This window comes from Chelonoidis abingdonii, chromosome 1 (genome assembly GCF_003597395.2).
Source record: "Chelonoidis abingdonii isolate Lonesome George chromosome 1, CheloAbing_2.0, whole genome shotgun sequence".
NCBI lineage: Eukaryota > Metazoa > Chordata > Testudines > Testudinidae > Chelonoidis > Chelonoidis abingdonii.
In genome coordinates, this window is record NC_133769.1 from 130531179 (window position 1) to 130647774 (window position 116596).

At 42.9% G+C, this 116596-nt stretch overlaps 3 protein-coding genes across 9 annotated transcripts in view; 1 reads left to right on the plus strand and 2 right to left on the minus strand.

The window, feature by feature from the left end:
* TSPO (translocator protein) overlaps positions 1–7110 on the plus strand; it is a 28256-nt gene extending 21146 nt beyond the window's left edge. Inside the window, exons 2-4 of the mRNA XM_032762478.2 lie at positions 592–793; positions 5596–5734; positions 6857–7110. Of these exons, the coding sequence (XP_032618369.1) occupies positions 612–793; positions 5596–5734; positions 6857–7030 (495 nt within the window). The 5' untranslated portion in view covers positions 592–611 and the 3' untranslated portion in view covers positions 7031–7110. The remainder of the gene's footprint in view (positions 1–591; positions 794–5595; positions 5735–6856) is intronic.
* Positions 7111–9513: 2403 nt separating this feature from the next.
* Positions 9514–76765, minus strand: TTLL12 (tubulin tyrosine ligase like 12). Its single transcript, XM_032762477.2, has 14 exons — positions 76596–76765; positions 56266–56450; positions 43851–44049; positions 42644–42803; positions 41805–41938; positions 37163–37239; positions 20734–20850; positions 20440–20634; positions 19330–19441; positions 15495–15646; positions 15303–15384; positions 14728–14796; positions 11274–11412; positions 9514–10207 (listed from the first exon to the last, which is right to left on the minus strand). The coding sequence occupies exons 1-14, from the start codon at positions 76713–76715 to the stop codon at positions 10056–10058; spliced, it is 1893 nt and encodes a 630-aa protein (XP_032618368.1). The 5' UTR covers positions 76716–76765; the 3' UTR covers positions 9514–10055.
* Positions 76766–89813: 13048 nt separating this feature from the next.
* SCUBE1 (signal peptide, CUB domain and EGF like domain containing 1) overlaps positions 89814–116596 on the minus strand; it is a 302108-nt gene continuing 275325 nt past the window's right edge. For all 7 annotated transcript variants that reach the window (XM_032762480.2, XM_032762488.1, XM_032762487.1 and 4 more), the window contains 6 exons: positions 115431–115598; positions 114351–114512; positions 108808–109005; positions 103805–103957; positions 102246–102325; positions 89814–93505 (listed from right to left, as the gene is read on the minus strand). In XM_032762480.2, the coding sequence (XP_032618371.2) occupies positions 93353–93505; positions 102246–102325; positions 103805–103957; positions 108808–109005; positions 114351–114512; positions 115431–115598 (914 nt within the window). In that variant the 3' untranslated portion in view covers positions 89814–93352. The remainder of the gene's footprint in view (positions 93506–102245; positions 102326–103804; positions 103958–108807; positions 109006–114350; positions 114513–115430; positions 115599–116596) is intronic.

The following is a 116596-nucleotide window of genomic DNA, read 5'->3' on the forward strand; positions in this document are numbered from 1 at the left end:
GCAAATAAAAAAAAAAAAAAAAAAAAAAAAGGTAAAAAAAAAAAAAAAAAAAAAAAAGGGGGGGGGGTGAGGGATAGCTCAGTGGTTTGGAGCATTGGCCTGCTAAACCCAGGGTTGTGAGTTCAGTCCTTGAGGGGGCCACTTAGGGATCTTGGGCAAAAATCGCACATACACATTTCAAAAAAAACCAATCCTGATATTCTATGGATGTTTGGTTTTGAACCTGAAACCTCTGCTAAGCAAGCTGAAGGAAGGAGATAGGAATGAGTAAGGAAGCAGTGTATTAGGTGCAGTGATTGACTGAATATTTGATCAAGAAATCTTTGTTGGTAGAATCATAAACAATGCATCAGATTAAAACTGCATGTAAAAGAAAAACTGAAAGAATCCTTGAGGTGTTCCAGCTTGTCTGTGAGCCAGGAGTCTTTAAATTAACTTAAACAGGCTTTAGCTCAGGCCCTAGAAGAGGAGTTAAGTAGTACAATAATTATCTCTTTAAAAAAGTCTGTTTAATCTGTAAGTGTTTTGCCAGAGTTTTATTCTAAAAATCACTTTGCAAACATACATTCAGGTGTTTGGGGTTTATTTCAGATTCAGTGTCTGTCTTGGAAATGGTACCGACGTGGGCCCCGGCTGTTGGTTTCACACTCTTGCCCCATGCAGGAGGGTTTTTGGGAGGCATGATAACAAAGAGGGAGATCCCTATATGGTATGAATCTCTTGAAAAGCCATCCTGGCGGCCACCTAACTGGATGTTTGGTCCTGTCTGGGGAACTCTGTATACATCAATGGGGTATGTCTTTTATATTTTGTATATACACTTAACTAGTCTGATGGTTGCTTAATGTACACTAGCAAAGCTGGATTGTTACAAAGAATCATACTGCACAATACTAATTAGCTATGTTATTGGATATATATGTACATTAGCTTATAAGAGTGACTTAATGTTGTTCCTGCACTGTTCAACAGGTAAGTACTCGCTTAGGAAACACTGCCCTTTATGTGTATGCACAAGGGAGGTGTATTAAATGCAGGAATGTTTGATTTGCTTCTGATCATCCCAATAAGAGAAATAGAACTGTGAAGTAATGTGCTGACTGATTGAAAGAGTTTTTTAATCTTATTCCCCCCATCCCTCCATACGTGTCCTCTTACAGTTCTAGCTAAAATTAACTGTATTAGTAAATAAATGAGGGATTGGGATTTGGACTATCCCAGTAAAGAGTAAGATAAATGTTCTGGAATCTATAGCCCTTGTCTTATAAAACACTGTAATAAAACCCCTTGCTTTTATCAGTGTCATTATCTGGTACAATCTACTGTCCTCTAACTGAATTAGCCTAAATTGTCATCAGTATTTTAGACTATTACTGTCAAAGAAATTGGCAATTGTGAAAGGGACACACAAGTGTGGTGGGCCAAATATCAGACCTAGCGGTACTTTAAAGAAAAGGTGAAGGGTAATAAAAAAATAGACATCTCTTTAAAAAAAAAAAAAAAAAAGCTAAACTATTTATAAAATAGATTTTTTTTCTGGACTGTTTTGTGTGTGTTAGACATGTATGATCTCCCTCACACAAACTGTCCCAGCAACAGCCCAGCCAAGAGAAAGTGCCGTTTCTCCCAGCCCCCTTAACTGATGTCACATGAGGGAAGGCCACATTAGGCTACAAGAACCATAGCAAATGTGCAATGAGCAAGCTCCAAAGTGACTTTCAGTGCCCCCAATTTGTTTCACATCTTCTTTATGCAGGACTAGCTCTATGCCATGTTTAGTTCATTTTTGGTCAGCTATAGTTGCATTATTGCGGATCCCTGCAAAAAGTAATTTTTCTCTGAAGCTGAGTTGTGTTTCTCCCCCCAAACCTACTACAATGCCCCAACTCTGCTATAACTAAACTACAACAGAAGGGATTTTCCTAAAATTTGCACTCCTTGGGCCTATTAAGTCTGGAAAGTTCCGCCCCCAAAAGGATAACTTTAGAAAAGAGTAAGTAGTTATGATGGGATGCTACAGATTTCGTTAATTATCATGCTCTCTATTGCAAAATACTGTAGTGAAGCAATATGCATAAAAATAAATGTGGAATGTCTCTTCTTGCCTTTGCCTTATCACTTAATTTCTACTCACCTTCGCTGGTTCTAGTCTTTTACAGCTCAGAACACAGTGTCCTTCCTTTTCCCCCTCTCCATGCAAACAAAGTATCTTTTTGTTATTCTGTTCCCTCCCATGTATTCAGTAAAGTCTCTCATTTAGTTAGCTCTGAAATCACAGCGTGGTAAAATTAGTCAGGAAGTACCCTTTTTGTTGAAAAGTAGGATAATAGATCGCTGAAGTGAGACCTGATAGCTTTTCTATAGAAAGGCTGTCAGATGATTTCCTGGCAAAAACACACCCTAAGAGTTATGTAACTAAATGGCTGTCCCTGAAGTATGCCTTTGAATGAACTGTACAGTAAGCAAACAATAGTGTCTGGGTTTTGGACTATAAACCAGGCGATCCAGGTAAGGTTTTTTGATTTAAGATCCACATTTTGAAGGTTTTTCATACACTCCTGTATGTCCTTTTCAGACCAGTGCATTCTGAGATACTTAGATGTGGTTAATGTCCTGATCATACCTATTCTTGATGACGAATCACAATGATGATCCTAATCCCAGATGGCGTTAAGTGTTTCTTCTCAGAGCCTCAATCGTGCTCAAAACCAGCTCACTGCATTCTGTATACATATCGCCACAGAGATTCCTCAGAGTGCCCAACAAATCCAGTTCTTCTATTTGCATTTAACACATGCAAAAGATTCTAGAGATTGTCATGCAATACTGATATTATCTAGCAGAGCAGGAGCACTCCCAAAGAGTTGTGTAACGAAGGGGCTGGCCCTGAACTGTACATATTTGTAAGAAAATCTAGATCAAGAGCAGAAGCCAAAGTTATATCTGTGCACGAGTGCAACTGCTTCTTAACAACAGTTTCGCAAATCAGCTGGAAGCAGAGTTGTATCTAGGTGCCTCCTAGTGATGGAGAAATGTGAAGCTTTTTTGTTTGTTTGTTTGTTTATTTTAAAAGCATTTGTTTGACAGGATATCGAGTTGTGCCCTTAGAAAAGGAACAGCCAGTATGCAAGCTTGGGTTATTTACTTCCACATAAAAAATAAACTTACTTATTCATGCTACACATGAATGAAGCTGAACTCTGGTAAAGTCACGTGGCTGCCTTATATGTGTATCTGCAGCTAAACAATTAAAAATCTATCTTGCTTAAAAATGTGCGGATGAATTTTTAAGAGTTCAATAATATTCATGGAGCAGAGCCTGCATATGGAGCTCCCCATTGCCCAGCGAGGTGCTCAATTCAATTTGCATTCTTACCTAGAATGTAGATTTCATCTCAATATGAAACTACATTGAAAAACAGCTGGCAGATTAGGAACACAAGGAGCAGACTGTCTTTTGGAATACACACTCATCTGGCCCTGAAATCAAGTGCCCACTAACACTTAAAAGTGAAGTACAAAGCAAAAGTAAAAAAGGAGTGGACTTCTGTGCTGAATGATCCAGCTAAACAGGTTGTGGGATTAGGGTTGCCCTCTTTCTAATGGCACAAAACCTAACACCCCCGCCCTACCCCTTCCCCAAGGCCCTGCCCCCACTCACTCCATCCCCCCTCCCTCCACCCCACCCTCATTCACTTTCACCAGGCTGTGGTGCAGGAGGGGAGTGAGGGTGCTGGCCGGGGGTATAGCCTCTGGGGTGGAGCCAGGGATGAGGGGTTTGGGGTACAGGAGGGGGCTCAGGGCTGGGGCAGTGCAGGTTCTGGGAGGGAGTTTGGATGTGGGAGGGGACTCCAGGACGGGGCAAGGAGTTGGGGTGGGGAAGCGGGGTCCTGGCAGCACTTACTCCAGCTCCCAGGAAGCAGCCGCCAGGTCCCTGCAGTCCCTAGGCACATGGTTATCCAGGGAGGCTCTGCACGCTGCCCTCACACCCATAGGCACCACTCCCACAGCTCCCATTGGTCATGGCTCCCCAGTGCTGACCGGAGCTGCCAGGGTCCCTTTTTTACCAGGCTTTTGGATCAAAAACCTGAAACTTGGTAACTCTATATGGGAGGCTTTCAGCACACAATAAACTTTAGTTTCATATCCTCCACCTCTGAGTGATCCTGTCTTTTCTTCAGTGAACTACGACGTTATCCCAGAATGCACCATTCCATGGGCATTTAAAAAGGCATGGATTGCAATGAAAATTCTGGTATGTTTGCAATTTATTGTGGAAGATCTTCCGGTAAGCAGTACTAAGAGTATTTCACTGACAGGAGAAAAGCTGCTTGCCCCTAGTTCTCTTCACTCTGGTGACTGGTTTTAATACCTCCTTTCTGAAATCAAATGTGGTTATAAAAACATCACTTCGCTGCAGATGCTACCCAAATTCACCACTGCTCTCTCTCCTCAGTTCTTGCCTGTTTCAGCCTCAACTTCTGTTAACTCATTTTAAAAAGATTAATACCTTAAAGTGACAAGCACTTCATTAAATAGAGGGAGGTGAAACGATACTTAAATCCAACACTTCATGCTCCAGTTAGGAACCTACTCATTCAACTTGACCCCCAAATTATCTCCCGGTTTTGAAAATTTGCCTATATAACTTCTGAAATAACCATCTCTGTACACTGTACAATGAACACTGTTACCGAAACTCATTAATGTATCCAGTTCATCTAGACTAACGCAATTGCTTCCTTTATAGTCTTCAGGTCTTAACTCAAACTTCTATTTGTCCAAAATGCAGTCGTTCTTCTGCTCCCCTCTATTCAAGAATGAAAATAGCCACAGCACAATTTTTTATTTACTTCTTTTATTGGATGGTTCAGTACCACGTATTCTCTCATTTTGCCTGAATAGCATACGGCTGTGCAACCACTTATTGGAAGGTTCCACAATAAATCAGCACTTCAGTTTTGGATTCTAGCCCAAATCCATTGCTCTTACCTCTAGTTCAGGGGTCGGCAACCTTTCAGGAGTGGTGTGCCAAGTCTTCATTTATTCACTCTAATTTAAGGTTTCACGTGTCAGTAATACATGTTAATGTTTTTAGAAGGTCTCTTTCTATAAGTCTATAATACAGAACTAAACTATTGTTGTATGTAAAGTAAATAAGGTTTTTAAAATATTTAAGAAACTTCATTTAAAAATAAATTAAAATGCAGAGCCCCCCAGACCGGTGGCCAGAACCTAGGCAGTGCGAGTGCCACTGAAAATCAGCTCGCGTGCCGCCTTCGGCATGCGTGCCATAGGTTGCCTAACCCTGCTCTAGTTCATGCTTGGTAACATTTTCAGATGTGCTTAAGTGACTTACAATCCTCCATCCTATTTTCAAAAATCACTTGGAAGCCCAAGTCTCTTGCAAGTGAATGCACTTAGACTCTTGTGACTTTTGAAAATAAGATGGAGACCCCTAAGTCACAGACTTCTTCGAAAAATTTTCTTGCCCTACCTATGAAAGTCACCTAGTTTGACAAAGTATTTAATTATTTACATATTATATTGTATAATTTGCCAGAATACTTGCACTGTCATGTTCTTGTTATTCAGATACGGTTCTTACCTGGTATGGAAGGAGTTAGGAGGTTTCAATGAAGAGTCAATGGTTCCACTTGGGTTGTATGCAGGGCAGCTGGCATTAAACTGGGCATGGACTCCCATATTCTTTGGAGCTCACAAAATAGGATGGGTAAGTATAAAGTAACATTGACATTTAAAGTCTCGTCATAGCCTTGCACTGTCAGTTACAAGGTGCCAATTTTAGCATTTTTTATTCTGAAAATGAACTTTGGTATATACAGAAAAGTAAAATTTGGCTTGAGTAGCAGATTTTTGAAATTCCTTTTTCTCATACTCTCATATGAGATTGTGCATAATTTATCTACAATTCAATTACATTGTTAGCTCTCAAGTGTGTGTTTTTCCAACCCTTTGTTAACAGAAGTTATAATTCGTGTGACTAAAGTAAATACAGTTATGCCAAGGTAAAATTCCTAGGGGTCCTTTAGACAAATTCTTATGAAAATTAATTTACTATGAGATGACTCGTAATAGTGTCAATTTTAGATAGCACTAATAATTCTCTACTGTCTGGGGGCGGAAAGCTAGTCTCTGATATAAACCACCCTATGAACTACTTGACTGGTTCTTTTACTACACAGCTCTTAGTTACTTACATGACCCCATTACCATAGTAATGGAGCGCCTTGGGGCATTTAATGTATTTACCTGCACAGTGCCTCTGAGGTCAGGAAGTCGTATTATCCCCATTTTACAGACGGGGAATGGGAACACTAACGTGTGTAAGGTCACACAACAAATCTGCGGCACAGCAGGGATTTGAAGCAGTCTCCTAAATTGCAGATCCTAACCACCACCCCTGAAATACTGAACAGTCAAATTCAAAAACACAAACATAACTTTTGGAATTTTTGGAGTCATTAATTTAGTATTATTGATGTGACTGCTATGATTTTAATACATGACATTTTAGGCTTAATGTTGCCTTAATTTTAGCTTTTTGCATTTATTCTAAATTTGTATGAAAATATCTCCAAAGTCACCTCAGCTCTGTTAAGAGCAAATGATTCCTTTTCCAAACTGATCACAAGAAGCATTAGTCTCCACTCTGCACAAATTCATGTATCAGCAAAAGGCATTCTAAGTTTTTTTTTTTTTTTAGCATGTACTTTCCACTGTTTCAGAACTCTTCACAAAAAAGGTTTAGTATGAATTTGTGCAAATATCTACTTACTGTCTTGAACAAAAATGCAGCATTTAAAATAACACTAATCACCTTATTTTGTTTCAGGGGTTGGTCGATCTCCTACTCACTAGTGGTGCAGCAACAGCTACAACTGTTACCTGGTACCATGTCAACAAGAAAGCAGCTTATTTGATGTTCCCTTATTTAGCTTGGTTAACTTTGGCTTCTGTGCTCAATTACCGCATCTGGAAGGACAATAAAAACAAGAAGCAATCTTAATACAGAAACTCTGGAAGAGAATATCAAGGCAGAAGATTTTTTTTATGCATTTCCCAAATAAAATTTACAAGCCTGTTTTACTGTTGCATTAAGTACTTGCTGTATTAGACAGTTAAAATAGGTCACATCTAAATACAGTCAGAGTGGTGTTCATTTCAATATTCAAATGGTGGTTTACTACACAATCCGAATGGAATGTGTGCACGAGTGAATTTAACAGCACAGTAAATGAAGTGGTTTAATCTGCATGCTCTTCTATTACCTGTGCTGTTGATTACATATAAAAAATGTAATGGATAGCATTTAACTACTGGCAATTAATGTTAATTGGGGGCTGATTATGTCCAGAAATGAAAGTCCATTAATGACTTTCAGAAGATTGTTCCTCACATTAATTTACTCGCTGTGGGCCTGATCCTTCAGCCATATACCACTTGGCAGAGTGCTTATTCCTGTCAGCTGTTGTACTGACTTCAGTGTCTTGTGTTCAAAGCGCCGTGCCTAGAAATGTTTACAATTAGGCCTTATATGGAAGAAGAATTCCCATATTTGTGCGTATAAACTTAAAGAGAATAGTATAGTTTGCAGACTGGACCATTATAGTTGAGAGGTAGCGGAAGGTTTCAAACATATTAAACAATAAGTAACTTACTATTCTTACACCATGATTTTTTTAAAGGGCTAACCCCAAAAGATGCTGCGATCTAGAAGAAAGCTGCCTCCCCACCCCATTTCCTTGCCACTACAACTAATGTAATTTACTTGGTTAAAAAGAATAGATAAAATCAAATCCAGAGCACAGAGTCAGGAACTGATGACAGCATCCAGAGTTTCCAATGAGCACCTCAAGGGGCGGGGGGATCACAAAAAGAGGAATTAATGCCTTTAACCTGCACTGCTTGGAACCTGGATGCTTCACTAGCAGACTGCTAGTATTCTCAGCTATTATCAGAGCAAGCTGCCTCCCCTGGTGGCTGGTGCTGGTGGCCCCAATCAAATATAGAGGCACATTATGACCATCCTGCTAAAATACTTACCTAGGTACCTGATTATCTGTTCCTCCTTTAGCTGCTTGGAGACAGGTACAAGATGTTTCTGTTGCTTCAAGATTAGTGTCGCAACCTTAAACCAGAAGACACTGAGTTGTAAATGGCTGAACTAGAAACAGGAACTTTTTGTATGAGGTACCTGGGACAGGAAGTTTTACCTTTCCTCTATTGCTAGCACATTACTATTACTTTTATGACCGTTCTTCCCAGTCCCCCTTTACACTATTAGGATTTAAACCTTCCGCTTTGCCCCAGATCCACAGCAATTTCCAGCAGTGACTGATTTTCATTTGCCCATTTTATGGCCAGATACCCTGAAATTGCCTCTCTCCTTCATTGCCATGTTTCCTAGGTATATCAAGCAACTTTAAGCTAAGCGTCTTAAAAATCTGAAATGTTCGGTAGTGCTTGGCAGACATTAGTTCTTCAGACTGAAGATTAGGAGGATTTGCTTTAAAAAAAAAGTTCTATGGCATAATCAACTCTTTTCTACATGAAGATTGAAAGATTACTGGTTATATTCCTTGCTTCCTTGACATCAGTGCAAGGCTAGACGCTATATATGATTGCTGCAGGTTAAGATTGTTTAAAATTGTATCTTTTTACACTTTGCTCAAAATCTGAAATGGATTAGTTTTTGTTACAATGTTTATCAAAAAAGGTAATATTAATTAAATTTTATAATGCTATAATGCTTCAAGAAATAAATAATGCACATATACAATGAAAAACATCTCTAAGGTTTAGTGGAAGATGTTGAAATCTTAGAGTTTGTTAGAAGAGACCCTTATATCATCTAGGCTGAAGGCCATTAAATTTCACCATTACCCCCATAGTGAGCCCAATAGCTTGTTTGACAGTAGTGTAACTTGTGTTGGCTAAAGTATAATACTAATGTGAACTAACTGTTCTTCAGTACACACAAACAGTTTAATTTGGCCAGTACTACTTAGGAAGGGGTAAAATTATGAGCCATAACTCTTGACACAGACGTTGCCAAAGATTAAAAGGATCCTTTGTTCTTGCATCGTTGACTCAAAATAAAATATTGTTCCATGTCTTTTCGGACCTTTGGCAATGGTAACTGCCCCTAAACCACCCCTCTGACCTCCCCATTATCTCACTGTATCGTGGTTCTTCCTTATTTATTCATTTTGCTATCTGAGATCAAATCCGTAGATAGGCATTGACCTCAATGAGAATTTTGCCTGATGATATTCAACCTTAACTGCATTGCAAAAGGAACGAATTGTTTGATATGTGACAGAGAAGCTACAGTTTCAATCTAATTTCAGCATTACCATGCATGCTAAAACAGCTCAAAACTACTAGATTGGGATATATTCATAGACCTCATTCAACTTTAAAAAGACGACAGCAGCTATGACTAGTTTTTGAGAAAATATCGTGACCTTTAATTGAAAAAACCAACTCTAACGTTGCTGTAATACTTTATTACAAACAAGCTTAATAAATGTTCGCTCATTGGAGTTATCATATGCAACCCTAAAGTAAGTTGCTTTACATCAATTTGTGGAATAAAGCATTTTACTGCTTGGAAGACAATGGTGTTTACAGAGAGGAAGAGATGATGCATGACCTCAAACATTGTGATACAGGAAATTATTACTCTAATGCAGACACAGAAAATTTGTACAACACTTCCTGCTATGCAAATAAGGTATACTAGGCTACCTAAGAAACAACAGCTGATTGCTCTAGTTACTATTACACTTTTCTGGGCTTCAATAAGACATTTAAGTCAACATAAGTTGATTATTAGAACTCAACAAGACAAGAAAATGCAGACTACTGATTACAAGTACAGTATATGCCCATTCAGCTGATGATAAAAGTTTTTCTTCATTACCATTATAGGAAAATAGTTGCATAAGCAGCTCATAGAACTGAAATATAAATATTGCTATTAAGCACATCTGGAAAGGAAACAAATAACCAAGTCATGCCTTCTAGGCCTAAACAATGTACTTCACATGACAATTATTTGTTTCATCCAGAAACAGGGTGCTGAAGACATCATTAAAAAAGGTAGGGTGGTATTTGCAGGCTCTGTCACAGTCAGGGTTGAAGTTCACCTCCAGGACCTGAGGCTGCATAGTTCTTTTCCCTGAAGAGAAACAAAATGTTACATTTACTACAAAGTATACATGAGATGCTGGGAGCCATCTCCCTTTGCTATAGCAGAGACCGTAGAAAGAGGCTGAAGATGGTCAACTCTTACTACATACCCAGGTAGGGTTTTTTGAGGCCTACAGTACGAGGAAGTGAGACACCAAACCCATTTCTGGAGCAAATACCATAATCTGAGGCCTTGCCCATATGAGAAAGGTGCACCAGTTAAACTAGATCAGAATTAGTACGTCTTTCTTATTTAACCACAACTTTGAGATGCACCTTTCATAAAAGACTGCTTCCCCCTTTAATTTTAGGCACCAAGCCTCCTTTGCTCTTTGTATTGCTCTATTGTTCTCTCTAGTTCACCTGGTACAGAAACAGAGCTGGGTTTCTTCAGTTGCAGCACAAAATCTCTTATCTCCCACTTATAGGGGACATGGTGATCAAGTCTGACCTCCTGTACAACACAGGCCACAGAACCCCCTCACTTAGCCATCTACTTCCTCTCACCCCTAAAATGAGGTCAGGAGGTTGAGTTTCCCTTTTGAATTGCAATAATGTTTGAAGAGTAAAAAAAATGCATTTTGTATAAATAAAGACAAAAATGTAGATCCTCTTTCCTGTCTGTACTGATTATAGTTGAATTAAACCATGAGATTTATTATAATTACTTTTAGTAAAGACTGCTCTCCTTGTATAGGTGTACCACCACCACAATAGGAAAGGGTGCTTATTGTTAGAATTAACAGCTGCAAAGCATTATGCCCACCCATCTTCAAATGTTTACATTAGAATAGCAGAAACAATGGCAGTAAAGAGCCAATAAAAAGAATTAGACAGATGCATGGCAGCAGCTCCACTATTACTACTAACAAGGAGACCAGATTCCACCCTCACACATATGCAACCCAAAAGACATCAAAACAGTCTGTTTAGGTGTAAACATCATGGAGCCTGACCTATTTTTTTTATTTTTATTTTTTTTAAAAACAGCAAAAATTTTGAGCAAAAAACCCAAGAGAATGAATTTAGTCTTTCAAGGAACAGAAGCATCTTACCATCTCTGGCAGTATCCCACTTAAGCATCAGGTCAATGGCATATACTGCTCGCGATGATGGATAATCACAGATGCCAAACGGTGCAGGTTTAGCTGAAGCAGCTTGGAATAATTCAGCGAACGCCTTAAAAATCTCTGCCTATTGCCAAGGAGAAAAGTCAGTTTCTGAATAAAATGCAAACAGTTGCAAGAACCCTATAAAAGAGATTTTTGTCGGTGAAAGTTTCATTTATGAGTCAGATCAAACAGTGTAAATGCCATCACAAATGACAAGCCTGCAGACAACAAGAACTTTCGGCATTTCAGTAAAAGGGGTCAAGTTTCTTCAGGAATAATTTAATATTTGTTCCCTCACACCGGCCCACATCTAAGATTTTCCAAAATAGAGGCCTGAAATTAAGCTTCTAGATCTACATTTATGTACCTAATACCTGCTCTGATTTTTTCTAAGTGCTGAGCACCCAGAATTTACCTCATTACTATATACTACAAAAAACCCTAAAAAGAAAAGTAGTATAATGCTGGAATTGAATCCATGTCTAGGTCATTTTGTACAGCACTACACTTCTGAATCTACTGCAGTGCAAGGGGTGCAAATTAAAAAGGAAAGGAAAGTTGTTCTGTGAATACCAACAGTTACAGCTCAGAAGTTTTGGCATCCAGTCAAATCAATCCACTTTTCTCTCACCATTTTACAAACATACAAAAAAGATTCCAAAGTTTAAAAAAACTGAACAATTTCCAGTCTGAACACACTATGACGACATTTTGGGATATAATATGGAGAACAAATAAAGAAATATAAAGGAGTTATAGTACATGGCATTTTTAATATCCAAGCCACATTAGAGTAAAATACACCTCCTGTAAACGTAAAAAAAGTCTAATTCTTGATACTTTACCCAGAACACTCCTTGAGGGATACTTTGCCACTGTTTAAAAAAAGATTTTCCTTTGTGTAATTTTAAGAGTTATCCTACAACCACTCTCATACCCTGAATAGCTTTACTTACGTGAGTAGTTCTAGTGAAATCAACTGAAAAAACATGAGTAAGTGTCTGCAGGATCAAGTGTTTAGTTAACCACCTCTAATTCCTGGCTCTTGATCAATAGGAAAACAAACTATTGACTAGTTACCTTTGGATTCAACTTGTTCTTTTGAGAGCCACCCAGCACCACAAAATAACCCCTAGGTGACTGTTTCACAATCCACCCTCTACTCATTTTCATTTGTAGAGTTATGACATTTGGAGCTTCCGCGCAGCTCTATAGTTAAAACATATCTCGGCACTAGGGAATTGGCAATATTAGAGCACTTTTGTGGTGACAGGACATCAAGGGGTCTCTACCTTTTATATTAAGCTCGGATAACAAGGAATTCTAAACGTGTGAAGATTAAGAGTTAGCTTGGACAGCAATTGAAAGTTCAACCCCCAAAAGGAAAAAAATTAGTTCAATAAGTCTGGCTAAGGGTCTGAGTTAAAAGGACAGAAACAGACTTTTAAACTATTTATTTACCCTTTGTTTTCTTGTAGTAAAAAAACTCAAAGGCATCCACATTTAGGCTCTGTGCTAGCCAACCTAGTGTAACGACCTCAAGAGCAGTAACCAGAAAGGTGTACTTGGAAAGTACTCATTTCCATCTGCTGTGCCAGAATGGCTAGTATGTGCATTCACCCCCTTCTGAACAACCTGCCATGTACTAGAAGGACCAAAATTCTATAACAAGGTCCTCAGAGCTGTTTTGTTAGAGTGCTGCAGCTACAAATTAAGCAGCAGCGTTATGTAGTTAAGAGACTAAATGTGAGAATAAATACTAAAACCTCAACCAGTACAGTAGACTCAGTTATTTGATATTACTGTACAGTAACTCCTCACTAAAAGTCATTCTGCTTAACATTGTTACGTTGCTGATCAATTAGGGAGCATACTCATTTGAAATTGTGCAATGCTCCACTCTTACGTTGTTTGGCTGCCTGTTTTCTCCACAGCTGGCAGCCTCCCTATAGCCCCCTCCCCCAAGTGCCTCCCGCCCACCAGCAGACTCTGCGGATCAGCGACTTTCCCTTCCTCCCCCTGCCTCCTGCAATCAGCTGGCCTGCTGCGTTCAGAAGGCAGGGGAGGGAGTGGGAGACTGCGCATCGAGTCCTCGCTCCTCCCCCCTCCCTCCAAAATGCTGCAAGCCTGCTGATTGCCGCCAGCAGGAGGCGGGGAGGAGTGGAGGTATACTGAGTCCTCGCTCCTCCCACCTCCCTCCTGCTTCCAAAATGTCACAAGCCAGATGATTGCCCTGGGCAGGAGGGAGGCGGAAGAGCGAGGATTTGGCGCACCTCCACTCCCTCTCCTGTGCGCAGGATCCCCCTCCCTCCTCTGCCTCCTGAACACAGCAAGCCAGCTGATTGCCCCAGGCAGAAGGGAGGTGGGAGGTGCGAGGACTCGGCGTGCCTCCCCCCACCTTCCCTATGCAGCAATCAGCTGGCTTGGCATTTAGAAGGGAGGGGAGGGAGAGGAGTGGAGCCAGGACACAGGGAGCGAAGTAAAGGAGGAGAAGGCAAGGAGGGAGAAGAGGCAGGTAAAGGGCAGGGGCTTGAGGAAGGAGTGGAATGGGTGGGCTGAAGGTTGAACCGCCCACCTCTGGTGCTTGCAGAGTAGGGGAAGCTGCCCTGGAACCTAACCCCCCCATATTTACATTAATTCTTAAGGGGAAATTGGATTCGCTTAACATTGTTTCACTTGTAGTCGCATTTTTCAGGAACATAACTATAACGTTAAGTGAGGAGTTACTGTATTTCCCTATCTTGAGGAAGCAGTCGGGGGCTGAGGTCAGCAAAGTTTCTGAATAAGTTTGCTTAGAAGTTCAGTAGCAAAAAAAGAAAAAGTTAACCAGGTTACTATTTAAATTGTCATCTTTCAATACCAGCGTTAACCTACTGAAGTGGAAGGACCGGTCCACAAGTTTAAGTAGTACTGTTTTAGGCTTCATGCAGATTCATGTGAATAGATCACTGCAGCCACTGAATGTTTACAATCCAGGTTTTACCAGCCTTTGAGATTGTGACAAATTAGTGTTTTAAATGAAAGCTTAGATTCTATGCACCATTCTGCAACTAGGGGAGAGTCCTCCAACGAGCTCTGCAACATTTTAGAAACATGCAGAATTCTGCTTCTGCTGTCTGTCCATCAGTACCAATTTTGTTTCCAAGCACAGTATACCATGACAACTTTTCATGGAGAAAATTTAAAACCCTAAGATAATAGTAACATAGATGACTGAGCATTTTGTTCTTTCCAGACTTTAAAATTCTGGGACTACTGACTTTTGCTGCACTGAAGAGACATTTGCTCACTACTCACTAACCTGGTAAAAACACCCGAACCTTTGAAAAACACCTCTGCCTAAAAGAAAAATGTAGTGAACATCTTATAATATGGATAAGAGGGATTGGTGACTTACTTGCACAGTTTTCCAGGAATATTCAGGATATTGCTTCTCAAACAGAGGAATAAATTCATCATAGTGAACCTAAAATAACGTAATAGCATTAGAGATTGAGATTTGCTAGAGTATTCCCACCAGGAGCTAGGATTTGTTTTTTTGGAACAGGTAGGAGTAATGAGCTGCAGAACCTATAAACACACATCGCACAAATTTCAAATGAGGTCCTGGGGAATTCCACTGCCTAGAAAGTGCAGAAATTAGAACTATTTGTTCCAAGCTTTTCCCATTTCTACCAGACAGTCCTTTTTACTATGTGGTGAAAACTCTACACTAAACCATCAGTTTGAGAGTGATAAGATGTCCTTTTAATACTTTTTATATGGATTTCATTAGAGATGTAAAATTTGTGCCATAATCTATGACTATTTCCTCTGGATCCCCAATCTGGGAAAACAGCTGCATCAGAACAGGTATAGCGGGTCAAGTTTGTTTGGGTGGATATGCTTCAGAGTATCTAGTGACAGTCACAGATAAAGGATCAGTATCTTGATTGACTGAAGACATTTGCTTTTCATGTATCACTTGCTTACCTGTTTTAAGGTTACACCAGAAGCATAGTTCATGACAGTAAAATGCTTCTCATAGTCATCCAAGTCATCAAGTGAAAATGCGCTAACAAATAAAGGAAAGCGACAGTGTTACTTACATAAAATCTTAGAAAAGCAAGGCATCACAATTTAACACCGCTAACTCCTTCACTCCTAGGAAAAAAAGGTTATTACCGATTTGAGAACCGCAGCCAAAAAACATCATAAGCATACAGCTTGAGTGGCTTTACGGATCGCAGAAGCACAACGTAACGAATGTCAAATTTAACCATCCCCACATCTTCCCGATGAAACAATACTGGACTCTCAATATACTTAGACACTACCTAAAACAAAAACAGAGATTGAACACAATTAAACCCTAAGGAATGAAGATGCACAATAGGTGATGACAGAAACAATTATCAGTGGATTTGGACAGTCCCAAGATATTCTACCAAAACACACATTAAGCCAAGTTTCCCTTTTTAAAAAATTTCTCAATATAAGCAATGTAGCCTTTGTTTGTAACCAAATACCCTGAGTGCACTCTCTCTTATCAGGTCAGTGTACAGAACTAAAGTACTACCTTCCTCATTCCATTGAAATCTTCTGTTTAAATTCCATACTTACATTATAAACCTTTTCATAAGATTCAATCCAACCCAACATTTGTTTCTCCTCAGATGACTGGACATCTTCCCATTATCCAAGGATACTTTTCACCACCAAAAAATTCAGGCCTCACTTGCAATGCAATTATACGGCCATGCAAACGGCAGCATAATTGCTTTTACTCCGAAGTTACCTTTGCTCCAACTCCTCAGTTCCCTCAGCCCCATGAGCTTGTGTTCATTTATCTAGGGGGAGAGGCAGTGCATGACAGAGCTATTAATGGACAAAGTAAGTATGGAGGGAGGAGAGATAGTGAGCCTTCAGGGTATGGGGTGAGGAACAAGGGCAGCCATCAAGGGATGCCAGCAATGCTACTGCAGCCTACCCAGGGATGCCATAAAAGTTAAGAATGTCCTGCAGCACATTAGACCAGATTTATATCACCTAGGACCTTGATTATGTTGTTAGAAACACATTTTCCCTTTGTTTACAAGATGCTTGATATGGAGTCAAAGCATTTTGTTTTGTATCTTAACTACACATTGCTTAGTTTTGGTTTACTGGTATAGAAACACAGTTCTAAGATGGCTTTTAAAATAATGACTAGTTTATAGAAAAACTAAACAGATTTTTTAAAGATGTATTCTATTAAAAACAAACAAACAGTCTCACTTTATATATTATCAGCTTTCTTCTGACCTAAAGTGGTGCTGTAATTCTTCATGCATTTTTTCTTTGAGGTTGGAATTTCAAAAGAGGCATACAGTCCAAAAGAGATATTCTATTAAGTCATGGGACATAAAGCTTATGTGACAGTCTGATGTAAGACCACACACTGTTGGCTTCTTATAAAAAGCCATGTGACCCATCCATCATTGGTGGAAGAAGCATTTTGTGCATACGAACAGTCATACTTAGAAATGATCAACCTGAGGGAAGCAGCAATAACTTCCTTATATTTACAGCCAATAGAAGCTACATGAAAGTGAGAATTCATCATCTTCTTCTAAGGGTATGTCTACACTACGAGATTATTCCGATTTTACACAAACTGGTTTTGTAAAACAGATTGTATAAAGTCAAGTGCATGCGGCCACACTAAGCACATTAATTCGGCGGTGTGCGTCCATGTACCGAGGCTAGTGTCGATTTCCAGAGTGTTGCACTGTGGGTAGCTATCCCGTAGCTATCCCATAGTTCCCGCAGTCTCCCCTGCCCATTGGAATTCTGGGTTGAGATCCCAATGCAAAAACAGTGTCGCGGGTGATTGTGGGTAAATGTTGTCACTCAATCCTTTCTCCGTGAGAGCAACAGCAGACAATCATTTCGCGCCCTTTTTCCCTGGATTGCCTTGGCAGACGCCATAGCATGGCAACCATGGAGCCCGTTTTGCCTTTTGTCACTGTCACCGTCACCATATGTCTACTGGATGCTGCTGACAGACGTGGTACTGCAGTGCTACACAGCAGCATTCATTTGCCTTTGCAAGGTAGCAGATGGTTACCATCCCTATTGCACCGTCTGCCATGCCACTGTAAATTGGCGATGAGATGACGGTTATCAGTCATTCTGTACCGTCTGCTGCTGTCATGGGCGCTCCTGGCGGGCCTCGCTGAGGTCAGCCAGGGGCGCATGGACAAAAATGGGAATGACTCCCCGGGTCATTCCCTTCTTTATGTTTTGTCTAAAAATAGAGTCAGTCCTGCCTAGAATATGGGGCAAGTCTACTAGAAAGCCAGAGAGCAGAGCCGCTCTGGGTCAGAGCCCCAGAGATCCTGCAGAAATGATGAGCTGCATGCCATTCTAGGGGGCGCCCCTGCAACAACCCCACCCGTTGCTTCCCTCCTCCCCCAACCCTCCTGGGCTACCGTGGCAGTGTCCTCCCTATTTGTGTGATGAAGTAATAAAGAATGCAGGAGTAATAAACACTGACTTTTTAGCAAGATAAGATGAGGGAGAGGAAGCCTCCAGCTGCTATGATAGTCCAGGCAGTACAGATCTTTTCTTTAGACATGAAAGGGAGGGGGCTGATAGAGCTCAGCCTCCAGTTGCTATGATGAGGACGGTTACCAGCCGTTCTATACCATCTGCTGGGAATGACCAGGAGTCATTCCCATTTTTACCCAGGCGCCCCCGGCCGACCTCACCAAGGCCAGCCAGGAGCACTCACGGGCAAATGATTACAATGGCAGATGATACAATATGACTGCTATCCACCAGGAAGGGGATGTTGGTGTTCAGCGCTGCAGCACCCTGTCTACCAGCAGCATGCAGTGGACATAGGGTGATATTGAAAAAAAGGGAAAAACATTTTTTTTCCCCCTTTTCTTTCGGGGGTGTGTGTGTGTGTGGGGGGGGGGGGAAATGTGTAAATTGACAACATATACCTTGAACCACCCGGGACAATGTTTTTGACCCTCCAGGCATTGGGAGCTCAGCCAAGAATGCAAATGCTTTTTGGAGACTGCGGGGACTGTGGGATAGCTGAAGTCCTCAGTACCCCCTCCCTCCATGAGCGTCCATTTGATTCTTTGGCTTTCCGTTACGCTTGTCACACAGCACTCTGCTGTGGACTCTGTCTATCATAGCCTGGAGATTTTTTTCAAATGCTTTCTCATTTTGTCTTCTGTAATGGAGCTCTGATAGAGCAGATTTGTCTCCCCATACAGAGATCAGATCCAGTATCTCCCGTACGGTCCATGCTGGAGCTCTTTTTGGATTTGGGACTGCATCGTCATCCATGCTGATCAGTGCTCCATGCTGGGCAAACAGGAAATGAAATTCAAAAATTCGCGGGGCATTTCCTGTCTACCTGGCCAGTGCATCCGAGTTCAGATTGCTTTCCAGAGAGGTCACAATGGTGCACTGTGGGATACCAGCCGGAGGCCAATACCGTTGATTTGTGGCCACACTAACCCTAATCCGACATGGCATTACCAATTTCAGCGCTACTCCTCTCGTCGGGGAAGAGTACAGAAACTGGTTTAAAGGGCCCTTTATATCGATATAAAGGGCCTCATTATGTGGATGGGTGCAGGGTTAAATCGGTTTAACGCTGCTAAATTCACTTTAAACGCGTAGTGTAGACCAGGCCTTAGATTTCTTACTGAGTGGCATAAAAGCAGCAACACATTTAATCATTTATTAGTGTCAGGGAAAATTTTATTTCTGTCCTACAGAAACAGACGTGGTCTACTACGAGCAAATAGAAAAATATTCTAACACTGCACTGCACAACGCTTCAATCTGACTTCATCAAGAGTTCACCCTTTTAATGTGCAAATGCTCACAAACACATACCAGCTATTACAACCACTTGAACAAAATAACTCCCCCTTTTTTGATGCTCGTTGTAAGAATAAACATTTCAAAAAAACTTGCTTCAAACCAAGTGGGAAGCCCACTTTCCTCTAACCTTTGGGCTGCTTTCTCTGTGCCTGATGATGTTGTTAAGATTGTTGGTGACGTGGGTGTCTAGGCTTCTGGCCAAGTTCCATGGTTTGCATATCCAGTGATTGTCTTCTCCCCTACAATAAAAAAAAAAAAAAAAAAAAAAATACAACCCAGTCAAGGCCACAGCATGTCAGCGCGAACCTCATTTATCTTAACATATTTTACTGGCAAACCTCCACTCTGAACCACATGCTGGTATTGCCCGATGCATTACCAATCCCAGTGTTTTTTGATGCAGCAGGCAAGGGTGCAAGAACCAAGGACACCTGGATCACAGCTGATCTAAGCTAGGATTTTGGGGGCTCTCACCTTCTTTTTCAGCAAGGGCCTACCATACTTCCACTGGTAAATCCCTTTTTCCTTCATACATACCATGACTACATCATAAGTACTTGTTTGTAGGTCAAGAGATCATTCTGACCAGGCAATCACGAAGTTTGAGAACATTCTAGGTGGGTGCTTTAAAACTTGTAAATTAGGTTCCCCACGACCACCTCTGCACCAGTCAAGTTACATAACATACAGCTATTCTCTTGGGGACTGAGCACTGAATGTAGTAACACGAACCCCTTGCCCAAACACATCTGTCAAGCTCAGGAGAGCATACCTTCTCCTCACTCTCTTTCCACTACCTAGAGATCTGAAGAGGCTGGAAATGGAAATGTGTTTTAACCAAGAAAACTGGGCACAATCCCTACCCTAGTTTAAATTGCTTTTAATTGCCATTGGCACACAGAGAAAGCTATCTGCCCACACAAAAGTAGGGAATCCTAGTACATCTGTAAAATGGAATTTTGCCACCGACTTCAATGGAGTCACGATTCCACCCTATATATTTCAAGGTATGTCACATTATATATTTTGGAGTTAAAAAACATAAGTAAAGCCCACACTACAGATAAAATCCACTAGAACATAAATGAAATGCAGCTAGTACAAATGAGCGGCAGTAGAGTAGCTGTTTAATCCAATAACCCAAAACATGACCTTGCTGGTACTTGGAGAAAGTTGGTTAGGAATTTGCAAGACAAGCAGCAGAAGCAGCAGCAGCAGCAGCAATAATCTATCTTACCTCCTCTCACGCTGCTGAAAATAGCTGATAAACTGGGGTAATTCCGTGTGAAGGTTAAAAGTACGAGGCAGCCATTTTGGCCCTTCTGTCCCTCCAACTCGTCTAGATATGGATGCTAGGCAATCCTTGACTGTCAGGAGATTCTCACATGGAAACTGATTCAACATCACATGGGGCCTCTCTTCACTTAGTTTCCTACAAGAGATGGAGGTCACTTAAAAAGACCACTCCAACGGAACAGAGATTTTTATATGGCAACCAGATAATTTGTACTTGCAAGGAAATAGCTGTCACCTGTAATCTTTGAAGTGGGAAAAGTTGTAGAGGATGTCTGCTTCTCCCTCATCTTCGGTGAACTCAAAACGTGGGTGTTTCAAGTTGTTGAGGATTTGGGGAAGGTCTGTGTAGACCCTGGGAGAAAGGAAAAAGATACATACATGCTTTGTCAATGTGAGAGCAGTGTCTCCTCTTGAAACCAAAACTAATGGCTATCTTAATAGAAAACATGCAACACAAAATAACTACACTTGTTAATTGACTAACTTCAGAGGCTATCTTTTTTTTAGTTATGCAAACATATTTGATGGGAAGTAGAAAGAGCTGAGCACCCTCAGTTCTTATTCAGAGCATCAGGTCTTTATTTTCCACACTGAAAAATTTAAGCCTACAGAGAAGTCATATTCCAGTGCATGCCTCATCACAGTCCTGCTAATGAGGAAGTGAATTTGATCTTATCGAGTCAGAAGCAGCACTGCAGCATCAAGTAGGGTTGGACACAGCAAACCCTCAATGAACATGTTCACATTCAGAGCTATTTTTAAAATGTAGCAAAAATCAGTTATGAATCATAAACAAAAACTAAATGAGATGTTTTGAGTCTGATACTTTTTAAAGAGTTTCCAACACAAAATCCCAGTTTAAGATTGATAGTTTAACAAGTGACCTTACTATGTGGCAAGTCCAAATAACTCAGCAGCAATGCAATCTGGAGAGAATTTTAGAGTGGCTTTGTGGCTTGGAAGTGAGACTAACAGTTCAAGATATAGAGAAAAAACATTAAAGAGAAGGAGGAGACAAGCAAAAAAATAATTCAAAATTGCCTTTGCAAACGTTTAGACAAAGAGTGTCAACAACAGCTAATCACTTTCTCAAAGAGCCATTCCATTTCATCTCCTTCCCACTTCTACTGGCTCGTGATGCAGAGTCAGGCTATATATGACTTTGTTCCATCTCATCTACTGCTATCTAATTAGAGGACACATCAAGGGATGTGTCTTTGCAACTGGACCCCTTCTTATACATTCCATGATTGTTAAGGGGGAGAAAAATACATCCTTCAGGAGAGAAAAATGTCAGATGTTTATACATTGTGGCCAAGTTTTGTGCAACTCGAAGTGTAACATATTATACAATTTATGTTGTAAGGTATTTGTACATAATGCTAATATTCAATTTAAAAAGGTGTGTGAATTTAGTGCAGGTGAAAGGTATCAGCTTGACATCTCTGGTGAACAAAGTCCTCTGTTTGTCTACAGGGCTGAAGTAGAGGACATTTTACAAACGTACCCATCCATCCACCCCCTTCCAGCTACCTTCAACTCCAATCTGGTAGCTTCAGCTAGGGGTAACAGTAGTAACACTCTCCCCATGGTCCTTACGGTTCTTAGCCTTTCCTCCAAGTCTGACAATCAGTTCAAAGCATAGTGGCAAGTTTGATGTGGAAGCTGGTACCAAGGCCCACCACACTCATCTCACATTGCGGCCACCAAACATCCATTAGATGGGAACTGCTTCTCTACTGAACTGGGCTGGATTCAGACTGATGGCTTAACATTGAAAGACTTGGTAGTACTTCAGCAATGCCATGAGGCATCCAAATGCTACTTTTAGATATACATGGTATACAAAGATCAATGTGACATTTACAGTCTAAGTCAGTAGTGCCCAGCCTTATTACCCAAAAGGGCCACATAAACCTAAGCACAATCTTGTGTGGGCCAAACAGATTTAAAGTCACCTGTATTGATTTATGTTTTAAGTTCAGCTTGTTTTGTATGTATTTAGACAGAGCCCATCTATGTACAGTATTGTCTATTTACACACTTGTGTAAACTAAAATGATGTGAACATGACGACAAAACATTAATCAATCGGCCATTAGTGTTGAAGCAGGCCGCAGGCCTTATGAAATGCTCTGGTGGGACATGTACGGCCTATGGGTGGTAGGCTGGGAACCCTGACCTAAGTTGTGATGAAGTGGGAATGTTCTTGATGTGTTCTTTGAATACTGAGTGGGGAGTATTGACCTGGGAAGGTTGCAAGGGAGTTTTGCGGGAACTGTCTGCATTGGGGAAGGGAGGATACCTGACCATGTAACATGAGAACCCAGGAGGGGGGTTAGAGGCCAGGTAACACCTCTGCCCAGGAAACTGGACAAAGGACACAAAGGCTGGGGAAGGAGCTGGGGGGAGGCTGAGTGAGACGGCTGGAGGGAGTTTCAGTCTGAAGCTAGCTGGGAAATGGAGAGGGGCACCCCGACAGGGCTTGGGCTTCCCAACGGGGCTGTGGCCTCCCTAGGGCCCCCAGATGGACCTAACTAAAGGGGGTCCTATTGTCTGTACTGGCAAGACCTGTTTTGGACCGTGTTCCTGTTGTCTAAATAAATCTTCTGCTTTACTGGCTGGCTGAGAGTCATGGTGAATCGCAGGAAGCCGGGGTCCAAGGCCTTGTCTCCCCCACACTCCGTGACAAAGTCAAGCTTTCATAAGTCAGGAAGTGCCAGAACTGAAATTGCCTGTGCAACCTCAATTCAGCTGCCATGTGCCTATCCATTGCATACAGTCTTTAATTACATGACCACACAGTGTTTTTCCCCACATGGCTCACGAGCAAGGTTTGGACCCATGATAGGAACAGGGCCCTCAGGACAGACCTCTCTTACTTGAACTACAGGAGTAAACAGTACCAGTACTAGCTCATTATCCTTTATGTGAATAAGCCCGTAGAGCACAGCATGGAAACATTTTGCCAGTTTGTTACACAATTATTTGTGGAACAGCACTGGAACATTGGGTATCAGTGTTCCTCGGTTCCATTGTCAGTTCTGTGAGAAGAGTGTCCTTTAGTGATTAGAGCAATGGATATAAGCAGCATAGCCAGGAACATAATTTGGTACTTTCATTCTGAAAGGCAGCATGGTTGAGACTTGGATCTGTCGTATTACATAGATGGGATCTAGTCACAGCTTTGCCTGAAATAAGGTAATACAGGTTCACAAGGTTATCTGTACGACAGGTAAAGGACAGTTGCCTGCGTTGGGGTGGGAATATGAGGCCCTCGTTAATATATCTGTGCCCTAATTATGAACATCAGACACTGGCAGAGCTGGGACTAAGAACTCCTTTACATATATATTGGAAGAAAGCCCTGTAGAACACATGTTGGAATGGGCAAACAAAGATCTCAATGACATTAGCTGAAGTCACTGGCTAGAGTATTTTCTGAGGCCACTGGGGGAAGCTATTTGCTTCCTTTGCCCCTCCCACAGCTTGCACTCACCAGATTTAATTTAAATCTACTTACTGTACAAAATGGTGAGTATCACAGCATGTACCCATGGAGACACTACCATCCACAGCCTCAGCATGGACACGTGGGTAAACTCTATCCTAACCAGCAGAAGGAACAGACCCTAAAGCTGGGTATATATCAGGTATGGTTTTTCTTCAAAGTAAAACCCCTCCTGCAGCCACAGAAGAGAACCAACGAATGGAAAAAACGGTTACCTACTTTTTTGTAACGGTTGTTCTTCGAGATGTATTGCTCACGTGCATTCCATTCTAGGTGCATGTGCGTCCACATGCACAGCCGTTGGAGATTTTTGCCTTAGCGGTATCCATAGGGTCAGCTGTGGCACCTCCCTTGAGTGCCGCGCTCATGTGTCAGTATATTAGGGGCTGACAGCCCTATGTCCTCCTAGTTCCCTCTTGCTGGCAACTCCGATAGAGGAGTAGAAGGGGAGGTAATGGAATGGACATGAGCAACACATCTAGAACAACAACAGTTAAAGTAGGTAACCATTTTTCTTCTTCGCATGCTTACTCATGTCGATTCCATTCTAGGTGACTCACAAGCAGTATTTTCGGAGGTGGGCTCAGAGATGACAGTCTTGCAGCTTGCCGCACTGCTCTACTGAAGCCATCACCACCCTGGGCCTGCTGGGTAAGTGTGAATATGTGGACACACAACCAGGTGGCCGCCCTATAGATGTCCTGGATCAGCACTTGGGGTAGGAAAGCTGCTGAAGAGGCTTGCGCCCTAGTTGAATGAGTGGTTACGATCGTCCAAAGGGGCACCTTTGCCTGATCATAGCAACAGCGAATACAAGAAATTCTTTGAGCAGGCCCTAGACGACCTTTCATCCTGTTAGCCACCGTGACAGCTGCATATACTTGTGGAATGGCTTGGTTCTTTCAATGAGAAGGCTAGTGACCTCCTGACATCTAGAGGATGTAACCTACGCTCCTCCTCCGACTTATGTGGACTTGGAAAAAAGACAGATAAGTAAATGTCCTGGCCCATATGAAACAGACTACCTTAGGCAGGAAAGCTGGGTGTGGCCACAGCTGGCTCTTAGCTTTGTAAAAAACGGTATAGGGTGTTTCAAGGTAAGCACCCTAATCTCAGAGATCCTGCAGGCAGATGTTATTGCAACCAAGAATGAGACCTTCCAGAAAAGGAGAGAATAGGAAGCCAGAGGCTCTAAGGGGGTCCTATGAACCATGACAGCACAAGATTCAGGTCCGACAGAGGAATGGGGTACCTAAAATGCAGGTAGAGGTACTCCAGGTCCTTGAGGAACCTGGCAGTCAAGTCCTGGGTGAAAACCGACCTACTCTCGAGCAGCAGATAGAAGGCCGAGATATCGGCCAAGTGGACCTTAATAGATGAAAGGGGCAGGCTGTGGAGCTTGATATACAGAAGGTAGTCCAGGATTAACTGCAGCAAGTCCCACTTGGGCAGAAGGCCATCATCTGAGATCCAACAAGCAAACTATTTCCATCTGGCCAGGTAGGTCACTCTGGTGAAGGACTTTCCGTTGCCCAACAGGACTTGTTGGACGCTGGCTGAGCACTCCTGTTCCCCTGCATTTAACCAGGCAGCAGCCAAACGGTCAGGTGCAGCGCTGCCAGGTTTGGATGCAGAAAACTTCTGTTGTTTTGGGACAGCAGGTCCAGCTGGAGCGCTAGCTGTAACAAAGTAGCCACCAAGAGGTCCAGCAGTGTGCCGAACCAGTGCTGGCGTGGCCACGCTGGCACTATGAGGATCACCTTTGCCCAGTCCTGCTTGATATTCCCGAGGACTCTGAATTAGTGGCACCGGAGGGAAGGCATGCATCAGAGCCCCTGACCACGGGAGCAGAAAAGCGTCTGACGGGGAGCCTCTGTCAATCCCCTGAATAGAGCAAAAAAATGTGGCATTTCCTGTTCTACCTGGACATGCGAACAGGTCCACCTGGGCAGCCTCTCACCCCTGGAAGATGAAGCTGACCACTTCCAGATGAAGGGACCCCTTGTAGCAAGACGAGAAGGTCCTGCTGAGGTGATCTGCCAAAGTGTTTCTGGCCCCAGGAGATGTGGTGGGGAGGGAGAGGAAGTGCAGCTACGAGATGGATGTCGTGCTGTACACAGAAGTCCCACTTGGCAAAGGGCAGATGATCTGGCCCCGCCTTGCTTGTTGATATAGAACATAGCTGCTGCATTGTCTGTCAGAACGTGGACCACCCTGCTTCTGATGTGAGGTAGGAAGGCTTGGCAGGCCAAGAGAACCACTCTGAGTTCCCTGACATTAATGTGTAAGGAGCGATCGTGACTCAACCAATGACCTTGTGTGCTGAGATCATCCAGGTGGGCTCCCTATCCCAGGCCATCAGAGATGAAGGTCACTGACCGGAATGCAGCCACAAAGGTAACTCCCTCCAACACCGATGCAGGATTCTGCCACCACATGAGTGATGACAGAATGAGATCTGGGACCCTGACTACATGATCAATGCTGTGTTTGTTGGGGACGTAGACCAACGCTAGCCACACCTGCAGATGGAGCTGCATGTGTCGGCCCATGTAAGTGCAGGCCACCATGTGGACCAACAATCGCAGGCATGCGTGAGAAGGAGTGAGAGGATGGGCTTCCATGCACGAGATCAAGTCTGCCATGGCTCGGAACTGGGCCTCGGGGAAGAAGGCTCTGGCCTGAGTAGAGTCAATGCACAGGAACTAAGGTTGACTTTTTCTCAATTATTAACAGCCCCAGGTTGCAACAGATGGAGCAAACCACACTGAGATGCCATCGCACCAGATCCCAGGATTGGGCCTTTATTAGCCAGTCGGCGAGGTAAGGGTAAATTTGAACACCTCAACGCCTCAAGTAAGTGGTCACTGGCGCTATGCACTTTGTGAACGCTCTCGGGGCTGACAGGAGACCAAAGGGCAACGCCGTGAATTGCAAATGGCACTGGCCCAACACAAACTGGAGGAAGCGTCTGTGTCCTAGGAAAATGGAAATACGAAAATATGCATCCTTCAAGTCGAGGGCGGCATACCAGTCTCCTGGATCCAAGGAGAGGATGATGGAGGCCAGGGAAACCATGAAAAACTTCAATTTGTTGAGGCGACTCAGGTCCAGAATGGGTCTGAGACACCCTTTTACTTTCAGGATTAGGAAGTAGCAGGAGTAGAACCCTTTCCCTTTCATGTCCCAAGGGACCTCCTCCACTGCCCCCAGGTGCAGGAAGTTGTTGACCTCCTGAACGAGAAGTTGCTCATGAGAAGGGACCCTGAAGAGGGACAGGGAAGGGGAGTGGAGGGAGGTTTGGCCACGAACTGCAGGGTGTAACCTGAAGATATTACGCTGAGCACCCAACGATCTGACATCAACTGTGACCAGGCCAACCGGAAGGGGTGCAGGCAGTTAAGGAAAGAGTAGGAGGGTGGATCTTGGGATGTGACTGGGATGCCGTCCTCGAATACACTCTCAAAATGCCTGTTTCTGGCTTCCTGGGTTTCTGGAAGGGCCAGGCTGAGTAGGCAAATGGGAAGACAACGGGGGTGTCTGCTTCAACCCCTTGTCTCTATCCTTTTTCCTGTAGGTGCTCAGCCAGGGAGTCCCCCAGGACCTAGACTGGGGAAGTGGACGAAGATGGAACGGCTTCATACTCCTTAGCAGGCTAGGAAGGCCCAGTGAGTGGAGGGTGGCACGGGAGTCTTTAAAGCTGTAGAGCCTTGCATTTGTGAGCTCAGAGAAGAGCCCCACTCCCTCAAACGGGAGGTCCAGAATGGTGGTTTGCATCTCTTGGGGTAATCCGGAGGACCATAACCAAGAGCTGCACCTCATGAACACCGCAGAGGCGACAACCCTGGCTGCCGAGTTCATAGTGTCCCAGGCCATCTGGCAAGCCTCTCTCGCCACCACTGTGCCTTCCTCCTCTAAAGTGGTGAACTCCTGGACTTGGTCGTGTGGGAAGGTCTCTCTGAATTTGCTAAGGGAGTCCCACAGATTAAAATTGTATCTGCCTAACAAGGCCTGGTGGTTAGACACCCGAAATTGCAGGCTGGCCATTGAATGAATTTTTCTGCCAAACAAGTCCAGTCTCTTGGTGTCTTTGCTTTTCGGCATGCCACTGACTTGCCCCTGCCTGTCCCTTTCATTAACAGTGGACATGATCCATGACTCTGCTGGAGGGTGCACTTACAGATATTCAAATCCCTTTGCAGGGATGTTGTACTTTTCCATCTTCTTAAAAAGTAGGCAGAATGGAAGAGGGAGTCCACCACAGCGATTTGGCAATCTTAAGGACCCCTGGGTGGACAGGCAGCACGACCCGGGCTGTGGTGGTGGAGGTTGGACTCCTTTGCCAACTCCTTAATCTCCAAGTTCAGTTTGGTAGTAACCTTTTTAAGGAGGGCCTGGTGCTCCTTGAAGTCATCGAGGGGGACTGTCCATTTGGGATGGGCCCACCCTTGCTTCGCTCAGAGACAACAAAAACGACTGCACCACTGGAGGAGGGATGGGTTCCCCTTGTTCGTCCAGGGACGGCTCCTTACGTGTTAGAACTTGCTGCGCTGCCCACCATGTCTGCAGTGCCAGATGAACTGCTTGCTCTTTAGCCACTGGGGCTGCTTCAGGCAACAAGGCCCTAGGAGAAGCCAGGGTTCCTTGCCACTCTTAGGAGTTGGAGATGGATCACCGGCTGGGCTAGTGGGTCAGACCACACAGTGGTGCCCCCGTGAAGCCCTGGGGCGGGCACGTGGCCTGACATAGGTCCTTTGCCCAAAGCCTCTTTCCCCCTGGTGCTGAGGGGGGAAGGGAGACAGGGGGAGCTCCTCTTCTTTTGCTGCTTCTTAGGCACCGGCAAGGGGGAATGGTGCCAGGTGGAACGCTCTATACTGATGCCAAGGTAGGAGCCCGAGTGGGAGGGCTCCAACGCAAGACGAAGCGCAGCCTCCATGACGAGGGCCCTCAAGTGGATATCCCGCTCCTTGTGGGTTCTAGGCTGAAAGTTTTTACAGATTCTGCACTTGTCCTTTCTATGGGACTCCCCCAAGCACTTCACTCAGCTGTCATGGGGATCACTAACAGGCACTGGCCTGTTGCATGACAAGCATGGTTTGAAGCCGGGGGAACAGGGAATGCCCTACTCTGGGGCTAAGTCCCAACCAGGACCCTAACTACCAGACTAACCTAACATTTAACTTAATGGCTCATTAAGTACCAATCTCCTATATAAAAAGATGATCACCAATGAATTGTAAAGAACTGCTAACGCTCTTGCAAAGCAAGACGAGGTGCTCCGACCAACAGTCACGGGTGGCAAGAAAGAATTGAGAGTGCGTTAGGCCGGAAGCGCCTACTATTCCAGTCCATGCGCATGGTACTCAAGGGGGCGCCACAGCTGGCCCTACGGATACTGCTACAGCAAAAATCTCCGAAGACTGTGCATGTGAGTGTGCATACACCTAGAATGGAACTGACACGAGCAAGCACTCGAAGAAGAAACTAGGGCTGTCGATTAATTGCAGTTAACTCAAGGGATTAACTCAAATGCACTAAAGATTCATATGCCCCTCATGATTGAACCACCATTCCAGAAGACATGCATCCATGTTTATGATAGGTTCTGCTCGATAGCGATACAAAGCAGCATGGACTGACACATGTTCACTTTCATCGTTGAGTCAGATGCCACCAACAGAAGGCCGATTTTCTTTTTTGGTGGTTCAGGTTCTGTAGTTTCCTCATCGTAGTGTTGCTCTTTTAAGACTTCTGAAATCATGCTCCACACTTTGTCCATCTCAGATTTTGAAAACACTTCAGATTCTTAACCTTTAGGTTGAGTGCTGTAGCTATCTTTAGAAATCTCACATTGGTACCTTCTTTACACTTTGTCAAATCTGCAGGAAAAGTGTTCTTAAAATGAACATCATGTGCTGGGTCATTATCTGAGACTGCTATAACATGAAATATATGGCAGAATGCAGGTAAAACAGCAGGAGACATACAATTCTCCTAAGGAGCTGAGTCACAAATTTAATTAACACCTTTTTTTAAATGAGCGTCATCAGCATGGAAGCTTGTCCTCTGGAATGGTGGCTGAAGCAAGATGAGGCATACGAATGTTTAGCATACCTGGCACGGAAAAACGTTGTAATGCCAGCTATGACAGTGCCATGTGAATCCCTATTCTCACTTTCAGGTGACATTGTAAACAACAAGCAGGCAGCATTATCGTCTGCAAATGTAAACAAACTTGTTTGTCTGAGCAACTGGCTGAACAAGATGTAGGACTTAGTGGACATGTAGGCTCTAAAGTTTTACACTGTATTGAGGTTTGGTTTTTTTTGTAATTCTACATTTGTAAGTTCAACTTTCATGAAAAAGATTGCACTAAAGTACCTGTATTAGGTGAATTCAAAAATAATATTTATTTTGTTTTACAGTGAAAATATCTGTAATAAAAAATAAATAAAAATCAAGCAGAATACTTCGTATTCTGTGTTGTAATTGAAGTCCATATACTGGAAAATGTAGAAAAACATCCAAAATATTTAAATAAATGATATTCTATTATCAACAGCACAATTAATCACACAATTAATTTTTTTAATCACTTGACAGCCCTAATGGAAACCCATCTTGGATCCTCCTCCTCCATTTGGTGGCTAATACTGGGCCAAAAGACAAGGCATTTGGCCTTCAAAAGGAGGGGGGAGAAGGTGCCTGGCCCTTCCAAGTGACAGTTGGTGCCACCGGTAAGTATTCATTCCGCATCACTCCTAGACATCATTTTGTCAGGCTGGCTGTTCTCCTCTATATTATTTTTTTTTTTTAGCATTTCCAATAAATCTTAATAGACTTCTGCCGCTAGCTGTGCATCAGATGATATCTGCTCTCCTCAGCAGAGCTGAATGTACTTTTTGCTAGTCATTAATTCAATTGACAAGTGGGTCATCTTCTCCCAGCATGGTATCATATTAATAAATCCATTTCTCAACAGCATTAATTCACGTAGGAGGTCTGCATAAGCTTTGTACTGTGCCGAATCACAAGGAAATGCAAGTACTGATCTAAATATGGTTATTCTATACTTCTGGCTTAAAAAGAGTAAGCTCCCCCACCACAGGTACAATTTAAAAGGTAGATTAAAAAAAAATCCTCTAAGCACAAAAACAATATCCTTACAAAAAACTAAAATCTCCAGCCATCAAGGAACACTGTCAAAGCAGTTCTTCACACTGACCTACATTTACAGACACATGGAAGATACAGCTGTAAGGAATACTGCTCACCTAACGTTTATTTTAAAGTCATTCTTGTCTCTTCCAATGAGCACCACGGCTCCTGAGCCAGCTGGCTTCTTTCATGAAAAAAAGCCTCTGCTTTGTCAGGGCTTTTAAGATTAAGAAAACACCAGAAAAATTCATACCCCAGCACAATACATTGTGTGTCCAGTTTGGACTGGGCCAAAGCACATTCATACTACCAAGGAGTTGAAAGTTAGGCATCTAACAGCACATATCCTCTAGTCCATTAGTCACAGACATATGCACCTTACAACTACCATACATTACAGACTACACATCAACCTCATCTTTAGCTTGTGTAGGGAGGATAGCCTTCCAGTACCTCCTTTCCCAAACATAAGTAAACATGGTTTTCCAGAACCATGCAGAAAGGACAGCAGGTGGAAGTCAGGGCCATTGTTGGATACACTACCATATTCACTCTTGCAGCTTTAACCTATCATTCTGGCAATGGCATAAGCTAAACCATAAGATTCATGAATATATTATCCAACCCAGGAATTACAAGTTCTTAAAATATGAATTACAATGCATATAGCACCACAAGTCCTATACTACTGCTTTTCTTGTTAGCTAAGCCACACAAAAGAATGAACCAAAGTGCATTCAAGGTGACTTCTCCCTTTTGACGACAATGATTGCAGGAAGCCTTCCAGAGTCAACAAACTCAAATGAGTCTGTTTTTCTATTAGTTGCAGAGGAGACAATTCTGCACAAAGAGTAGAACCTTTTCACTCACTTCAAATGTGGAACGGATCATATTTTTAAGATGCTGAAGCTGCACTCCACTCCCTATAAGTCTGGGGAAGTGCAAAGAAATTGAAAGGCAAAACATTTAAGATTGAAAAGGAAACTTTTATATGACAATACATAATTGAACTATAGAGCTCTCTGCCACAAGAGAACGTAACAGGATTAAAAAAAAAAGAGACATTTGTCTGATAACAAACAGTTTATATTACATCCAGAGACAGACTTCCAGTACCTCCAGTATATTCTCTCTCTCATTCACACCAGAAAGTATTACAGCCTCACAATTAATGGCATAACCAATTATTGTGGCTTGCAAGAGACACTGCCCAACAAGCAGCTTATTCTACAAAGGTCCACTAGGGGGTATCTAGCACCTCCCTCTGAAGCATCTGGAACTGTCCAGGGATTAGAAACAGGATACTGGACTAGACAGATCTCCATGACAGGACCTTCTTCAAATTCGAATTGCATGCAAAGGGAAGTATTAGGATTTTTAAAAACCTCTTAGTAAAAATGCACAAAATCTCATTTTAGAGCCTATGATACATGATAGGATCTCTAACTGCAACTCTGACACATGGAGGGGAAAATAAAAATCAACAGGACAAGTGTTAAAATCCACCATAGAAACAAATTTACTTGGTCCTGCCTCAGCACAGGGGGCTGGACTTGATGACCTCTCAAGGTCCTACCAGCCCTACATTTCGATGATTCTAAGTTACATCTGACTGATTTAGAAGCTTTATAATTATATTTCAAAATCAATATGGAAAGCAAGCAGCAGCAAACATTTGAGTTTTCTGAATGATTTCCTCCCTACCACCTCCAAAACATATCGAAGCCTGAATATTCACAACACAGATTAGGGTAGGGAATAAGATTGATAGCATTTTTTATAAGAGCAGCAAAGAATCCTGTGGCACTTTATAGACTAACAGACGTTTTGGAGCATGAGCTTTCGTGAGTGAATACACACTTCGTCAGTACACGTAGTGGAAATTCCAGGGCAGGTATATATATGTAAGCAAGCTAAGATAATGAGTTAGTTCAATCAGGGAGGATGAGGCCCTGTTCTAGCAGCTGCAGGTGTGAAACCAAGGAGAGAAAACTGGTTTTGATAGTGGCAAGCCATTCACAGTCTTTGTTTAATCCTGAGCTGATGGTGTCACAATTTGCAGATGAATATGTTCAGGTTGGCAGGAGGTCCCCAGCTAAAACCCCTCCAACGCATCATCAAGGATCTACAACCCATCCTGGAAATGATCCCACACTTTCACAGGCCTGGGTGGCAGGCCAGTCCTCGCCCACAGACAACCTGCCAACCTGAAACATATTCTCACCAGTAACTGCACACACGCACCATAGTATCTCTAGCTCAGGAACCAATCCATGCAACAAACCTCGATGCCAACTCTGCCCACGTATCTACACCAGTGACACCATCACAGGACCTAACCAGATCAGCCACACCATCACCCGTTCATTCACCTGCACGTCCACAATGTAATATATGCCAGCAATGCCCCTCTGCTATGCACATCGGCCAAACGGACAGTCTCTTACGGAAGATAAATGGACACAAATCAGATATTAGATGGCAATGCTACAAAACCTGTAGGAACACTTCAACCTCCCTGTGGCATACTATAGACCTTAAGGTGGCCATCCTGCCGCCAAAAACTTCCGGACCAGACTTCAAAGGCAATCTGAGCTTCAGTTCATCTGCAAATTTGACACCATCAGCTCAGGATTAAACAAAGACTGTGAATGGCTTGCCAACTACAAAACCAGTTTCTCCTCCCTTGGTTTTCACACCTCAGCTGCTAGAACAGGGCCTCATCCTCCCTGATTGAACTAACCTCATTATCTCTAGCTTCCTTACATATATATACACCTACCCCTGGAAATTTCCACTACATGCATCTGACGAAGTGGGTATTTGCCCACAAAAGCTCATGCTCCAAAACATCTGTTAGTCTATAAGGTGCCACAGGATTCTTTGCTGCTTTTACAGATCCAGACTAACACGGTTACCCCTATGATACTTGACAGCATTTTTTATATATATCTAATGTTGTGCAAACAATTTTGAACCAAAACACTGACAATGAACAAATAAAACTGTCTCCATGAAGGTCTATGAAGCCAAGAACAGGTCTGGGGTTGAGGGTGAATTGCTACAGCTGAAATCTGAAGAGACTGATCAAGACAAAAAAGACGACTTCTTCTTATGTCAGCTCTTTAAGCACTTTTGGAAGCTTTAAGGATGATTGATAGCACTGACAAGAAATGCTGGAAAAAGATCTTAAGACGAAGAGAAAAAGAACAGGTCTAACACAAAAATTCAAGGGTGTTTTATGTGCCAAAAATTTACGCAACAGAATTGTCTCTGAAATTTGTAACAGGTTTGAAAAGGAAGTAAAAACCAACATTAACCACCAATGAATAAAATTTTTCCTGTAGAAATAGTTTAAGCCACATAAAACAGTAATCACTAACCTCCCCTTTAGAAATATTTGTTCTTTGTTTCCTTTATTCTACAGTTTTAGAATTTGCTCTATACATTTGTCACCTCCCCATGCTCTGCGTTCTACTTCTACTTCGAGGCAAGATGACTATGATACATCTTTTAGAAATTCAGATTGGAAACAGATTTCAGGATGTGAACTTTTGTACAGGGAGAGGTAAAGGGGCACACAACATAAAACTCAAAATCTGGGCTGTGCACGTCCCTCTGCTTTTGCATGCCTGCCTGATTTTCCTCCCGGCAACAATCATTAGGGTGTACATGGATACAGTGCTGCCACTGCCTGCAGGCTCACCAGTCCCGAGATAAACCCATTCCACAATGTCTGAAAGCCACTGAGATGGGGGGAAATGTCTATGGCTCAACAAGGTATGGATTCTGATTCCTTCTTGGGCTTCCTTATCCCCTACAACATGAAGCAGAGCGCCCACATAGCAGTTCGCTGAGCAGAGAAAGTTCTCTCACATACACACCATGTAGCTGCCTGTCATACCAACAGGCCTATCCCACCCATGAAAGAAGCTGCATCCTACATGGATTGTTATAAGTTATTTGAGATGTTCTCTAATGTCAAGAAGAGACCACACCAAGGACTGTGTGGGGGAAGATACAAGTACTGATGATGTTCCTTAAGAATGAGAAAATGGGGAGTATCAAGACTGCTCCAAGGCTTTGGGTTCCTGCTGTGAATGGCATTTAACTGACATATTTACCTTGGGGTAAGAGAGGTGGTGTATGGAAGTTCTAATAGGGAAAAAGGCAGCTGGTATACTCAGCAATGTTATTGTTGTCCCTATCCTAACTATACTTCATATTCTGCCCCTCTAATTTTCAGTGATTGCATGCAGCAGCAATCCCACTGAGAAACAAACTCTTGCTTACCTCTGCACGTTTTCCAACATGATAGTTCAACTGTTTCTGGACAACTGAAACAACTGGGGGAAGCCCAACTTGAAAAAGAGACTTTCTATAATCATCTCTCTTCAGGGAAAGAAAGGTAACCTATGGATCCGTATAGCAAACCCCACAAAATAAGGTGCTGGGCTTCTAATTGAAAATAAGAAAACTGCCATCTTTGTACTTTGAGTTTCTGTATCCCACTATACTGCCCATAATTAATTAAGAGATATGCTTCTATAACTTAACTGAAATGATCCTTTCATTCTATTGAGGATGGGTGGCTGGCCTCAAATACTGAAATCATACAAGAAGTTTAATGGCAAATCTCTTGCAGTAGCACACGTCATACTGGAGTGGGGGCTATGGCTAAGAGCTATTCCCTCTAGCATCTAATGCTACCATACCTTTTGATCTTGGTTTAAAATCCTATTGAACTACCTTTCACAACCAGGCCCTTCCTCCAGCCCGCCTCTGAAGGATTAGGGCTATTCTGCTGCTGTTGTACAGAAAGGCATACCGTATATACTCGTTCATTAGCCCGTTCGTTTATAAGCCGACCCTCCAAGATGGTTAGGTAAAAATAGCAAAAACTGTATGACCCTTTCATAAGTCGACCCTACATTTCAGGGGTTGGCAAACTTTGGCTTCTGGCCCATTAGGGTAAGCTGCTAGCGGGTCTGGACGTTTTGTTTACCTGGAGCGTTTACAGGCATGGAGCCCCTCAGCTCCCAATGTCTGCCGTTTGCTGTTCCCAGACACTTCCCGTAGCTCCCATTGGCTGGGAACGGCAAATGGCAGACACTGGGAGCTGAGGGGCTCCATGTCTGTGAACGCTCCAGGTAAACAAAATGACGATGTATTAGATATTTAATTCGATGATTCCACAGAGTTTAAAATCATCAGATTTTGCTGTAGAACATTTATAAGCTGACCCCCGCTCTTTGGTGCATCATTTTTTTATCAAAAATATTTGGCTTATGAATAAGTATATACGGCATATCCCAAAGATAATTGGAAGGGGTGGGGGGGAGAGAATTACTTGTGTCCTCCCCTTGCCTCCTCATATATATACTGATCAGCTTTAATGTGACCATTTGGTAGTAGTGGCAACTGAAGAGCTCAGAAATGGAATATGCATGGTCTAATCCAATGAGGCGGCATGGGGAAACTTGTACCACTGCTGCTGTACTTGCTCTGTGGATAGACTGAAGACTTAAAATTTTCCCCATGGACATTAAATTCACTAGTTAAAATAAATAAAATGTAGAGATTCCCAGCACCAAGATGTTGTGCTAAATTCCTTTCATCCTGAAGGTGGCATCTCTTCAGGAATCTAAAACGCAGAGTAAAAGTTATAAAGGTGGCAATATCCATTGCCCCTAGACAGATTCCAGCCAAAGAACTAGTAACTCCTGCAGTCAGAGTTCCAAGCATGGATCAATATAATACCATCTGGGCAGGGGTGCTGGAACAATTTGTATAGTGGGGATGCTGAGAGCCACAGAACCAGACTGTAAACTCTGTACATGATGGGAACCATTTGAAGCAGGGGGATGCGGCGGCAGCACCCGCAGGACTTATGCACCTGTGCCAACCTTCTGGAAAGGATAAGCCTCCTATTCAGGTTGTATATGTTTCAGCTGTCAGGAAGCATTTTAAAGGCATTTTGTTTGTAGATACATACTTGAAAATTTTATTCTTGTCATAAACTGGTGGATTTATAGCCACAGGTAGTTTCTCCTTGTTTTTGTCTAAAATAGCCTAAAAAAACAAAACAAAGAAAAAACAAACAAGTTTATGTTAAGTAGCACAAGCAAACTTCCATCAAACCTCACAATCTTAATGTGTTAAAGGACCGTGTACAGTAATTTAGGCCAAAATTGAGTTGATTTTATAAAAAAAAAAAAAAAAAAAAAAAAAAAAAAAAAGTACATGGAAACAGAGAAGCTGTGAAAAAGAAATTAATGCAAGAGATAAAAAAGTTCAACAGGACGTAAAACATTAGTGTTGGCATATGAAAGTTTCCCTGAAGGACAAACACTTTAGAGTTCATCCACTCTCCCTTCTCCACTGCTATATTTTTAAAAAAATAAATATCAGGTTAGATAGAAGTTCCCTTGTACACTTGGCCAATCATGTTGTCTTTTAGCAAAAGATAAACTCCCTTAGGACTCTACTTTGAGAAATCTACATTGATTTTTTTTTTTTTTTTTTTTTTTTTTTTTTTTAAAGACAACCAAGGTATAGCTTAACTGAATAAATGATGGTTTAATGTACTGTAAACTGGGGAAGCAGCCAGAATATCAAAAGGTGGTGTTGACCTAACTCTGCTCCTATTAAAATAAATGGGAATTTTATCATTGACTTCAAAGGCATTAGCGGTAGGCTAACACCGAGTGCTTTAGAAAACTCCACCCATGATGTCATTGGCATATTTGATTGTAAAAGGAAAACTGTCACACTTCATTCATTGCAACAGTCTGCATCAAAGGAACTGTGTGGGATATCTGGCATGAGAAGCAAAGGGTCTCTCATGGAACCGGAGTAGCTGCACCCAGGGGCGGCTCCAGGCCCCAGCATGCCAAGCAAGCATGTGCTTGGGGCGGCAAGCCGTGGGGGGCGCTCTGCCGGCGCCGCGGGGGCAGCAGGCAGGCTGCCTTTGGCAGCTTGCCTGTGGAGGGTCCGCTGGTCCCGCGGCTTCTGGACCTGCCACAGGCATGGCTGTGGGACCAGCGGACCTGCCACAGGCAAGCCACCGAACGCAGCCTGCCTGCTGTGCTTGGGGCGGCGAAATGCCTAGAGCCACCCTTGGCTGCACCTATGGATTAGTTCCTTTGGATACAGTTACAGCAGCTTTTGAGAATGGAGATTCCATTGTGACATACACTTGCGCTGTCCCCACATAGGACACTGCTGGGACAGGCAATCCAGTTCAGATACAGGATTCTAATCCTTAAAATTATTGTTGCTGGAGATTCAATTACTTATAATTAAAAGGTGCAAACAAAAAGCCTAAAAAAGAACCCTAGCTATTTCCAAAAGAGATTGGATTGCAGGAATATAAATTACTTCTTGTTTTCACTACCTAGTGAGTAAAAAGTCTGCACTTGAAATTGTAATCTTCTGCTCTTAAAATACTCCAAAATACTATTGCAGAAATCAAATTACTCAGTGTTAATAAGATCTCAGTTTAAGTTATAGCTTTTTTGTTTACTGTGCTGTACTGTTAGTAACAGTGAGATTAGTGATCCAGCAGCCACATGCTTGTGTTTGAAGCATCATGTCTGTGACTCTACTACACAAAACATTAAAGTCTTTCAGATCAATGTAAAAGGAAATTGGCCTTCTGATTCAAGGCAGGACAGATTACTATTGTAAGTTGATGCCGCAGAATTTGAAGGAAACATCAGTAAAGTAAGATGTCATAAAAGTTTAATAAACTGTAAATGGTTAGCTACATATTATAAATAAAATATTTTCAAGCTGCAGAAACTGAGTTGTAAAAATATTTTTTTATGTAAAATATGAATTGCAAACGTGCTCAGGGAGATTTTCAGATATTTTGTACTTATCTCTAATATGCTTGGCTGCATAAAATGGATGGTGTCCTATCTTAGTGTACAGGATGGCACCAAGCACCTAGAGCTACTTTGCACTGGTATTTCATAGGTCTGAGGAAGTTCAGCAGCTAACTGATTGGTATGGAAATGCAACATGCACTCAGGGTATGGCTACACTGGCACTTTACAGCACTGCAACTTTCACGCTCAGGGGTGTGAAAAAACACCCCCCTGAGTGCTGCAAGATACAGTGCTGTAAAGCCTCAGTGTAATCAGTGCCGCAGCGCTGGGAGCACAGCTCCCAGCGCTGCAGGCTACACCCGTAGAGGATGTGGTTTATGTGCAGCGCTGGGAGACCTCTCTCCCAGCTGGTGCTCCGACCACACTCACACTTCAAAGCGCTGCCGCAGCAGCGCTTTGAAATTTCAAGTGTAGCCACACCCTCAGGCGGCTGGTGCTTCTGCCAACTGTTCCCATGACAACTCTTACGGGTACCAGAATGAGACAGAAAAGAGAATAACTGGGATCTGAAGATCATCTCCCTTGTAACGATGTACTGCATTATCACAGGTAAAATGACAACCAGCTGCAAGAAACACTACTTCTCTAACTTAACCTGATAATTATAAAAGAGAATTAAACCACATACAGAAATGCCTTATCCTGGGCTCAAGGCACTTTTGCTCAAAAAAGCAAACATGATCAAAATTAAAAGTGAAATGTTGCTCCTAGTCTCTAAACTAAGAATATACAGCCCTCCAAAAACAAATACTATCTCTTCAAAAAAGTCTGACATATGTAATAAGAGACTGATTATTTTTGGTACTTTCATTTATTTGGGTGGAAACAAGCTAACCTGGTTTCTGACTGGCTGCAGTCACTACAGTAACTGGGGCTAAACAGCTATCCCACCCCTCACCGTGTGGCCCAAAAGTAGCAGACCACTGTGGTGCAGGAGGGGGCCTTCAAAGGCCTGGCCTGAATTTTGAAAGTTTGAGCACCCAGCATGGATTAAAAAAAAAGGAAGATGAAATCAAAAACCTATTTCTATTTATTTTTTAATTAAAACTGTATTTTTAAAAGCTATTTAAAATTAGACGTAAAATTGACAAGTTAAAGCCTAAATTTATTATATCTATTAACATCATTTAGTTATATTAAAAAAACAATATTAAGCAGTATGTTTGCTGCCAAGTTTTAAAGAAAATAAATATAGTGAACTGGTAGAAGTTACAGGCTAAGCACCTGGTACCAGAGTCTGCTGAAGTGCTAAATCAGTTCTTGACAGCAGTAGCTTCTTCTGAAGGTACAGAGAGAATATTTTCTTAATTTCAGTTTTTTCTACTAATTCAGTTCACTGGATTACTCATTCAAAATTAAGACACCAACTGGGAGCTGAAAAAGCAGGAAAATGTGTTTTCTTCTTCCCATCTATAAATAAAAGCTATGTGTAAGAGGATGAAATCTACTAGTTCTAAAATGTTGACAGACATGGTGACCAGAAACAATCAATTCAGTTCACTAGCTACAAATACTACTTCCTTTGTTTAATAAATTAGTTTTAAATGTAAAACATATTTTGATAAACTTTTTTTTTTTTTCTTATCACAGATTATGTCTCCACCATATTTAAGGTAGCCTTATTTAATAAAAAAAAATAAAACACTGTTCTGTGCATTTTTAATTGAATTAGTATTTCCGTCCAAATAGAATTTGAAAAAGTAAAAAATTAATCATCTGGTAAAAGATAAACTATATAATTGATTAAATAAATGTACATAGATATAACATATCTTCCTGGTTAGCAAAAAGCAGCACCAGATTTCGTGTAAAGGTTATGTTTAGTTGCAAATTACCATTTTTAATTGTTATCCACCAATGAGATTCAGCCTCTCTTAAATGGGGTAAGTTATTTTCTTAAATCAGTATAAATGCAAAACACGATTAAAGTCAATTATTCAAATTTAAAAGTTTCCTAATAGCTAATTTAAACCATGATTAAAATCAATCCACTCTATGAGCAACCAACAGTTTCCACTGATGCATAAAAGTTAGTCTCCTGTTTTGAAAAGTTTTGGCACAGTTTTTGTAGCCTATTTGCCAAAAGAGAAGACACCACACGACATTCACTTCACACCTTTAAAATATAACCGAGTTCTTTGTCACAGCACACAAGCTGAGAAGGGAAGTATTTGTGGGAAAGATACTTGAAAAGCAGAGTCATCAGCTTGGAAATGCTGTCCCCAGTGTAGTATTTAATTGCTTTAGAATTGTAACATTTCCAGCCTCATTATTCATTTTATAAGAGTTTGTTCCTTGCATACAAAGATTAATCTTCCTATATTATAGGATTGACCAAATATTCTGTAATAATAAATTCAATAGGGACGAACCTATTTAGCAATTGCTCCAACCTCTGAATTAGCATGATGAATTCCACATAATTTGGGTTTATAGCACATCAGAAGCCTTAGAACTAGACTACTCGGTGCCTCTGTTTGGATGTGAGATAACAAAGGGAACTGCAAGATGTGGCAAGTCACTATTGTTTTAGTTTTAGAACTGCTACATATTTTTATTTCTGGCTTCACTACATCTCCTTCGTCTTATATAGAATTTAAATTTATATAAGGCAATCTTTTAGATTATGAAATCTTGACAGTTCATATTGCAGTCAGGAAGAGAAACAAAACCAAAGTAATTCCAGGTTTTAAGAGATCATCCTAATAAGAGAGATCCTAAAGAAAAGATTCATTATAATTATACCTGGTAGTGATCTTCTGATGGTTCTGGCGTAGAATAGTTAACATCCAATACCTCAGTAGGCGCCCATGGCAACAACATACACTTCCTGATTAAACGATCAGTTTCCCCATAGGCATAGTCACGAGTCACTTCCTCTACAGGGGGGATATAAAAGTAAGTATAGGGTTGCAAGTCATTTTCCATTAACAACCTTCCCCACACCACATTCAGGCAAATGACATAATTCAACTATAAATTATGGGATAACTGCAATGATTAAAAAAAAAGTAGTTTTTTTAAAATGTGTAATTTAAAAATGTTACTTAGGGTTAGCTATATGTTTACATCTTAATCTTCCTCCCCCCAGGAGCTCCACCTCATTCAGTGCGCAGGATAGATGAAGGGTGCCAAATTAAGGCTACCTGGGCAATTTTAAATGTGGCATTTCCTTATTTTGACTGCTTTACTTTGTAGCTTAAATAATGTCCCTGTAATGTAGTTTGTATAATTTTTGTATCCACTGCTTTCTAACAAAAGCAGTTCAGTTGGACAACAGAGAGAAACTCTCCAATCCTTTGTTGTAACAACAACAACAACAACAACATTTCTGGGCAGAGGAAGGCCTCCACATCTTCTTTAATACGAGTCATGATGTGAGTGAGAAGTTATAGCTATATGATGTTTTGCCACTGAAAAGGCAGAGGTATAAGTGTTTTAAAGACATGCAGGATGTTGGAGAGGTGGGGGGTGGTTTAAGCTCATACTGGAATTGTGATAAGATAGAATTGGTTTGGTATGTAAATTCAGTTCTGAACTTTGGATAAAAAAAGATCAAGTACTTGATGTACTGACACACTTACCACCAGTTTCAAGGTCCCTTAAAGGCCAGAGAACCGTGTAAGCAATTTGCTGAGGAATGTAAAACAAAGGTGCTGTTGCAAAGGTAGGCTCATCTGAATGCTGAATTCGGGATCCAAATTCATCCATAATATACCAGACAGGAACCTTCTCCTCTGCAGTCTGGGAGGGAGTGGGAAAGAAGGGAAGAGAGAAGACAGACACCTCTTACAAGCATGCTGTTAAAAGAATGCTGCACGACAGAAAGGGTTAGGGGCTCATGCTAAAGCTGTATTACTGTGCTCTGTTTCAACTAATCAAGATTTATGATTTTCCAATGAAGGAAGAACTGATGACAGTATGAAAGTCAAGATAATTTTAGATGAGCAGAAAGTGTAGAATAGTAATAATCATACCCAGCTCTCACACAGTGCCTTTCATCAGTAGATCTTGAAGTGCTTTACAAAAGGAGGTCATCATCATCATCATCCCCATTTTACAGATGGGGAAACCAAGGCACAGAAAGGTCAAATGACTTGCCCAAGGTCATCTAGCAGGCCAGTGGCCCAACCAAGAATAAGACCCAGATCTCCCGAGTTCCAGTCCACTACTCTTATCCTCTAGGCCACTCTGCCTCCCAGAAGAGTACGTTTGAAAAATAAAAACAAAACACAAACACACACACTTAAAGGAGTTATCCTAATATTCCCTTTCACAGCTTTGTTTGTCTGCATACCTCATCACAGTATCTATCAGAATACCTACGCTCACCATTGTTTGTAAACTATGTATGACTACTGACTGCTAACACACACACTTAATGCAAGTTTGCTTGCCAACTGTATGCTGCCATATTTTGTTTTAAGAGAGCCGATTCTCTTGTAAATTAAAGGAAATGTTTAAGAAAGGAAAAACAACCAACAGATTTCTCATTCTTCTAACTCCTCTTCTTTGCTGAATGTGCTTCCTTGTTACATGAAACTATTATAGTTTAAGAGGGAAACCTTTATGGGTATCCCCTTTGTTAAAATGTTGGCAGCTTGTCACTGCTTTTTACAATTGCAAGGCAATTACTCTCCCTCTTCTGAGCAGCAGTCCATTCTTAAATGGCTCAAAAGAAGTGTTTTTATATTAAAGACAGACATCTGTATTAGTGATCCATGTGTTGGCATGATTAAATTCAGGATCCAGCAGAGCAGTTCAATATCCTTCATTAGAGGAGTCACTTACCCCTTGAGACAGCTGGTAGGTCTGGTTGTATTTCCACATTTCTTGCAACACCTGCTCAATAGCTCCCTCATCCGCGACCTCTCCATGAAAGTCTATTCCCATGAGGTTTGCCATTCTGTGAAGCAGACCGGGAACATGCAACAGCTGCTGGTGTGCATGTTCAACACGGTATGTCCAGGCATGGTCGATAAGGAAAATGCTAAGGACAGAATTTTAGTCATGTTACAACAATACACCTCTTGTCAACACACACACACACACACACACACACGATGCATTTGTTGAGAAAGGCTATGCTTTCTTGTACAAGGCTCAACAGCTGAGTTATTTCTTCACCAAAATGAGGCGGTTTTTTTGCATCGCTAGAAGTAGGATTATCTTCTTAGTAGTACCCTCAGCTGAATAAAGTGTACTGTTCAGTAACTATAATTTCCATAAAAGGTATGAATAAAAGGTCAAGTACAGAAAAAGGAACTCATAGTTTACAATCCTGGCTCTCCTCTGAGGCCTCTGATAAACCAACCTTCCTGCCCCCAATCTATAAAGTGGCGCTAGTAGTGCTCACTTTCCAATGAGCCTGTGAAGAGTAATTCATGTTTGAAGAAGGAAAGTGCTACATATTTAAACTTGACAGGATTAGATTTTTATTGGTAAATGTCAATTTCACCATATACACACAAATCAACAAAAAAAAATTCCTATAATAATTGAAATGTACAGATAAGCAAAGTAAGAAAAATGCTGCTGAAGAATTTAGTTTGATTTAAGGCTACTTATTTTGTATACACTGACAATCTGTGTTTTAACGGGTATAACTTTTTAAGTCCCAGTGTCTACTGTTATTAAATACTGGCTGACCCCCTATTGTCCAAAACACACCACAATGTCCCAGAACTGTGAACATTTCAATAGCTAAAATAGAAAAAAAAAATGTTTAAAAATAAACATTGATATCATTCAAAATTATTTTAAAAAATTGAATTCTCCCAAGCCTATGCATATTATTGGAACACAGTATTTAATAAACTTATTTGTTATAACTGATTGTGGAACTACTGAGTAAGATCACATTGCTCAAACAACCTCAGACACTACAGAAAGAGAGAAATGCAGGAGCACAACTCCTCAATCCCACTTACTAGAAAATCTCAGTCTATATTTTTATAAGCTGCTCAAGAGTCATGAACATCAAATTCCCACTAGTGTTAAAGTGCCCACATCACATTGATTGCTTTAAAAAAGTCTTGCTCTAACACCTCAGAAATCTAGTTTCAAACTCTAATTAGGTCACGAATGTGTGGATGTTCTGGTCCTAATCCAGTCACACACACGCTTCAACCGGTTGGTAGTTTACACTCAAAAGAAGCACAAAGCTATTTTAGCTGGGGTTTCAAAGATCAGAATTTAGGTGTGGAAGTAGATTTATAAATGTGATGGACTTTTAATAACCTTCCTCCACTATGCATCTGCCTGCTTGAGCCTGTGCTAGAAGTCTCTATTTATTAAATATTAACTTTAGATGTGGAACGATGGCAGGCGCTCCCTGACTCCAAGTCAGTGTCCCCACGTTCGCTCCCCGGTCCGTAATGAAAACTCCCTGGATTGGTACGGCTGTGTAAATCAAATCTTCTGAGTACCTGAAAAACAGACGATCGAATGTTCTCTGCAGTTTTTGGTTTCCCACTCTCAGAGTCAAAGCACCTGCTCCACCATGTTGTGACTATGTAATGAACAGTTACTCCCAAATAGGCAACCTTTCTGTAACCATCCAGAGAACGAGGGTAACCCCTTCACTCACTGTGCCAAGAATGTTTTTCAGCTCCGGGGAGATTTGTTTTCTTTTTTCTTATGCCACAAGTGCAGCATGCCGGGCTAATGTTGTGGAATGTGCACACACATCCATTTGACCATATCTGGCATCCATGTTAATCAAACATTGAGAATATGTAAGGAAGCCCTTGCCACTGACTACCTCGAAAGGTACTATGTCTGTTGCTATAAACTTCAATAATTCCTGAGTCACACTTGTCTTCATGTCTCGTGTGATAGTGATACATTGCTTGGTAAATATCTTCAGCAAACTGGATCCCGATTCTGGTCTACATTTATGTTTAAGTAATTTTGAAGTACCGATTTTATGGCTACTAAAAGTACAAAATGTTTTACATGTGACACATGCAACATATCCAGCCACAGTATCTCCCTTTTCATCAAAAAGACATCTGAATGTATTCCAAATTAGTGATTTGCTTTTTTCATTTCCCTTCAAACTGTATGCACCAGTACTTAATTTCTTTCTCCATTGACCACTGGCTTTTTAAATACAGAGTATGGAAACTTTTCTGGTGGCAACCAACAAGGAAGTGCAGAGGGGTGATGCAGTGACGATTTCAATTTGAGCTGATGAACTGTGTTTAAAAAAAAAAGTGAACTTTCACTGGTATTAGCTGAATCTGAATAAATGGGGTGCATGGTACATAGGGTATAAATTGCATATTACAAGCCATAGAGTGCACGGTGCAGAGTGCACCACGCAAGGTGAATGCCTCATGCAGTCATATAAACCAGTGCCACTTGATAGTCGTCCTTCTTCTGTGCACCCAGTAAGCATCATTAAAGGAGCCTATCCTGTCAACTTAAGGGTCAAGGGTCAGTTCTTGCTCAAATTATGCCTTCACAGATGCACACGACAATTTGCATAAGTGTGAGGGCTAAACTTAGCCCTGAATTTCTCTTGTACAATGGAGATCCCTCGCTAGTGGATTTCATTTCCATTAGGCAGAAGTGGTGGTGTGGTTGCTGCATTAAATGGGTTTCTAGGTTATATGTTCCTAGTTGCAAAGCTTTGTCAAGATACAAACCTCTCATTATGCCACACTTGCTGTATTTCCACCTTTTCTGGAAGTGGGATCTCAAAAGGGAGAGAAGCAGTTGTCTGAAGCTCATATGCTCCCAGGTCTACAAGATAAAAAAACCTGCACTGCCTTTTCACAGCAAGCCCAAACCAAGCCAATCCCATTTCGGAGGCACTGGCAATCACGAAGACAAAAACAAGCCAACACTTCAATGACAAAGCTACTTAAAGAAAAGCAACAGGCTTCTTAATTTAAACGAATGGGCAATTACATCCATAAAGAAGCCAGTATAGGCTTGCTAAAGCAGAAGCTTCCCCCCTCCAAAGCCCCAAAACAAACAACAGGCTACTTAAAGAAATGAATAGGCAATTAAAGTAACAGAAGTAAATATACACTTTGCTGGGGGCTGCCTTGACAAGTTTAGGCTGCTTCTGGACATCAGCAAGGAGCAGTTTAACAAAAGGCTGAGCAGGTACGGCATGGTAGTCAAACGTGCCTTTGGCTGTTTGAAAACTTGCTGGAAGTGTTTAAATGGCACGCTAGACCTTACCAAGGATAATATTCCCGTAGTCATAGCTGCGTGCTGCACTTTGCATTATCTGTGTGAATCGAAGGGTGGAATGTTAGCTCAGGTGTGGAGCACTGAGGCAGAGCCCTTGGCTGTACAGTTTGAACAGCCAGATGCTAGAGCTGTCAGAGGAGGCGAGAGGGCTGTTATTAACATCCAAGAGGCTTTGAGGAACCACAGTGAGGGGCAGTAACACATCTGCTTTGGAGCTGCTTCCCTGTTGCATCTGTGTAGAATTTTTTTGTCTGATCCTCCATAACTTATCATCCGCTTTGTCGCTTGCCCAGCAAATACAGCATTCTGCCTTCTGGCTTCCCAGCACTCTTTCTGTGCCCTGGTCTGTCTGTTATCACGCTGCAGCACCTTGCAGAACATCTCCTCTTTGCTGCACCTAGGATTTTTTCTTATCTGTCACAGCCAGTGTGCGTGTGTGTGTGTGTGTTTCAGGAATGGCAGGGAAGGCGGTTGTGAGTAAGGACAAAAAGGTCTCTGCTTGCAGAGGAGCTTTGCAGAGAACTCATTATAAAATTATCCCACAATTTTTCACAGGCTGCCAACCTGTTGGCTGACATCTCGCTGATGAAGGTGACTAGGGAAACCAGGGCTCAGCTGCTGAATGCTTGCAGCTTTCACCCTGGTCTTTACGCAGCTCAGCTATGTGCCGCTTTAGTCCCAGCTCCAGTGATTGTTAAACAGCATGGTACAGTTTCCTATAGGGTGACCAGACGTCCTGATAAAAATTGGGACTGTCCTGATATTCAGCTGTTTGTCCCGCGTCCCGACGGATGTACTGTCGGGATACCACTGGTCCTGATATTTGGCTTCGGCGGCACTCCTGTTTTTTGTTTTGTTTTGTTTTTTGCTTCGGCGGCGCCCCGCCCCCCCCACGTGTCCCGATATTTTTTTCTTATTATCTGGTCACCCTAGTTTCCTACAATGGGGCACCTAACAAGGCTGAAATCCCTTGGAAACTGGGGAAGAGGATTAACAAGTACCTCTTGGAAACTTTCCAGAGCCTCTCTGGAGGATTCCCTGCAGGTTTTGATGTCCATTGACACCCTGCTAGCCATGAAGATTAGTTACACACTACCTGCCTCCCACTTTTCGATTCCCTATACAAGCCACAGCAATTTACCTGAAGTCTCATCTGCTTACTGTTGAGCACTTCTGGAGTTGAGGAAAGTTTCTGGCTGCATGCCCCACTGGGCAACCCCACTGGGAGCACCGCAGCCTCTTCCAGCTTGACTTCTTCATCCGCAATTTCAGCCTCAGGGTTACTCCCTCTTTCAGCAGCCTGCGAGGTATCCACAGGGCAATTGGCAAGGGAGGTGGGGTCACCACCGAAGATAGCAGTCAGCTCCTTATAGAAGCAGCAGGTCTTAGGTGCACCACCAGAGCAATGGCTCGGCTCCTGCACCTTATGATATGCCTGCCTCAGCTCTTTTATTTTCGCTCTGCACTGCTGCATGTCCCGATCACAGCCCTTTTCCCACAAGCCTCGAGAAGTTTGCCCATATGTGTCCCGATTCCTATGGGTCACTCGCAGCTGCGACTGAACAGACTCCTCTCCCCATATATGATCAGATCCAACAACTCAGCGGTGGTCCAAGTGGGGGAGTGCTTTTGGGGTGATAGTCAGCCATGCTCACTTGGGAAGCCCCTCTGGGAAGCCAGCAAACAGGAAATGAGATTTAGAAGTCCAGAGGCTTGCAAGGGGAAGGGGTGGGTTGGCTGCAGGGCAGCGGAGTTCAAACTGCTGACCAGAGCAGTAGCAAGGGAATCGTGGCATACTTTCTGCAGGCCAATAAAAAAACAACAACAAACAAACAAAAAAACACACACACAACAAACACTTGGCTGTTTGTTGACAATTGAGGGGAAAAGACAAAAGTCTCTTGCAGGAGTGGACGTTTTGTGTCGTCAAAACAAGGGGTTTTTTTTTGGTTTTTTTTAAGTGACCTTACAGTATGTACACTATCGCTGTTTTGTTGCCAAAAGCCAGTTATGGGCAACAAAATGTGCAAGTGTAGACAAGCCCTTAGAGATCCTACATTTCCTCTTCCCCTCCACATACAGAGAAAGGGGAGATGATAGATTAAGACAGGCAGCAACCTCCCTCCTCCCCCGTTCCTATTACGAGGTTTTAAGCAGCCAAGCGATTTAGGAAACCTCTCCTGACTTCATTGCCATATCAGGTCAGTTGGAGAGAAAGGCTGCTGCTGCTTCTGCAGAGTAAGTCAGCATGGGGGAAATACAGCCATTGAGATCCTATGTTTAAAACCTTGCATGGATACAAAATTTGTATCTGTATTCGATCCACAATCTGCAAAAATGGTCCACAGATATAAAATGGATATCCGCGGATTTGCAGGGCTCTAATGATGAAACAGCTGATAAGGCAACTGTAACTAATCAGTTACAACCATCTACTACTATGCATAACTGAATAGAGACCACCAATGAACCATCCAATAGTCTCTGCTCCCCAGTTTGCAAACACTGATTTCTGATCACATCCTCCTGAGTTCTAAAGACAGACAACAGTGATACCTGTAACAAACACTGTTGGGAACACACAGAGCTTTGGGCCACAGTGCTACCTCTCTGCCTCAGCAAGGGTACATCTACAGTACAAAATTAATTCCAAGTTATTTTATTCAAATTTCCTGAATCGAGTTCATACATTAGATGTTGTGTGTCCCATTAAAGCGCATGAATTCAGCGGAGTCCGTCCATAGTACCGAGGCTAGCATGGCGGAGCATTGCACTGTGGTAGCTATCCCACACTTCCTGCAGTCTCAATCCACAATTCCAATGGGCGGCAAACCTCCCAGTACATGATGGGGCAAAAACAAACAAACATTCTCACAGGTTTTTCTGGGTGTGTGCCGTCACTCGGTCCTCCCTCTGTGAAAGCTACGGTAGATGCCACGCTGCCAGCAGACAGTGCAGCACGATGCACCGCCTGTCTCCTGGTATGTTGAATCCACTTCAAATATCCTCTCCTCTTTCTATCTACTCTTTCATCTAACCATTTTCTGCCGTTTCTTGGCCATCGTGAACAGAGATGCACAGCTTCCGCCGCAAACTCTGCTCACGCTGCTTTTTCCATGCTGTCAGTCCTGGGCTCCCATGGATGCTACACAAGACAACCATTTACTGCCTTTTATCAGCCATCTTGAACCAAACAGCTCAATTCATGCCCTTTCTCAAGGATTACCCATGCAGGCACCATTGCGCGGCAAACATGGAGCCCACTCAGATCTCTGCTGCAGTTTTGACTATTGTTAATACCTCGCGCATTATCCAGCAGTATGTTCAGTACTTGCAAAACCGGGTGAGGAAGCAATGACAGTGCAATTACTACACTGATAAGGACATGGACACAGACATTCCTAGAAGCACAGCATGTGGCGACTGGGAGATCATGGTAGCATTGGGCCAGGTTCATGCCACAGAATGCCGAATCTGGGCCCAGGAAACAAGCACAGACTGGTGGGATCCCATAGTGTTGGGGGTCTGGGACGATTCCCAGTGGCTGCGAAACTTTCATATGCATAGGGCCACTTTCATGGAACTTTGTGACTTGCTGTCCCCTGCCCTGAAGCGCAAAGACACCAAAATGAGAGCAGCCCGCATTGTTGAGAAGTGAGTGGCCATAGCACTGTGGAAGCTTGCAACACCCAACAGCTACCGGTCAGTCGGGAATCAGTTTGGAGTGGGCAAATCTACTGTAGGGGCTGCTGTGCTGCAAGTAGCCAACGCAATCATTGAGCAGCTGCTATCAAGGGTAGCGACTTTGGGAAATGTGCAGACCACTGTGGATGGCTTTAATGTGCTGGGGTTCCCTAACTGCGGCGGGGCGACAGACGGAATGCATATCCCCAACTTGGTGCCGGCATACCGTGGCAGCCAGTACATAAACCGCAAGGGATACTTTTCCATGGTGCTGCAAGCACTGGTGGATCACAAGGGATGTTTCTCCAACTTCAGTGAGAGATGGCCAGGAAAGGTACATGATGCTTGTATCTTCAGGAACTCTGGTCTGTTTGAACAGCTGCAGAAAGGGACTTACTTCCCAGACCAGAAAATTACTGTTGGGGATGTTGAAATGCCTATAGTTATCCTCGGGGACCCAGCCTAACCCTTAATGCCATGGCTCATGAAGCCCTACACAGGCACCCTGACAGTAGTAAGGAGCAGCTCAACTATAGGCTGAGCAAGTGCAGAATGGTGGTGGAGCGTGCTTTTGGACATTTGAAAGGGCACTGGTGCAGTTTACTGACTTGGTTAGATCTCAGCGCAACCAAGATTCCAATTGTAATTGCTGCTTGTTGTGTGTTCCACAATCTCTGAGAGAGTAAGAGAGAGACTTTTATGGTGTGGTGGGAGGTTGTGACAACTCACCTGGCTGCCAAGTTTGCACAGCCAGACAACAGGGCGATTAGAAGAGCACAGCAGGGCGCGCTGCACATCAGAGAAACTTTGAAAGCCAGTTTCATGACTGGCCAGGGTGTGACAGTTGTGTTTGTTTCTCTTGAAGTTACCCACACCCTATATATATGAAAGGAAAATAAAGTCAGAATTGTTTAAAAACTGTTCTTTACTATTTGACGCACAACGCATTGAGAGAAATTAGAAGGTAAACGGGAGAGGTTGGGTTTGGGATGTGGAGGAGGAGGGAAGGACAAGTCCAGAAACCAAATAAAAAAAGTTTGCATATGCCAGCTTTCTGCTGCTTGGGAAATCCTCGGCGGTGGAGTGTGTGGGTCCCCGTAGCCTCCCCCCTCGTGTTCTTGGGTGTCTGGGTGAGGAGGCTATGGAACTTGGGGAAGAGGGAGGGTGGTTATACAGGGGCTGCAGCAGCAGTCTGTGGTCTTGTCGCCTTTCCCGCATTAGATCCACCATACAGCGCAGCTTGTCAGTTTGCTCCCCCATTAGCTTGACCATAGCGTCCTGCTTGCTCTCATCACGTGCCTCCCTCCTCTCTCCGTGTTCCTGTAATGTTTTACGGGACTCCGCAATTGTTTGCCTCCACGCATTCAGCTGGGCCCTATCAGTGCGGGAGGACAGCATGAGCTCGGCGAACATGTAGTCCCGAGTTGTTTTTTCCGCCTTCTAATCTGGACCAGCCTCTGGGACAGAGCAGATGGGGCCGCGTTGAAACATTTGCACCTGCAGGAGGAGAAAAAGGGAGGGTAGTATTTTAAAAAGATACATTGCAGAGAACAAAGGGGGGCACTTTGATATGAATAAGCCATCACACACAGCCGGGGAACAGAATTAATCTTGCAGGCAGCCCCTAGGGGCACGTGGGGTTCTGCTTCTTCTACACTCATTTCAATGCTTTCAAACTGCTGGGCCCCCTTTCCCACAGCAAGCAATGCCTGGTGGGTTTGCCATATAAAAGGAGGGCCTGCGGGCTCTCTGGGATGATCACTGCACACAACAACCATAGTCCTCCCCTCCCCGCCTTGGCTCTGGTCAGGCTCATAGCAGGGATAAGCCATTTACTCTAAACGCAAAGAACCCAGGACGGCTGGGTTCCCTCCCCCCGCGTGGCTCGGATCAGGCTCTCACCTCACCAGAAGTTCCTTCTCCAGGGTCATGGAACAGGAGCCCGCCTGGGGAGTGAGGGGAGGCTATTGAGTCCAGCGTTGAGTTCTTGGCTAGGGGGGGGAAATGGATTCCTTACTTGCCGCCTATGCACTGTCCTCCTCCTCCTCTTTGTCCTCCAATGTCTCTTCCTCCTTGTGTCGTGCAACTCCCCTCTTGCAAGTGTCCATGGACAGTGGTAGGGTACTGGTGGTGTCACCCCCCATAATTGCGTGGAGCTCACGGTAAAAGCAGAATGTATGGGGCTGTGACCCAGAGCACCCGTTTGCCTCCCTGGCTTTTTGGTACGCTTGCATGAGCTCCTTGATTTTTGTATGACAGTACTCTGTGTCCCTGGAGTAGCCTCTCTCCGTCATGGCCCTGGAGACTTTAGCATAGATATTTGCATTCTTTTTGCACTCATCTCCCCAGCATCCAATGAGATCCAGTATCTCCCGTTCGGACCATGCTGGGGCTCATCTGGGACTACGTGATCTCTGCATGGTCACCTGTGATGGTGGACTGTGCTGATGGTCACCTGTGATGTTGGTGACTAAACAGGAAATGAAATTCGAAAGTTCTCGGGGCTTCTCCTGCCCATCTGGTTAGTGCATTGGAGTTGAGAGTGTTGACCAGAGCGGTCACAAGGGAGCATCCTGGGATAGCTCCCGGAGGTCAACAACATCAAATTACATCCACAATACCTTTAACTTGGGATTGAGATCTTGATTTAAGTGCTACTCTACTTGCCGAGGTGGAGTACAGAAATCGAATTAAAGAGCCCTTTAATTCGAAAAAAAACACTTGGTCATGTGGACGGAATCTATTTTTTCTCCGAAATAACTCGGCTAATTCCAAAATAACAGGCTAGTATAGACCAGGCCCAAGAGTGAACTGTGTGTCACCTCCCTGCCACACCAGTCTCTCTCACTAGAAAATTCCTCCAAACTCAACCTAGGAAAGGTTAAGACTGGTAAACAGTAACAGTCACTGAATTCCAGCCCCAGAGCTCCATAGAGATGTCTCCCTGCAATGCACAGCCTCATAACTGTACGTTCCCAGAAGATACTAAGGTTGTTGCTCCTTCAAAGAGTCAATACGCTGCAGCTCATTAATTTAATTGGCATTTGACAAACACTTGTTTCAATCACAATACTGAATTAGTTTATATTAAAAGTTAGACAAGCTTATTAAACAAGAAGTCACAGGTTTCAGTGACACCAAGTATAAGGAGTTAAGACAGAAAGGGTTACAAACGAGTAAAAATACGATTTAATAGCCAAGACCTAAATTAATAAGTTACAGTCTTTGTTAGAGATAGTTTCCTCACCATCTTCCTTTTCTAGGAACAGCTAACTAGCTCTTAGTCAGGATCCTCACACAGTCCAAGTTGCTGGCTTTTCTTGGGTGAAGGATAACTTAAGGATTTGTTCCCTCTCTGTGCACAGTCCAGTAAATCTTTGAAATACACCCCAAGATGAAGTTGCTTTTCCCTGCTGGGTGTGGGCACCATGCTGTCTCCCCTGCCCCCACTGATTAGTTGTACAATGCAACGATTTCTTCCTGCAATCTTTGATACAGAGGAACAACACTGAATTTGGCCACACCCTGGTGTGAGATGTTAGATATTTTGGAGAAATCCTCTGATTATACATAATTCCACATATAGCATTCTCACATACATTTCACAGTGATGTTATGACTAATGGGTTAATAGTTTTTAAAGGATACCTCCCAAGGCATATATTGTCCAGATATCATTGAAGTAGTGTGTAAGGCAGGGGTCAGCAACCTACAGCATGCACGCCAAAAGGTGGCACGTGTGCCGATTATGCCTGGCACATGGCTGCCAGCCGGGGTCCCGGCCACCAGCCCCGCTCAGCCTGCTGCCGGCTGAGTGAATGGAACCCCAGGCCGGCAGCCAGGACCCCAGACTGGTGGCAGGAGCGCCCCCCGGCTCTCCCCTCACCGCACTCGGGTTCTGCGGCTCCCGGGAGTGTGAGCCGCCACCACTGCTGTCCCTCCCGCAGCTCTCCCCCCCCCACTGCCTCAGCACTCCACATGGAGTTTTGCTTCCACGTGGAGCCAGTATTTGGCCGGCATGGGCATGGTAAGGGGAGTCCCCGGAAGCAGTCAGGGAGCAAGGGCAGGGTTGGATGGGTCGGGAGTTCTGGGGGTCCTGTCAGGGGGCGGGGAGTGGTCAGATGGGGCATGGGAATCCCGGGGGTCTGTCTGGGGGCAGGGATGTGTCCAAGGGATGTGGACAGGGATGTGGGGCAGTCAGGGGACAAGGAGCAAGGGGATTGGGGCGGGGGCAATCGGGGGGGGTAGGAAGTGGGAGGGAGTGGATGGGGGCAGGGCTCTCCCCTCTTTTTTTGATTGTTGAAATATGGTAACCCTAGGCGAGGGGGGGAGCCAAGGGGGGCACATGGGGGCTGGCGCCCATATACATCCACTGCAGCCTGCAGCACCTCCCGGGGGGGCACCACCAGGCTGCAGCCTGGACAGGAGGGTGGCAGGGGCATGGCTGCTCCCCACTTGTGGCACCACCGCCTTTGCAGGGCTGCTGCCCCCCCTGCACCACGCAGGCTCCTCCATGGCTGGGTTACGGTGGGCCACAAGCGGACGCTTGGCTCTCTGATGCCTCTGTAAGGTGGTTCCTCCTGCCGAGCTGCTGCAGCGGCCCAAGCCCACAAAGCCAGTGAGTGGACTCGGGGCAGGACTGCTGGGGTGGGGAGAGGTGTGCACCCACAAGGAGAGTTCAGGAGGGAGGGGGAACCTGGTCTGAGGAGCAGCCCACGGCACGGGCTGGCCCTGGGTCTATAAGGATTCGCCTTCAATGAACTGATGGGGGGAGGGGGGGCGCAAGGTGGAAGTTTCGCCTAGGGTGCAAAATATTCTTGCACCGGCCCTGCCCCAGGAGGTGCGTGAACCCCAGGTTAAGAACCACTGCACCAAACTGATAAGATCTGCATTTTCATTTAATTTTAAATGACGCTTCTTAAATATTTTTAAAAAACTTGTTTATTTTACATACAACAATAGTTTATAGACTTATAGAGAGACCTTCTAAAAACGTTAAAATGTATTACCGGCACGCAAAACCTTAAAATTAGAGTGACTGAACAAAGACTTGGCATACCACTTCTGAAAGCCTGCCGACCCTTGGTGTAAGGTATGAATACAGGGGATCACATAAACCAAACACCATTTGTGAGGCTCATTTTACAAGATGTGGCCAGTTCATCTTTCTGAGACAACTAAATTTTTCAGTAAAGATTCATTTTGGAAAGGCAGTTAAACCAACAAGTTTCAGAACGATTGACACATAATCAAGTCAGGAGTTCAGGTTATTCAAATAAGATGATCTGGCATAAATTCTAAGACTAGAACCTACCTATTGGGATTTGCTGCTTGTAGCCCATTCTCGTTTGTTACGATAACTTTGTAACAGAGTTCGTTTCCAGGATTTGGTTTCTTTTTCAATTCGCCTTCAATTTCTTCATTATTGTCTTCTTCCTCTTCCTCCTCCACTACCTCCTCTACTTGCATTATTCCAAAAAACTCACCAGCATCAAACACCTGAGAATGAAAGCACCATATAACCAGAAGAATTCAGTTGAAGTTGTAGCACTACAATCTATCTTGAAGTTACCTGACATACATAGCTCAAGGTTTAGAGGTTCTGGCTAGTCCAGTTTGACCTGTGATTCAATAACATTTTGTGTTTGGAAAGGAAGAGGTGGACAGTCCACAGTACTACTTATTCCTCTCTCATTTTGGGGAGGTTTATTAAAAAGATTCCTTAGTTTAAAAAGATTCCCTAGTTTACTACAAAGTTAGGTCAACGTAAGCAGCTTTGCATCAACACAGTTGTTCATGCCTCCCACTGATGTAATGGCCCCATTACAGTGACACAGTAACACCATGCCTTGAGCAGCGTTGAGCCATGATCAATGTACTTGCAGTGCATTGACCTCAGGGTACATTACTTTACTACATTACTTAGGTCAACCTTAACTTCCCTCTAGCAGCTGTCCCACAATGCCAGGGGCTGTCTGCTCCAGTCACAGTTGTGAACTCCACTGCCCAACGGTCATGGAAACCAGAAGGCTGCACTCCCCTTTAAAGACTCTCACCTTTTCCCCGATTGTCCAGCTTGGCTAGCACACCTACCAGCTCTCCATTGTTGTGTGCAACTGCCCAGCTGACCATGCCAGCCCCATGTTCCCAATGCACACCAGCGTGGAGTAGACAGGATCTCCTGGGTCTATGGGGAGAAGAGGCTGTGCAAACAGCTACTGACCAGCCACAAAAACATGGACATCTATGAGCAGATTACCCTTTCTCCTGCACATGACAGGCATGAGCAGCAGTGCCATGTGAAAGCAAAGGAATTGCACCAGGTGTTTCAGAAGGCCAGGGAGGCCAACAGTCAATCTGATGCTGAGCTGTAAATTAGTGGCTTTTACAAAGAGCTGTATGCCATATTTTGTGGAGACTCCACAGACCACCCTGCATACCTCCAAGAAGCTCATATCACAGGCCTCTGGCGTGAACAATGAGCACAAGGAGGAGGATGGGGAAGATGTAATTGGGTGGTCCTGCTATGTCATGAACCAGGATCTGTTTGAGATTCCATTGCAGTCTAGTCAAGCATGAACGAGCCCAATCCGAGGTTCCTTCCTCTGCATAAGTGTGTAAATTTATTTCCCGTTACAGGGATGGCAATCCCAACTTAACAGGACACAGCTATCGACATGCATTAATTTTCTTGTACCAGAAGAGGAAGCGATACAACAAAGAGACATAGCTTAGTTATCGGTTTTTCATTCCTTAGTGAGACAGACAAGGGGAGGGGAGCACCATGGGAAGCAGTTTGTTTATATTCCTTGAATCCTCTTGGGATATCTTAATGAAATTTTCATGGAAGTACACTGCAAAGTTCCCCTGAAGGTTTCTAGGGAGGGTTGCCTTATTTCTTCCTCCACAGCAGGACACTTTTTGTACGTGATAATTTCAGTCCACGATAACTTTAGCAGGCACCACTGCAGTACAGAAGCTAGCAGCACATGGGCCCAGGTGGCTTTGGGACGCCAGCAGCAGCTGTACTCTCTTGTGCCTTTCTTACCCTCTGGAGAGAGGCACCAGCTAAAAATCACCCCTGCCTGTGAAAAATGGTGCCAGTATTCAGTGCTATTGCCCTATACTCATAGTTTCATGCAACCATGAAATTCCCTCATTTCCCCTCACCCCTGGTGGGCTGTACTCACCATGGCTGGAGCTGCGCATGGTGCCATACACAAGCACACCGAAGCAGACGTGTCAATGAGCACGTCTTGTTTAAAACTTTATGGGAACCAAGGAAGGGAGTTCTGAATCTTAAGTTTTGCTTTCCACTGACAACATTTTATCTGTGTGTTTTATCTGCAGCTGCTGCCATCATGGCCCTTGAGGGTTTTCCCCCTCCACACTCATGGAATGCCTGAGTCAGATAAGGAGGAGAAAGAAGAGGCTTCGGGATGATGTGTTCAATGAGATCCTGCAGGACAGTGCTGCATCAGACTGAGCACAGGACCTGGAGGATGAACCTAATCTCCAGATAACCTGGAGAAGGAAAGAGTGGACAGGAAAAAGTCCCAGGAGTCCCAGCAGGAAAAGAAGAGAGAGATGCACCAGGACATAAATGGGCTTCAACAGCAGCAAACACAGATGCTGCAAACTCTTCTGGACCTACAGGTTCAACAATCGTGGGCTTGCTCCATTTGCAGTCCATGATGAACTCCATTACGGCACCTCCCTACATCTTCCCTTGATATTCCACATGGCATCAGGGCTCATATCCCTACCCCTTCCACTCCTGTCAGGCGAACATTAAGGAACATCACAGCGTAACATACAGCAACAATGGCTCTCACAGGTCAGCATATGTGTAGGCAAAATGGACACGAAAGTTCTTTCCCCATGTTAAAGTCTGTTCCATTAAGTTTTTAATATATTTGCTTTTAAAATTGCAGATTTTTCTTTGCACTGGTTTTATTACTGTGATGGTCGGTATTCATGTATTCACTCTGTGCATACTATTATGATAATCTTTGTACAAGTATGCCTTTGAGGTATCATTTGAAAACTGATAACTTGCTGGTCAATACTGTCCAGTGAAAATGCATGGGGCAACATTATAAGTTATCAGATTCCACTGTATGGTGTTACTAAGACATATTCCCAGTCTGGGGAGTGGCCAAACCAATTCCTCAGAGACAAAAGACAAGCGGATGCCTCAGCCAGGTGTCAGCAGGTCAAATGGGCCAACATGCTTAAGTGGGTATGCATTGGCAGGAATAGGGACACGGGTAAATAAAATAAAATAAAAAAAAAATCTACATATTAAAAAGAAACAGCTTGGGGTTCTCATCCACATAGACACTATCTCCTGAACCTCAGTTGGAAATGCTTCTTGAACAAAAGGAAAGAAGGGAGAGCAGATGTCCCAAATCATTCCTCCCCTTCTCTCTACCTACAGCATCCGTGAGACCTGAAGGACAAAGGAAGCAGCACTGTACTGGGGGAGGGATCCTCACTGAAAGAAGTTTAGCTAGTAGGGTTGCTGAAACATGTGGGGTGAGTGAGTTGGCTTTATTCTAGTTTGTTAAGTTAGGCATTAGTTGAGTTTTGTTTTTCTTGTAACCAATTGTGACTTATGCCTCATTACTCGTATTCACTTAAAACCAATCCTTTTATAGGTAATAAACTTGTTTGATCTAAACAAGTGTGTTTGAACTGAAGTGTTTGGGAAACTCCATTTGGGATAACAGGATTTGTGCATCTCATTTTCTATTATAAAACAACAGACTTTATATGAGCTTGTATTGTCCAGGAGAGAAGGGGCAGTACAAGATGTATATTTCTGGGGAAAGTCTGGGACTGGGAGTTTGCTAGTGTCACTCTCCTGTGTATTTCAAGAGTGGCTGGCTACAGCACTCACACACTATAACTGAGAGTAACTTACATGCTGGAGGCTGTGGCCTGGTCTACACTATGCGCTTAAACCAAATTTAGCAGCGTTAAACCTATTTAACCCTGTACCCATCCACACAACGAGGCCCGTTTAATATCGATATAAAGGGTTCTTTAAACCGATTTCTGTACTCCTCCTCGATGAGAGGAGAGCGCTGAAAACCGTATTGCATGTCGGATTAGAGTAGTGTGGCCGCAAATCGACGGTATTGCTCAGGGGGATCCCACAATGCACCATTGTGACCCTCTGGAAAGACGATCTGAACTCGGATGCACTGGCCAGGTAGACAGGAAAGCCCCGCGAACTTTTGAATTTCATTTCCTGTTTGCCCATGTGGTAACATTGATCAGCACGGGTGGCGATGCAGTCCCAAATCCAAAAAGAGCTCCAGCACGGACCATACGGAGATACTGGATCTGATCGCTGTATGGGAAAATCTGCTCTATCAGAGCTCCGTTACAGAAGCACAATACAAGCATTGAAAAAATCTCCAGGCTATGATAGACAGAGTCACAGCACAGTGCTGGGTGACAAGCGATACGGAAAGCCAAAGAATCAAATGGACGCTCATTGGAGGAAGGGAGGGGTACTGAAGACTCCAGCTATCCCACAGTCCGCAGTCTCCAAAAGCATTTGCATTCTTGGCTGAGCTCCAATGCCTGAGGTCAAAAACATGTCCGGGTGTTCAGGTATATTTGTCAATTTACACCCTTCCCGCCCCCAAAAAGGGGAAAAAACATTTCTGCCTTTTTTCAGTCACCCCATGTCCACTGCATGCTGCCTGTAGACGGGGTGCTGCAGCGCTGAACACCAAGCATCCCCTTCCTGGTGGATTAGCAGTCACATTGTACGTCCTGCCATTGGTAATCACAGCCCGTAGTGCTCCTGGCGGCTCAGTGAGGTCAGCCGGGGGTGCCTGGGTAAAAATGGGAATGACTCCTGGTCATTCCTGGCAGATGGTACAGAATGGCTGCTAACCGTCCTCATCATAGCAACTGAAGGCTGAGCTCTATCAGCCCCCTCCTTTCATGTCTAAAGAAAAGATTCTGTACTGCCTGGACTATCATAGCAGCTGGAGGCTGCCTCCCTCTTATTTTATCTCACTAAAAACTCAGTGTTTCTTACTCCTGCATTCTTTATTACTTCATCACACAAATGAGGGGACACTGCCACGGTAGCCCAGGATGGTTGGAGGAGGAGGGAAGCAACAGGTGGGGTTGTTGCAGGGGCACCCTCTAGAATGGCATGCAGCTCATCATTTCTGCGGGATCTCTGGGGCTCTGACATGGAGTAGCTGTGCTCTCTGGTTCTCTAGTACACTTGCCCCATATTCTAGGTAGGACTAACTCTAGTTTTAGACAAAACATAAAGAAGGGAATGACCCAGGGAGTTATTCCCATTTTTGTCCATGCGCCCCCGGCCGACCTCAGCGAGGCCAGCCAGGGGCACCCATGACAGCAGCAAATGGTACAAAACAATTGATAACCATCACCTCATTGCCAATTTACAATGGCAAATGGTGCAATAGAGATGGTAACCATCTCTGCTACCTTGCAAAGGCAATTGAACGCTGCTGTGTAGCACTGCGGTACCAGATCTGTCAGCAGCATCCAGTAGACATACTGTGACAGTGACAAGGCAAAACAGGCTCCATGGTTGCCATGCTATGGCGTCTGCCAAGGCAATCCAGGGAAAAAGGGCACAAAATGATTGTCTGCCGTTGCTTTCACTTGTGACACTGTTTTTGCATTGGGATCTCAACCCAGAATTCCAATGCGTGAGGAAGACTGCGGGAACTATGGGATAGCTACGGGATAGCTACCCACAGTGCAACGCTCCGGAAATCGACGCTAGCCTCTGTACATGGACGTACACCGCCGAATTAATGTGCTTAGTGTGGCCGCGTGCACTCGACTTTATACAATCTGTTTTACAAAAACAGTTTATGTAAAATCGGAATAATCACGTAGTGTAGACATAGCTGTCACTTCTGGTCTGCCCATACACAGGGTCTCACCACAAAGCAGTGTAAGAGGCACCCCAGATTAGACAGCTGAGACACAGCTGTTCTACAGTCCAGACTGTACCCTGGGTATGTCAGTTACTGAATAAAATTCTATTCTTTTAAAAATAAAAATTCTTTATTAGTTTACAAAATATGCTGCAGAGTGCCTAGCAGTTCTGAAAGAACACTTGTTACAATGTAACAACTCATACAAATCAGTGACAGTGTAATAATAAGTGTACAGCAAACACCGCAAAATTAATAGGTGCATGGACAGTGTTATATTCCCAGATGTACACCAAGCACCACATAACTCTTAACAGGACCCAAAGCAGCCAGGACCCACAGCACAATGCTTTACTGTGGTTCACTGTTAAAGTACTCTTTCAAAGCCTCCTTGGCCAACATAGATCTGTGTTGAGCTTTTCTAATAGCCCTTGCATCAACCTGTTCAAACTCAGACACCTGCTCCACCTCTGCCATCCACACTGCCAGCAATTTTTCCTCCTTTGCTTCACAGATATTATGCAGGACACAGCAGGGGACTACAACCACTGGAATTTTTTTTCACACTGAGATCTAATCTTGTGAGTAAATATATGTCAGCATCCCTCCAGTCTACCAAAAGCACATTCAACTGTCATTCTGCACCTGCTGAGCTGGTAGTTGAATCTTTCCTTAGTGCTGTCAAGGTGGCCAGCGCATGGCTTCACAAGCCACGGGAAGGCTGCGTCCCCCATGATCACTATTGGCATTTCAACATCACCAAAGATAATCTGCTAGCTGGGAAAGAAAGCCCCTGCTTGAAGCTTTCTGAACAGGCTCGTGTTCTTAAAGAGGCAATGTCACATATCTTTCCTTACCAGCCCACATTGATGTCAGTGAAATGTCCCCAGGAATCCATCAATGCCTCCTTAACCACAGAAAAGTAGCCCCTTCGTTGATGTACTTTGTGCAAGGTTGTCTGGGGCCAAAATAGAGAGACACATGCCATCTATTGCCTCACCACAGTGCAGAACCCCACTGTTGCAAATCCATCCACTCCAGCCTCCATATTGCCTGGACAGAGGGAGACGATTAATGGCCCTGCACACCTCCATGATAACGGTCCCCCACAGTGGATTTTTCAACTTCAAAATCATTTCCCACTGACTGGTAGCAATCTGGCATTGCAAGTTTCCACAGTGCAATTGCCACTCACTTCTCCACTGTCAGTGCATCTCTCATTCTGGTGTCCCTGCACTGGAAGGCTGGGGAGAGCTCGGCACACAGCTCCAGGAATGTGACCTGGCACATCTGAAAGTTCTGCAGCTACTGGTTGTCATCCCAAGCCTGCAGTACGATGTGATCTCTCCAGTCAGTGCCCATTTCTTGGGCCCAGAAGCAGCACTCCACCATCAGCAGTTGCTCCATGAACTCCACCAAACATCTTGAATTGGTTCTTGCTGAGCCAAGAAGAATCAAATCAGTGTGGAACAAAGCAAATACAGTAGGATTGTGCATCCTGTGCTTTTGAAATGCCTATGAGAATAGTGCAGAGCCATGCACAATCCATGCTTCTATCAGAGATGGTGGCCAACGAGGAGGACTGCATATGTTCATCGGATTTTTTTTTTTTTAAAGTGCAAAAAAGTTATGGAATATAAAGTGACAGTATGGGATGGAAGCAGTTGCATGCTTAGAAGTTGACCCCTGGCTCCCAGTCACCACTGCGCTACCCGTTTGTCCCACCATGCATTGCCAGAACTTCCCAAAAGACAATGCATCGTAAAATGGTATATTGGATATTGGGCTATCTACCCATGGTGCACTGCACTGTGCATCGATGCAAACACTCCTGAGGAGTATGCACAACGCCGACGCAGGGAGCCAAGTGTGCGCGCACACAAGCGATACATTAACTGCTGTGGCTTTAAGATGAAGTTGACCAAAGTTTGTAGTGTGGACATGGCCATAGACAGGAAGTTTTTGTTTCACAGTCATTAGTAGTTCTGTCCCTTTGTCCCATGTCACAAAACTCTTTTTAGAAGCTGAAAATACAGGGCCAAATTCACTTGTGATTTAACTCCATTAAATCCAACAGATTTAAATCTGCCATGAACCTAGCCCTAACCCAGTGGTTCACAAACTTCTGTACTGGTGACCCCTTTCACATAGCAAACCTCTGAGTGTAACCCCCCCTTATAAATTAAACACTTTTAAAATATATTTAACCTATTATAAATGCTGGAGGAAAAGTGGGGTTTGGGGTAGAGGCTGACAACTTGCGACCCCCCCATGTAATAACTCCAAGTTTGAGAACCTCTGCCCTAACCTGTCTGGGTATAGGATACAAGACCAATTAATGCAATTTGTTCCCTAGGCTCTTGATGGTGTTGATGCACCACAGGGGCCCTGATTTAGTCCAAGAGGAAATCTGCCTTTACAGTCAGCTCTCAAGTGGTAAGAAAGTTTTCAGCTTGGCTTCTTTTTACAAGTTATATTATTAAGAAAAATGCATTTTACATTGTAGGCTAACTTGGTGAAATGCATGTTTACTCACCCTTGGGCATTCAGAATGATTTCATGGAGTGCTGCTAGTTAATTTCTATGCACTTACCTCTATTACTATGGTCAGAGATTCTCTGGGGTTTGTTTTCAATCCTTCCTATCACAGCTGCAGGATCATGATCTAGAGTCTAGACCAGGAGTAGACAACCTATGGCACAGGTGCCAAAGGCGACATGCGAGCTCATTTTCAGTGGCACTCACACTGCCCGGGTCCTGGCCACTGGTCTGGGGGGCTCTGCATTTTAATTTAGTTTTAAATGAAGCTTCTTAAACATTTTAAAAACCTTATTTACTTTACATACAACAGCAGTTTAGTTCTATATTATAGACTTATAGAAAGAGACCTTCTAAAAATGTTAAAATGTGTTACTGGCATGCGAAACCTTAAGACTCGGCACACCACTTCTGAAAGGTTGCCGACCCCTGGTCTAGACTAATTACATAGCTTATGAGATAAGTCTTCTGAGATCCTAACTGATGTGAACTTGTACGTCTGTTGCACAACCATGAAACGTCTCAAATAGATCTGCTTTTATAGTTTCCAAGGCAAACATACACTTTTAAAAAGGAAAACAAGAGATTTCAAATCTGAGAGACTCAGGGTATGGCTACACTTGGAATTTCAAAGCGCTGCCATGGCAGCGCTTTGAAGTGTGAGCGTGGTCAGAGCGGCAGCGCTGGGAGAGAGCTCTCCCAGCGCTGCACGTAAACCACATCCTTTACGGGTGCAGTGTGCAGCGCTGGGAGCCGCGCTCCCAGTGCTGCCGCACTGATTACACTGAGGCTTTACAGCGCTGTATCTTGCAGCGCTCAGGGGGGTGTTCTTTCACACCCCTGAGCGCGAAAGTTGCAGCGGTGTAAAGTGTGAGTGTAGCCAAGCCCTTAGTACAAAAGCTGCTACTTCTGTAAGCCAGTTAGGTACACACTGATCAGACAGATCACTAGTTCTCCCCACATTGTTTAAGAAGGCATTAGAATTACTTGCACAAAGCTAATCTGATTGAGAAAAAATATATATGTGGAAAAAACTGAAGAATTATTGGTTTAACATGTCAAGTCTGGGAATAATACCAAGCCCCAAAAGTCTCACTAATTCTAAGCACTGACAGTTTCCTACCTGAGTGAAGTCCCCTTAAGCAATGAGTTTTTCTTTACACCTCACAAACCAGTGTTGCTTCAAGGTAATTATTTCTATTAATCCTTCTAGCAGGAGAACTGGGGAAAACCAACTAAGCACCTGTGAAGCAAAACTAGTCAGGAACCAGACTTGCTACAGCAGGTTACCCTAGAACAGGGGTGGGCAAACTTTTTGGCCTGAGGGCCAGTTAGGGTACAGGGTCGTGGCCCGGCCCACACCTCTTATCTGCCCCTCCCTCCTGCCCTGGGACTCCTTCGCCATCCAATCCTCCCTGTTCCCCCGACAGGCCCCCTGCCCTATCCACATACACATATCGCTCCCTGTCCTGACTCCCCCAGGAACCCTTGCCCCTGACTGCCCCCTGCCGCCCCATCCAACCCCCCTTCCTTCCTGACTGCCCCGCCAGAACCCTGTCCCAATTCAACCCCCTATTTTGCCCCCTTGACTCCTATCCACACCCCCACCCCCGACCACCACCCCGAACTCTCGGCCCTCTATCCAACCCCCCCTGCCCCAGGCCCCCTTACTGCGCTGCCTGGAGCGCCAGTGGCTGGCGGTGCTGGAGACGGGCCATGCCACTGCTGCTGCCACCATGCAGCACAGAGACCAGTCAGGCCAGGCTCTGCAGCTCAGTTGCCCCAGGAGCTCACAGCCTTGCTGCTCAGGGCATTGCACTGGCAGCAGAGCAAGCAAGCTGAGGCTGTGCGGGGAGGGGAGACAGCAGAGGAGGGGCCAGGGGCGAACCTCGCAGGCCAGGAACTCAGGGGCCAGGCAGGACAGTCTTGCAGGCCAGATGTGGCCTGCGGGCCATAGTTTGCCCACCCCTGCCCTAGAATGTACATCAAGTTTACAGGAACAGGAATAGTGGGTGGGCTGCTATGGTGGAAAGATGCGAAGACGAAGATGGAAAAATATCCAAGGGTTTTATATTATAGCCTGTCACCAGAGTATCTGAGCACCATCCATGCAAAATCAATAGCAACAGCAAAATCCCTCGTAGATTTCATGGAGTCTCCGGCACTTCCCCTCTATGGGCTCAGAACTCTGCTTCAGGTAGGGTTGAGGGATAGGGTATTAGTTATGTGTTGGCTAGAATTACATATATACTATTGGAGTAAAGATCACGAATTTTTAAAGCAATATTACTGACGTTAAATTTTAAATTAGGAATACATTTGCTGTTACATGTTCCCCAGGACCAGAGAGCTAGTAATTTCCGTTTCCCTTTCATGCTGATAATCACTGTTGTAGTTTGGATTGCAGTGGAAGATACAGTTGTTTAGCAAGAGGTTGTAACCTTGTTTAACCAGTATTAATACAAGGAGAGAAACTCCCAACATACACACAAATTGGCATCTATAGGTCAATATTTTGTAGTTCACGGTTACCTGGTAACTCAGGGCTTGGCTACATTGGCACTTTACAGCGCTGCAACTTTCGCGCTCAGGGGTGTGAAAAAACACCCCCCTGAGCGGCGCAAGATGCAGCGCTGTAAAGTGTCAGCGTAATCAGGGCGGCAGCGCTGGAAGCACGGCTCCCAGCGCTGCACTCTACACTCGTAAGGGATGTGGTTTACAAGCAGCGCTGGGAGAGCTCTCTCCCACCGCTACGGCTCTGACTACACTCATGCTTCAAAGTGCTGCCGCGGCAGCGCTCCCACAGCGCTGCCGGGGTAGCGCTTTGAAATTTCTAATGTAGCCAAGCCCTCAGAAAGGATTACATTTTACACTTAACTAAAGCTTTGTTCCTCCTGCAGCAGTTTTCCTGATCTGCTCATTAGCTTACTCCGCAGTTCAATAAACTCACACAGCGTAAACTCATTGTGAATTAAGAAAGAAACCAGCCAACACCCAAAACAACTTTACACTTTTTTTTTTTTAAATGACAAGATATTAAGATGTCTGGAAGCGAACAGTTAAGGAATCTATCCATTTCCCTGCTTCAATATTATCCCTCATCACTCGCTATCACCTTCACTGCTTACCCAACCCACTTACAGTTAATTTTACATCTGCTTTTCGCTCTACAATTAACAGAAGCTGTTGATGTTCTATTTTGTTTCTTAAATATCCAAAAGGAAAATATCCCCAGGGTACATTAAGTGACATAAAAACGATAGGTTCTTGCATAGTTGAGGCCCCATGTAACTGAGATTCTCTGGCAATAGATGTTGCCACAGAAGCCAACCCTTGCACACCGAAGTCTGCCCCAAAATCTAAGCTTTTTGCATTGAAAAAGTTCCCATCCCTCTTCTGGCCTTTAAGTCTATGAGACCATCTTGACTGTCTAGTTTGACCTCCTGCACATCACAGGCCACAGAACTTGACCCACTTATTCCTGTAATAGATGTATAACCTCTGGGTGAGGTATGGAAGTCCTCAAATTGTAATTTAGAGTTACAGAGAATCCACCACTCCAGTCAAAACTAGCAAATGACGTGTGCCCCATGCTGAAGAGAACATAAGAATGGCCATACTAGGTCACGCCAACGGTCCATCTAGCCCAGTATCCTGTTTTCCGACAGCGGCCAATGCCAGGAAGGCAAAAAAAAAAAAAGAAAAAGAATATCCCAGAGTTTCTGCCAATATGAGCTGGGGGAAAATTCCTTTCCAATCCCAAATATGGTGAGCAGTTGGACATTGAGGATGTCGGCAAATCCCCACCCAGACACCTTGGAAAGTACTCCCCGCAGTAACTCAGAGCCCTTCCCATCTAGAGTCCTCTCTCTGGCCAACAGAGGTATTTGCTATTAGCAGTTGCAGATGGGGCAAATGCTGTTGTAGGCAATCTCATCCTACCATCCATAAACTTATCAAGCTCAGCCCTCAAACCACTTAGGTTTTTTTGCCTCGACTACTCTCCTTGGAAGGCTGTTCCAGAACTTCACTCCTCGGATGGTTAGAAACCATCATCTGATTTCAAGCCTAAACTTGTTGATGGCCAGTTTATGTCCATTTGTTCTTGTACCAGTATTAGCCCTTAACTTAAATAACTCCTCTCACCCCAAGTGCATCTCTCTGATATATTTACACAGAACAATTGCATCTCCCATCAGTCTTTGTTTAGTTAGGGTAAAAAAAAAAAAAAAAAAGATTTTTAAGTCTTCTCTCATAAAGTAGGTTCTCAATTCCACACATCACCTTATTAGCCCTTCTCTGCACCTGTTCAGTTTGGATTCATCTTTTTTAAACATGGGAGACCAGAGCTGAACACAGTATTCCAGATGAGGTCTGACCACTGCCTTATATAACAGAGTTAACACTTCCCTGTCTCTACTGGAAATACCTCACTTGAAGCATCCTAGGACTGCATTAGCCTTTTTGAAGGCCACATCACATTGGTGGCTCATAGTCGAGGGCATATTGGTTGATCACAGGATTTTCTCCTCTACTGTTGCTTCCAACTAAGAAGTCCCCAGTTTACAGCAAAAATCTTGTTGTTAGGCCCTACGTACATGACTTTGCACTCTTAGATTTCATTCCATTTCTATTGCTCCAGTTTTCAGGGTCATCCAAATGCTTTTGCATGATATACCAGTCCTCCTCAAAGTTGGAAGGTATTGCCAAAATGATGTCCTCTGTAAATTTAGTACCACAATCCCACTTTTTGCACTGTCGATAATAAAGATGTTAAATAAGACTGGCCCCAAGGTGGATCCCAGAGGAACTCCATCAGTAACTTCCCCCCCAGCCTGATTGTTCACCTTTCAGTATGACTCGTAGTCTCCACATTTGTGAAGACAGAGCCATGTTCAAGGCTGAGATGTGTGATTTGCTCCCAAGTGAGGAAAGCTACACTTGACTGGTTTACACCTCATTCATATTTTCAAGGTAATCTGCATTCATCACAATTGGGTTTTTAACCTCGGAAAACTAAAGATGACACTTTTAAGCATTTAACTGGATATTACCTTGGCAGAAACGTCTAGTTAACATGCTTACCCCACAATTCCAATCTACTTCCTCATGTAAGCATGACCCCTAACTGTTCTTTATCCAGCTGCCAAAGCTTCCAGCATCCCTGACAATTTCCGTAACGCAGTTGTGCTGCCAACCAACGCAGAAGTTTTCAGCGTATTGAAAGTGCAGGAGCCCTGTACAATACATTCAATAATATCTCAACGACAAAGGCTATTAGTACTGGCTGTATTGTTCTTTTCCCTGCTTCATTATAGCCTCAATTTCTAGCTGAAATGAAACTATTGCAAAAGACTGTCTGCCACGAATGAATCCCCCAAAATCTAGGGGCCTTGCCACAGAACAGTTCAGCTTGCTATAGAACACACAGGACTTCTTCATAGGGTAGCACGTGGTAGCAAAATGATTATAAATATAATTGGATTGCTCTGTTGGGGTTCATAGGCTTATGTAAGTCATGCAAGCCTGTACTGAACCATGTTGTGTAACAGCTAGACGTAACTTTTTTTGCAGTACAAAACTGTTGTGCTTTCCAATATATTGGAAATGGGATTTTATGATGTCCTAGTAATTCGTTACAGATGTACATAAGAGGCAAATTTTAGGAGGGGAAAGGATGAAATATTATATGGCAGTAGGGAACTCACAGACTCCCACATGGGGATGGGAAAATGGTTTATTTTGAAGAGACAATCTTACCTTTTCAGGGAACAACGTTTTGAAGTGTAGAATTTTTGTAATTAAGCGCGACACAGTTTTTGGCTGTTGGCAGAGCCCACGGGAACACTTCTAAACTCTTAAAAGTTTTTTTTTTTGGTTTTTTTTTAAATGAGAAAAATCAACAACTTAAGTCCAAACGACATATATGACTCACAGGAGAGGAAACCTGCTCCAAACACATCTTATGACAACCATTAAAACAGAGGTCCTGCATGTTTCGGCACATTCAGCAAAGGTAGGAACGTGTGCGTATGCACATGTGTTTGAAGGTTGTGTTGGGAAAGAGCTCTATTTGGATGAGTTGTAGAGATACTGACAGGGAGACAGGAACTTTTATCTACATTAAAACACTCAACATTCAGTATTGCTAGAAACTGTTAGGCCTTGCTTAAGTTAACCTTTTCTCTACGTTCCTTCCACCCAGCCAAACACAGAGGACCTTCCCCTGTTCCACTCTATGACTCACTGGAGTGGAACAGGTTTTCTTTAACTTCTGCCCCATGAAAACCCCACAATCCCTTTCACTCCACCCTTCCCAGACCTGCCATTTCTCCTGCCCCTCCTAATCCTGCCTCTCTGAGAACTCCCTAGTCTACATAAGGAAACATAGCTCAGTGTCACTCTTTTCCCTACATGTCTGTCCCAGTCCACTGTCTTCTCACCATAATTCCTTCTGAATATCTAGCCCTCCCCTAGAAGGCCCTTTGCTCTAGTTCTATGGCAGCATTAGCATCTTCAGCAGTAGAGCCTGGTATCAGCAGCAAGCCAATTTCTATTTATACATTTATTAAAAATGTTGAACATTGCTCTGTATACACACAAATAGAGTGATCTGGACCACAACCATGAGCAAAAGGAACAGAGAAACAAGTACAGCATCCTGCTACCATACAGCAGCTCTCTGCACAAAGCATTTCTCTACCCTGTCCTAATAGACAGGGGTCAGGACCAGACATTCTTTAGCAAAAGAACAAAACAAAATCAAAAAGCCACAGTCTGCTTTTAAAGAACAATCAGTTCTTCGGTCAGTTTATGAGTTCCTCCTGGCTTCCTGACATGGAGCATGACAAGGCAACCACTTAGCATTCAGAGCCTCTTCACCAGTTTTTTTACTGCCTCCTGTTTATATCCTTCTCCTACTTAACTCATTCCTCGGCCTTCCAATCTTGGTGCAGGAGTACCAAGCTATTTTTATTATTCTTTCCACACTCTCTCTCTCTCTCTCTCTCTCACACACACACACACACACACACATTTTTGTACAGGAGCCGTTTGTGATAGGGAGTGAATATGATAAAAGAATATTATTAAGGCTGCGAAGTCAAGCACTCAAAAGTTCGGCAATGCCAGAATTAAGGCTGTCTTTGCAAACTTACTTCAGTTCCATTGTGCACATGTATTAGGATACAGTCTTTAATTACATGAGCACGTACTACTTTCCCCCTCAAGACTATGTACTGCATGAGGCAGGGGTCTGGGAGGGTGCAGGGAGTGAGAGAGAGAGAGAGAATATGTGATCATACAAAGACTGAATCGTAATCAAGGCTAAGATTTTGTGACGGATATTTTTAGTAAAAGTCACAAAGAGGTCACAGGCAAAAGAGAAAAATTCACGAAAGCTGAGATCCGTCCATGACTTTTACTAAAAATATCCACAACAAAATGGGGATCTGTGGGTCCCCACACCACCTGAAGCAGGCTACTTTATAGGGACTAGGAGATGCCTACAGAAGCTGGGGGCTGCAGGGTACCCCTGTGTCATAGCTTTCCTACTCAGATCTGAACCTTAGAGTTCAGAACATAAGATGCTAGCATGAAACCTACAAGCTTAATTACCAGCTTAGATCTGATATTGCTGCCACCAGACAGGAATTCCAGTGCCTGCCTCACTCTGGTGTCCCCAAAACCTTCCCTGGGGGACTCCAAGACTCAGATGCCCTGAGTCTCACAACAAAGGGAAATAACCCACTTCCCTTCTCCCTCTTTACCTCCTCCCAGGCTTCCCCTCCCTGGGTTACCCTGGAAGATTACTGTACTTAAACTCCTTGAATTACAAAACAGAAGGTACATTACTTCCCCCTCCTCTTTTCCTCCCACCAATTCCCTGTGACTGCAGGCTCATCCCTGAGTCCCACTAGGAAAAATCCAACAGTTCTTAAAAGAAAGCTTTAATAAAAAGAAAAAAGACATAAAAATGGTCTCTGTATCAAGTGACAATATATAGGGTTATTGGCTTAAAAGACAGGAATAACAGCCTTATCAAAAGAATTACAATTAAAAAACATCCGCAACATACACACATGTAAAAAAAAAACCAAACATAAGCCATTGTTTTCTACCTTTGTATTAGAACTTGGAATCAAGATTAGAAAAGCCTGGAGTAGAGAACCTCTCTCAGAGCGAGAGAGCACTAGATCGAACAAAAAAAACACCACAAAACCTCCTCCCTGACTGAAAAATCCGTTCTGATGGTCCTTCGTCAGGTTTGTTCCCTCTGTTAACCTTTAAGCAAAAGAACATTAACCCTTACTTTCTGTTAAGACACTGCACTGCAGTTCCGGGGCTGCAGCAGCAAGATCTGCGGGGGGGGGGGGTTTCCATCCCTGCGCCCTGATTCGAGAAAAAGGTTCTCAGCATTCGTGGAGCTGCAGGACACCCTGTTGCCTGTGGTGGCATAGAGCTCCAGGAGCCGCCAGAGGCAAGTAGGGGTACCATGCAGCTCCCTGCCCCTGTGGGCAGCAGGGGATCCTGCAGCTCCTGACCACCGTGGGCTTAAGTCACTGAGGTCGCTGGAAGTCATGGATTCCACGACTTTTGCAATCCCCGTGACTAAATTGTAGAATTTAACATCTAAAGAGGCCTTGGCATAGGCAGGATGTCAGCGCCAACCCCAGAGCTCATGTGGTCCGTGTGAGTCGGACCAAGCCACGTTGCTGGTGGGCTGCCCAGCCTGGCTGTTGCTGCAGAGTACCCAGAGGGGCCTGGAGCTGCATAGCAGACACCGAACAGCTCTGCCTCCTGTCTCTCCTTCCCCGTGAGCACGCCCGGGGGCTTGGCGCTGCCCTCCAGAGCTGTGCGTCACAGCCCCGTGCCGGCAGGAGCAAGCAGCGGGCGTTGGGGTGGGGTGAGGGGGCTACCTGATCCCTCCAGCCAGGGCACAAGCACCTCCACTCCCCCAGCACTAATCCCAGTCTGAAATGGCTGTAGCAGCCCTGCCCATGGTCCCATGTCTTGCTATGGGAGGGGAGGGGGAGAGAGGAGGAGGCTCTGAGAGCAGGGCTGCGGCCTGGCTCCCACACTGGCCTCGGGTCCCCTGTGGCTGGAGGGGCAGCAGACACCGGGGAGCCTGGCTTGGGGCACCTCAGCAACACTCCAGAGTCCCAGGCGGTTACCCCACAGCGTGGCTGGGGACAGAGTCAGCCAGGCAGGGGGCACTGCCTGTAGCTCTCACACAGAGTGGGCTGAGGCAGCTGCAGGGTTCGGCTGCCAGGGCCCAGGGTAGAGTAGCCAGCAATCACAGGGCAGTGTGCCCGGACCTCCCACTCCCCGGGATCCCCATAAGCCAGCCAGTGGCTCAGCCTGCGCAGCAGCACAAGTTCGGGCAGGAGGCGGCCAAGGGTGGGGGGGAAGAGAAGGTGGCGGCAGCAGGGACAAGCCAGAGGAGGAGCCCACAGCTGGCGCTGGAGGAGCAGCCCGCTCGGCCACCATGTTCCGCTGCCACCCTCTATGCTCCATGACCAGGGCAGGGCCACGCTAGCGGCTCCTACCTGAGGGAGGCTGGCCACTGCCCGTGGGAGAATGGCAGGGACACGCTCCCCACTGAGCTGGCTCCCTCTGCCTCATTGCACAGCCCTGGAAGCACCTAGTCTCCAGACTCAGACTCCTTGTCTCAATCTACTCCTTTCACTACTTTGGTGTGGCTTTTGTCCCTTCTGCATTAGAATCAGACAGACAGCTTACTCCTTCATGCTGCCTGGGTCCCTGTAAGGGGGTCATCAAGAGCACAGCAGACTCATTCCCTGCTCTCAGTTCTGGTATCTAGCCCCACCTCCGACCAGACCAGCTGCTACAGGGAAATTCCAGCTTTAGCCCTGTAGCCATGGGCTGGAGGGAGCATGCTCAGATGGCACTGAAAAGGCAAGTCTGCTCTAGCAGGTATGAGATGCTCAAGTGGGCTGAATGGAAACAGAATCTTTAGAGATTTACATGTTAAAATTCTTACAAGCGGCTAATGAGTATAGGTGAAATACCATTTTGGGGCAGATTTTGCACAGGCACACCCCACTCATGAAAGTCCCCAACCATGTCAAGTCCCTGCTCCAGATCATGCTCCAATCATGGGAAAGTCACCTTTTTTTTTTTTTGTTAACATGGGCAAATTGTGTGCGTGAGAGAGAGAGTTTGAAACAGATGAATAGTTTTGACTAAAATTTTCCACAAAGTTCAGCGTGAGGCAGACACCAGCCCAAATGTTTAAAGTTTGGCAAAGTCATAAGCAATCTGAAACAGGGTCTTATAACGAGAAATGTCTGGCAAGCTTAGCAGCAGCAGTGTTATCAGACTTGCCTATAACAGGATTACAATTTCCCCCACTAATTCCCCCTAAAACATGTACATGAATTTCTCCCCAGCAAGGCCAACAAAACAAGACTTACACACGTGCTTAGGAGTCCTGTTTGCATGAAGTAACTCATGGGCAAGTTTTTTCAGGACTGGGACAGAATTTTGAGTTTTCAGGCCAAACCATTTTGGACATATGATAAAAATAAAACAAAAGTGACGTTTTAAGAAAGTCATCAATAAGAAATTATTTAAATCTCATCAATTTAGAACCTCTTTTTTCTTTGTATTTTTTGAACTTCATAGGAAGTTAATACCCATGGATAAGATGAGCAGATGAGCTATCAGGCACTAAATTATTTTGGGGAAAATTGTGTAAATGAAGATGAGGTGGATCTCCCACCCCTTCCAGTTTGTCTTAAAAAGTCAAGTTAAGCATAAAAATTGAAGTTAGTTTTCCTGTTCTAACTTTGAAGTGGCTACTACCAGTCTCTAATAAGAAAACATGAAGGGGGAAAGTCCACTGGTCAAGCGGCAGTACATGTTCCCACAGTGGATATGGATAGAGTGTTCGCTACTCTAAGCTCCAGAGCAGGAGCCAATTCAAAGGATGGCACTTATGGTCAATAGAGCTGTTCTTAACCAGAAAGCCAAGTGGGCAAATCAGGAGGTCAAATGGGTGGATGAAGGGGGAGTGTTTGTTTTAAAAAGCCAAACCAAAGTATAATACATTAAGGTACTGAAAACACCAACGTTTAGATATAATCACTCAGTGTTTTCTTAATGTCCCCTTTAGTTCCACGTGCTGGGGGCTACATGATATAAAGAGGCCCTCTCCCCAGCATTCACCTGTCAGCTTCCAAACCCCCTAAAGCCTTCTATTAATGATTACGTGATGTTACAGATATATTTCCAGTAATACTTCTCTCCTAGTTCTACCTTAATATTTAGCTTCACTAACACAGCTGACAAAACAACTCCACTCTCTCACATGCTATGGAGCAATACATCCATTCATATTTTTTCAATGCTGTAGGGGAACCTCCTCTGCACAAGTCTGTATTTTAAGCTTTCCAAGGACATTGTCTTTGTATGTTTGTACAGTACCTAAGGGGCCACAATCCTTACTGGGGCCTCTATGCACTACTGCAATATAAATCATATAAATATAGAAAATACTATTATTTTGTTATGGGATCAAGGAGCATTTGCTGTGTGGTTTAATATTTTTGGAGTTTTTCCTTTGTCACTGCCCCCCCCTCCCCCGGCCACTAAAAGCCAAACTATACTGACAAAGGAAGAATAACTTCAGCCGTATTTCACATGGTAGAGAGGTTTAATTAGCATTTCTTCAGCATTTTAAAGATACCCAGATCTACAGACTGTGATCATGCCAAATATCATCATTATTTTTAATACACTGGTAGAAAACATCCAGAGAAAAGCATTCCTCAGTGACTGCTCTCCACACAGTTCCTGTTTCCCCCCTAGGATTTAAGGCCACCCACCCACCACCTAAACGAGCCAAGTTTCGTTTCCAAGCCAGCCTGAAGAAGGGAGAGCTAAGATTCAAACCAGCCAAAACAAGCCGGGGAGATGTTAAACAGGCTCCCTGGGAACCGCACCTGGGAGAAAAGCCCTTCCAGCCAGGAGCTCTTTTAACGAAACACTCGCGCTGAAGTACCAGCCTCAGGTAGCATGTGCAGGAGGCGCAGGAAAGGGCAGCAGGCAGCGCCTTGGCTCGGAGGCTCTGGCGCGTGCCCTGTGTTCCCGGGAACCCCCGCGAGCCCCGGCCCGGCGCTGCAAGACGCGCACCCACCTCGTTCTCCAGCTTGTGCCGCAGGCGCTCCCAGTAGAGCGGGGGCACCGCCGAGGCGCTCAGCGCCGCTCCGTGCAGGGCCACGAACGCCTTGTACTCCTCGGGGCTCTCCCCCTCCATGTTTCTGCCACTGCCTCTAGGGCGTCTCTCTGCGAGAGTCCGGTAGCGCGACACCACAGCATGCTGGGCGGGGACTCGCTTTAAAGGGAAAGGACTTTCCTGTGCTGCTCGCGGGCGCTGGAAACTACAGCGCTCCCGCCGTCCGGGCACCTCTGCTGCAGAGTTTTTTGCACCGTGGTGGCCGTGTGGCGCTGCGGGATTTCCTCCCCACGCGCCTCCGTGCAGCGCGGCCCTCGGGCCACTGCAGGCCAGAGAGCTGTGAGCGCAGCACCCTGAGGGTGTGTGCGGGTGAAGGAAGAGCAGGAATGCACCCGTCTGCTGCAATAGCCCTTTCGCTGGCTGGCAAATATTCAACCGGCAAAAATCACCTCCAGGTTACAGCCACACCTGCGTGGTGGATTTTTTTTTTTTTTGTGGTGTGTGTGTGTGTGTGTGTGTCTTGAGGGTGTTTTGGTTTGGCTCATTACAAAGGCAGCAGGTAAATTTCCTTGTGAAATAGGTAAATAGATCTGAATGTTCAAAGATCTGGTGGGTTTGGGCCAGGCTCTTGGTTCAGGGGCAGATATGCCAATGTGGCCATGTTTAACACATAAAATAAATTCATTTCAACTTCACTACAGCCTCTTGCCTTGTTTTTCAGACACTTCTTTGTAGTCCAGATGGTGCCAGCCACACCTCGATCACACTAGAGCAAATTTTTCATATTGTTTTTAATATGTTTTCCACAAAGGCCCCCAAAATCCTGCAATCAGCTCCAGCTGGAAGTCTGTGTAAGACTGGAGCCTAACTGTAATCATAGTGAAACTGAGTAATCTATTTTCATTATCCAACCAGGGAGAAACCACAGAGACATCACCAATGGTATAAGACAAAATTGTTTTTAAAATGGTCATGGAAATACATAATGATTTTTTTTTTAACCTTCACATCTCCCTTTATGGAGGTGTCATGGTATCTAGCCCCAATCTGAAACTTAGAGTCCAAAAAAATGGGGTACCAGCATGAATCCCCCTAAGCTTAACTACCAGCTTAGATCTGATAGCTGCCACCAATCAGGACTTGGAGTGCCTGATAAACTCTGGTCTCCCCAAAACCTTCCCTGGGGACCCCAAGACCCAAATTCCTTGAGTCTCACAACAAAGGGGAATAAACCATTTCCTATCCCTCCTTTCTTCCTCCCCATCTCTTTCCCGCCTGTACACCAGAGACACGTGATTCAATACTTGAATCAACGACACAGAGAAATCAGGTTTTTCCTCCCTTCTGCCCTCTCCCAGGCCTTTTCCTTCTGTTATCTGAGAGATGACAGATTCAAGCTCCGTGAATTAAAACACGAGGAAATTCACCTTTCCCTCCCACTCCCTCTGCCATTCTCCCACAATTCCCTGGTGCGTACAATTCAGTTTCCTTTGAGCTTAATAATGGAGAAAAAAATTAATCAGGTCTTTGAAGAACAGAAAACTTTTAATAAAAGACAGAGTAAAGATAATCACTGGTAAATTCCAAGATGGAATATACAAGGGTCTTCAGCTTATAGAAACTGGAGAAAGCTCTCCAGCAAAAATAAATTTAGAAATACTTCCTATCCAAATACACATTTGCAAATAAAAAAAACATTAAAGACTATACGCTTTATAATTGCATTACTACTTGAATAGAAAATTAGAGCCTGTAGTACGTCCGGTCACTCTCAGATCCCAGACAGAACAACAGACAAAGAAGAGAACACACAAACAAAGACTTCCCTCCACCGAGATTTGAAAGTAACTTGTCTCCTGATTGGTCCTCTGGTCAGGTGTTGGAGGTCACTGTTTGTTAACCCTTTACAGGTGAAAGAGACTTTAACCCTTAGCTCTCTGTTTATGACAGGAGGTCTCTGTCTACTAATGTGATAGGCAGATTATGTGCTTTTGGCGGCACTTTTTGCAGGGAAGCAAATTCCCAAAGTTTTCAGTTTGTTAGTTGAAATAATTCCTGCTGTATCTGTACATGTTCTGATTCAATATGGGATGGAGCTGCTTAATTCAGTTTTGCTTGAGGCACCATACACTTTGTGGATGAAATTGACCTAAAGTGAGAAGTGGGTTGTAAAGCTGCAATCATGTCATGAGTCCATGCAAGCCCTGGCTGCTGTAACTAAGACTCTTTTCAGGCCAGAGATGTCCACCTTTTTAGGCTCCTCGTGCTACCTGGGAGCTCTCCAGGAGTTGTGGATGTCTTGTATGACTGCAATCTCCTCTCACTGTGGATTTTCCAAGGATAGAGTAAGCACCTATGTCTGCTCCAGCAGGTCAATATACAAGAGAGCATGGAGCCAGGACAGCCAACACTCAGCAGTAAAAATCATAAATCATCATGAATTTGCTTTAAAATCATGATTTTGGAAAAAAAAAAGTTCGTAGGTTTTGTTGTTGCCTTCTGTTTTTTGAGCCATTAGGGGCAAGTTCCCCCCACCCAAGTGTACACAAACATTTCCAGTTCGAAATTCATACATGCAAAATACAGGCCTCTCAGGTGGCTGGTTGGAAGGGACTCTACCTAGCCTCTCCTAATCCCTGGGAAGGGAAGCTTCCATGTGTCCTTCTCCATCCCCCTTCCCTATCGTCTTGTCTGTCTCACTTTACCACCCAGTCTCAATGACCCCTAACATTCTCCCTCCATGGTTATCCATTCTCTTGTCACAAGTCCACCACCTACATTCATCTACCTACATCTCCCCTTGTCCCCGACCCCTCTCACTCTTTACTTTATCCTTCCTGCTCTCCACACAGTCCCCAGTATCTCTGTCAGTTTCTCGCCTGCACATCCCCCTATATTTCCTGGCACTACCTCAGGCTTCCCCTACCTATCCTTTCTACAGTCCTCTGTCTCATAGTTTCCTGGCCAGCATCCTCCCCATAAAGTGCTGGCCCTCTTCCTTGAGGGAAACCTGGCTTTAGTCTTATAGAAAACAATGGGAGATGGCAGCCATAGAGAGTACGGGAAAATTCCCAAGTTTGATGCAAGCACTAATGGCAACCCCATAAAGTATTGTGAGTTGCATGATAAAATCACAAGGGCCGGCAACTCTGTGGATCTGGCCCTATACCTACCTACCTAAATACCATAATAAAAAAGGTAGTATGTCCAAAAGCTCAAGGTACCCCCAAGCACCAGTTACAAAACCAAAAATAAACTTAAATAGCAGCCAACAGCACTGAATCCCCAACAGAAGTTAATACACCAAACTCCTCTACCCCGACATTGATGTAACCCCTCATTAAACCCCACCCTTGGAAACAGATGCACCTTGCAGCATGCTCTGAAAATCCGTCATTTTTAGATCAGGTGGAGGAGTTTGTTTCAGAGCTCACAGGGTATGTGGTACCACCAAGCCTCCTCTCAAATGAAGTGGGATCCAACTTGAGCACCTCTGCTGCTGACAACTCTGGAGCTCTGTGGCACAGGTAGAGAGGTGGTCTCATAAGCTTGAAGGTTCTAGCAGGGCTTTATAGATCTAAACTAACATCATAAACTCAGCCCAGAAACCGATAGGCAGCCAGTGCAGATGATGGGCTACAGCTGTCATGTGCTGCTCACACAGAAGCCCTGCTTTGTAGGCGGGCATCTGCTTACTGCTCTGTCGTACGTCTCTGGATTGATTTACGGTGCAGCCTATGTAGAGCACACTGGGATAATGGTAATAAAGGCATGGCTCATAGTAGCAAGGTCCATATCTGAAAGAAACAGTAGCATTCTCTTGCTCAGGGGCAGATGGTAAAAAAAAAACATTCCTGGATGCTGCCGCTCTACAATCACCCAGCTGCAGTTGAGGATCCAACACATTCCTCAGATTGGATACCTGAATGAAAATAATGGGCAAACACTTTTAATCAAAGGGAGATAGGTCAACTTTGCCATATCCTCTGGTTGTTTCCCTCAGCCTACCACCGTGAAGGCTTTATTATGAAGGCCATGGCTAAATACAACTACAGATGTAAACAGTATGTGATGACTAAGTATTCCTATTTCCAGCTTTGATTGCTCCTTGGTTTTGAGTCCTGGTGCACTGTTCTCACTTCATCATAAATTCTTTTGCTACATATTGTGGGTTGAAAAAAATATGGATGCTGTGATTAAAATATGAAGGACTAAGAACATAGTATCATGATGACATTGCCTGCCTAGACACTGCATTGTGTTTGTGAAGTTTTCTGATGAGCTGTTTGTCTTTTCTGTCTTTGCCATCGACTCAGTACATACATAGATATATTTGCGCATAGTGCAAAGCATCACTGAGTCATATCACAATGAACAGTAAACACAACACAACAGAATCTTTAGCTAGCAATCTTCCTCCACGTTTTGTTGTCTTTGTACAACCTCAAGAAGCATGTCGTATCACATCCTATCCAGTCAGCTGCATTGTCAAACCACACTCACTGCAGGCATTCCCGCCCCTGACACAAATATATGTAGAATTTGCTTTGGCAGCCTTCCTTGGCTCATCCACTCATGTGTCCTGCAAACTCAAGTTTTCTTTGTCTGATCATCTTGATGGTATCCAGTATCTCTCCAGTTATATGCTGTAAATCCAGGTGATTTCCTCATGGCTAGTTATGTGTGAGGTACAGATAACATGCAGCAATTACCTGTAGCACTCCAGTTTGATTGCAGAAAGCTTCTGAATAGCCTGTTTCCTTAGCATCCATGTCTTGCGTGCATGTAGCAAGATGCTGAAGACAAGCAATTTCATTTTACACCGTGTGGTAATGACTTTGCTCCACCAGACCGAGTGTCGCTAGAGCAGCAGTGGCAAGTCCAATTGTACGTCGAATCTCTAAGTGATGTTAAGGGTGCCTTGCAGGCATAGTACCTAGCTATTTGACATGCTCAATGAACTCCAATGCTTTCTTCGATTTTGGTAGAAATAGCTTCACCTTTTCAATCAATTTAGATGTTACCATTGTCTTTGTCTTTTTGTGTGATATCTTTACACTTAACTTTTCTGCTTCCACTGCTACTCTTTCTAGCAATTTTGGCACTTCTTATGATGACCCAATTACACAGATAACTAATTTTTCATCCAACAGTGGATACACCCTCCTGTAGGTTTCCATCAGTGGCTCTTCAAATTTCTTCAATATCACAGTTGACGAGAGTCAGTGATAACATGCAGCCCTTCCACGATACCTATTTTGGGCCTACACCCAACTTGTTCTTCAGTCTACCTGCCTAGATGTTAGGCTCAAATCTAGATGCCTAGAGTATTGCAATTATACCTGAGGGTACCCTGTCAGATTGCTGGCTGACTGACCATTATCTAAAAATAAAAGTAGAAATGGACCTGAATCCAAATGCTGATCCAAACTTCCTTGAACTTTAGGAAAGTTTGGGTCCAGTTCCAAACACTGTGGATCATATACATCCTATTATTATTAGCTGCATCATTGTAGCATTTAGAGGCACCACTGACACTGGGGCCCCATTGTACTGCATGCTGCACCTACACACAGTAAGAAACAGTCCCTGTCCTGAAGAATGTACAGTCTAGACAATACAAATGGGGGGAGAAAATTAGAATTAATCTCATTTTACAGATGGGGAACTAAGGCACAATGAGACTAAGTATCTTGCCCAACTGCAGCGCAGTTTGTAACCCCCTTTGTCCCAGGATATTAAAGAGACAAGGTGGGTGAGGTAATTTATTTTATTGGACCATCTGCTGTTGGTGAGAGAGAGAAGGTTTTGAGCCACATAGTGCTCTTTGTCAGGTCTGGGAAAGGTCCCTTCTCAGGGAGGTGGGTTAACTACGCTGACGGGAGAAGTTTTGCTTTCATTGTAGTAGTGTATTTTCTAAAGCACTATAACAGCTCAGCTGCACTGTGCTGCATGTGCACCACTGTAGCACTGCATGTGAAGGGAAGCTCTAAAAGTTGGGAAAAATATAAACTTTCAATTCTTGCATTAAAAATATTATTTTGTTTTTTCAAAGACTAATTTATTTTGGGACCAATTTTTTCTCACAGTAAGGAATAAATTACAAGTAGTGTAGGCGAATTAGCCATAATTAATTTGCAGCACCAATATCTATCAGTCATGCTCATAATATCTGTATCATTCATAATTTGGTACAACTTAGGTAAAATCAATGGAGCAGAATTTTGTCACATGATAAATTATTCCTGTTGTCCGAATAAACTGGTTGGCATTTATCTATCAGAAGAAAACCATTCATTCATCATTCTAGTATGTCCACTATCATGAGTCTGTTCTACAAGAGATAAACTATTATAGTGTTAAAAAAAAGCCCGAACAAAACAAACAAAAAAACCCCACAATCTCCAGCAATGGTATTAATCTGTCTGTAAGCAGCTACTAAGTGACAAAGCTGATGCCTCTTCATAATAATAATCTCTCAATTTACTTAACATCTGTTCTTTCAGTCTAGAATATTATACTACATATATCTGATGACAGTTTATACCTTTTACAACATCTTTAAATGAGCTGTTGATGTTACTACCGATGCTCTGTTTTCCTATTTACTTTTCATTTTACCATCTGGGCTATCTATTGATGGGCAATTTGTGTTGGTTCACTAGGTTGAAGCTGTGTAATGATTACACATGTGACATATCAAAATCAACAACAAGACCATTGTTTCAGTATGTAAGAATGTTTTATGCAAAAGACATTGGGCAAAACCAAGCTTTCCTCTGGAATAAAGATTGGAGGGGCTGGTGAACTCTTGGTTTTGATTTTTGGCCTTTCTTCCAAATCATCATGTCAGGGGCAGGAGTGGGATTCAGTAGGAGCAGGATTTTATATAGCACTGTAAGAATTAATGTATGATTTGATTTCACCCTGCTAGCCACCCTTTTTGAATAGCAGAAAGAAATGACCCTCTGGGACTATGAGATTCTGTTTTCCCATATGCATTACAAACTGGGCCCTCTTTAACTCTTTCTTTTAAGATTTAGTTAGTAAGAGACAGGATTCTCTATTGTGTCTATGTTAAGTAGATTAGAGAAACATTGAACACCTGGGTCTCAATGTAAATAGTCTTGGTTATTGATTGTAAAACTTAGAAAGGTTTAATTTGCAATGCCTTTTTGCGCTATATAAAATACTACTGTTTGTATTCTCAATCTGTTTGTGTGAATGATGAATGTATGCATCAGAAAAAGATAAGGTGTGAAGGCCATTGTTATAGCCAGAGTCAAGGAAGAAGGAGCAAAGAGACATAAAGGACATGAAAGAATCATCAACGTGCATCCATAATGAAGGGCAGAATGACGACCCTGAGGTGGAGGCTGGCACCCCTAAGGACAATTGATTAAATTGGAACAAAGGACAGGATGACCCTCTCAGAGGTGTATTGGAATGTTTACACCAATTAAGAAATAACCAGTCACAAACCAACACAGCAAAATCCATAGACTTCAACAGAGGAAAAAACCTATAAGAACAGGGTGTTTGGCCATGGGACTTTGGGTTCGTCTTGCCACAATCCAGGAGCAGCGGATCGCGACCAACAAGAGCCCAGCTCCACACTCGTGCTCAACCTCACTGGCCGTTGACTCAAGCTACAACAGACTGGTAACTATGAACATCACTGGCAGGACTATGTGTGTATATGTGTGTGTGACTGAAAAGCATATGTTAACTGTTGTATTTTCGATAAATGCTGTGTATTTACCTTCCTCTATAAAGATCCTGTGTGCTTTGTATGAGCATAACAAATCACCTCCCGCTCACTCACTGCTTTGTGGAAAGGGCAGCAGGTGTGTCTGAAAGTCACAGGTCTCCTAAGATCTGGGGTGGATTCCACAGAGGGCCAGCACCCTGCATGCTACTCCCTGAACTCCATTCCTAAGGAGCCATGCTCATCGAAACTCTGCCTGTGTCTGGACCAACTCATCCGCTGAGGGGAGTCTGAAAATGTGGTGTTGGAATCCACACGAGGTAAACCTGATAACGTCAGAATTACTTTATGCAAGGAAATTCTAAGATTATTGGAGGGGGTGATGTATGGCTCTCCCCTAGCCATGACTGCTACGCACTGCTCCACATCTTCTAAAGTAACCAAGACCCAAATATGAAGAGAGTAAATGTGGCATATCTGGGGCTTTTTTACCATGGAGAAAACATGGAGGGGACACCTGTCACTACCAAATCATCACTTGCTGGCTAGCTGTAAGAAACAGGTCTATTGTGCTCAACATGAATGAACTCTGCCTGTTGTCTGGGTATCAAGAAGCTCCTCATTGTCCACCAGTGCAGATTAGCCAAAGATATAAAAATGACATTATTAAAAAAAAAAGTTTTCTCATCTGATTGTTCTCTGCTCTATGCCTGCGCCTGCACCGTTTGCCCAGGCACAAAGATGAGAGGAGTAGAGAGCATGTATTCCATTTTCTGTTTATTTGAAAGTGATTCTAGCAAAAGTTTTATTACATGCTTTATTTTGAGCTTTGACATAGAAAACAAAGCTATTGATAAACAGAGGCAAAGGGAAATGTAGAGTCAGATAAGATACATTTACAACAACATTTTCTACTACTGAATCTGGCAGTTTTGTTAAAATGTTGGTAAAGCTCAGACCACTGTATTTTATTTTCTAAGTATCAAACTTTGTACAGTTATTCACTATCTTTGTTCTAACTAACATGGTACAATTCATATGGAAATAGATGTTTGTACATAATTTACATAGGTAATAAACCTTAGCCTCACCAGCAGCATCTACAAGGATTTAATTCAAATCATCACTCATGCCCAGTGATCTATAAACAGCAAAACAGTACATAAAACAGTATTACATTACCAGTAATTCCCCCCCCAGGTCTAGCCTAATAGAAGTTCCTGTTTAACATATAAAGGATATAGATGACTTTAATCAGGAAAACTCTCACTGACTTTAGTGGCAGTTTTGCCTGATTAAGGACTTCCAGGTCAGGACCAATGCGTAGTTTTAGCACTTCCACGGCAACCAAGCCACACAGATATATTGTACTTTTCTGATCTCTGTACTATATTGGGCATAATGTTTTGAATCCCCTTTTTGTTTCTGGGCTTTATTTTTTCCCCTTAATAAGGGCTAACACTAACTTTAACATACATTTTCTTTATGTTACGAAAACAGTAAGCACTTCAGAATGGTAATTGATAGTCACTGCTACCACAACTAGCAGGCTATATTGCCCCAGAAGACCTTTGTTATGATCCCAGGGAGACTGCATGAATAATAAGACTAACTGTAGAAATGAATCTTGCAACTGACTAAATGTAACCGAGGTCCTAATGTAACTTTTTAATCCTCCCATTTTAGTAACCACTGCTGTAAATGCAAATTAGCAGTATTTCCAAGATATAAAATGCAGAAAAACCATATTTACAAAATAATTTTAAGTAAAAAAAAATAAAAAAAAAACAATTAAAAAAACCCTAAAAAAGACAAGATGTTTCTCATTCATTAAAATAATTTTTTGATAAACAGAGCCGTTTGTTGTTTTCCTGAATGTGGAAGATTATTTTGTGAGGTGTAATTCAGCTGTATTTCTTGAAGTACACATTTCTGGGTATGCTGTGGAAGTATAAAGCTACAGTCACTAAATGAAAACAATGCAAATGTTAAATTAAAGTTACTCCTTTACTACAGTCATTTAAAATACAGTGCACTGAATATTCCTAAAATGCCATAGAATAGTACTTATAGTTATTGTCTTTAAAAGTAGAATCAGTGCCATACATAAGCAAAAGTTGAAACCCAACTGCAAAAGTTCATATGTATTTAAACTTGTTATCTCAGCTTTCTGAATACAGATGGTTTAAATTATTACATCTAAAGATACCACTGTACATTTTTATTGTTGTATATTACACATTAATTTTAAAGATTAATAACTAATTGTAGAAACAGAATAAATAAATGAAATAGTAAACTGGAATTGTATCTATTCAGATACTTAGATGACAATTCTTTGCCTTAAAGAGTTAATCTTCCTGTACATTTCTGTTCAAATGGAAAATGTGATGAGAGAGAGAGAGAGAGAGAGACATTTCTTTTGCATCCAAGCCCAAAACTGAGGAATAAGGTCATATTATTTTACAGGAATTTCTCTTCTTCCAAAAACAATTCTAGTGGAAGACAAAAATCTTTCTTTTTTTTTTTTTTTTTTTTTCAAGTTCTCACAACATTCTCTCATCCTAGAAAACTAGCTAAATAAGTATCAAAAGTCTCAATGTGCTGAGATTCTACAGAACTTTCCCAGTTACTGACATTCCCATCAAGTGATAGTTTAAATGGTGAAAACAGCAGTTAGATGAAACCATCACACTAATATGTGTAATTATATCTGTAGGTCCGGCTCTTTAGCTCCACTGAAGTCAATGGGAGCTTTGCCATTGACTTCAATGGGGTCAGGATTTCATCCCAGATTTTTTTTTTAAAGAGCATTAAAAGTTAGTCAGAATCCAGACATCGGTAAAATCAAAGACCAGCCAATGTAGCAGTTGTAGTAGACTATGAATCACAATGCTGCTTTCACTCTTAAAGATTATAGTGAAGGTAGCTATCCACAAGAGTTAATCCTGGTTTATTTATAAAAATGGTTGAAATAATAAATTCAAACATGTTGGGTAAATTAATAAGGAAGCCTTTCTAGTTTGGAAGTTTAATTTTGGATAATTTGCTCACATGGCATGAAAATCTCTTCTTTTTAGTCCTACTTGTATGACATAGGACTGAAAAAATCAACTGTGCTTATTAGAAGCTATCTAATAAATCAAATTGCCGACTCTCTGAAAACGCTGGGCCCAATTCTCCTCTCGCTTAAGCCAGTGTAAAACAGGAGTAAATTCACTAAGTCAGTGAAATTACTGTGGTGTAAAACTGGTGTGAGAGAAGAATAGGGGCCAGTGCCTTTTTATAGTTTCTTTCTTCAGTATTGTATCATTCGATATATTAAATTCAAAGATTTGCGGAACATTCTTTTGTTGCTCATAGAAATAGTTTTGATCCTGTTTAAATTTCAAGGTTTGGCAGATAGACCTATTTTCCAACAATTCTCTCACCAATGAGGGAAGAATAGCATTCACTGTGGCAGCTGGTATAAATGAACTCAATTACTGAAGAATTTCATGGATGCAGCATATGGCTCTCCCTCTTTCTAAGATTCCGTGTAAGAACAGGATGCTGTTCACTAAAGCTCCTCAATTCTTTCTACCAACCCACTTCAGTTGTTAAGGACTCACTAACAGCCTTTTGGATGTACAGTCTGTCAGCCCATGGAGAATAGACTTTGTATGTCATGATTTTCCATGCCTAAGGAAGATATATGACAGAGTTAATAAATGTACATCATCTTCTGATAGCACAATCATTCCCACAGAAACAGAATTATTGGACATATGCAGCAGGCATAATGTCCAGATCTGGATTAAAAACTTCCTAAAATTGGGAAGTTCAAATACAGGGTTTTGCTTCAGACCTGTTAGAGGATTTGGAACGAATGGCAAATTACAGAGCCAACTTAGATTTAATGCTTCCACAAAGTTTGCGGGTGTTCTTGTGGCCAATAACTATACCATAGAGCGCTTTGACTTTACTCTCTGGGGCAAAACACAACAAAACAAAAAGATAAGGACAAAAAAGAAACAGTGTTTTAGAAAGGGAGATCATTTGTGTACAAGCAACTTGTGTATGACAGAGGGAGGAAAGTAGGGAAAGATGCTAGGATGAAGGAATATATCAAAAGTTAAATATTCAGTCTTACTGAGTTAGCTTCTCAGCTGGTTAAAATTGTTGTAACTCTATTGAAGGCAATACTCAGCTGAGGATCTGACCCATTGAATTTAGTGCCCTGTTTCTGGCTGTGCTCAAATGAAACCCACATGCTTACCCATAACAGTTATTAACAATTAGTAAATATGATGATTTTGGCATTATTATTCAGCAACTTCTAATTACTGCAGTCTACAAGATCACAGAAAGTATATTCAGTTTGTCGTTTTTGTGGGAGATGAAGAATAATTAGGGATGATTCATTACCATCTCTCTAAAACAATAAGTGCAGAATATAGGATAGGAGGAGAGACTTAAAAAATAAGTGCTACCGGTGTTCAGCTTTTAAACATAAGAACATTTTCAAATTGAACAAAAAAAAAAAGGTCATTTATGGATATGGAATTAGGTCATCACAAATTAATACATTTTTCAATTGCCCTGTAACACGTGAAACCATAAATGGGAGATCATTTGTCNTATTGAAGGCAATACTCAGCTGAGGATCTGACCCATTGAATTTAGTGCCCTGTTTCTGGCTGTGCTCAAATGAAACCCACATGCTTACCCATAACAGTTATTAACAATTAGTAAATATGATGATTTTGGCATTATTATTCAGCAACTTCTAATTACTGCAGTCTACAAGATCACAGAAAGTATATTCAGTTTGTCGTTTTTGTGGGAGATGAAGAATAATTAGGGATGATTCATTACCATCTCTCTAAAACAATAAGTGCAGAATATAGGATAGGAGGAGAGACTTAAAAAATAAGTGCTACCGGTGTTCAGCTTTTAAACATAAGAACATTTTCAAATTGAACAAAAAAAAAAAGGTCATTTATGGATATGGAATTAGGTCATCACAAATTAATACATTTTTCAATTGCCCTGTAACACGTGAAACCATAAATGGGAGATCATTTGTCGCACTAGATTTAGATGCAATATTCTCCATTAAGGTAAGACCTATCATTTTTTTCACACCTGCAATTTGCAATTTTGAATCTCTCATATTTTGGTATTATGAAGGTGCCTCTCTCATGAAGAGGGAAGCATCATTAATGCCCCCATTTCTCCCATGTGCTTTGAGTCTCAGAATTTTGATAGCTTATCTCCACCTACAAAACAAGATATTTCTTGCTCTGCTGCTATTACTGAATGGTGACATGTTCTGAGAAACTGCCATATCATTCTGTGACTGCTGTCAATTAAAATACAAACATTCACAAATAAGAGGCTCAACTCACATTAATGTGGCACCGTATTCTATTTGATGAATGACAGTTTCTGCCAATATAAGTCACCAACCCAGTTTTTCAAAGCCCTCACAAAGCCCTCACACATACTATACTTTTGGATGGTGATTTTTAATAGCAATTTTTACTTTTATCATATAAGTGAAACATTATATGTGTTTTTATGAAAACCAGCTTGCATTAACAACAAGAATCCCAAATCTGCTTAGAAAATATTATCTACCACTTGATGCTAACCTTTTTCATTAGAAATTTGCACATCTGCCTGTCACATTTCTAAGGAGAAACGCAAACATCACATAAAATATATGATTTTCTACATATACAGTATAAGAAACATTCAGTATGTCAGCTATATACTTGTAATGGCCAAATTGTTCTCTTGATTGCAGCACAATCAATGATGCAAATTCTACCCTTATTACGTTGGAACAAATCAATAAGTGTTGCATCCATGTAGTGGAGGGCATCATCAGAGTTAGGCCTGGTCTATACTGGGGATTGCAGCAGTTAATGGCCAGATACCAGAGTAGGTGCATCGGTACAAACCTCTACTGTAAACAAGTTAAACTGCAATAAGTACCAGTGTAGCACAGCCATTTTAAGCTGGAGTAAACTGCACCAGTGCAAACCATAGTTTAGCTTGCTTCCGCTAGTGGTTTCCACTAGTCCAGTTATACTGTTGGCTGGCCACCAATGGCCGTGATCAGGGCAACTCCCTAGTGTAGACAAGCCCTTGTCCTGGCTTCATACCAGTGTAACTGAAAGCCCTAAAAGCATTACTGAACTACAAAGGAATTCCTGACCTGCAAGGGAAATTACCTTGTGCTGTGCTGCAAAAAAAATCATTTGTCCTGCAGGCCAGTAATATTTTACAGTGATGTTGGGACCAATCCTGCGAGTTGCTGAATGGGAGTTTTAGGTGCCACATAGTCTGCATGAGACATTCAGTACTGCGCAGCATTAGACCCAGACTTATTTCCTTAGACTGAGAAATGCAGTTTGAAAGTTCAGAGAACAATGTGCAGCCTTCAGGAAATCATGGTGTTATATCATTTCTTTAAATTGTGTGTCTTCTTTTGAAAATTTCAGTCAGTTTTCCAATATCTTTAAGTTGGATTGCGGTAATCATGACCAGTTCAACCATTTTGGATAACCTCTGGGACACCTTTGCAATGTTCACATCACTCTGAAATATTATGTTTCTTTGTAGTGGTCTTTGAGCTTTCAGATTTATACATGTATATTTGTGATCATCTATATAGATTCTCATATTATTCACTGCACTTTATTGTACAAACTATGTATAATTATTAGCATTTCTACTAGCCCACGCCTCCCTACATTTAGCAAATGGTTTTTCCATTCTACAAACCCACTAGGGCGAGCACGGATCATACATTCCTTGGGACACCCATACTTGGACTCCTACTAGGCAATAGTGATGAGTTAAAAAATTAAGTTCATCATCCTCTCCCCCAAATGGCTAAATGGCCAGATTAAAAAACGGGATTCAAACCAAACAGGTATCTTTCAGGAAGTGGCAATCCAGTTCAACTGTAGCCAGGAGAAAGGAACAGAAATTATTGCCTGTAAAATGTAAATTGGAAATTAAGAAAGCCAAATAGGAGTTTGAAGAGTGATTAGCCAGAAAAAAACATATGCATATAAATTAGTGTAAAACATCTTCAAAGTATATATCAGAAGCATGAAGTCTTTGAGAGAATTCATAGGTCTCTTGGATTATCAGAGAGATAAGGGAACAGTAGAAAAGCAAAGTTAAATGATTTATTTGCCACAGTCTTCACCACAAGAGATATTGGGGTGATACCTACTCTCCTTAGATAATAAAGAGGAGGGACGAAGGGGAGGGTGGTAAACTTCCCTAGGAAATTAAACAAATTACCAGGCCCCAGGTGGTACACGTCCAAGAGTTCTGAAGGAACTGAAAAATGCAGTGGCCATGGTGCTAACAAAAATATACAATCTCTCATTGAAATCCACTGTTATGTCAGTGAATTGATGGGGATTACAGGATTCTTGCACCTTCTTCGCATGCATCTAGTATTTGTTGCTCTCAGAAGATGGCTGCTAATCTGACCTACTATGGACATTTCTTATGTTCCTGTGAAGCTAATGGATGTTTTAGGTGTGAATCTGCTACTGAAGTAAGCGGGAGTTTTGGATGGCCAAGGAATGTAGGATTAGGCTACTCGTGTATATTTAATTAATTTAAAAATATTTCAGATGGATTGCAAAAATTATTTCTGTTTTTTTCCCTTTAGAAATTTGGCTTATACAAGAGGTATATTTCTGTAATGATTTGGAGATGGCAAATCTAATGTAAAAGTTAATCTCTCCTGAAGTCCTATTCATTGCTTCTTTCTCAGTAGTAACTCCCATTGATTTTGATGTAAGGAGTACCTGAATAAGGAGGAAGAATAGGACTATTTGCTGAATGAGATACTGTAAAGTAGTTAGCAAAATGAATTTTACATTAACTAAAATCTCTCATCCTTCCACCGAATAATTTATGCTTGACAAGACTGTCTAAGTGAAAGTTATTCTTTTCTTGTATCATAAAATTCAAAGATACTTCAGTTTGGGATAAACAGAAGTTACAAGCACTCAGAGAAGTTATTTAATCATCTAAATGAAGTCACAAATAGATACGAGTAAATACTGTGCGTGGGAGTAGAGATTTAAGCCTGAGTAATATTTACAGTAACTAAAGATAATATTACTAATGTACCCACAAATAGAAGTATATATTTATATATTTATATATTGTACTTAATTAGATGCTCTAATAAGGAAAATAAAAACAGACTACTACTTTTTTTTCTTTGTTTCTCATCCACCCTATTGTAAAAGTCTTCAAAGAGACCCAATGGCATACAAAATTCCATGACTGTATCCGCAGCAGGACAGGTAGTGGTAGACCTTTGAAGAAGGCTATAATAGGGCAGATAAAACAGAGAAGGCATGGGATTCAATCTTGTATAATCCATAAAACAAAATTATACATCCATTTCCTTTTTTTTACTTCCTTTCCCCCCCCTTTTTTTTTTGGTTTATACTAGAACAAAGTCTCCACAAAACCACAAATGGGAAATAACAAAATTTAGATTTTTTTTTGTTCTCTTCTAAAATTTCAAATATAAAGTTCAAGTGCAATTCAAAATCCAAATAGTATTTATGCTACATACTCCTTTCTATCACAAAACAGGTAGTTTGTTTAACCAGGTTGAACAGGTTTCTTCTTTGCTTAGAAGAAAACTATTTTTGCTAGAAAATAAAAAGGCTTAGAAAATATACTTTCTAAAACAAACATTTTCAAATGAAACATGAAGACACACTAGTGCAGACACAAATTTGGATCTTCAATTGGATGCACTCAAGGATCCACAAGTATTCTTCTTTGTAGTAAAAATCCCATTCAGAATATTGGCTTTTAACAATTATAAAACATTATAGTTATTCTTCAATATATAATTGAAAATAAAGACTGCAAAATATAGCTTTCCAATTAGCAAATGTTTCTACTGTGGAGTAAAATACAGTATTTGACAGGAATGCAAAATAACCCCAAATTGAATATCACTAGGAAGCTATTTGTATGGTCGTAGAAATCTGGAAACTTTTGATCGCAGTAACTTTATAAACGATCGTGGAAACATCTCCTTTGACTCTTGTGCTGTGTACTTGAAATAGTTTTGAGGATGTGCCAATACATCAAAGAGAGCTTTGATCAATTTCTTGTCCTAGGAGAGACCAAGTATATATTAGACACATATTGTGATTGTGTTAGTTTTTGCACAATTTTTAAAATCAATGTTCACTAAGATTTTTTTTGGCAAAAGCTACCATTAGGCAAAGCAGGTTAAGTATGCTCAAGTCCATGTTGCTTGTTGCAACTTGTACCTATCATAAGCCTTTCTCCCAAATCTGGACCTTAGCGTCCAAAATCTGGGTGCTTAGCATGAACCTCCAAGCTTAATTACCAGCTTGGATCTTATCTCGCTGCCACCAGACCAGGAATTACAGCGCCTGTCTCGCTCTGGTCCCCAACTTTCCCTGGAGGGACCCAAGACCCAGAGCTCTGAATCTTACCGCGCAAGGGAAATACTCATTCCCTTCCCCCTCTCTCTCCCACCCAGATTTTCCTCTCTGGCTAACCTGAGAGTATTGATGCAATCTCTTTTACATCACAATACCAAGAAGCAATTCTCCTCTATTCCAAAAGAGACAGACCCCAAATGCAAGGAAACAGAAATATTCTATCTCTCTTTCCCCCTCCCACAAATTCCCTGGTGCTGCAGAGCTTATCTCTGTAGATCTAACACAAAGAGAATTCCCTCCCCTTGTCCTTCAGCCTACCAGAGAGAAAAACTCAAACAAGTCTTAAAAGAAAACTTTATATAAAAAAAAGGAAAGAAAAGACGATCAAAATTTTCTTCTGTATCAAGATGACAATAATACAGGATCAATTGCTTAAAGAAAAAATGAATAAACAGTCTGATTCAAAAAGATATCCAATTTGAAAATTCCAGCAAGTTACACACATGTAAATACACCCAAACAACATAAAAGCCTAATTGTTTTTCTACCTGTACTTAAATTTGGAAACAGAAGATTAGAAGATAAAAAGAACCTTCTCATAGCTGAGAGACAGACAAAAGACACAGACCCAAGACAAAAAAGACCCACAAATTCCCTCCCTTAAGCTTTTTAAAAAATCTGGTTTCCTGATTGGTCCCCTTGTCAGGTGTTTGGTTCCCTTTGTTAACCCTTTACAGGTAAAAGAAACATTAACCCTTAGCTATCTATTTATGACAGTACCATACTATTGTACCATATTGTACTAACTTCTCCATTTTAATATGTGTAATTAGTGCTTATGGTGGGTGCCAGGTTGATGCATTCAAGCATCTTGTTAACCACAAAATGGGTACAATATGGTCAATAGTATTGCAAACTACCTGACACTGATCTTCCAGTGTTCAACCTCTTTCCACAAGAGCCTTCGGTCTGTGTGTAAGAGGGCAGTTTGGTCTCCACATCCTATTCAAGCATGGAGTTCTCTAAGTACCTCATCCTGTAAGATGTTAATGCCCCAATTCAGCACAGTACTTAGGCATATATCTAACCCAGTGGTCGGCAACCTTTCAGAAGTGGTGTGCCGAGTCTTCATTTATTCACTCTGATTTAAGGTTTCGCATGCCAGTCATACATTTTAAGAAGGACTCTTTCTATACGTCTATACTCTATAACTAAACTATTGTTGTATGTAAAGTAAATAAGGTTTTTAAAATGTTTAAGAAGCTTCATTTAAAATTAAATAAAAATGCAGAGCTCCTCGGACTGGTGGCCAGGAGCCAGGCAGCGTGAGTGCCACTGAAAATCAGCTCGTGTGCTGCCTTTGGAACCCGTGCCATAGGTTGCCTACCCCTGGTCTAACCTTACACATGTGACTAAAGTGAGACAGGGCCTGAGGGACCTCAAATCTCACTGACCAAATCCTTGGAGGACTGGGCCTCCAAAATGCCCGCTGTGGTTGGTGGTTATTTTGTGATGTCTTCAGTAGGAACAAGACTGAACTCATCAACTCACCATCTCTTCTAGGCATACAACAATGAACGTTGGCCACTGGAGACATGGCATGATTTGAAGCAGTCCCCGACTCACTCTATATTTTGTAATTTCTAAGTCAGTTTTGATCTCGCTTGGGGTATGATCCAACACGCATTGAAGTCAATAGAAATATCTCCAGGGACTTCAACAGGCATTGGATGGGGGCCCAAACACAAATGTAAATGAGGAGTAATAGCAATGCACTTACACTGGAGTATGACGGCCCCTATATTATTACTCTCATGCAGGACTAATGGGGCACACAAACTGCCACGCAAGGCAGGAAGAGGTTAATGGGCTACCAAAGGCCCAATCCGCCCAAACAGAGACACCTGGAGCAGGAGACAGGCTTTCAGGGAGAGGTTTAAAAATAAGAGCCCTGCTCAGTTGGAAGAAGCGGACACAGAGAGCAGACATAGAGCTCTCACTATGGGAGAGGCAGCTAGCTAGGGCCAGGCACTGGGGAAGACTGGTACCTAGTAGATTTCCCAGAGGAACGGGAACAGTTTATGTTGCTTCATATTTGCTGTGATTTTGAGTGCCCTGGGAGGGTAGACTGTAAGAGACCTCTCTGGAAAGTTAACTCAGAAGGAGTTGGGGGCTGGATGGAGCAGAAGAAGACCAGCTGGAAAACTGAGGCTGAGTGGCTGCTGCACTGTACAATACTGCAAGAGGGTGCTGTGGTCAGAACATGCTATACTACATGTTGGAACATGCAGGCCAGTGATTAGCTGCTGGAGATAAGGGGACATGTGACTATTGACTGACACCCCACCCAGTTTGGTAATCAGGAAAGATGGAGAAGGTGATATGTCTGTTGATGATGGTGCTGCAGCAGATAGCTGTGCTACTGTGGTAGCAGGAATAACAGCAGACCCAGCTGTCCTCCTGCAATTGATGGAGAGCCTGCAGAAACAAAAGGGGGCACACTTTGTCACTCAGCGGTGGTGGCAGAGGCTCAATTATAGCAACAAGAGTGCTTGTGGAAGCAGCCAGGCCACAGAGTTCTGGGGACTTTGGCTTCTACTGGAAAGAGTAGCTTAGGCTGCCTGGTCCCTGGCCTGGCAAAGTTGGGGGCCAGGGAATGACCTGCAGCCTTTCCTCTGTACCTTTGAATGAGTGGCTGGCAAGAGTCTACTTGGGTAGCCCCCATAGCACTGTTTCTGACAGGAGAGGTGAAGGCAGCCACTCGAGTAGCAAATGATGAGCAGGTGGGCTCATATCCTGTGGTGAAGGCTGCCATCGTGGATAGACTGGGACTGACTTCAGAGAGGTACTGGCACCATTTCAAGGCTAAAAAATTCCTGCATAGAGCATGACCGCAGGCTCAGAGGTTCTGGCACTTTGCTGTCCAGTGAGTAATTCCATACAGAAAATCATGGCAGCTGAAGGAGCCAAGTGGCCTGAATGGTCTGGCAGACTAGGAGTGGCTCACTGGGGGAGACAGGAAGAAGGGATACCCCAATCTGGGAAGTTTCAGGGAAGCTCTTGATGGGAGAGAGTCCCAAGTACCTTGAAACAGGAGGATACACAGGTTCTAGCAGGGCTGCTCCAGTCAATTCTGCTATCTAGGGAGAGTGCTTCTGTCCTTCTGATGCAGCTAGGCTGGGCATATCAGGAAAGACTGCCTGATCATAGGTGCTTGAACTAGGGGTGCTGGGGGTGCTACTGCACCCCTGGCTTCAAGTACATAATGTTCAGGGTCTACAGTTTAGTTAAATGGCTCTCAGCACCCCCACTATACAAATTGTTCCAGCACCCATGTGCCTGATAATGGAATGTAATTACCTGCGCTGGGATCCTTTTTGAATGACACTGGAGCACAGTCATATGTGGTATTTATTGGTCTGGGAAGAGTGTCAATGAAAGGCCTTATGGTCATGGGGTCAGGTTACAGGCATACCCTTGACCAGGAAAATGGCAGGTTGGCAAAGATGATGGACCGGCACCTCCCTGAAAACATCTCATGTGTACATGGCAAGAAGTAGGTTTACACCACAGCAGAGGCTGAGCTGGGGCGACAGGGCTGCAGAGGTCTGCTATATATTGGGGTAACAATGAACCTTGCGTGGCTGGTGATTTTTGGAAGAGAATGGCGTGATATCCCAGTTCTGATGCGCAGGAAAGCAGCACAAAAACTGGCAGAGATGTAAGGTGTCATGAACCCAGAGCAATAGTCTTTGTGAGTGAGCCAGTGTACTTTTTATTCCTGCTAATACACTTCTTCATCTCAGCAGGCAACTGGCCTCTTTTCATGAAAATAGTTATTATATGTCAGCCACATCATGGGAGTCTCCCAACTTATACACCTTCCTAGGTGGCAGACAGCACTGGATCTTTCCTTACACCTTGAGCAATGCATTTGGTAGAAAGCGATAGTACACTGTCAGAGAGGACAAGTATATCTGTCCTTTGCAGGTGTGGATCTGGCCTACAAACAACAGTGGAGGATGTCATTCTGCTCTCTTGGCCCACCAGGAGTGTGAACAAATGCCCATTGTTGCCTTCTTACTGCAGTCACTTAATAGACACTATCAACGTAAAAATCAGACCTCTGTCTAACACTGTGTGTTAACACCTCTTATTAATTCAAGAGATTCGAAAAAAAACCAAAGGGTGAATTTTTGGCCTCATTGAAGTCAGTGGCAAATTTCCCACTGACCTAAATGAAACCAGGATTTCAGCGTTTCCCCCTGTTTTTTCATTTCCTTTGTTTTGTCCACTTGACATTTGCTTTGCCCAAATAGTGAGTCGGTTTATTTCCTCTGTTGTTTGTTTGGGTTTTGCACACAGCAACATGGGAGTGAAAAGCATGTAGACAAAAAGGAAAATTTGGTTGTGAAAAATCACAGAATTTGTCTTGAGTACTCAAGGGCAGGAGTAGGACATGAAACTACTTTTGTCTCACTTTTGAAAATGGACTAGATTTTAAGTGGACTAAGTGCCTTGTTGTATAGATGGTTTGGGTCCAGGGTACCATCAGCTGAGCACACTTCCTCTCACTAGTAACTATTTAAAATGCTAGACACAAAGGTCGCTCTAGATACATCATATTAAACTACTGTATCTACCCTGTTGACATTAAACACAGCAAGCTTTTTATCTTTCAGCCACTACTCTAGTTTTTCCCCTTCTATAAGAACTCAAGGAAGGCCAAATCTCCAGGCTCCAAAAATGGTTTTGGAAAGTCCTGTATGTTGTGGAACTGGTCTGGGTGATCTGTGTTTGCAGGAAAGGCAGGATGATGAGCGGTTGAGCTTGCAGAGAGAAACATTTTGGAAGGGTGACAGCGGAAGAGGCCTGAGGATGTAGCCAGGGAGTCCACACCAGTAGGTATTTTAGCAGATCTCACCTTCCAAAAAAATCCAAGTTCAGACATCTGAGCGTGGACAGGCAAAACCGAGGGCATGGTTACACTTGCAGATGTAGAGCACTGTGAGTTAAACCTGTCGTCGGAGAGTGCAGTAGGGAAAGTGCTGCAGTCTGTCCACACTGACAGCTGCTTATGCACTGGCAATGGCCACATTTGCAGCACTTGCAGCAGCTTTGGGAGCAGTGCATTATGGACAGCTATCCCAGCATGCAAGTGACTGCAACGTGCTTTTCAAATGTGGGGGGTGGGGTGGAGTGTGACAGGGAGTGTGTTGTGTGTATGTGGGGGGAGAGAGAGTGGGGTTTTGGGGAGCTGAGAGCATGTCAGCATGCTGTCTTTTAAGTTCAGACAGCAGCAGACCCCTCCTCCCCCATCACCTCTCTCTCTATCACACAGCATTCCACAGTAATGCTTGCATGCCGACTGTCAGAAATGGAGCTTTGAAAGGGCATTTCTGCATTCCTACAGGAGTTCAAATGATGAAAAGAGTGGCCACAGACTTAAGGGGATTATGGGACGTTTCTGGAGGCCAATCAGAGTGCAGTAACCCAACACTTCGTTCACACTGGCACTGCGGCGCTCAAGTGGGGGTGCAGCAAATGTTATTCCACTCGCCAAGGTGGATTACCAGCAGCGCTGTAGCTGTGGAGACAGAGCGCTCTACCTGCCTTGCCAGTGTGGACGGGGAATGAGCTAGGGCGCCCGGGGCTCCTTTATTGCGCGGTAACTTGCAAGTGAAGCCAAGCCCTGACATGCAAAGGAACCAACACTACCAATTTACAGTAGTGATTAAAGGTCATAATGTATCTGATTCAAATTGACCTTACCTGACCTCCGGAGCCTTAACTGGACAGTGTCACCTGGCACAGTTAGGACTGCCAACTTTCTGTTTGCAAAAAAACAAACACTCTTGCCCTGCCCCCACCCAACACTGAGGCTCCATCCCTGTCCCACCCCTTCTCCAAGACCTCACCTCTGCTCACTCCATCCCCCCTCCCTCAGTTGCTCGCTCTTGTGACATTACATTATTCTTTATGGAAATATGCTTATGATATGGATATGGCATAACTGAGATTTATTTTATGCAAGATGGGTCTTGTAAAGGTATCATTGGAAAGGTTATAATTTACTGAATGTGATTATCCAATTTTCATGCATGTATCATTTCTGTATCTAAAGTTAGGAATATTGGCTATATAACAATTACAACTGGGTGTGTACTTGGGAAATACCCACCAGAAAACAGGCTATCAGCCTTGATGGGCCATTAGGAAGAAACAATAAGACTCTGAAGATACTAATCTGTCTCCTTCCTGAGAAGCCTCCTGGGATGTTGCTTTGACACTACAAAGTCATATAGTCATGTCACCTGGTACTAAACACACCTCGGACACTGCTGGAACTTTTCCACTGGAAACAAAGGCTTCCCGCCTTACGTAAATTCTATTTAAGACTGGGGAGTAAGGCAAACAGGACTCTTCTCCATTGCCTTCCTGCCCAAGAAGATTGACAGCTGAAAGTATGTGAAGATACAAAGGAACTGAGCAATAGGAAGTTCAGTTGTCCCTGTTCGGGGTGCAGAGTCCGGGTGGTGCTTATCTCAGGTGGCTCCCATAAGCGGCTGGCATGTCCGGCTCTTAGGCAGAGGGGTCAGGGGGCTCTGTGCGCTGCCCTCGCCCACAGGTGCTGCCCCTGCAGCTTCCATTGGCCACAGTTCCTGGCCAATGGGAGCTGTGGACCTGATGCTCGAGCCCCTATGGCCACCCCGAAGCCGGAGGGACATGCTGGCTGCTTCCCAGGAGCTGTGTGGAGCCAGGACAGGCAGGGAGTCTGCCACAGCCCTGCTGCGCCGCTGACCAGACTTCTAACAGCCCAGTCAGTGGTGCTGACAGGAGCCACCAGGGTCCCTTTCTGACCGAGCGTTCTGGTCAAAAACTGGATACTTGGCAAACCTAAGCACAGTCTGTGATCAAATGCACAAGACAGGGAGAATTAACAGGAACAAAAATAAATCAAAGTAGATGGAGGTGACACAAACCTAATTTACTGGTGTCTTCAAACTACCCTTATTAATGTTTGAGAGATGGCAGTTGTACATGTACAGCAACTGCTTTTAATAAAGTTTCTGTAATATTTATTACTTTAAGTCATTGCAAGTAGGTTGTAATATACAAAGATATCTTCAGGGGAGATACAATCATAATAATTAACAAAATGCTCACTCAGCTCATTATGAGTCTGCCCAGGCTTCTGGAAATATCTAGTTCCCATGGGGGCTATCTCCATACTACAGGCTAGGAGTGTGATTCTAAGCTTGCACTGTATACTCTTGCTAGCTGGTTGACAGCTAGTGTGATTATAAATAGTGCAGCTGCAGTAACACGGGCAGCAATGACACAGTTTAGCTGTGCTGAGTCCACATAGGGTGACCAGATGTCCTGATTTTATAGGGACAGTCCCGATTTTTGAGTCTTTTTCTTACATAGGCTCCTATTACCCCCCACCCTGTCCCGACTTTTCACATTTGCTGTCTGGTCACCTTAAGTATGCATGCCAGCAGCAGCAGCAGCATGGCTTAGCCATGTCCAGTACAAACCTATGTGCGCCTCATGGATACATGTTGAGTATGCACCTGCAGGGTTCAGGCGAGCTTGAATTTGGCATGGCTAAGTCATGCTGCTGCTGCCAGTGTTACCATGGCTATTTATACTCATGCTAGTTCTCACCACAATTGTGCAAGTATGTGGAAATCACACCCCAACTCATGATATAAACACAGCCTGGGCCTGTTGGAAACCTTAATAAAAGTATTTGCACAATCACCATCATAGTGACATAACATCAGTTCATTTGTATAGCCACTCCCCTACTAGTATCTTCATACAGCCATCAATTCTAAATCCCGTGTAGCACTTCTGTCATGTCAGTAGCATGGACCCAAATCAAACCATGGGATTCATACATCGTAACTAACTGTTCACAGTCTCCCAGGATTTTGGCATTTTGGGTTGGAATTTTGCAGCTTGGTCCCATTAACTCTTGGGCTAAATGTAGAGCATTCAGAATCCAACTGCACTGATTGACTAGTGCTATCCACAGAAGGTACATTTGAGGGGAATCGCTTTATGGAATAAAGTTTCATTCTTTTAGTTCAAGCACAAAGATTACGCAGACATTAACAAGTCTTTATAAATTGCTTCCTCCTAATCTATTAATTAGAACTCTATTGCTAATCTGAATTCCAATATTTTTCATGGCTGTGCATGTGCAGAAGGAAAAATATTGGCACAGAATTTTGTTCTGAAATGATCACAGCCGGATTTAATAAAAATGCGGAAGCTGTGGAAGTGACAGCTTGAATCCTGAAAATGGTGACTGACAGACTCAGTGATGTCAGCTAGCTAGAGCTGAACTCTTATCTTAGCACTAACATAGTGTACGTATGTGTCAGTAAACTGAGTAGTTAGCCTTGCTTAGCTAAAGGAAAGTGGACATACTTTTAGAATTTCTTGATGATTTTCTGATGCATATAGTCGTCCATCTCGAACAATGTCTTCTATCAGCTGTTGGTAATCCTCTGAAAAATAAAGAGTAAAGGAGATGGTAAGCCAACAGTAACCATCACAGAAGTTAGTATCCAGACAACTGCTAACTAGCCAGAAAGCATTTGAGAGGCAAATTTAGTTTTATTCTCACTCAGCGTCTCCAGTACCATGGAAATTTAATATAATCAGCTTAATACTTGGAGCTCTATACTGCCTTTCAACTGAGGTTCTTGGTTTTCTTTATAACTGTGAATTTAGCTTCAGAAAACCTTTTATAAGGCAGGTAAGTACTATTATCCATATTTTACAGATAAAGAAACTGTGGCACAGAGATAATAAGTGACTTGTCAAGGTTACATAGGAAGTCGGTGGCCCAGCCAGGAATAGGTTCCATATCTTCTGACTCCCAGATCTGTGTCTCCAGACCATCTCTCCTCTTGACCTTTAAATCACCTCCCGCATCCCCAGCCTAATTCCGGACTGACTAACAATTCAGAAAATTGCATTAGTGTTTGGGAAAAGAGATGCGCTAACAAAGAAATACATCCATACTTTTAAAACAGTAGTTAGTAGTGGAAATCAGGTGGGCCCCAACTTTCCGGTGGACAGGCAATGACACACTGTGCTAGCTCAGCTTCTCCCCCAACACCATCACCTCTTTCTAGTCCAGGGCCCCCAGACACAGGGCTTCATCTGCCGAGCTGGGCACGCACATGGGGTGGCTCAAAAAATGGCAAGGCAGAGCTGCCGGAGCGTAGCTTTCTGAAGGGTGGGCGCATAGCTCCGTCCTGGATTTCAAGTGCCCAAATGATGCTCCATGCCACTATGGCAATATTACAGCCCCGCTCAGATTTGGGTGGGCCTCGATGCTACACCCATGTTTTAAAAGGAAATTTCCCATGGAATATATGCCAAAGAGGCATCTTTGACCTATTTCCAGATGAAGATCAAGACATTGGTTAGTTTTATGAGGGTTGCTGGTGATTTTCTTTATTGTATGTTGCAAATGAGAGCTGGTTAGTCATTGGAGATTTCAGTTTCCATTGGAATTATTTGTCTATGCTGCCTTTGTTTTTCAACAAAGTCATATTTTTAATTATATTTTCTTAGGCACCAATAGGCCTTCATGAATGGACTTTCTATAAACGAAGAGCTATCATCAATAGTATTCTCATGATCATTATGATAAACAATGATTAACAAAGAGTTTCACTGGCTTTAATGGTAGCAGGCTCAGACTCAAAGGATTCTGAATCTATCTTGTTAGAGTAAGAATAAGAAAAGATAATAAATCTTAGGTATAGACCTAAAAATAAAAAAAGGGAAAAACATTGAAGACCCAAACATTTTGACAGTCAGCACTAGAAAAATTCACTGAAAAAACAAAAATGAGTCACATCAAGTTCTTTATCCTTCCCGTTTCCCCGCTCCAGTCAGTATGAGATAGATTCAGACACACAGGTTGCTAAATTCAGATATAATACAGAGATGGAAAATGACTGCAGTCTTACCATCGTATGTCACATATGGGACTTGAAATCCTTTGCCACTATTTCCCTCATTTGATTTGAACTGAATCCATAGCTTTCGTGATCTGGAGGTAAATGCTATTGGTCTCTCATACGTCTGACATGTTTCATATGTGGTAATTGACGTAGGGGAGGCTAGACAAATAAATAAATAAATAAATGAAAGATCTTTATAACATAACCTTCCCCGGAGGCAGAGATGTCAACTTTTAGCACACTCATTCATTCACTCATATTTTCTCTTTAAGGGAGGTGATGTTCTTGGGATAGAAGGTATGCCATCATTTTTTGTGCATAAGGGGAAAGCTTCTCTCCAGAAGACTATGGGCAACTCTCCCTTTCTGTCCCAAGGTGGGGTTAGTAGGCAGATAGCAGGATGCAACATGAAATTATTATGATTAGAGCTGATCAAAAAATGGAATCTCCATCCAGTGGGAAAGTCTGACATTTTGAAATTTATTTTTGTCCCAAATCTGGAAGAAAAGTTGAAATTTTGAAATATTTTGTGCAATGGAAATTCCAAAATATTTTGCTTAAGAAACATCAAAGCAACTTTAAGTAAACATTTTGTTTCAATATCAAAACACTGTGATATCATATTCAATATTTATGAAGTATTAAATATTAAAGCCAAAATGAAATGGAAAAATCAAAACAAAACACAAATGTCAAAATGAAAATACTCCATTTCGATCATGAATCATTTAGTAACTTTTCTATCAACAATTCTGTCAAGACTGACATGCTCCTATGGAATACTTTGATTTGAACACAAGAGTTTTTTGTCAGAAAATGCTGTTTTCATTAAAAAATTTTCAACCAGATCTAATTATGACGACTCATATGCCAAGCAGATAGGGCACATTGTGCTAAGCACCATCCAAACGTATTAGAAAGTGGCAGTCCCTGCCCCAGAGAGCTCATACTCGAAGACAAGCTCATAAGACTCCCAGCTTTGGTAGTTTGATGGCACCATATTGGCCATCACATTAGAGCAAAACATCACACTGCAGTGCAATATTAAATTACAACTGACCTTTTGGGAACTAGAAAGGACCCCACAAACACCCCAAGAAGCAGTGATAGTGCTTCAGATCCCACAAATAACAAAGCAGATGGCAGCCCTAAGGTGAAGCCAGTGTTTAAAAAGTAGGCCCTTTTACCTAGTTTAACAGGGACCTGTAGAATTCATATCCACAGGATAATATAGGAAACTACCTTACTGTTGTAAGTTTAAAAGGAGAATTAGGTTTTATGGAGCTGATCCGACTCCCACTGAAGTTAGTGTTAACAGTCCCATTGACTTCAGTGGGATTTGAATCAGACCCTAAATGAGTTCCCAGAGAGAATCAGTATTAAACTGCAGTTAAGACTGAACACCTATCAATAATTTAAGGGTAACAACATTACAGGGATATTGTAATTATCCCCCAAACAAGTCTTACAAAACCAGGAAATTCAGAGGCAAAGTGAAATGTGAGAAAAAGCCAAACACGCTAAAGTATGGAAATGCACAGTGAAAACTCCCAACAGCCTTAACTGTGCCCTGTAGTGATGCTATGCAATAACCACACAATTAAGATTAGCATATAAAAGAGTTTAAAATCCTGGATTAGATTAAATTGATTTTAATTACATTATTTTTTTCTTTTTTTATGGAGTCACTACAGAGCAGAGTTAAGATTGTATTCAAAGAATAAGTGCTGTATTCTAACGAAATGGTTGGATTACTGCTTGAAGAACACAACTCAATTCAGCCTTAACTAAGGAACTATGACCAGCAATTCCATAATAAAAATAACATGTGAAGTTCCATGAGCTAGGATAAATATGTGAAGAACTATTCTCATACTTCTGGGCATAAGAAGAAATTTCCTTCCGTATTTTAGTATTGCTGTTCCTGTAGGAGCATTATTGGCAGTGAAGGTTTTTCCCTGATGCACCCAGCATTGAACAGTGTTGGAATCAGGATACAGGACTTGATGGACCACTGGACTGGTTGTGACGAAGTGGGGGATTTTCTTGTTTTTTTCAATGATTTGCAGGCAGAGTGTGTGGGACTCAATTTCCCTGGGTGTTATTTGCTTAATGAGGTGGTGGGAGAGGGAGTTTGTTGTTATAGAGGACCAGTGGTGACCTTGTCTGGCATTTGGGACCCCGGACAATGGCCTGGAGAATGGATACCCCAGAGACTGGTGACCGGGAGGTCCAGCTCGAAAGTCATAGTGAGTTAGGGCCAGTGGGAGGACAATAAGCTGAGGAGAGAGGATCCTGGTGGCCTGACCAGCTGGTTCCACCAGTGGGGAAACAAAGCATGGATGGGAGGAGAGGAGGCCCAGGTGGCCTGTTTATCTGGGACAGAAGACAAAGGAGAGAGGCAGGGCATGCGGGAAGGTGATACTGGATGCTCAGTTGGAAGAAGGGGATTTCTGGACAAGGGAGAGAGAGCAGCCAGAGCTCACATGGATGCAGGACAGACCTAGATATATTGTCTGAGAGAGGTTAGGTCTGAGGCCCTGAGAGCTTCCTATGCTGTGTTCAGACGTTCAATAAATGCCTCTGTTTTATACTGGCTGAGAGTCACTCCAGTCTAGAAATTGGAGTGGTATTATTCTCTCTGGAAGTGGAGGCCACGGGGGTCCAGAGTGAGTGGACTCCTTGAGGGAGCCCACGGTGAGAGACAGGTGTGCTGAAGGCTCAGAGAGGTGCATTTCCAGGAGGCAGAGGGGGATATGGCTTAACCCCTCAGAAAGAGTGGACACCTGAGAAGGGCTGTCACACTAAAGGGGGTTCCTCCCAGGGACAGTACAGAGCTGCGAGAGAACACGAGTCCTGTGAGTTCGGGACATTGGTATGTCAATTGTTTGGCTCTTATAGAATGATCTGGTTAATTATAACAGATAAGAACTCACTTTGTACTAATCAGAGATACAGGACTGTAAATAGAAATCCTTAAGTATCAAAAGCTGTTGAAACTATTGTACTAATTAAAATAGACTTACTCAATACAGCTGATTTAAAAATCACATCTTTCACACGTGGTGCCTCTTCGTGCTTCGAAGAGAGTTAATTAAACGGTAAACAGAAACTGAAGGCTTAGGGAAAGATTTGAAGAGGGGAAGGACAGATGACAATAATCCATTTGTAGTCGCAACTTCAGATGTAGAGAAATTAACTTTGTATGTGGACACCAAACAGACCCCCATTTTGCTATTTTCAATTAGGACAATTAGCAAATGGAATGCATAGTAAAGACTAGTACATTCTTGCCATGGGACCAGATAATATATTAGTAGAGTGACTTTCCTCATGGAAGGAGCTTAAAGCACTTCTCAGTCTTTATATGCACAGAAAATTTCAGACGTTACTGAAAAGCAGCGACTTCTGGAGCATCTATGTAACAACACATACCAATGCCATACAACAATTTAGAACACGAAATGAACAAAAACCAATGTTATTTTATTACTTATTCGTTGTATTGCAGTAACACCTACAGGCCATATTGTGCTAGGCACTGTACAAACGTAAGAAACAGAGGTCTAAGGCCAGGTCTCCACTAGAAACATACATCGGTATGACTACTTTGCTCAGGGATGTGAAAAATCCACACCTCGTGAATGACGTAGTTCTATCAACCTAACCCCTGGTGCAGACAGCGCTATGTTGATGGGAGAGCTTTTCCTGTCGACACAGCTACTGCCTCTCGCAGAGGTGGATTAACTATGCTGATCTGAGATTTGCACTACACTACAGTGTAGTAGCATCTTCACTAAAGCGCTACAGTGGTGCAGCTGCGCCATTGCAGTGCTTTACTTGGAGACAAACCCAAAGTCTGAGATGAGAAACTATGTGCGGATGACACACGTGGGGCACACCAGATGAGAATGAAATAATCAGTGTATTAAGTAGCAATAATAGCAGAGAATTAAGGATAGCAGAATTTAAATCCCTTCAACATGAATTTGGTCAGAAGACTCTAGGGTTAACATCCCTGCCCTTGCCATTGGATCCTTAATGGCCACAAGTGGCAAACACTTGGGTTTTACATCTCATCCACAAGGAAACGGCTCAAGAAGCACAGTGCCTCATGGCATCATGCTGACTCAGCAATTCTATGTGTGATGTCTTCCTCCTAACACACTTCCTGAAGCACCTAAGTACTGGATGGAGTACTTAGCCAGTACTCCAAGCCAGTACTGATTAGGCCTGATGCTGCTTGTGATAAGTCTTACAAAATCACAGGGGAGGTGTCATGGCACTTATCTGTAGGCTAAACAGAAATTCCAGGAAAACTTTGGGAAACATAACAATATCCAGTTAAATTAACAACTTCTTTCTTCATTACCGCACAGATAGAATACTTGGACTGGAAAAGCAGCAAAGAGTCCTGTGGCACCTTATAGACTAACAGATGTTTTGGAGCATGAGCTTTCGTGGGTGAATATCCACTTCATCGGATGCATGTAGTGGAAATTTCCAGGGGGCAGGTATTCACCCATGAAAGCTCATGCTCCAATACGTCTGTTAGTCTATAGGGTGCCTCAGGACTCTTTGCTGCTTTTACAGATCCAGACTAACACAGCTACCCCTCTGATACTTGGACTGGATAATGACTTATGAGAATAATTTTAGAGATGATTGGCTAGCTCCTCAGCTGGTATAAATTGGCATAGTTCCAGTGACTTCCACGCATCTACACTGGTTTACACTGCCTGAGGGTCTGGCCAGACAAGACTACATTATGTGCCTTCTGATTCATCTGAGACACTTTTTGATGATAATTAACACATTGACTTTATTATTAAAGTATTCTGTTTTAGCACTAGCCACAACTTGCTGTTCCAGCTCACTGAAAAGCCCTTGTAAATAATGTCGGACCAAGCCACTGGAAAATCATTTTTGCACATTTGTCCATTCCATTTGGACATTCCACTCAGATTCCTAGACGTAAATATTTAAATGGCTCATGACTGGCAACTTACCACTTTTTCTCATTACTAAAACATCACCACACTCATCTTCAATTGGAAGAAATATCTCAGGAACCACGATGAGTATTCGCCTCTTTGGGGGTGGATTTATATTCCAAATGCATTCAACATTAGCTGGGTAATCACCAGGATAATTGGGAGACTCGATATAGCCTGTATAATCTCCAAGTTCCCCTCCACAGTGCTGGTCTATGAAGAAACATAAGTTAGCATTTGTGCTTTGAAATATCTTTCAGCTGTTTGAATCTGCCACAGAACACATCCAGATGCCTCCTCGTGGCTTTAGACCTGCGTAAATTCTGTAGCTGGCACTTTCCTTGCAGGGAAAAGCCTTTGACAGAATATTGACTCTTCTGAGTCAGTTGATCTTTGTTTTGCAAACCTAAATCTTAAACCTTGTCTACACATGAAAGTTGAACTGTTTTAATTAAGTTAATGTAGACACTGATGTAGTTAAAAAGGCACAGTCCTTTTGTGTGGACACCAAAGTAGGTTAACAACACTTTGTATCAATTGAGGCCATGTCTACATATAGATATTGCTCTGGCTGAATTTAAATAGTTTTTAAAACAGACTTGGTTGAACCAGTGCAAAGCTCCGTGTATGCACACTCATTTTAGTTTAAGAGTGTCTCATTTTATTTTAGCTTAAATCTATTTATAGTCAATTTAAATTGACATGTCTGGGTACCATTGATTTAAGAGGAACCACACAGCCTTTTATGTGAGGTTAGTTAAATGGTACTATTTTTCATGTAGGCAACCACTACCAAGTGATCAAGGAATTGACTTAAGCTAGATCAAAATATGGCACTCTTTAAAGTGATTTAAAAGTGTCTACACATGGGGGCTACATCAATTTAACTACATCAGTTTCTAAACTTGTTTGTGTAACTCATTACAAATACTCTTTAACAGCAACAAAACAACACAACATATGCACTGGACAGAGTCCAAAACAAACCTTACAGAATTAAGATAAACTTTATTGAGTTAAGTTAAACCTTACTGAACTAGGGTTAATACCTTTTGGATACATTGTATTACAAATGCAATTATGTATGTTTTATAGAATCATAGGGTTATAAGGGACCGCAAGGGTCATCTAGTCTAACCCTCTGCCAAGATGCAGGATTTGTTGTATCTAAACCATCCAAGACAGATGGTTATCCAGCCTCTTTTTGAAAACCTCCAGTGAAGGAGCTTCCACAACGTCCCTAGGCAGTTTGCTCCATTGTTCTTTTGTTCTTACAGTTAGGAAGTTTGTCCTGAGATTTAATCTAAATCTGCTGTGCTGTAGTTTGAACACATTGCCTCTTGTCCTGCTCTCTGTGGCAAGAGAGAACAACTTTTCCTTATCTTTTTTATAGCAGTCTAGCAAGTATTTGAAGACTACTATCATGTCCCCCCTCAGTTTCCTCTTTTCCAAACTAAACATTCCCAGCTCTTTTAGCCTATGCTTATATGACTTCTATTCCATCCCTCTGATCATCTTTGTTACTCATCTCTGGATCCTTTACAGTTTCTCTACATCCTTTCTATACTATTGTGGCATTGCATGTGCCTTCTCTAAAAGGGAGGAGGATGCTAATGTGCCTCCTCCAATATCAACCCTTTCAAGCCACTGCCCATGGAAAGGTATGCATATATTAGCTCAGACTGGATTCTCCAGGAATCAACAAACAAAATACTTTTGGATAAAAGCCTGGAGTTTAACTTGCCTCAGGGCCTTCTTCCTGTTCCAGCAAACAGACATGACTCCTGGTCCATGGAGAGTTCAGTCCTTAGGAAAGGACTGCAAGGACTTGGCCTTCTGCGGCCTCAAAAGACTGGATGCTTGTTCTGTGCTGAAGCTCTGAAGTAACCACAAGGAAACCACTAGGGTGGGGTATTAAAAACTGCACCTGCCAGAGCCCATGTGAGGGTTAGGATGAACTCTGGTGACCTTATAAGCATGCATATAGATTCTTCCTTTCTTTTTTATAAATATGTTTTCTCTGTAATGTTTTTAACCTTAAGAATAAAGTAGGCTTGCTCAGAAACAGCTGCGTGGTAATTTATTTCTGTAACAACTGCACTGTTTATGCATCTCTCTGAAGAGACGGGAAGCACAGGAGTGGCTCTAGACATTTCGCCGCCCCAAGCACGGTGGCATGCCGCGGGGGATGCTCTACCAGTTGCCGGTCCCGTGGCTCCGGTGGACCTCCCGCAGGTGTGTCTGCGGAGGGTCCGCTGGTCCCGTGGCTTTGGTGGACCTCCCGCAGGCGTGCCTGCGGACGGTCCGCTGGTCCCGCGGCTCCACCGAGGCCGCGGGACCAGCAGACCCTCCGAAGGCACGCCTGAGGGAGGTCTACTGGAGCCGCGGGACCAGAGGACCCTCCGCAGACATGCTGCCGAAGGCAGCCTACCTGCTGCCCTCCCGGCGGCCGGCAGAGCGCCTCCCGTGGCATGCCACCCCAAGCACGCGCTTGGCATGCTGGGGCCTGGAGCCACCCCTGGGGAAGCAGGTGTCTAGGGCAACTGGTCTGTGCTGGGAATGACACAGTGTAGGCAAGGTAACTGTCCAGTCTGGAAATACCTGGTCAGATTGATGTGGATCTACACCCAAGAGACACAGCAGCTGAGGAGCTAGAGGCTGAGAGTGGGTACCTTTGCTGGATCACTGAGTGGAAATACAGCTACAATTGCCATGATCTGCACAAATCTATTCTATACCACATCCCTTAAAGGCAAGAGATTAACACAAAATGCCCTCAGACTACAGCAGTTGCTGCAGTCTCAAGACACTCATCTCCAGTCCAGTCATGATAAGATCAGCACTGTTGGCAGGAACTGTAAATTTTAGTGCCAAGTCATAATAACGTAAAAACGGTCATACTGGGTGAGACCAAAGGTCCATCTAGCCCAGTATCCTACCTTCTGACAGTGGCCAATGCCAGGTGTCCCAGAGGGGAAGAACAGAACAGGTAATCATCAAGTGATCCATCCCCTGTTGCCTATTCCCAGTTTCTGGCAAATAGAGGCTAGGGACATGATTCCTGCCGATCCTGGCAAATAGCCACTGATGGACCTAAACTCCATGAATGTATTGAGTTCTTTTGTGAACTGTGTTATAGTCTTGGCCTTCACAACATCCTCTGGCAAGGAGTTCCACAGGTTGACTGTGCATTGTGTGAAAAAAATCCTTCCTTTTGTTTTTTTTAAACCTGCTGCCTATTCATTTCATCTGGTGGCCCCTAGTTCTTGTGTTATGAAAAAGAGTAAATAACACTTCCTTATTTACTTTCTCCACACCAGTCATGATTTTATAGACCTCTATCATACCCCATCCCACTTATTCATCTCTTTTCCAAGCTGTAAAGTCCCAGTTTTATTGATCTCTCCTCATATGGCAACAGTTCCATACCCCTAGTCTGACAATGACTCCTCTCTATGAGGTTGGGTAAATCACTAACCGGCTTTACTTTCCTTCTCTGTAAAGTGTAATAATACTTACCTACTTCACAGCAAGTTTGTAAGGCTGTCTTAAAGTTTTTATAGTACTTTTAACATGAAAAGTACTATGTGTGTGCTAATTATTATGATGCGGGCATAACTCAGTCCTTGGATGCATGTACAGGGTCCTACTGATGTCACATGGAAATGTGCTGTCCATTAGGTGACAGTATTTTCATAATTAAAAAGTAGGACGTTCTGGTGGTTACATTTTTAGAGTCAGAAGATACTTACATTTTGGACAAAACTCCACTTTTTTTTTTTTTTTATACATGTACTGGTGTTGGTATCACCAGCTTTTAACTGAATAGCAAGATGTGCCTGTTTCTTGGACTGGAGGATTTTTTTCCCCAGAAATTTAGTGTTCTGAACAAACATTTTGTATTATTAAAAAACAACAACAACAAAGCACACAACCCAATATTCTGATCAATGAAATGAAAAACTGGGACATTTCAAGTGTCCCCATATGAAATATGGCAACTGTCTAAGTAAAACAGACATATGGTCTCTTTAGCTACCCAAGCTCAGAGTTTGCCTTTTTGAAGAAAAAGGCAAGGGGAAAAAGCAACATGTAAAGTAATAGCCTGATCCTGAGATGTGTTGAGCAATTTAAATTCCTATTGAAATTAGGCCCTAAGATCCTGATCAGTAAATTACTTAAGAGTGTCCCTAATGGGGCTACTCCTATGTTTAAAGTTGGGCATGCATTTAAGTATTTTGCTTAATAACTAGATGCTACATAAGGATCAGAATGTGTATGGGGAAGAGAGATCAATGCAGGGAGCAAAATTAATTGGATCACTTTATTTTACAGTCATCATACTGCTCCCAGTTCCTGGCAAATATCTAATTTACTCTAAATACACTTGAAATGACTAAGGACATCAAAGATTACACATTATATAATCAGAGTGAAAGCTTATGATAGACATATAAACTAATGCTTAGCTTAGAACAGTGGCTCTCAACCCTTCCAGACTACTGTAACCCTCTCAGGAGTCTGATTTGTCTTGTGTACCCCAAGTTTCACCTCACTTAAAAACCATTTGCTTACAAAATCAGACATAAAAATACAAGTGTGTCACAGCACACCACTGCTGAAAACTTGCTGACTTTATTATTTTTACCATATAATTATAAAATAAATCAATTAGAATATAAATATTGTACTTACATTTCAGTGTATAGAGCAGTACAAACAAGTCATTGTCGATATGAAATTTTAGTTTCTACTGACTTTGCTAGTGCTTTTTATGTCGCCCATTGTAAAATAAGGCAAATAGCTAGATGACTTGGTGTACCCCCAGAAGACCTCTGCATACCCCCAGGGTAAGTGTACCCCTGACTGAGAACCACTGGTTTAGAAGACATATGTAATTTAATAATTACAGTGAAACTATCTTAAACGAACACATTAGGGAGCAGCAAAATCTGGTTGCCTAGAAGAAACTGTCTTTAACTAAAGGTCAAATAAAATTGTAGTGGACTCCTTGGGGATACTTTAAAGTGGTAATTTAAGATACGGGATTGCCTATGGTAGGAGATTCTCCGTGCAGATTTCACTGTAGTCAAAGATTATCTGGCACTTTGAACATGCAACCAGTGACATGAGTTCATGAATGAGTGACTATCTCACAGTATTTCATAACTATTAATGGTAGTAATTCAATTTTCAATTATTTTAGCTCTATAGAGACTCAGGATGAGTCACTGGAAAACTGGCATGATCTTGAAAGTTTATGCAAACTGTATGTTGTTAAATTGTAATCTGTACCATTCCAAATTAAAGTGATACAAAGATATTTTATGTACATTCAATGCTTCTTTTCCAGGTTGTGTTTTCAGTGTTTTGATGTTGTTTTCTACCATAGTAAATATTCAGCATCAGTTCTGGTGGCAAGTAGAATTATTTGCTAATGTTAAGCTGCAAAATTCTGGTCTAGCTCTAGATTCTGAACATCCAAAATCTGGGTTATTCAGATCCAGAGTTTTTGTTCAATCACATCACTAACATACAGGAAAATATGAGAAACTTACTTTTACAGTGTGTAACATTAGTAGAGCCATCAAAATCTGTACTTGTATTCCCTGGGCAGCTAATGCAGTAATTTTGACCAAATTCAGGCTGGTAGGTTCCAACAGGACATCTGATACATCTGTGTGTTGTAGAATTGTAGTAGTGGCCAGGAGAACAATGAACTGTACAATAGGAAGGTACATTGTTTTTAGAAAATAACAATTTTAACCGCAGTGACATCTTCCTTTCTCTCTTTACATAATCAGTAATTTCCATACTCCAAAGTATTTATCAGACAGTTAAACAGAAATCGTTTTAATGCATTTTCCTTTTACAATGGACTTTTTATTGGAATCGCGTTCCCAGAACTAAAGCTAAATTCTTACTAATCAAGTAAAATGTACTACATTTATTGCCTTTAAACACAGTGATGTACAAATCGGTCATTTATATCTGAGTTTATAACAAACAGCTAGCCAAAGCCAATAGCTGTCTGCAGCAACAACAAAAATGCCTTTTGGAATTGCAGATGAGAGGTTTTAATTACCAGATGTGAGACAGTGCCATAGTAAACAATTGAGCAAGCGTATAGGTATATAGTCAGACAAACTCCTGCCTCACAATTGTGCCATTTACATGGAAGTTTTCAAACATATACATGTTGTACACATATCATTTCTCTCTGTCATTTTCATAATCAATGTTTAATCTCATATCATCTGTATCATGCACAGTTTTTCAAATTCTTTAAATAAAAATAAAATAAGTAACACTTGAGGGTCAGATCCACATCTGATAAAAAAAAAATCAGTCTAGCTCCATGGAAGTCAGTGCAGCTAGACTGATTTGCACTGGCTGAGGATCTGGCCCTGAATGTGCATGTCATGCATCCAAAAAAATACTATGTTGACTGCTGAGGACTCTCCAATGTCAGCAGTTTATTTCTGGTTTGCAGATCTCCTGACAGTTTAACTCAGTAACACAGAGCTGTCTTTTTCTGAAGGTCTTCAAGTTCTTCAGCACTTCGAAGTGAAAGGAGAAATAGTAGAGAAATTACTAAGCAATATATTTTACAAAATGGGAAAAGCTCTGAAATTTACCTTTTGTTTCACAGTCCTGAAATGAAACGGCGCCTTCGTATTTTGTCACCAGCCCACCACCACATGGAAAACAAAGGGTCCTGCCTGGCTCAGGTTGATATGTACCAAGAGAGCACACACTACAAGGTTTAAAGCCGTCTGAAGAGAAATACCCAGGAGAACACTGCCCTAGAAATTGAATATGGTCAATTAGATTATTAAGTCTACCTCTGTGTGCACAATATAAAAATGTTAGCATTATTTAGCAGTGCTTCCTAAAACTTTAAAAACATAACACTAAACCTATCGATTTTATAAAAACACTTTGCTCAAAACAATGCCAGTTTCTTTGTTTATCAACATTTCTGTTTGGTCTATAATGCCATTAAGGTATCATTATAAAAGCATTTTGCACTTTTAAAGAACCTTTCATCTGAGAATTTCATAGTACTTTAGCAAAATGAATTAACCCTCACAATACCTCTGTGAGGTAGGCCAGCATTCTTATCTCCATTTGATAGATAGGGAAATGAAGGCAAATAGGAGCATGGGACTTGCCAGACTGGATCAAACCTGAGGTCCATCTAGCCCAGCATCCTATCTCTGACAGTGGCCAGCACCACGATGCTTCAAATGAAGCTGTAAGAAACCCCACATTAGGCATAAGTGAGCTAATCTGCACCCCACATTAGGTCTCACTCTGATCTTTAATAGTTAGCATTTGGATAAAGCCCTGAAGTATGAAGTTTAACATCCCTTTCACAAAGTTTGCTTATAACAATTCTGGATATTCTTGATACCCATATAAATGTCCAATCCCTTTTTTAACCTTGTTACATTCTTGGCCCCAATGATTTCCTGGGAAGCACAATTTAATGACATGTTGTATGAGAAAATATTTTGTTTTATTGATTTAGAATTGTCTACATTGTAATTTCATTGAATGTCCTTTTGTACTCGTGTTATGATACAGGGAGAAAAGACGGTTACTCACCTTTGTAACTGTTGTTCTTCGAGATGTGTTGCTCATATTCATTCCAAGTAGGTGTGCGCGCGCCACGTGCACGTTCGTCGGAAGAATTTTCCCCTAGCAACACCCGGCGGGTCGGCAGGCGCCCCCTGGCGTGGCGCCTTTGCGGCACCGTATATATGCCCCTGCCGACCCGGCCGCTCCTCAGTTCCTTCTT

Excerpts from the sequence above, each read along its gene's own strand:
- TTLL12 (XM_032762477.2), bottom strand. The coding sequence starts at position 76,715 with ATGGAGGGGGAGAGCCCCGAGGAGTACAAGGCGTTCGTGGCCCTGCAC. Across the intron at positions 37,240-41,804 it reads CATCAGAAGATCACTACCAG|GCTATTTTAGACAAAAACAA; the intron begins GTATAATTATAA and ends TTGTTTTTTTAG. Across the intron at positions 15,385-15,494 it reads TGGCTGCGGTTCTCAAATCG|CGCATTTTCACTTGATGACT; the intron begins GTAATAACCTTT and ends TTTATTTGTTAG.